Source organism: Larimichthys crocea, chromosome XXIII (genome assembly GCF_000972845.2).
Source record: "Larimichthys crocea isolate SSNF chromosome XXIII, L_crocea_2.0, whole genome shotgun sequence".
Classification (NCBI taxonomy): Eukaryota; Metazoa; Chordata; class Actinopteri; family Sciaenidae; genus Larimichthys; species Larimichthys crocea.
Window position 1 is genome coordinate 18,755,575 of NC_040033.1, and position 125,279 is coordinate 18,880,853.

Sequence of the window (125,279 nt, forward strand, 5' to 3'; positions counted from 1 at the left end):
AGAAATTTAGCATTTAGGATAATCTTTTATCTACAGATGTTGCAGGTGCTCTTCCACAGAGTCCACTGGCTCTAGATAGAGGCCTTTCACATGTTCCTTCACACTGAGAAGGAGATGTTGAGGCCGTGGGTTTGCAGTCAGCAACTACACTGCTAGATGCCACTAACTTTATAAGACATGATGTACCAAGCGGCTTGACGATGCACTCTTCATTACAGTCACAGTAAATTAAGCAAAGAATCATCAGTTTTAGGCCAGCAGGGAAATAAAGAATATTCTTATTATGCTTACCACTTTCCAAAGTATTAAAAAAGAAGAGTTCTAAATTACCACAGAGCTTCCTGAGATATAGATGACTATACATGAACATGATTTTCTGTCGTGCAGCAAATCGAATTATTAGAGAAACTGTTTGGCACAATACAGTGAAAGACGAACAGAAAAGCTCTGCTGTTAGTACCTGTTTTGTGATTAGTGCTCCTGCTGGGATCTGGTTTGTGATTTGCCACCACATGGTGTCTCTGTGGTGCAGCCCAGAAAGGTGTGAAGCAAGTCTGAGAGATCTGCAGCTCTTAACCTCCTCCATCGCCACTCACAGGCTGTCCATCAAACGGAACACAAGGGGTTAACTGGATGAAAACTGTATGCGCTTATCTACAGCTGTGACAAAAGGAAAGGCAGGCTTTAGTGGCGCTGTGTTTTTTGACTCTCAAGTGTGATTTGGGAACGAGATCCAGTTTCCCAGCCTGGTAGAAAACAGGTGCTCTCGCCAGTTGTTCTTTTGTCCCATTACGCTTCTTGTGGATTGAAAGTGGAGCCAGCACCTGTTAACATTCCTCAGTGGTTGTGAAAGAAACTGAAATGCAGGAGAGAAAAAGAAGGAACACCGTGGTGAAATGCAAATGTTCCACATGAGACATTCCACAGATTCAATTAAAGGAGAATATTGTCTTTTATTCATACATATTACCCGTTGACTGTGGTGACTGTAGACGTCCTCAAATGTACTCCTGTTCATACATCACAAGCACACTTCTTTAGGATCGTCTGGCCTCAGTACATCATTACAGTCCCGTTAGTTTGCAGCATTTTGACAGGAAAGCACTGACTAAGAGTGAGAAATTAAAATCAAACATGAGAGTATAAATGTCTCCACTCAGCAGGAATCCCAGTTGCCTGCATTGTTATTTGAGGATGTATAAAGGTGGGGTGTATCCTGGGTGTTGCTCGGCTCTGCTCTGGCCACAGCTGTGCAAAGCTGTCGAGAGGCTCTGATGTCATGTATAATGGGAGTCCGCAGGGATGGAAGGATGAGGGAAGAGCGAGGGGCCGAAACCAGATCCCTGCCCTGCGCCGTGCTTTGCTGTGCTGCTCAGACTGCGGGCGAAGGTTAATGTGGAGCCACCTGCTGCATGCACACCGCACATCTGACACCGCCGCACAAACAGAAAGAAGAATCAAACGGTGAACAGATAGTGTTTCTTTACGTTTTTCGCGCACGGCTAATGTCAGCTCAATTGAAACAAATTAAGCGCGCTCGGTTGTGTGTTAGGACTCATGCATGTGTGAGTGCAGGAGGAGGCATGAGGAAGGAAGGAGGCTGACAGTTATGGTGACTTAATACCACTTGATATTTCATGGCTGGGGGAATGTGGCGGCACTCCCTGCTTTATGGAGCTGGCCTGGATTATTTAGTTGGATGGAGTCCTGCCCAGAGGAACAGCTGAATGATGTCATGAAGCACACACACACACACACACACACACACACACACACACACACACAGGCATTTTCTGGTCATCTACGCAATCAAGCTGTGGACGTGCAGTTGAAGTGTTGTTCTGGTTTGCTCTGCAGTTTTTGAATTGTTTTGAGGGTTCTCACAGAGTGGGATGTTGGGTAATTGGGAAGGTGAGCAGAGAGAAGGTGGGTGGGGTTTACTAATAAGAGCCTGGGTTGATTTCACAGAGGGTTGGAGGTGGGGTGGGGGCACTGGGGAGCAGATGTGTGTTTGGAGAGCGAGATGAGAGATTGAGGTGGGTGTTTTCAGGGGGCTCTGGGTTTGCCGGTAAGCTGACCTCACGGGGCATATGGTTGTGCAGATGTGTGTGTCGTGCACTCGCATGCATGCATGTTCCGTCTGCACAAATCAATGTCTGGCTTCACTCTTAATGGATAGAATCAGGTTCTTCCCCTCCTCCCTGCTGCTCAGAGAGGAGCGTGTTAGCATGCAAGGCCCTCTCTTCTCTCCTCCATAGAAGAACCTAAATATGGAAACAGTGATTGGAAATTGTTTAGACAACCTGAAATGGTTTATCCCGGGGCTGTGCACAGCTCGCAGATCAAAGCAGAGGAAACATGAATCATAGAGAGTTTCTGTATGGAAACAAACCCTTCGCCTTTCTTCCTTTTGACATACACACTGGCACAAATAAGAATGTTAAGAAAAACAAAGAGAAAGAGGCAAAGACATGAGAGAAGAGTCGGCCTCTCTGAATTCAGCAGTACCGACTTCTTTGTTTGATCATACTGTACTTGACATCGTGTTGCCTGAGACTAAATTGTCTCACATTAAAGAGCCACCCAGAGCGACTTCTGAAACAACCAGCGGAGTTAAAGTCTCAAGAGACGGAGCTCTTCAGAGATCACCTTTCTTCCTTCCTTCCTTCCTTCCTTTCGTCGCCCCCTTCTTTCCCCTCCTCTCCATAAAGATCAGTTCCACATCTCTCCTGGGGAGCAGCATCTATCACAGGTTCTGCCTCCTCGGCTCAGCAATAACTGATCCACTGTCTAAAGAGCATCACTCTCCTCCTGCCATCTCCACTTACTCTCTCCCGGGACTGACCAGGAGAAAAAGTGCACAGCACAGGTTGAAAAATGACAGCATTGAACGCCTGCAGACAATCTAACCTGGCCAGACTTGAACTTTTCTTGTTCCATTTAACAAAATGCCGAAATGCTTCCTTTCCTTCCTGCTGACTAAAGCTCTTTGATTAAGATTTTAAAGTAGTTTCTCCTCTCTACGTCTGATGTCTTACCCTCACCTCTCTGGGATCACATCACAGGGCCGGGGTCGGTCTTTCTGATCTCTCACCCATTAGCTTTTGGTTTGATCAGCTTGTCATTAATCAAGTATGAGAAGGAAATTAATGAAATAAAGAAAATGTCTTGGCTTGAATTAAAAATGAAAATGCATGGAAATGAACATCAAGACACAATCTACCACTGAATTCTGATGGGCCTTTCACATCTCCATCTCTCCTCTCCTCTCGTTTCCCCGACAGAAGCGGCTGACTCACCCATTTCAGGGAAGTAAAGTTGCGTTGATGTCATCCTAGAGGACAGAGCGGTACAGTAAACACCGCAGGGATGGCGTCAGACTTCGGACGCATCACACTCAGCTGACAGAGGTGCGAGGTGATGTCAGCGTGATGAAATCAAAATGCGGGCACATCTTCCAGGCTGTGATGTCAGCGCGGCCCTGGCATGACTGAGCGCCGTGTGGCTATTTCCCCTCCATTACTGAAAATGGGGTGAAACCTGGAAATATATAATGCTGCTTGTGTTTTTATCCATTACACATGCTGAGTTCTCACCATCAATTAGCTTTGCTCACAAATTTAAATTTAATCAGGGTGGGAAACACCATGGCAACCCTGGATGTTTGCCTTTTGTGAGCATTAAACTATGACAGTGATAGTTTTTCTTATTAGTTTTGTCATGCCCATAATCTTTTCCCAAATATGACCACAGTGCTGGTGTAAATGAATGGTCTGGCAGAACCCAGTTCTGAGGTTAAACTGAGCAAATATACATCTGGGACCATTTGGACTACAGTTTGAATTCCTAAAATTTGAATTTCACCTAATGTTGCAACAGATCTATGGTTGTACTTTTAGCATCTTTGAGCTCATTGTTTTGGTTTTATGTCCCGAAACCCGTCACGCCCAACAACAAACAGCTGACAGATAATGTTAGCGACTAGCTGGTTAACATAGTGGACCACGAAGCAGCTAAGACAAAAATCAGAGCTAAAACCAGTCAATGTTTGACTACATTTCATTAGTAGGACAGAAAAAAATAATAATAACTAATGCTGGTCTTTTTCTGCTGGATGTGTAAATAGGCAACTGCTTGCTAACAATTTTAGACAGTGTCAATGTGTCAATTTTGTGTTACTTGCTGCTTGTTGCGCCCCCAAGTGACCAAAAAATATAATTAATGAAGGTATAATGTGATTGGTCTGAAATTAAGTAGGGTTGGACCTAAAGCATTTGCCAATATTATTCTCTATACAAGCCACAGGATGCTGTTGCCTATATGGATTGATCTGCTTCTATCTGATTAGGTTGAAGCAGCAGTGCTTCTACGCCGGACATGTTTAGTCCACTAAAGTGCCCTCTAGGGTGTTAACTGTAACCCTGACTAAACAGCTTCACCATAAACACATCACGACTCTCTGCACACTGGTGCCCTACCGCAGAGCTGGTGCCCATTTTATGTTTTTCACCCCTTCCCTGCAAAACACTCACTACTGAGGGAGACTCAGGGTTCAGGTCCTTGTAATGGTATCTTCAGTTCAGTCGTTGTTTTCCAACAAACACAGTTAGCTGTGTTGCTGGTGGGAAGCCAGTGAGGGATCACTTCCTTGTAGCTTCACGAGTTAGAGATTGGGGGCATTTCTGGGTTCATACACAGGATTTAAAAAGTACAAATGTATCAGTTATAGCCACAACACTACTTGTAGCAGTACTAACCGAACTAGCTTTTTAAATTTGAAATGAATCAGATGATGGCTTCTGTGTGAATAAGTTAAATAGGTGAAGAGTTCACCCTCTCTTCAGGTTGCACCTCTCAGACAAGCCCTCTCTGTGATCTGCACCTCAGACCATATCGTGTGTCGTTTTAAATATACCTCTGCGGATGGTTCATTTCATGGTCACTTGAACATACAAGGCATGCAGGATTTAGCGCCTGATTGTGTCACTTCCCGTGTTGCTCAAGTGAAGCAGTTTGAACTCTAACCGGCTTAGTGGAGAGAAGAATTTCTCCTTTGTGTCCTCACGGCCGGCGGCTTGATGTGGCTGAGCCTCACACAGTCTTGGCCCTGACCCTGGGCAGGTGTGCCGACCACCATCACCCCCTCACACTGACACACTTATTTGCACACCTACAACACACACATACTGTACATACTCATAGAGGTTCTCAGGTTCCGCTGAAATAAGAGACTGGCAAAAGATCTATCAACGGAAAAATCACGAGGTAATGACATACTTAACTCCCCGGTGTGTGTGCACATGTGTGTTCATGTGTGTGTGTGTGCGTGCTCGATCATGTTCGCATGTGCACAAAATACAGCTAGGGCAGCCCCCTCCCTCACAGCTCCCCTCAGCCACTCGGCAACTTTCTCCTCGCCTCATTTGCTTCATGGTGAAGGGGCTGATTAAATATTTAAAGTATGGAGTACTTTCCTTTGGCATCAGGTGTAACTCACTCCTGTAATCTCAGATAGCTCGGTGCACGGCACAGTAATTATAGTCGAGTTAACCACGTGAGACGGAGAGGGTCTCTGACAGGCAAGGCTTTGTTGTTTATGTCTGCTTACAAGTTTATAGGCCTGCTTTCTCTTTCGCTTGCTCCTGTGTGCGTTCTTTGCATCCATTCCTGTAAGAATTATGATGAATTATGATTATTATGTTCTGTTTCGAGATGCAAGAGGGCATAATGGTTGTGTGAACATTATGAAAACATGGGATTCAGTACATTTTTACACCATAACTGCTAATATGTGATATACCAGTCCCACTTTCTAATAAGGCACCATTTATTATATAAGTTATACATGTATGGTTAATAAATCCTTTACTAATGTTTTTTACATCACCATGCCTTGCACTAACTCATTGTATGTCAGTAAACAAAGCTATTGTAAGCAAAATGGAGAAGACTAGCAGGCTGTGCTAAGAGGATAATCATCACACCAAACATGAGGAAAGAAATGTGCTGGAGCATTTTGGAGTCACATCAACATGATGGACAAAATACTGAAAAGCTTTTCTCCCTTTGATGCCACTAACATTAGCTTGTTACCAAAGTGAAGCAGCAGAAGACATGTGAATGAAACAAACAAACAATGTTAGATCTACAATGCACTTCAGGATGGGCTCAATCGAAATAAATTCTGATTAAGGCGACACAGCAGTGCAGTGGTTAGCACTGTCGTCTCACAGCTAGAAGGAGTTTGCATGTTCTCCCCACGTATGTGTGGGTTCTCTCCAGGTACTCAGAACATAATAGACATGCATAATTGGTTAATTGGTGGCTCTAAATTGCCCATAGGTGTGAATGTGAATGTGAATGGTTGTTTGTCTCAATGTGCCCTGTGATGAACTGGCGACTTGTCCAGGTTGTACCCTGCCTCTCGCCCAAAGTCAGCTAGAAAATGGAAAATGGATGGAAATTCTGAGTTAGTCTGAATTTGTCTGCACTTAGTTATGTTTCTTTTCTATTGTTCTATTACGTCTGCAGTCAAATGTTAAACAGGATCTCTGCAGCCTTTACCATTGGTGTTGCCTTCCTGATAAACTAGAGTTAGCTAAAAGAGGACGGAAATGTCGTGGTGGCAGCAGATGAAAACCAAAAGAGAGTTTTGACCTTGCAACCTGAACATTGTGTTTTTTTAGTGGTTCACATCTGATCAATAAACCATTAGTAAAATATTTATTGATCATTAATAAAGCCATTAGCAACTTTATAAAACTTATGAAAACCTGGTGGATGCCCAACATATGGCCACTTCTCTAAAAGATGCAAAGTTTTAACCTGACATTACATTTATTTACTTGGACAGATGGACTAATTTAAAATGTAAAAAAATAGTTGAGAAAGTCTTGTAATCCAAGAGATAAAGTATGAGAAAACTTAAGGCTCGGGTGAGATGCAGTGTTACATAAAAGTACTTTTATAAAACGTATATGTTATGCTGTGAAGCTTTGGAGACAGCCTCCTTTAATCTTTGAAAACAAAACACTTCCAACTGTGAAGCACAACCTTAAGAGCCTTTAGAAGAAGAACAATAGATGGCAGTGTTATGCACTTCCAAATGTCTGAGCCAAAGCTCTGCTGAACACACAATTCAGGAGCTGTAAGAAAGTCACAGTGGGCGGCTGGTTGAACATCAAAGCGTACAGTCACAAAGATACAGTGAAGAGGATATATGCCTAAATGTCTGTTTTGTACGCGGAGTGAATTGTGACTTTAATCCATTTAGGTGCGTACCTCCTCCAAAAAAGATCCCTTGAATGTAAGATGAGTAATAAAGCAGAAAGGAGCCACATCCATGCTTTACCTTAATCCCACACACTCTCATTTTTGTCACTAATCTGACAGATTTACACCCTTTTATTACCTGAATACGCCGCCCTCTACACATTTCCTGTTTGAGAATGTTTAAGTTGTAGGAGCGTTTTCTTCATGGTTTCTGAGAAACACGTTATCTCAGACAACAGCTGAAAAGACTGTGTGCAAAAAAAGGTGAACCGCTAGCTCAAGTAACAGCAAAGGCCTTTTAACTTTCAGGTCCTGCCAGCTCTCGAGCTGCAATCCTAAATAAAGTTTCTTGGATACATTTATTGTTCCATCAGGACTTGAAATAAAAACTGCATAATTATTCTTCTGAGGAACTAATGTTGTAAGTTTAAATAAGATGACAGTAATAACTTGCTAATGCATGAGCCTTACTGACTTTATACTCATGAGGAGCCGCATAAGCGAGAATGACAAATTGTGGTTACTCATGTCGTGTTCATAAAGCTATTCCTGCAGGCATTTCCATTTCCATTACAAAATGTAGAAGGTCCTTTGCCTGCTCTCCACTGTTCTTGTTCTGCAAACTGCTTTGTTAATCTGTACCGTTGCCAAGGATATTTATGAGTTTTTGGCTCGTGATTCAGTCAAATAAACAAACTTCCTCACTGTTTCCACAGCAGGGAGAGCACGGCTCCGCGGTGCAATGATCAATGAGAGTTTCAACTTCTGACTAAATGCAGGGCTTCGTCATGTTGAGATGTGCTGCGAGGCCCCTCCGAAACTCGGCTCGTGTGGTCGCATTTGGAAACGCCCTAATTTCTTACATGTGTCTGCGAGGGTGTGAATTCACAAACTGTGATTCTCGTTGGCTTGTCTGCTGTGGCTTTTATCATGCGGATTGATGAACTGATTTTAAGGGAATGAATCTGTTGAGCTCAGGCACTTCGGTGATGTAAGTGTTTGACTCCGGTTCTTTCCAGTGGGAACGGTGAAGAAGCTCTCCTTCTTGGTTCACCATCACTTTCTGAATCACCTCGAACGCACTCAGAGGTGTATTTTCACATGTGCTTCAAAAGATGATAGAAAATCTCCCAGGTTGTATTGGGTAGGCGGAGGTGAGTTTTCGTGAAACGGCTGTGAGAGAGGTGCTTGTTTTCCCACAAGTCTTCAGGGGATTCCCCTCTCCTTTCGCTGTTGTAAACCAGCATCACTGCACCGCTGATGGACGTCTCTGTTTGGCAGGTGATCATATACGTGGCGCCTACTGTTGCCCACAGCGATGAGGCTGTCAGGGCAGAATGCTTCCAAGAGTGCAGGGGAACATTATATTTCACATTATCTCAGAACAATAGGCCATTTCCTGCTCGCTGCAGGCCAGAGAGGCTGATCAGGGGCTGCCAAGCTCCAGGAAGGGAGCAGAGACTGCAGGAGAGGTTGGCGTCTAAAGGGGGGAACTGCATGAAGTTGATGAATTGTTAGGTAGGTGGTTCCAGAGTGGGTGCGGGCTAAACTAACCTGCCAGTTAGTGTGAGCGAGAACGGTCATGGAGTGTATTTCAGGTATGTTTTGAACAGAATTAGTGTTCATAACTTTTCCCTATAGTGCCGTCAGCAAGTCAAACTATTTGCTCATCCAGTGAAATATCTTTATGTACTGCATGGAGCGTCAGGTTAGTTCGTGCAGACAGACGATAGATCCTCATGACTTTGGTGATCCCCTGATATTTGTGGTGTAAAGTGAAATCGCTCAACAACTATTGGACGGATTACCAAGCATTCATTTGATGACTTTCATGTTGCCCACAGGATTAATTGTAATAAGTTTGATGATCTGCCAACTTTTCATCTAGCACCATCATTAGATCAGATTTTTGTCCAGTCATCTGGTTTGTGACCAAACACCCTTCAAAGCTGATGACATCCCCATCATGGTGTTACCATGATAGCATGTTAAACTAAGATATTAACCATGGCAAACCCACTGATATGTTAACATCATCACTGTGGGCATGTTAGCATGCTTAGCGTTGAACTTAAAGCACCACGCTGAGCCTGTGAGCTCTATAATAAAACCATTTTGGAGCTGTTGTGGCAGTTGGTAAATCTCACAGATTTCAACACACTGCAGTTCTATGGAAAACAACTGTGAGGTCAGTCAGGGTCACTGGCTCACCCTTTACCCCGCCCTGATCCATCCAACCATTTAGCGCAGGCGCCAAATGCTTCGCAACCTCTGGAAATACCTTTTCGCTGAGTGCTCTTTCTCTCCCTCTCACCCCTTTTTCTTTGGGTTGCGTAACTGCTCTTGTGTTGTATTATTGAAACGTTTGGCTCTGATTAGTACAGCAGATGAAACGGCTAAATGCTAATGTGTGATTTCCCAGGGGGCCGCCCGGCTTCATGGGCTGCAGGTGTTTGCACGGGAGGAGGAGGGCTTTTAAAGTGCATCAATGCCAATTACGCCCTGCAATTGTTTGTATTCTCTGTTACTCATCGGGGCAGGTAAACACAAAAAGTATTTCGGTTGTGCCTGTGGATACCCGGTACAGTCGGTATCCAGTCCCTCCTTCCCCTGCCTGTGGTGTATGAGCTGTTAAAACCAGTCAGGCATTAAATATGAGAAATGTTGGGAGCACCAGAACCTCTCCTTGGCTGTACTCTAGTGAATAACGTGGTATTGATTATCTTGATGGACACAAAGCCTCCCACATATCAGCCCTAGGTTATAAATCTATTGTTTTCTTCTCAATAAAATCTGTGATACCTGAGCATTTATTTCAACAGCTGAACATTGCAGGTCTAAGGTGCTTCTGCTTTGCATTTATCCTGAAAGATGTTTTTACAGCTCTGGCTCAGCTGGAGCGTTGAAGGCTTCCAGCTGTATGATATCCTGAGCAAACTCAGCTGCCTTCAAGATCATGCAACCAGGGTCTAAGGTGAGTAACTCTCTTTACTGTCCCGTTTCCCTCTGCCACTCCTCTTTCCATCCTTTTGGGATGGACTGTTCTTTTTTTCTGCTGTGCTGAGCAGAGAGGCAGCAGCGCTGAGCCTCCGGGCTTCCCTTCTCTTCTCCTTCATTTAATTTTTTCCTACAGTACATCGCCACAGATTTATCACCCTGTGCCGCTTTCCTCCCGAAAGCATCAGAAAAGCAGGGGAATTATTCTTGGGTCCTGAAAGGGGGGGGCCCCAGGGTGGTGGGGAAGGGTGGAGAGGTGTGTTGTGAAGAAGGAAGGGAAGAAAAGGAAGGAGGGAGGAAGGAAGGAAGGAAAGTGTAGGCATGAGAAGGGGTCTGAAAAATGTGACTCATGTAAACGCTGCCGAGGAGAAAAAGGGGATGAGTATAATTGATTCTGACGACCTGAGTTGGATGGCAGTCTTCCCCGGGGGGGGAGACGGTGAGCGGATCCCAGTCAGAGCCACCGCTGTGGGGGGAAGGGACATGGGATGAGACAGCGGTGGAGGTGTGGAGCATATATCATAAACACACACACACACACACACACACACACACTTACCATGTAATCCAACACATCCTCTTTCCTTCAAGCTTTGGACAAAATGCACTGAATCCAGGCCCCCCACCTTAATCTCCTCAATCTGTAGTTAACTGCACATGACATTACATATGCATGAGCTAATTAACCTATCAAATCAGTGACAAGGATTTCCCCACTTGTCTCTTTCTTGTCTTAATTGCAGGTGGGAGTGAGAAGAAACATCGGGTGGATGATGGGCTTCGGCTCTAGAATCAAAACCTCTCTTTCTCTTTCACACACACACACACACATACACACACATACACACACATACACACACATACACAAGACAGAAGTACCCTCTTCCTCTTATTAGTCCACGCCCACGGCTCCTCGGAGCCAGACTAAATAAATAAATTACAGATTCAGATGCCTGCTTACTTGCTAACCTCGTTAGCTTTTGCGCTACAGCAAACAGAAACCTCGTTGTTTGTTTGTGTGTGTGTGTGTGTGTGTGTGTGTGTGTGTGTGTCTATGTAGGATAATTGCATTGATGATTGTTATATCTATGCATGTATACTCATATGAAGGGGCCCATTCGTCCTCCAGCAGGCCTGATTCATTAACCTTATGTGTAAGACTGCTCAGTAAATGTAGGTTACTGCTCAGGCAGACATAATTCCCCAAAGGCAAAGAGCGGCATTAGCATCCGGTTATCTCGTCACATTCCCCGGAGCTAAGATGACTGCAGAAAGATGCTCTCCGTCTCGTTTGAATTCTGCCGGACACCCACACACACACACACACGCAGTCATACAGTATGCTCACACACACACACACACACACACACACAGGTAGCAGAAATAGAAGATGATGTGAGAGTAAGGAATGAGGACAAGACAGGGGTAAAATAGGCCCATCATTACAGAGTAAAGACAACTTTATCTGCACATCAGCTCCTGGTGTGTCAGTGCAGACGTTCCGATCTCAAGGTGAGCTGTACTTGATTTTATTTACTCATCAGTCAAGGAGAAACACGGGATGGGACAGGATCAGACCTTTATCCTGACAGATCGGAGCCCTTACATTGAGTGGAATGGAGGCTCAGGGAGTTATATGAGAAGAGAGGGGAGGATTGGAACAGATGGTCAGAGTCCCCCTGGGCGAATGGCGCCTATCCCAATGAACACTGGGAGCTCTTGACCATCTGGACCAAAAGGCAATGAGCAGCACCCCGTAGCGGATTCCCCACCGAAGCGACATGGAAAAGCAGAGGCAGGCTCACTCAGAGCAATGTCACCAACATACTGTCCATCAGCTCCATGTTGTTAGAATAAAGTGTTCCACATAGGAACACACTGTAGGGTTCACTGATCCGATCTGAGGCTCTTCCTGTGCAGAAATTGTTGTGCACGTGCAAGTGCATGTTGGGTTGGGGGTTAAAATAAAAATCATTTTGTTGACCCTCCAACTGCTGACTTTTCACACAGAGATGAAGCTTGACTTGAAGTCCATGCAGTCTCAGTATTTACATGTCCAATCCTGGAGAGAAAAAAAGATCAGGATGGATCCAAGGAGGGTGGAGAACTCTTCGATACTCTTTGAGCTGTCCATCGTTCCATGTAAGCACTTGCTGGAATGTATGAATTTGAGGCGCTTGGTTAAACTTGCTTCTTTGGGCAGAAATGATGTCTCCTACAAATCAAAAGCATATTTTTAATTTGGCTTGGTCAGCTCTGCCGTCGTCTCTCGTGCTGAAAAAAATTGGATCCAGACAGGGAGTGGAACAGGAGAGAAGGATATGTATTTAGTTGAGGTACTTTATGTGAACCAGAGAGTTTAAGTTGTAATTTTAACATCCATGTTATCTAGGCTGACAGTAATGCCAAATTGTTGGTGGTACTCTAAGTATCATATCGTCAGCATCATGGAGTTTCTGAAGGAAAATGACACGTCATATTGCAATTCCAGTTTTATTTGAGGGGTGGGGTTAGCTGCTTGCCCTAAATCGTATCTGATCGGATAAATAAGTATTAACCCCCAAGTTTAAGATGAGCCATCAGATGAGACGTGAGAAATTTTGATATAAAAATATGCCAGGGTCACAGGTGGTTGTCAATATTTATTTGATATTAGATCCTGATGGATGTTTTTTTTTTAGAAAATCTCCTCCATCCATGGCTCTTCATCCTTTCCCTTTTCATGAAACTGACACAAGTACTGACTCTGAATCTCAATCAGCTCATGGCGCACAGAGTGTTGCAGTGATGTACCTGCGCCCCGCTTATCCTCCTGAGGTGTCTCCTTCCCTTCTCCATTTAGAGGCACAGCCCTGCTTCGGATCGATGCCTTTCTCCAGCCGCCCATCATCAATTATTCACCTGATCAGCCCTGCTGCTCATTAGATGACTAATCTGGGAGGGTGAGGAGAGACGGGACTCTTTGAAACCTGAGACCGAGAGGCAGCAGGGAAGGGAAGGGCGGATCACATCTCTAGATCGAGGGAGAGAGAGAGAGATGGAGGCAGAGTTCATAGATGTGGGATTACCGATTTGTACATCTAAGTCCTGACATCCAGGAGGGTTTATAAATCTTTGATGAAACCATAGAATCACTTTGATGAATGTGCACATGTATCACCAACATATTGCACGTGCCGACATCAGCTTCACAGATGTTAGTGTATTAAGACAGACTGGCAACACAGCGTCAATAGTGAGAAGGTGGGAGTGCAGCTTCCGTTAGCCCAAAGATTGCATGTTGCACTCGCATTACACCCCACCTAAATTGTTCTTGAGAACATCTGTGGTCAGTGTGGGTCACATTTTTACTGTCCTATAAATCTCCCCTGGCATTCTTTCAGTGACGCCAGTTTTGTTATTCCACGTCTCCCTGTGTGTTGTTTAGCAGGCTTGTTTCCTCCCTGCTAGATCTGTGCATCAGGGTCAAATGAAAGAGAGACAGCACGTTCGAAAGCCATCAGGTACGCACACTAAGTACATTTGGTCTGGCGTAAGTAGATCAACAAGCAGTGCAACTGTTTGTCCTCCATCTCAACACTTCCAGGGCCACGGCAGTGTTGAAGAGTGTGTAGCTCAGAGAGCCAAAGAAAGAAAGAACAAGAGAAAGAAAGAGAGCAGCCCCCAGTTCTCCTTTCCCACTGATCATGTACAAGCAGGAGGGGCGGGTGTCTTTGATCTCCCCTGTCCCCCTGAGAGCCACAGTGAGGTGGGAGTGCGGTGTGACGGCTGTGGTACATGTTAGCTCTGATTAAAGGGAAATATGCATCACCGTATAGCGCTTTCCTTTTTATCTGCGCCTGCGATGTGGTGCGATGGCGACGCTAGATTGGGCCCCGGTATGTACTGATGTTGCAGCTTTATCAGTGTTGCACCCAAGCTGAAAGCCACCTGAAGTTGAGTCACTCTCATTTGAAACCTCCGAGTCTTCATAAAGAGTTTGAAGAAGTTGAGGAGTTAACCTAGCTGACAGTTGTTTTGTGTCAAGGAGTTGTTCTCTCTCTCTCGGGCTGTTGCTTGTTTGAGCAGCAGCAGAAAGTGCCCTTTGACCTTTGATTCAGGGTCATGTGCCTCCAAATCAATTAGAGCTGAGGACCTGCATTCCACACTAGTGTGGCAATGACTACCAGGGCTGGGCCTGCAGCAGAGCACAGAGCATTTGGATCTGATGGCGTGGAAACAAATGGAAAACTCATGCTCTAACATGTTTGTTCAAATGAGTGCTTTAGTGTTTCTTTCAAAGCAGGAAAATGGAGATCAGTACTAATTTCATCTGCATTCATTAAACATGAAGCCACCACGTTGTTTTGCTCCGTTCAGAACATGGAAACCTTCACATTCTTTCAAAAATGCCTCCAACCCACCATCATGTCATGTTTTTTTAAACTATTTTTTGTAATGTGGAGTTCTGTTTATTATACACATAAAGTGGGTTTGATTGTACTGAAGCAGACAGATGGAGGTCTTTCAGTAGGTGGGGGAGCAGAGGTAAGGCATATATAGGCTTTTAAAAGCCCTTCGGCTAACCCACTTTGCCTGACCTTTACATACTGCACACATGCACACACCTTTCCCGAGTGAAATATCAATTAATCCCATTCTCTGAATCTTGTCAGAGACTCTACCCTCCTGTCTGCCTCAGCCCTACGCTGTTGTTTTTGCTAGATGGAGCGTTCACGTCTGCAGGGTATTAATGGTGTATGTGTGGGTATTCTGTGTTTCTGTTTTTTGTTAGAGCTGAAAAGATTAATAGGCAGCCATTTGTTACAGTCATTTATTTATCAGGCAAATATTATCTAGTTGCTGATTTTCCCTGTTTTTAGCCATGCTACCCACATAAAGCTGAAAGCAGCATTAGTTGACCTCTTTGATCAAAACATTCAGCTGGTATCTGCTGGATGCCTTAAACTGAAATTTGTTTCACATATTAATCACCCCCCTCAGAATGATTTGTAATGATTTTGGCCCCTGACTCTAGTGCCATCATCCAGTAAAAATGTAAGCTTGTCCAATACTTTATGACCAAATACCTGCAAAGATTCATAACATTTCCATCAATCGTAGCTGTACTGCTGTTGCTAATATGCACATGTAAGCACACTAATATGCTAAACTAATACGGTGAACATTATGCCTGCTTAACATCATCATCATTAGCATGCTGACGTAAGCACTGAGCTACTTGCACAGTTGTGTGGAAGTCCATTTCCACAGAGGCAATAATGTATCATCATTGTATATCTATGTTTTGAAAAAATATATTTGAACATGTCTTCTTTTAGAAACAATAAGTAATTTTCATTTTCATTTTCTTCCTACTTTACAGACCAAATTATTAATTTAAAACAGTTCTTAAGGTTATCCTCCCTTGTTACTAGAAAGGTGTCTAAAGTGCTTTACAGTTTCTCTCTTTACAGGTCCAGATACTCCATATGCAGACTCTGGTCTGGATCCAGACCTGAGACAGATTTCAAATACAATCTGACACATCAGGATCAAGTAACTTCACCCACTATCTTTCACAGGGCTTGTAAGCACAGTTAGCAAGCTTAAAAATCGTGTTCATTTTACCCAGGGGAAGCACAAGACCACTGTGTTTGATGTTCAGTGAAAACAGCAGCCATAGTGAAAGATAAGTGGTAATGAAAGGTAAGTGTCACTGTTCTGAACCTCCACCGTTCCTGGCCCCATAACACTAACAACTTTAGATGTAAGATTCAAATATGCCTGTTGTAAGAAAAAACAGCATTCAAAGTCCTCAACAAAGCATATCTTTATTCATCAACATCAGGTTCTTCAGGTACACAAACAGTCACAAGCACAAACACTTTCAGTCTTTTTTTTTTTTTCTTTTGGACACAGTGAACCAAACACATTATATCACCAAATGTGAGATTCTTTCACTTTCTGACTTGTGCTGACAGTCATGTACGTTTGTTTCATCTACTGTAACTGAGGAAAGAGTCTGAGCCTTAATTCTGTCACTTCCTGGTTTGTGTTCAGGGCTTGAAAACAAAGGACAGTTCACTGATGAACACCCAAACGTGGCATTCAATGAACAGTAGTACAGTATACCGTAGTTTACCCAGTGCGACATGTACACATCAGTGCTTTGCCCTTCATTCAAACTCCTGCGTTATGTGTCAGAAACGTAAGGACAGCTCCACATGGCTTTTGTTGCCAGTTTTGGCAATGATAAATGTATCTCTTCGTTCCTTCCTCCACTGTGACAGAACAAAGCAGCTGAATCACTAGTTACTCTATGTAAATATATATATTTTTTCTTGATATATCTATATATTCTATCTATAGAATTAGTCTATATAGTATACATATACATTTGGTAGGGTTTTTAAAACATTCAGGTACATTCACTTGACCCTGTGATGTTTTTTTTTTTCTTCATATCAAAGATAAAGATAAACACAGACAAATGTTAGCAGAGCTACTTGCCATGTAGTAATGGCCTCCCAATCAAGAAACAAGACATTAAGCATCCCCCAAATTAGAAGAAGCAAACATAACAAATGTCTCAGTGCTGGTTCTTTAAGGACCAACGAGCATAAATATACTAAAAAGACCTCTGTATTAATCTAGAGTATAAAATAGCATATTTTTCTGGACTTGACAACAGTTTATATTAACTCCAAGAATAGAGTCTGGGTGCAAACAATTCCACAGGTGCGGCGTACATGAGCTGGCAACAACAGGTAGGCAATTTGATGGTTTCCTTTGCGTATTTACTAAGTCAACGAAAGGTATTCTGTCAGTGGTTAAAACGCTTTAATGCAAAACTCACTTCTACAATCACTAGTGTGAAAAGACCCTTGGCATATCACAGAATACACATATAGGCATTATTCAACAAGTCAAGGAGATAGAACCTGGCCTACAGAGGACCACACTGACGATAAGCCACATAACGCATGAACACCGAATTTTTTTTATTTTTTTTTTCAAAAGGCCACAAGGATGTCACTTGGGTGCTGGTTAGGAAAGTGTTCCTTCAAGGATCCAGCTTGACAGAGGACCCCAATACTGCCCTTAATCAGACTGAAAGTTCAAGTCATGACTGAAAATATTGATTTTCCGCTGCAGGAACAATATTACATCACAGATTTGTGTACACAAACTGGTTTCTTTTAACCTGTAATAATCCGAGACCAATGGATAAATTGTCAGCCAGTGTGATAGTAGACAGTGTGCCCTTGTTATGAGATTTACATTTCTCACTATTTGAATGGGTTAGTCCACCCAAATAAAACAAAAACAAAACAAACACATTTTATCACTTCCCCGTAGCGGTAGTTAGCCATACAGATTTTGTGGTTTCAGTCAAGATGTCATCTTTGAAATTTCTGCCTCCAACATCATAAAATAGAGGTGAACGGAACAATATTTAAAAATCAGCATCATAAACTGAAATGTCTTCAGCTAAAAATGTTCTCGTTACTTATTGTTGTTGAATTTTTTAAATGTGAATTTTTCATTGAGGCGGTGGCAGAAATCTCAGCGCAGATATCTCAAAAACTGAACACATAAAACCAAATGAGCTGCAAATATCACAAGAGGTAAGTATCTGGGTATCTAGGGGTGAAATTACCTTTTAACAGTTTTACTGTGTCAGCTAGGTTATAGATTACCCTTTTAATAACATTTAAATAAGCAGTAGAAAAAAAAAAGAATCCAACAGGATATTAAATACAAACCTCAAAACAAAAATGAATCCAAAAAGAACAGTGCAATTAAAATAACAAAAAGAAAAAATAGTATTGTCTACAAAAATTGGATTCTCTGACCAAGAAAGAATATCCCTTATGAACTGTAACACAAAGATCAATTTTCACCACTGGCTTGACATCCTTTTTCTTTTTTTTTCTCTCTTCTGGATGTTGTCAAACTGGTGAAAGATGAAACTAGTGCTAAAAGACATAAGAGAGACTCTCCATCCCTGTGCTGCTGATTGTTAGAACTGAGTGTGTATGATGACGAGTGCCAGTAAGGGCACCATGCCCATCCAAAAGCTAGGCTGGATAGTGTGGGCTTGGAGCAGGAGTGTCCAGATCCCCGTCTGCCTCACCCTCTTCCTGGCCAGAGTATGAGCTCAGAGCGTCCCACAGCAGGCTGGGCTGCTCACAGTGGTGGCGACTCCTCCAGTGCTCCATAACCCCCTCTTTACTGTCCAACACCTCGCTGCAAAGCACACAGTTAAAGGCAGCACCTGCTGCCAGGACCCCAAGGCCTCCGCCGCTATCTGGGGAAGAGAGGGTCCCACTGTCCTCCCCCTCCCTTCCACGATGGTGGGACATGATGTGCTTCTTAAGCTTGGAGAAGGAGAAGAACTCCTCATCGCAGCTGCCGCACTTGACCAGGTTACGCTTCTCGTTGAGTTGACGCCAGTAGTGGGCAGCGTGTTTTACCAGCTCGTTCTCAGCCTCACGGCCACCCCGCGACGTTTGGCAGTCATGAAGTTGGACCTGGACCTCCTCGCCATGTACATACAGCAAATGCATCTTCATGTCGGCAAAGGTGGGAGTGATGGCCTGGCAGCGGCCGCATTTAATCTGCAGCTCCACGGGGTCTTCACGATCCTGCTCATCTGAAGTCTCTGGGGAGTTGGCCCTGTTGAGAGAAAAATTAATAATGCTTATTGATAACTTTGTTATAAATGTTTGGAAAAAGTTGCCTAGTCAGGCAATTGATCATTATCTTAAGCCACTAAAACCTGCTACAAAGTTATGGTCACAATAAAGTAGGTGCACGTGTTCATCTCACCCCTCGACTGACACGTCATCCTCATGATGGGTGATTGAGGGCTCCACGGTCAACACCACTTTGTGGACCTCTCTCAGATGACTGAAGTATACCCCCACATATCCGAAGGCCTTCTCGCAGAACTCGCAGCCTAGAGCACGACGTGGGCGTACCTCTGAGTGGTGAAGCTTCATGTGGGTGCTCAGGCTGCCAGAGTGAGCATATGCTTTGCGGCAGACTGGGCAGACGTACGGCCGACTGTTGGTGTGACTGTTCATGTGGCTCTGGAGGTGATGCTTGAACTGGAAACAGCGGCTGCAAGTGGGGCAACGGTGGAGCGGACGACTGCCTATGAACACTCTTGAATGGGAGGCACCTCTCAGGTGGAGGGTTACTGGAGCTGGTTGTGGAGGAGAGTCCAGAGGCTTGGTTGTGGTAGTGGTGGGGAGCTGATGACCAAGTACGAGCTCTTGTTCTTGGCCATCTGGGGTGATGGCAGGCAAACTAACCAGTTGGGGAACTGTCTCCATAACCAACATGGGCTTGGGTCGGATGCTGCGGTACTTTTTTGAAATATCAACTTCCTTTTGTTTGGAGCCTGGAACGACTACTGGCGGTTTCTCTGGGACTCTTCTACGGAAGAAAGACAAGGACCTCTTCTTTCTGGCCTCAAATGCCAAGATGTCTTCCATTGTTTTTCTCTTTCTCCCCCTTTTCTTGCCAGGTGGTTTCTGGAGAGTTCCCAACACAGGCATGAGTGTGGTCTTGGCCTGTGGCTGCAGAGTGGAGTTTGGCATCTGGTTGTGACCCAAGATTTCAGCTGTCTCTAGGGTCTTGGATGTAGGATCTAAAGGGCTGGTTAGTCCTGTCGGGCGAGAGAAACCCTTCTTTTCTGGGGACAAACTGCCGAGGTTGGCAGCTGGGATGAAGGTGCTCTTCATTTTAGAGTAGGGCAGGATGGGCAGTTTACCCTTAGGTGGGGAGGGGATAATCTGGACTGCTTTGCTGAATATGGCTGGGGACAGGACAGTGATACTGCTCTGGGGCTGGGCTGCAGTGGGCTTAGACTGGCACAGCCTCACTGTAGTCTGATTTTCCTCCAGAGATTTGCCTGGGGAGCTTTTGACGGCAGGATGGGGGTACTGGAGATTCTGAATGAGGCCAGTTGTAGCAGGTTGTTCAGAGCCATCTGGTGCTCGCTCTAACTGAGAACCCTGGTACAAGACAGCGTTATCTGGGAGTAGAGCAGTGACAGAGATGTCAGAGGAGGCTGGGTCAATCATAATTACCTGCTCTGAGGGTTCCTCTTTGGGGACTATGGTTTCCTTTGTGTGCTTGGTCTTCATTGGCATTGATGGCCCACACATCACTGACTTGGACTGTGTCGTCACAGTAACCTTGGAGGCTGTTTTCACCCTGGCGGCAGCTGGTGGTGGTGATTTGACCTTATCTGTGGTCCCCTTGCTTCTAACTGGCTGGTATCTGGGAATGGGCAACTTGAGGTTCTTTTGAATTGACTGGGTTTGTTGCTGTTGTTGCTGTGGTGTCTGAGAGGAAACAGAAGGGGGCAGTGCCACCAGAGAGAAAGTGCCATCCTGACCAGCTATTTGCATCAATGCATAGTTTTGGGTGGGTACAATGATGGACTTGGGGCTGGAGGCGGTGGTAGCTTCAGGGAGGGCAGAGGGAGGCTGGCGGGACAGGACCGCAGGGGAGGGGGAGGGCACCACGGCTGGGGCCTTAGGGGCGATGCTCCGGAACTGAAGGCTCTTCATCTGAAGGGCTGGACTCACTATTACCAACTGAAACACAATAACAAAAGAAACTGTTTTATTAGTTACTGAGACTTTCCTTGCCATTTTAGCACTAATTTTCCACATCAATAATAACTGCCAACATTGCAACACTGTAGGATTGCAGTCTTAAAACTGATTGATCCAACACAGAACTACTTAATAGGAATTGATATTGGTACATGACTTCTTGTGGTCTTATCTGAAGGCTGCCAAGATCATAAGTATAAATGTGACCTCAATACACAAGGCCTGGGTTTTTATGGTGTCATTACTGTGCAACCCAAGCTGGACAGGAGCAAACATACGCTGTCAAAAATACAGGCATCTGTACAAGTGTGACAAGCTGTCCTATTACCCATGTCTCTGTGGTCACAAACAGTAGACTCACTCTCCCCCAGGCTAAAGACAGACTGCCCCCTTTGATTTGGGCTCAGCATGCAGCCATGGTACATGCAGGGGCTCTGTGGGGGGTTCCTTATAACCCCCCACACTTCCTGGAAGGATCAGCCGGTGAAGCGTGAAAGCTGCCCAACGGCGGGATCTTTACCAGATGAAGAGGGGCTCCTCTCTCATCTCCCCCTCCACTGACCAGCACTGCAACCTGGCCAAAGGCAATGAGGATGCCCCCTGGATTTACCTTATCATCCCTTGTTCACAAACAACGTTTCATAGTTGCCCAATGGGGATTAGGCTTTTCCACTCTGGATCGCCATTCTGACTGTGTTGATACAAAATACTGCTGAAGTCTACAGGGAAACTATAACCTCAGAGTGAGGTTTTAAAACAAGTCTATATTATCTAAATCTACCATAGAGTTTCCATCCATCAATCAAAAGCCACAGGTATGGCTTTAAAAACAAAGGCAAAATTCCCTTCATTTATATCAATACTGTATCTTTATATCAAAAGGAGGGAGAGATTACAGTGGAATGCTTCAAAGGGGCTAATTGTAAACAGACTCTGAGGTTTGAATTTCACATTATGACCTGACTTTCAATAGCAGTGTTTGATACAGGCAGTGGTCCAACTCCACTCTGTAATACTAATCAGCATAAAGTGCAACAATCTGGTGTCGCAAAAGGCAAATATTCAACAACATAATTTCTCAATACAAAAAAAAGCCCTGAGTATTCATTTTCAAAGGAGTCTGGGCAAGAAGATTTATACATTCAAAAAGAAAGAGTGGAGAAGAAAAACTGCAAAGGGCATATTGTTTAACAGCTGGAAGTGTTTCTGTGCGGAGAGATTATTTATACAGTACCCCTACCGCATTACGACTCCATAAAACTGGAGATATTCCTTCTCTGTGTGGATAGTTGACTCCAGTTTGACTGTGACTTTGGCTGAACACAGAGTGGAATAAAACCGTGGGATGTGTGTTCCTCTGGGCATTTTATGTGGCTGTAGAAAGTGGGAGAATGGGATAGAGGCAACACTTGGCAATTAATTCAAGCATGTGAAAGTTTACAGTTGGACATTTGGGAGAGAAAAAAAGAAGGTGTGTATCAACAGCTGGAGAAGCAGCCAGGAGGCCTGTAATCCTTTTGTCACAGATGATTCAGCAGACATCACCTGACACCAAGTAACTCGACACAAAAACAAGCTCAGCTTTACTATCTGTCTGTTTGTCTCAATCCACCTGGAAAAGTAGGAATAGCATCAGAACTGCACGTTCATTGTAGGGGACATGTTTGAACTTTAAACTTTTAATACACTTGATAGTGAAATCTACTGTGAGACCTTTCCTTGATAATCCATTTTGTTGCTTCACTGAAACATGGATCAATTGCTTATCAGACGGCAAATATGTCAAACACTTTATAAAACTCAGACAGGATTTAACAACTCTGGAAAGTTATGGCAGTGGCAACTACTTTATCGCAATCATGGCATGAACAGTAGAAATACTTAATTGATGTTATAAAGTCATCTACAAGGAATCTACCATTGCATGTACTTGATTGGCCAATGCAGTGCCTTGCCAGATGACATTGCCTTGCAGCAAAAATTGAGCAGAGCCCATGTTGCCCCTCCAGACTGTTTTTTTTAAATGTTGGCTCAAGTTGGATTGAATGCAACCTTTGGTACAGCAGTGCTTGAAGTGAAATGTGCTAACATGCTCACAATGACAATGTAAAATTAACCATCTTACTTTAGCATGTTAGCAACATTCACACATTAGCACTAAACACAAAGTACAACTGAAGCTGTTTGGAACACCATTGGTTTTGCAAGTATTCAGCCATCAAACAAAGTATTCATTCAAATCTTGACCTGATAATTGTACTATCAAAAGTAGAACCAAATTTCAACTGGCAAATAGTGTCCAAGAACCAATGAATGTAGGGATCAAATTTTTTGCCAATCCGTCCAGTAGCTGTTGAGATATTTTACTTGATAACCAAAAACATTGATCTGCTCCTGGAACTAGAGTCAAGGATCAGGGGAAACTCTGTGATACAATAGTAGCTGCTATATTTAAATCTGAACCAAAAAGGTAGACAAAGTGATATTGTCGCTACTTCAGCAACTGTAAGAAGATCTTACGAAGATACGGGTTAATCCCCAACACTGCACATCAACAGGATGGTCCAAAACAGGCCAGGAGTGTCTTATGTTGATGTCTTCAAACATCTTCATAACCATGGCAATGACATTATGTTCATTTACCATAAAATGCTGTTTTCACAGTTCACAAGAGAGTTGGACAACATTAAGAAAACCTGCTAAGATCAACTGTATCTATAACTGATCTTACAACAGCTGCTTCCCTGTAGTACAGCTTTTGAACTGATCTCCAGAGGCCCTGAAACAACCAGTTTAACACACACAATCTTTGAGCTTAACTACAGGAAGTACGCTGATCCAACAGGTGAGTGTCAGCCTCAGGGCACGACTACTCAAGATGATGCATTTCTGTGCTCCTGTCTTTATCATTCCTCCCTACAGTAGTCCTCTCCTTTAATACTTTGCTTCGCATTTCAGGACATTTCTCCCAGTGTCCACTTCAATCTCCATATTCATCAAGTTAACAACTCTCTCCTGCAGTTCATCCACAGAGGACAGAGAGACAGGGAAGGGGTTGTTCAGTTGTTGGCGTACCAGTGACTGTCAACTTGCCCTGTCATCACCATTCTCCATTCTCCTAAGGTGGTTCTTGTGGCATTCAAGCACAGTAAAAGAAAAACTGTCTGGAAAAAAAGCCAAAGAGATACAGACGTTTAAGAGCCAAACCTGTAAAGCTGCATGTGATCATGATGAGAAAGACTCAGCTGTTCTCCCAAACAGCAAACTGTGGTCAAAGGCAGAGACAAAACAAAGCTATAAGTAGATCAAGACAGTCTGTATGAATTCCCACCAGATTATTCTGTTTTTTTTAAACCCATTTTTAATATAGGGACAGTGTTGTTTAACAGCTGCTGTGGCTACAAAATTATAATTTTCACAAAGTTAAGAAAACACAAGATGTTTATGCCATTTTCTGTATTCATCAAAGCCTCGCAAATGACAGCCATTTAAAGGCTTTGGAAGGTTTACAGAGTTTCACTTGTTGCTTGCACCTTGATAGCATGATGTTGCCACTACCATCACTTCATTGCAGGTATACTGAAGAGCAGTATCTGTTTTTTGCTAGAGGTAGTGCTTGTTCAAGACAAATTGTTCATTTTCATCTTTAATCTGGACCACTTATGTGGTGTTTCAAAATGCCATGAAACTTGTGACTGAAAGGAACTTTTGTCCCTTTGTCATCATTTGCTGTTTAAAAACAAGTGTGCTCTCTGTCTTTGTAGCAGACTTCTAAAACACTGTTTAAATGGCCAGAGTTGGTTTTGATCATCTTTGTGACCAAAGCCCTTTTCCCTGATTACAGGGAGTTTGGCTGACCAGCCAGCTCTCTTTTCAGGACTCAAGGAACAGTCTTGGTAGCTCCACACTTATGTGCTCCAAGGAACATTTAAAAATAAAATTGGTTTGACACCCATGCCAAGATAAATGCTTCAACACAATTTGATTGCAGAGGCCTACAGAGAGCTCCCTGGACTTCATGACTTGGTTTTTGGTCCAACAAACACTGTGATTTGTGGGTCACAATGTGTGCCTTACCAAATTATGTTCGATCAATTGAATTTGCCTTTAATCAAGTCCTACAGTACAAAGCAGATAATAAAAGAAAACAAGGTACACCTAACTCAATTTAGAGTGCCATTTTTGATGAAGAGAGATTTCACCATCCATTTTCCATAACTGCTTATCCTGGTTACAAACTTTTCTACAAACATGTTTTCATTTGTACTTATAAGGTATTGTGTGTAGACTAATGAGCACAAACTACATTTAGTCTATTAAATCAAAATCACAAATAAGACTGCCAATATCCAGTGTGTGTGTAAATATCCAATGTCTACATAGTGTCTTTCAAACAGCCATAGTATACACGATGAATGTAATCACAGAATCACAGAAAGTAAGCACAAACACATTTCCTCAATCATCCCATCAATGATTCATAAATGATGAAAGCAATTACTTTTTTTTTGAGGTCCTAACATATCTATAATACACATTCTTACAATTGACCGAGGCAGTTTGAGCCATGAATGCCAAAGTTTCTGACCTGTTTCATTCTTTGGATATGTAGCTGGGTCATGATAATACTGACTGAGAGGTGAGCAGAGGTGAAACTATAAGCAGTGTGTCCTAAAGTCCCCTAAATGAGAGACAAAAAAGGAGGAAAACTAAAGATTTTGCAGGGGTCTGAATACTTTCTAAAGACACTGCAAATCACCTGTACAAAAGCAGCTTACATGTCTGAGAAACACTTGCATTAGCCCATTAACCCACATATTGTCTCAGTGCCTGAAATTGTCCTCAACTTCACGTCTAACCTACGTCTAACTAATTGTTGGTGAGATCTGACCTGCCTCGTCTTTATTTTAGAGGGGCATTACACAGCAGGGCAAGGGGAGAAATGTTCAGAGAGGTCACAGATGCTACTCAATCTGCAGCTGGATTTGAAACGCCGGCCACTCTAATCTGACTGGGGTCAGAGGTCAGGGCTAGGGTGATGCAAAAACCTGGTTTCAGGAGAGAATGTGAAAGAAGGAGAAGAGGGGAAAAAAAGGGGTGGGGGTGATCCACAGAGACAGATTATCAGGTAAAGCTAAAGGGGTGAGAGGTGAGGATCTGCTGTTTATGCAGAAAACAGGTCAGGGTTGAGCAGGAGGGCAGTGTGGGGACGGGGCCGGGCTTCCACCTGGAATGACATGGTATGATGTGAACTGCACAAGCTACACACAAACTTTAGCTCACATCCTCAAACCTGGACCTGGGTCACATGGAGATGGTGGCCCCAGCCAAGACCGATTGGCTAACCAGCCAAAACAACCTGCCTATTGTTAGGCAGTAATGAAATTTAGTAAGAGGTGAAAGCACTGCTCTGTGAAATGTCAAAACATGGAGAGTGCTGTGTTTTGGTAGCATCCCTGATGCATTCTCTGATTCTGTTTTGTCATTTTTGGCTGGCTACTGATGAAACTGCAGAGTCCAGCATTTTGCTCCCAATGTGTGCAGATTGAGGCTAGGATCCAAACATTAAACAAGCTGGCCTGATTTTATGAAAAGTTAAACTATTAAAAAACATGAACATGTGAACATGTCAATGTTGACAGTATACAAAAGTTACACGAAGGTTTGTTTTCTCTTGTCAAGAGTCTTAAAAATCAAGTCTGAAGTGTTTTGAGGAAAGCAGAGCTGGGAGCAGAGGACTGTGAGCTTTCTTATCTCCCTTGTAGGTGAGAGCAATGCTCATCTGGGACTCAAAGATAGAGCCTGGAGATGGAGGGGGTCTGGAATGAAGTGTGTGTGTGTGTGGGAGGGAGGGAGGATAAAAACCCAGCAGAGGCCAAGCTCCCCCAGGTTTTAGCCCAGATGAAAGGCCAGGATCTGGGCTAGATAAGAGGGCAGATCACGGGGGGTCGGGGCCAGCCGGCTGTGAGAAGCCATGTCCAGCGGCCATCTTTCACGAACCTCCTCTCTCTCTCTTAAACACACACACACACACACACACACACACACACACCATGTGGGACAAGTGAACCTGAGAGAGGTACTTAAACAAAAATGTACATTTTTCTCTCATGTTTTGCAGGCCAGCATTAAAACACACAAACACTCACACACACACAGTGAATCTTGCAGTTCAAGAGGACATTAGATCATTCCATTTGTTTTTCCTCATGAGTGAACTTTAGTGTTATCTGTGCTCGACTGCTTCTTCCTGCATGCATGCTAACTGCTCATCTTTGCTCTCCAGGCTAAGGTGTACGTGTGTAGGTTTATGTGTGTGTGTGTGTGTGTGCAGGTGAGCTAGGGTTTGGAGCGAACGCGGTCATGGAGAAAATGAAATCAGTGTTTGCAGAGGTCCTTGTTTCATCTCAGAGCTCCACTGAATGAGGGGGCCAAGGAGTGGGAGAGAAAGTATGCACTGTAGAAACCTGTACACACACACACACACACACACACACACACACACACACACACACACACACACACACACACACACACACCAGTATGTATCTGGTGTGTGTGTGTCCAGCTGCTCCTCTTACCTTTTTTCACCGGACAGCACACAGTGAAAGGTGTTGCGGTAGAGAACATTGCAGCAACATATGGTATTCATGGCATGCGTGCAAACGCACCACCGTATGTCATCCACTGTCACCTGAGCAAATCAATGCAGGGGAGAAATCCATTCCAATTAGGATCCCGCTGCTCTGCCTGCATGCGGATGTAGATGAATCGATACAGAAATCCTGCTGCTAACCTGCCGTTCCTCTTAGAGAATACGCTGAGACGAGACTCTGGACGTTTTGCTTTCAGTAGAAGTAGTAGTAGTAGGAGTTACATCTTAGAAGTAAGAAAACTCACTCATCACTTTCATTTGTATCTTTTCTGATAGAAATATTCCACGTTAAGGCCCTTCGTGGAGGTGAGGATTTCAGAATTTGGTGGTCCCTACAGATGAGCTGGACCCTACACAAAAACTGAAGCGCAGCCTTTTGAAGGCAGGATGCCGTAAACCCCTGACGACCAGTGACCTTTTGACCCGATGTCCAACGAGGCCATGCGTAATCGTTGGGAAGCTGGAACGTCCTCAATCATCTGTGCGTCAGACTGCACACACACAAACACACACTCTGCATGCTTGCAGATGATGACATGGCTGCCGGCTCAGAGCTGAGTGGCTTCGATGCAGAGCGGAGGTGACAGCAGTGTGTCCGAGTGCGCGTGAGCGCATAGAGGTGTGTGTTCAAGCCGCCCCCCTTCAGGCAGCCAGCACTGTGTTAGCCATCCAGACTTTGCTCAACACTAAACCTTTACCTGACCTTTCCCTTTGCCGTGACATTTGGACCCTTGTGAATAGGTCAAACAGCACTAAAGAGTGGTGCAAAAATGGAAGGGAGATGGAGGAAAAAAAAGACTAAGAGGGAGAACGGGGGCTGACAACAGATGTGTGTTTGTCAGAAAGACAAACATCAATTACTAAAAAGGTCCAATATTCCTAGAATTCCCACAATTACAACCTTGTGCAGTTCAGATTTTGCGATCCCCTAAAGTCAGTCACGGTGGGCTGTAAACAGCAGAGAGCCATCATTCAGTGTCACAGCACATGAGGATGGGCAATTTAAAATGCTACTCTGCAGAATTCAAGTCGGTGAAAAAGCACTGCCCCTGTCAGATATTTTGTTTCATAAATGTGCAGGGTCACTGATGTCAGGGAGTTGCTGCAAGTCCATTTTGCTAAGTGGCCAACAGGAACGAGGCAGGAAGTGACGACACGCTGGTAAAACTGCTACAGAAGTAAAAACACATAAAAAGAGGAGAGGAAAAGATGTCCTTGTCTGCCAGTGAGGAGCAGATTAAAAGGAGGACACAGTTGACTTAATGGAAAACAAACTGTTCTGGATTGCACAGTACAAACGTGAATAGTGTAAGTTACATGCATCGCGCGTGACTTGGCCTTCCCACAGACAGAATAATGAGACCGACAGTCATGAGAAAGTTTTAACCAGCTGACTTCCAGAGTGTGAGAGGCCATGTTTACATACTCTGTGTGACCACCAACTGATTAGAACTGTCAATCATCCAAACGCACAGAGTTTGGTCAGACTGTAGTCCACAGTGCTTCAAATGTCAAGAGGTTATTCAAACATCTATTTTTGCACTTTGTCCATAATAAAATCTTCTTACCTACACATTACAAAATAAACAAATAAAATAATGAGGTTACATATATAAAATATATATAAAACAGGCATTTAAAGCTGCTCAGTGATAAACATGAACAATAATTATCAATATTTTACCGTCGACCTGAAATCCAAAGACTTTTTTTTTAAACAGGGACTTCTTGGACTCCAGATCATTGTCTCTGTGGCAGAGCTGGGTTTGTGAGCTGTTGAATTATTTGCTCCTTTCAGCTTGATCTCCATTTTATTTTAAAGTGATGCTGAGTGACTCTCCTGTCTAATGCAGTGCACTACTCAGTGCAGCGGCTCTGAATCACGAGGCAGCTTGTCGTGATAGTGCTGCTTTCTTTCCCTGAAACAGACTAATAATTTTACAATCAAATGTTTTTTTCTGCAATTTGATTATGTAATCGAAAAGGTCGCAATTATGTAGTCGTGGAGGTTTGCAGCGGTGTGCAGCTGAATGCATAGGCTGGTGCAAAATGCATGCATAAAGGCCTCAGTTTGCTGTACAGTGGGTAGTTATCCTTGACTTCATATAAAAAAGACAATCCAACAAACACAGCAATCTGACATACTGTATATAACGTTGATTTAATGAGGTAATCTCTGATGAACACGAACATGTTCTGATCCGCCTGTAAAGACAAACAACAGGTCCATTTCAATCCAGCTCCGTCCTCTCCCTTTGTCCTTCATTTATTCATCTGCTCCTCCAGCCCTGCTGACAGACGTGCAGTGCACGCTGTAACGCACTGATACTCACAAGTAGAAAACAACCTGTTCTCTCTCACTCACACACACTCACACACACACACAAGGACTCAAGGACTGCAAAGCTTTTATGTTTAGTTGGCCCTTCCAAGGAAAAGTGATGCCACGACAACCTCGACTGGGACACTAAGAAGACACCTGCGTTCCGGGTCCCACCTTAATGATCACTCATCGCAATGGGAGAACTTTAATGGGGGCCCTGGAAGGAAGGAAGGAAGCTGCCAGCTTGCTAATTTTAGGCACTCTACATCTCAGATGAAACGCTGGAAAAGGCAGAGAGGAGGCGTGGAGAGGCGGGAAAGTCTCTCACTTTCTCGACTTTCTGCATCACCTCTTTTTCTGACTATCATTACCCCCTGCATCCGCTATGAGAGAGAGGCTCATAGCTCTTTGATTCTCTGAATCATTTCTCCCTCTCTTCCTGTTCCCAGCCCTCCCTCTCCCTCTCTCTCTTCCTCTTCCTGGCTTTCTCTGTCTCTTTCTGCCTTTTTCCTGACTCTCTTTCATTCTCACCTCCCTCCCCTTCTGTCGGTACCTGAGTAAATAAACAGTGTTGTGTGGGATGCTAATTAGAGCAAGTTCAGGGACGTGACGAGCCCAGAGACAGATAAACAGCAAGGTGGGGAGGAGAAGAGATGAGATGGAGGGGGCGGGGGTGGAGGTAACCCACCCCAAGGACAGCACAACACAGACACAAACACGTCAGCTTAGCGGTGAAGGACAGACAAGAGTGGTTTTGGCTTTCAACCCAACTTAGGGCTGCTTTGAAGCGAAGGGCGGTAGCGAGGTAGAGGACTTTGAAGGCGCTGCCATGGAGTGAAGGGCACTAGCACAGAAAGGGGGCACGTGGTGGAGCTTCAGCCACGATGAGAGGAAGAGGGAGACGTCGTGCAAACTTCCTTAATGACGTGCTCCCAGAGACCCGGTGTGAGATCAAAAGAATATGCAGATGATGCCAACAGTTCTCCTGTTGAGGTGAGAGTGGGCTTCTGAAAGCAGGTCAGCGTCAGACAACTCGTGCTTATTTAACATAAGGTGGCCTTTCTGTGGGGGAATATGCTGCTGGATATGCAGGTGAAAAGGTAACGCTACAGAGGGGAGATGATGTATGCTTACACATGGTGTAGCTCTAAAGGCAGCAGGCTTTAAATCTCTTGCATCTTAACGTATCATCTTTTCAACCACCTCTTAAAATAAATCTCTACAGGAGCTACGTTTAATGTGACATCGCAACAGAGCTGCAGTCACAAACATTGGCATCTTTTCCACTGCAAGAACTTAATCTGTAACCTGGCGCTTGACTCTGAATCTTTACGAGGCTTTGGTACGTTACTCTTCCTTTTATTTCCACAGTTTTACAATGTGAGGTGTTTTGGATGTACTGTTTGTTTCACAAGGGCACTGTAGAATGTTCACAGGGTTAAGCACCAAGATGGTGCCTCTGTACCTGATGAAAAGCCAAGCTGGGCTTGAAACAAAAAAACATTTTCTTCGACTCATTTAGGAATAGTGAGATGTTTCAAGGCCCAGCTCAGCTCTTTATCATAAATCACCTTGGTGCCTAACCCTGGTTTCTAAAGGGAGTATTCTACAGTCCTTGTTTCACAAGGACTTATAGGACTCTGCACCTGGACAGAAAGGATGTGTATGTTTCTTACAGACTGACATTTTGGATGCTTGTTTGCACACTGTTTCATGAGGGAGTAAAAGGAAGACAACAAATGTAGAAGCAGTGCTGACATTGTTGCTGATAGATAGAAGCTGAGATGCTGATGGAGAACCGAGTGCACTGCTAGGGCCAGAAGATGATGCACAGTGGTCAAACATGCCTTTGAATGATTCTAACCACTTTAAGCTGTCTTTGAAATGTGTCTGTGTAAAGACGTGACTTCAGATTTAAAAGCAAAAACATTCAAAAGTCAAGTTTGACCCAGTGAATTCAGAGATAATCATTGCATCCTTACTTTAAGTATAAAGTTATATCTTTAAACCTCACAAAGCCTGTGTGTCAGCTTTACAAAAAAGCAGCTTTGAAAGAAAAATGTTAAAGAGTGTGTCACATCATGGACTTGAATTTTAATGAAATGACTTTAAAACTTAACTTGAACTTGCTCCAAAGGACTTAGTGGGTGTTTAGACTGAAATCAACATAATGGGGTTGTGTTGTTGGGGTGTATGTTGCATCAGGTAGCGGTGAGAGATGAAATACAATCTAGGAATCACAGATCCACAAGTTTAAAAGGCTGTTCAGACTCCGGAAAACACTGTGCAGCCATTCATAGTGCTCAGATAAGATTTTAAAACTTTGGAGAGTTATAAAAGCAGCCATTATTTTATCTTTCATCATGGTGATAGTGAAATCAACAGCAGAACCGCAGCATTCTCATTAAAACTAATGTACTCGGAATGTGCACTTACATGTGTTCTGTTAGGGTTCTTCATTGCTTTTTGAGTGAGTTACACTATTTAGTTCTAAATCATAAACACACCAGAAGTATAAAACAGGGTCACATTATTCCACACACACACTTTTGTGTAAACAGTTTTTATTTCTAATCATTGATATTATTATTATCATCATTCGTGCAGATCGTCGGTACCCTGAGATGCTCCAGCGGAGAGGCTCAGCGGCCAACAGTGCTGCGCTTGTATAAACAGCTCCCAGGGGTGACCGTGTGTTTAACTGTGAATGTAAAACAGGACTTTACCGAGAAACAGCGTGAATGCTCATTCAGCTTCTTCCACCTAAATTAAGTCTTTAAAAAAGAGCTCCTTTTTTTTTAGATTTCAAAAGGTGTTCTCATTCCTGAAGATTTGGTGGCTCCTTCATATTTGCCTGTCTTTGTCTGTCCATAAATTGAGCATCTGCTAAGGTGTCTTTGTTGGGTTATTAAAACCGTAGGAAGCGCTGTCTGGCAGGATCAAAGCCAGCCTTGGACCGTAATGATCACTGATGCTGCTGTTAAATTAACCAGACATGAGTGCTGTTCACTCTAATGGGGAGATTTCACTCCACTGGCAGAGGAGGTGAACAGAGGCACTGGACCAGGTACAAGAGAGGAGGAGAGGAACGGCTACCATAGCGAGGGGCAACGTTCACGCAGGTCATGTAAACACTGCCTTTAATGTTACTCAGAGATGTTTCGTGATTAAAAGACATCTTCTGATCCCAGATTACGGACGGATGACAGGTGTGCGGGGCCTCACCGTTACAAGGACTTGCATAAGCTTTTAATCTCACGTTAAGAGACAGAGAGGGAAAAGTGGAAGTGGGAGAGAGGATCACGACATATCTAAGAGATTGTGGAGGAGAGGGGAAATGTGATGGCTGGATAGATGAGCTATTTTTATAATGAGGTCAGTGTGAGCTGTGGGATTTCATTCTCCTGGGATAGACACACACACACACGCACACACACAGGGGAACTGTGGCGATGTATCACTCTTGCTGAGTGGAGCTGACTCTGTCCACAGGAAGAAGAAGAGGAGGAGGAGACAAATCCAGATGTCAGATAGAGGATGTTGAGGATTTTTGATTGGTAGGATCAGTCTGATTTTCCCTCCTCTAATACAAGGACTGAATCTTAATCATTCACTTGTCTTACCTGTCTGACTCCCTCTGTCTCTCTGAGCATTCCACATCAGGACAGAAAACACTCTCGCCATTTTTTTCCCCAGACAAAAAACACCACTTGCTACCACCTTCAGTGGTTTTTGAAACTATGAAATAACACGCGTGGAATTATATATTTACTACATAATGACATATGTGTTATTTCATAGTTCTGGTGTATTCAGCGTTAATCTACAATATAGAAAATAGTTTTAAAAAATGAGGTGTGTTCAAACTTCTGACTATGACTTATGAAGTTACACGTTCTTCCATAACAGAAGAAGTGCATCTTATCTTCTCTGTTAAAAACAACTGATGTGTTTACCTATTGGATGATCCTTCCTCCTCAGCTGCTCCCTCGCTCCTCCTCTTCCTGGGTGGTGCCCGGAATGTGGTCCTGTCCTCCCCTCTCCACACTCCCACTGTAAAGACATCAAATATTAGAAGCTGAAATGCACAGTAAAGAAAGACAATCACAACTCTAGAAAAGCCAAAAGGTGGTAATAAATATTCTGAATAATAAGAATCTTTCTGTCCAAATGGATTTAGCCAGCTGGTAGGCTGAGGGCTGATGTGATTGGCTGAAAGGTGAGGGGCGGACAGTAGTCACAACTGCTGACATGAAAAGTGACATATGAAAATACAGACTTAAAAGTCAAAAAGAAATGAGCACATTGTTACTTATTGGTCTATGAAAAATATGAATATTTACTTCTGCATGTCTTACGTATGTTTATGTGTGTATCTCCATAAATTAGCACAATAAAGATGGCGTCGGCAGGATCTATTCCATTTCATCAGAGACGAACATTATTCCATAAACTCCTGGATGCATTATGAAATAAGTGAAGGCTCTGTCAAATGATCAGTCTATACAGTGTAAACATGGTGAGATGACAAAATACATTCAGCTGCGACACACTAACACGGCTCTGCATGACCTGCTTCACACACACACACTCTACAAACTCTCTTGCTCGCTCTAAATGCCTGTCGCTTTGGCCCTCCATTAAGCCAAGCGAGAGCTCGTTTAGCCAGTGTCTCGGCAGTCGGGGGGATGTGGGCTGCCCACTCAGTCAGATCCAGCCGTATTAAATAAATAAGGAGCGCTCTTCTGTGTAAATTATTCATTTAACACGCCTTATCCTCTTCCAACAACCTTGTTAGAGCAACTCAGGAGTGGAGAGGGGGTGAGCACGGGGGCCAAACGAGGGGAAGCAGAGGGGAAGAGGCAGACACCGCGGCTCATGTGCGACTCAGCAGAACCTGTGGTGCATCTCTAAGCTCTCTGGGCGTTCAGTCGAAGGGGGGCTAATTCGCCCTGACACCTCCTTTGTTTCAGGGGGGAGAAGAGCTGCATACACACAGCTACACATTCACTCATATGCGCACACACACCGACATGCACAAACGCAGAGAGAAGGAGCATTAGAGAGGAACTTTTAGTGCATATTCATAGAATAATCATTCTAGTTGTCTGGATAAATTATTGAGAAACGGGAGCGGGACACGCGATGCTGGAATGCAGGAGCTGGTTTTTGTGCTGCCTGAACTCAAATCAGACAACACAGCAAGTCATCCGCTCGAAACAAGCTGATTCTAATGAGGCGGGATGGGGACGGAGGGGAAAAATGCTTATTGTGAAGAAAAGCACTGTTTTGGAGGACAGCTGCAGAGCGCCTAACGTTTGTATAATGTAACTGTATTCATGGAGACACTGAGAAAACATTTATTCAAGGGGAATTAGGATGCACAGTAATTAAAATCATCCTCGGGTTATACATGCATGTACACACACGGTTTATTTAAATATGAAGATCACACTTATGATTATATTTCTACCCTGCAAAGTCAGAAAGTACACTGAAATAACACTTGAGTCCTAAGCATCACTGGAGCATTAGGGATTAAGTACAGTGTAATTTATTCCAAGTGTGAGGAATTAAATTTAAAATCAGTCAGTGTGAGTTGACGTGATTAACTGGAACTCTCCTGTGACCACATGTCACCGTGACAGCATTCAAATCTAAAGGAGGAAACTCCCCCTCCTCTAATAACATGCAGGCGAATAGCAAATAAATGTCCAAAACACAGCCGAGTCTGAGCGTGAATTTCACTGGTTCATCTGCAGATAGTCCAGATCAACGCAGCACACACAGGCCCTCCTCTCCCTCCTCCCTCTCCCTCTCTCGCTCTCTGTCTGACTCCAGATCAGCCCCAGAGCGGGAGGTTGTTATGTCAACTCTGACAGTGCTCATTACCAGCCTCTACGCTCTGAATTGGAGTTAACAGGCTTTGGCCCATGCAGAGGCCGGCGAGACCCGACTGCTACAATGGGATCAGTGTGTGTGTGTGTGTGTGTGTGTGTGTGTGTGTGTGTGTGAGAGAACGTGCATGTGCTGAGAGTTAATCACAAAACGCTCTTTCATTTCTAAATCACACCCCGAGGCCACTGTACATTACACAGGCACTGATACACAATGTACAATGACATCTACTGCTTATTTTCATTTCACTCACAAACTCCTGATCGCAGCACTGTGCTACCAAAATGCTTCTGTTTGAGTGTGTGTGTGAAGCGCTGCTGCTGTGTACTGTCGCATCAATGAGGGAACATTGTTCTTATAATGTAATATGATTGCACAAGTTAGCATATGTCATGACACATTAGTGTGGAAAGAATCAGTCTGTTGTTTTAGAATCAGAAGCATCTCATGGACATTTAAAAAGACAAATTCCACTGGGCACGGATGTAACGCGTTCCGTGTGCGGCACGGCCACCGGAGCTAGTCGTGCCTGTTCTAGTCAATGTTTCAAACCCCACTCGAGCAGCCCGCATCAATCTACACAGAGCAGATCGAGGTGGCTGGAAGTCAGACATAGAAACGGCAGAGAGAAACGATTTTCAAAATAAAACACCCTGTGCAAACTTCAGATCATAAAAACAGACAAAAGTTAAACTACATAGCAAATTTACACATTTTGAAGCATGCAAACCATGGAAAATGACCAAATCTGAGCAAGTTAAAGTCTGGCAGGTAAAACTGTCCAGGTGGGGATTGAAGTCACGTGGAGAACAGAGTGCCAGCTGTGACATGACAGAGATGCGCTTAGTGGGGTTTCGCTGTTTGCCCAGTCAGCAAAGAAGAGACATTCACATTCAGACATGATGTTAACGTGTCAGAAACCAAAAGACCGCACTGCCTCTTAGGATTCTTCAAGACAGCATTTCACAGCTTTCCCAAGTCATCACACCACTAATAATTCTGTCCTCTGAGGGATCACACGCTTAATGCCGGTCAATTTGAGAAATTATCTACTGAACCTGCAGAAGTAGCTTACAGCTGCTCCGTCGTGATGTCACCACGCTCAGAAAAACATGTCCTGTCCAAGCTGTACAACACAGCAACAGACCTACTGACATCAGAAAGGACTAAAAAAATGTTTCTTCAGGCAGACTCAGTGATTGAACTGAATGAATCTATTTTACTGGAACTGCTGCACCAACGTCTCTCAGGATCAATAAAGTCCCAGTTTATCTCGTCTTCATGAGAAGAAAAAAACATTGTTTTTACTCACTGACTCGCTGTGCATCTGTAGTCACTTCATATATTCAAAACAGTTTATTAACACCTTAATTAAATGTGTATGACATGGGATTAGGTTTGGTTTATTACTTGATGCTGCAGTGATGCTTTCAGTTAAGTAAAACCTAAAAAACTAAAATAAACTGTCTCTAGTTTGTGTAGAGTGTAACTGTCACGTCTCCTGCTGTTGTCAGGTGTCTCTACAAGCCTCGATGGTATCCCCCACCTCCTCTCTCGCGCCAGTAACCATCTAGCAATGTCAGTGATTACGCTTGTGATTAAGGCTTTCCACTTCAAACGGGCCTGATGTTTACACGGACCCTGATATGGCGGATGGGATAAAGAGCAGGTAGCGCTGTGTGTTTGTGTCGGTGTGCGTGCCTCAATGGGAGGATGAATGTCATTACGCCCAGGCGCTGTGGACATACAATCATTATGATACACTGAAATGCCATTCTGCATAATGCAGCCGCTTCTTCCTCACGCTCTTACTCCTCCTCCTCTACCACCTACGGAGGCCTGAAGAAACCACATTGTGTTGTTCTGACATATGTTGCTTTACATTCGGAATGAGTGCAGTCTTTAGGCAGGAGGAGGAAGTGGGAGGACAGATTTTTTTTCTTCAGGACTTACTGAAGAATATGCTGGTTTTGCAACAGGCACTGGAAAAAAGAGTCCGATTTCCATGTCAGTGTTTGTTGGACAAAGGGTCTCACCAACAGTTTATTAACACTGTGCTTCATTCTCTCGGTTCTACTGTAAGTCACAGTCCTTTATAAACAAGCTGCTTTCCTCATATCTTCTAATCTCTAGGCAGAATGAGAAGGATAAAAGTGTGAGGGGTCCCACAGCTGCAGCACTGCAACCTAAATTAGCCCAGACCACATGAAAAGCTGTCGTCTCTATTCCAGGCCGGGGCGGGAAAATTACAGCCCTGCTCACTGTACTCTAGCATTAAACCTCAATTAGTGCACAACTACACTGGTGATGTCATCACTGAGGGACTTTTCAGAGACGAAAACCACCTCAAGCCTTCAGGTTCCCCTCCTGCAGCTGAGAGAAGCAGTTTGTTCCAACGGACCAGTGAGAAATAAGGTGACGTTCTTTTGATATGGCCTGGAAAAACAAAAGAGCCTGTGGCCTGGTTTGGCTAAATTTACCAGGAATTTTCCTGAGTCGTGACTGGTGTTTTCCTAAGAGACCAGAGGTCAGTAAGGTAGGACAAGAAAAACTCCTGTGTGACCTCCAGTGACCTGGCAGGACTGAGAGAGGCAGGAGGGGGTCATGGGGCCTGGTTCCTGTCCAAACAAACAAGAGTGTTTCTACCCCTGTTAAAAACCAGCTTCAACTTGGCTATTACTTCCATAAATGTGGTCATAATTTCATTTAGGATACCGTATGGGTACTGAAATGTTTCAGTAATGCCAAGTATCAAAGAAAGCTCTTGCTTCAGTAGGTTGTCTCCCAGTGTAAGGATAGTCTTCTAGTCTCCAGAACAGCCAGACCTATCTCCACACTTTGTTTTAGCACTGTGCCAATGCTGGAGAATGGTCTGGCTGAACTCTTTGTCATTCTGGCGTGGGGAAAAAAAAAAATACACCCTGGTTTGTTTGTGTTTCTCTAAACCAATCAGAGTCATCTTGGGAGGCGCTAAGTCCAGGACGAAGTGATGACATCCTTGCAAAAGTGGAAGGGGAGGAGAATTCCAACTGGAATAGTCACCCAATGGCAGGCTGTTACCCACAGCCTACTTCCTGTGAGTCAGACTAGTGTAGGGACGGTAAATTCTAAAAACCTGCATTTTGAGGTCATGTGCCTCTACTGAGGAAACCAGGGAGTGAGATAAGCATTGTAATCAACATAGTTTGGTGTAAGTTTTGGCCCAACCCCCCTGGCCATACACACACACACACACACACACACACACACACACACACACACACACACACAGTGGGCGTTAAAGCAGATGACATAGCAGACAGAAAAAAAAGAAACAGTTGGAGGTGTGGTTACATTTTTGGAACAGAAATTTGCAGATATCAACTTATATCTTTGGCTGCTCTGCCCGCAGACAAGTCCTAGTCCCAACTGCATGACATGGAGCTGGTTAGGCCAACAGCGTATTGTTAACCAAGACAAAAACACAAGTTGTTCTGTATGTTAACGATGCACATCCAACTTTCTCTGTTTGCAGCAAAGGACCATAGGCTGAAATTGAATCGATGCGGCAAGGAATTAACCTTTGTACTAGTGGTGTGTCGGTCATGAATGTATTGTTCAATTTGAACTAGTCCTTTATATGACTCGGGAGTAATGAGTAGTCTCAGTCAGTGATTCATTCATTTTCATGCAGTACGTTTCCTCGCCACATGGCAGCTGCATAAGCTCAATCAGGCCAGGAAACAAAAATGATTAATTCATGACTCAACTATGTGTCCTCAAGTTTCATTTGTCAGGTTTACATTGCCCACAAGAGGGCTACAGCGCTGCACTTAGCTAAAATTACGAAATTACCCAAAAAAAGATTAGTACTTAGAACTTCCCAACACTACTTTGTAGATGGGGCGCACACTCTACCAGGTGAGCTAACAGCACCTACAAACCAACTCTTTCTATGGTCAAACAAAATCCATGACCTCAACCAAGGGTATCTGCCAATGTAAAGAACAGCTCCTATTGATGCACTCTTTTCCCCAAAAGTATTAATGACAAATGACAAGCTTTGCTGAGTACAACGTCATCTTTACAAATCATAAAAGACCCAACCTCCAATAAACCAGAATGATCCTTTAACAGTGCTCTGGATTTCTAACAGAAAACCCTGGACCCAGCACTCCCTGGTTAGTTATTGTACTCTAATGTAGTCCCTCTAGCTGAAGGGTCAGTGTTCCTTCATGTCGTACAAAGGAGAGAGCACCTTCAACACAGCTCAGCATGGGAACGCTCGCAGGCACCACCTCGTACCTTTCTCCTCTTTGTAGCAGAGCGAGCCGTTCCCCCCACACCGTGTGAATTATGCATCGAAACCTCGCAGCAACTCCTCGCTGGTTGTTCAACCGAACTGCCCGAGGACCACGAGTCCTCTCTTGGTTGTACCTCCACCTGAAGAGACGGATCGCTCTCACATCTTCAAAGAGAAGTCAATCACGCCATAGATTGTTAGTACCACCCAGTGGGTTTACAAAACTTTTACTCTGTCTCTCACAGGTGCAGAGAAGAAGGGGATGGGGCCCACATTTCTCAGAAAGTGGAACAAATTTTTTTTTTTTTAGAGCCGGCAAAAACTTGGAGCAGGGGTGGGCTGTGAGGGGGGTGGCTGAGATCAAAAGCCTGCAAGTTCCTGGCGAGCGGACCCAATCAGCCAAGAGGGCCAAGGAGAGGAGGAGAGACAAGCGCTTCCTTTTTAAATTGATCCCACTGAGACCCTCAAGGTTCCCCTCGCAGGACTCGCAGAAAAGCGATAAAAATCTGGCCCTGTGGATCTGACGAGGAATTGGGAGGGGGGGGGAGTGAAGAAGAAAGGTGGGTTCGGGGGGAGAGAAACAGAAAGAACAGAGGGGGGAACTGTGGGGGGAGAGGAGCCAGTTGAGGCAGATCAAGGGGAGACAAGGGAGACAAGAAGGGTGGGCTCATTCTCCGAGGGTGCATCCAGGCAATGTTGTGTGCCAGAGAAGAGCCAGAGCAGGGAGGACTGGTGCTATCAGCTATCAAACCCTGCATTACACGTCTGATGATGTGCTCAACCAATCAACCATGGGTGTATCTTTATCCTTCCCAGGTACTGGCAGCTGGAACGTTGGACCGCTTCGCGCTGGCCTGAGATCAGACTCTGGATGAGGCTGGTGTCGTTATCCACAGCATGTTGGGGCCTCAAAGGAACAAGCGCTATCAGAGCAACCCAGAGACCCTGCAGCCTGCCAGACACACCGCAGACCTGCCCAGTCGACTCCAGGAGCACAGAGACACATAATGAGGTGTGTGTGTGTGTGTGTGTGTGTGTGTGTCTGTGTGTCCTCTCCAACCCCATGGATGCGTTTTACAATATATCATGAAGCCATTATCAGCAGGGTTCCACAGTCACCAAAACAGAAAAAAAAATCAACAATAAATTCACTCTTGTGCTGTCAGATGTCACGACTGGAGCCAGGTGAAAAAATTATTTCCAAATATTGCTGTCATCTCACACATCCCAATGTAGTCCTGATACTAAGAATCCCATGACTTTGAGGGTTTCCTACTTGTTATAAATGTTCTTGGTCTTCTCAGAACAAACTAAAGGGTTAGACAACATAGTTTGTGCTTCACTAATTGAGCTGTGACAACAAAATGGAGGAAAAACTGCTGAAATATACAAGCCTGACTCCAAAAAGAAGCTCAGAATGCAATGACTTTTTAACCTATGTTCAATCGAATCGAGTGCAAGATATTTAGTGTTCAAACCTTTGTTATACGCACACTGTGAATTTGAAAAACACTGTTTGGAACATTCCACAGGGGAATAAAATCCTCAAAAGGTGAGGTTGAGGTTATGAAAATCTGTGTGGTCCAACAGTTTAGGAACGGTTCAAAGCATAGTTGCAAAAGACACAATCCATAATATTAGAAAAGATTCAGAGAAATCTATGAATCTCTGCCCGTGACCTTCAACCTCTCAGGAAACTGGTTTTATGATAGAAAACATCCAGCATTAAGACTTTTCACAAAGTGAGCTGAGAAAGACACGGTTTGTCCTCAGCCTGTCATGGCAGTCCTTCACAGGTATGTCACTGCAAGGCTCTGCCAATAAAAACACGTCTAGTCCCAGATTGGGGCAGTATGTGTTAAGCTGGATCTAATTACACTGTGTTGAAAAGAAACAACTACAACAACGAAAAAATGCATGTATGCTAGCAAACCAACTCAATCTTCCTGGACCAAGTCCCCATGTAGACCACCAGGCTTTGAAGCCTGTTTGACATAGTGGTCACACTGTGGAATGACAGCAATGGTGTCGGTCACATGATGAACTGCAGCAAAAAAGACTTTTACAGAGGCCAAAAACAGTGTGTTACATGGAGCTGAGGACATTTTTTGGGTGTACAACCAAGTCCAACACCATGAATGCCTTCAAGCAGACACGTGGGCCCTTAGTGTACTTGAAAAGAACTGTACATTGCATCTTCTGCCCATGTCAAAGAGCCAAAGAGTTTGTATCAGACTGAACGGCAACACCTGAAGGAATGTCAGATTGTAGTTTTGGAAACCTATACCTAATCAGAAAGGTGTGAGGGGAGGGGGGTTCAGAGGCTGTTCGAGCGTCCGACAAGCAATTTTGTTGAAGCATGCTGATGCCTTTATCCACGTTCAGACAATTTATTGCCTCGAAACTACGAAGATGCAAAAGAGGCTCTTGGAGGGAGCTGCAGCCTGAAGGATGATGGTCAGATTTCTGCACCACATTCAACTTTAGACATTTAGAACAGCTATACACACTGTTCCCTTTAGGCACAGACACACACATTTTATGAACTAGATTGTTTCAAGTATACTGAACCTGTAAGAGGGAGCGAGAGGAGGAAGCAGGTGGGAGGGGAAATGAGAGGGGAACTGCTACATCGTGAACAGCAGGCAGCGTTCCTCCACATCTCAATGACTGAGGAGGGAGCAAGGTGAGTGAAGACAGACTCACTGTGCAGTGCAGCACTTGGTCAAAAGGAGGACTGTCAGGTCAGCATTATTAAATGAATCAAAGTATTTGATGATCAAATACTTTGATAGCAGCACTACTACTTAGCTCGACTACTGCAGGCTACAATAAAGCAATCTATCTGTGATGGATATGCAGTGCTGAACATGAATAACTTACAGCCTCATAAATAAGCAGATCTCTACTAATATCATTAAAGTAGCCCTGGGGCTGACATGCCCCCTTATCCTGGTGCAACACCTCCACCCTCCACCCTCCTGTCCGTATGACAGATGCCCTGAAATCACCTAACCATTCAACATCAATATTTTGACATTTCATTCAGCTGACTCTCCAGACGTTGCCATTTGTTTAAATAGCTGAATAAAAATTGGCAGGAGAGGGCGATTCTACGTGACCGGGGCTCAGTTGCCACAGGTAACCTTTTTGGAGGGACTTAGTGTGGCAAATTGATTGCTGAGAGCGCAGACTCATCATGAGTGCTAATTTTCAGCAGCAGCAGCAGCGCACAGCAGAGCGGGGAAATAAGAGGCTCTATTTATAACGGAGGGAAACAGGAGAGGAGGATTAGCTTGTCATTAGAATAAAGAGCGCAGAAGAAGAATCAATTTCAGGGTTTAAAAAGCTGACAAACACAGTTCACTTATTCTTTCTCTCACTCACCCTGTGCTTCTGGCTCTGAGCTCGCCTTTTGACTGAACAGCCTACGACCTACAAGACGTGGAGGAGAGCTTTCGTTGAATATTTCAACTCTTTTGATGGGTCCTCAATCTGTCCATATCGAGCAAATTTTAAATCTTAGACGACAACACTGGCTGGCTTTAAGCACATCTAAGCATATGACGGCACGTGAACCACTCGCATTGAATGTGATAATCTCACTTGTTTTGAGTGTTTCAAGTGTATACAAACTAGAGACACAAGAGTACTTTGGAAAAATCTTAATCCTGACCACATTCCTAAATGTTACATGTGTAAACAATGTGTTTCAGTGTAGAGATTTCCTCATAAGAGGCTCTGAATGTGTTGTAAAAGTTTAAAAACCCTGGCTGCTTAGCTCCACAGCTAGCCCAACTCACCCTTACTATCAGTGCGCTGTTTGTGCTACACCGAGTGTTGGCCAGTCTGTCGGTCCGAAGTTGAGTCGGATTTAAATTTTGGTTAAAAAAAAACACGCAGCCCGAAGTCACACTGTGGCCGCCAATCAGATAATCAGATCATTTAAAATCCTCCACAGTCAGCCTGAAATGTCGCTCAGATTATCCAGGTGGATTCATGGGCTAAACTCTGAAACTCTACCTGTTCTGGCTTTGTTCATTTCATGTACCCAGCTTCTAAATCTGTGTCTGGCTTGTAATTCATGCTGCAAAATAGAGACATGAAGAAGTTTGGTTTGGTTTGTGTCCGCCTGATCCTGTTTGAGTGCGGCCTCACTCTGTGCCAGGTCAGGTCTCTGATGTCCACTAGAGGGGTGAACTTAGTTTTCCAGAGAGAGCTGTCATTAAGTGATATAATAAATCAGCAGGAGGGCTGTGGATGGGGAGCGGTGTCATCCTGAAAGAATCCACTTTGACGGGTTTTTCCTTTTACTTGTCACAAGTCTGTAGCTGCTCATTGAAAGTGTTTGATATAATCATTTTCATCACTCTCATGTCTCGGTCTCCAGGTGTTCAAAACGGTCTTGGAAAAATGAGCTTTCCCAGCATACCTTTGGGACCTACACCAGGAAGGAAGCTGGGGGCTGATTATCAGGCATAGAGACAACCCAACCTGTTCATCCTACCACCGGCCTGACCCGGGCGATCACATGCCCGCTGTTTAACCTGGGCAAGTCTTAGGGACAGGAACCACACAGGAAATGGTGCAACTCAACGCGGACAGGAATTCATTCATGCTGGTGGTGGTGGGGGGGATGGGGGGGACCAAAATACCACAAAGTAAACTTTTCCACCAACGTCACATCACAGCTAAAGCTATAGTCCAGCAGGGCGGAGGCACTGGTGCATTTCTCTTTGCAGCCCAGGTTAGGCCCACGTCAAGGAGCTAAGCTGGCTGTAGGAGGCAGCAGCGGGGGGATTTATCATTCACAAGGGATTGCTGAAGCAGCCATTAAAGCAGGGATGAACTGAAGACAACCTCCCAATGTCGCCTGTGGAGGATGCTGCCAAGACTCTTCACATTACTGATACAGTAACAAGAAAACATATTCAATTAATACACGAGAGCAGACAGCGATACTGGACTCTCCGATCCAATCCGCTTATGGAGCATCTAATAGCATACGAGGAGGAAGGATATTGTGCTAATTTGTCTTGTCTGCGGAGCGCTCTGACAGCCCCATTGATGCTGACATCTCTTTAACATGAGGTTAGTGGGTGTTTGGCCTCCCCTCCAGTCGTTTGTGAGCTGCAGAGCCTGGAAATGATTAGGCCTGGGAGGGCAATTAGCCTGAGCATCGCTGGGCTAAATATAGTCCGGCTTGGCCCAGCTCTGCTCCTGGGTCATATCCACACCGCAGCCTCCCCATCCACGCAGGCATGTTAGTTCAATCTGGATCCCGTTTGTTTTATGACTGATGTGAATGCTCCGCTGACTCAGACGAGATAACATAACTCAGCCGTCGATCAGGTGTCTTGTGGTAAGGTGGGTGGGGGGGTGGAGCGAGTGGGAGGGAAGTCATGGAAGGAAAACTGAAAGGATGACGCTTGAAAAAGGAAGCGCATGTTACCCTCGATATGAGAAACACGCACCTAAAGCCGACTGACTCATTTATTTGTTCCATCAAACTTTAATTAGGTCTACATGCTTTTTCACAATCGTCCCTTTGGCTTGAACGCAGTCTTCTTCACAAGAAACAACGCTCACACAAACCGCGGTTGGGAAAACATGCTTTCCCACAGTCTTACACCAACTAAACGGAATGCAAAGAAAGAATGCTTTCCCATCGCACGGCTCCCTGCCCCTCCAGTCCCCGTATCTCCCACCCCCCTGTGAGAGATTTTATCCTTAAAAACAGGAGGTTCGCCCACTCATTCACCTGGGACGGCTCTTGGACGGCAGAGGCAAGCTAGAAGGTTATAGGAGCCTGGGAATGTTTAACATCAAGAAAGCAATCAGAACGTAGCCGGAGCTCTGGGAATTGGACAGGAAACATGGAGAGTAACCCCTTCCTGCCTGAGAGGAAAGAGAAGAGGAAGTGATTTGGGTTATGTGATGATTTTTTACTGTAACCAGAAAAGGAGCCCTTAAAAGAATACTAGCTTCTTTATTTTTGTACTATTGCAAAATTTTGCCAATTCACATCAAGAAGGTGAAGAACCTGAAAAGAAGCAGTTTCACTTCTTCTAAAAGTAACGCCTACATCAGTGTTCAGAAAGGTGAGCGGGGTCAAATGCAATCCAAGAAACGTGTTGAAAGAAAAGGTAGTGGCCTCTAACTTGGTGACCTGGTGTGTCTTTCGGCAGAGTATATAAACCGAGGTGAAACACAAGTGGAAATGTTCCGGCGCTACACCGAGCTCAGCACAAATTGCACAAGACAGCTCAGGAAACAGGGGCTGGCTTTGTACCCCGAGCAGAGAACGCTTATTGACACGTAAAGTTGCGCGTAAGAGGCAGATTCCCACGTTGTGCTGTGACTGAGCTGCTCACCAGGCACAGACAGGCCCATTTGATGTCACAGGAAACCACACACAAGATAGATAAAGTTGAGGTCCAAAGTATGAGCAGCTGTTGGTGTTTACGTGCACTTATAACCGAATAAACTTTGTGCAAACAGGAAACCATGTTTCTGTGATCTGGACAGATTAACCTGATTTTCCGGTAAGATTTCTCCAGGTCAAAGTTGATTTTATTGGCTAAGTATACAAGTGACCAGGTAAGTACGCATGTATGTGACAAAGACAGCTGATTGACAGCAGAGTGGAGCTGGATGAGATGAGAGACAATTACGAATAGTGATGCATGTATTCACAATCATTCCATCCAAAGTCAGACTTAAGGACAGGATCAGCCGCTGCTAGAATTACCGCAGGGTTGTGCGTAGGGATGTTTCAATTCCATGGAATCGTTTGGCAGTTTATCTAACGATTCTCTTATCGATTCCAGAAAGCACGAATTACGTCACGTAACTTCCGCAAGAAGTTACACACGCTCGATTCCAGCAAGCACGACAAATTACGGCACGTACCTTACGCAAGTTTCGTACATGCAGTGCAATCAGTAGTAAACAATGTCACCCACTCGTATCAAACGCTCCAAAGTTTGGCTGCATTTTACCAAAAAAGACGGCAACAGGGCAACTTGCAATCATTGCAAAGTGGAGATAACAGCGTCGGGAGGGAACACGACGAACATGCAGAAACATTTGCGCAATATAATGCAATACTTTTAAATGAATGTCATGTTTTTGACACGCTTCGGACTGGAGATGAATCTCAACCTCGCAGCAGCGGCAGCAGCCAGGCTATGAGCACCTCTGCGGTTACTACAGAAGGTAAATATCACACTGCCTATAATGTTAGCGCGATGTGCTTCTTTGTAAAACATGCTATAACAGTTAACATGAAACGAATGCCTTCTGCATTACATTTAGAAGATGGCCATGACGAGAGAGAGAGTCTGGCTGGCTCAGAGGCTGGCAGCTGTACTAGTACTCGCTCCAGTTCACTACCTCCTCTAGATGATGCTGATCAAACTGTTTGTTCTCCTTTTTTTCCCCCAAATGAGAATCATTAAGCAGAATCGATAATGGAATCGGAATCGTAAAAATATTATCAATTCCCATCCCTAGTTGTGCGGCAGCGTATGTGACTGCTGGGGGTGTATCTAAGTGTTTCTGAATGTAACTGCTGTGAAACAATCAGGAAATAACTTTTTATGTATGTATGTATGTATGTACGTATGTATGTACTTTTGATTTGGCTTTATCGAGGCTGGCGCTGGCTCACTCACTCATTCACTGTCTATGTCTCTCAACCTCGCTTTCCCCCCTTTCAAACCATTGGACACAAACCAAATTAAACTTCTTCTCTATTTTGCAGAGTAAATTGCTAACCAATCTCAGATTTAGAAGCTGGGTTCATGACAGGTAGATTATCAGAGTTCAGTCCATGAATCCACCTGGATAGTCTCAGTTTCAGAGACATTTCAGGCTGTGGAGGTTTGCTGGATCCAAGGGTCTCATTGGCAGTCACAGTATGACGTCAGGCTTCAAAGCTGAATCTGGCTAAACTTCTCCGCTGCAGGTCTTTTTGAGACGCAGACCGCTGCAACCAAAATGGTCGACCCACCATTGAAATTAATAGAAAAGCTGTGTTTTTACTGCAGCGCTGGATCCTGTCTGACAGCTGCCTAACACTGCAGCTCAAACAGAGAAGCCTCTATAAGTTGAAATAATGAGTTTCAACAAAACCAAGCTGTGGGGCAGTAATCTGATTACTGACATGGTGTATGTACACATATCTACAGCAGGCAGGTTACTGCACAACACAAACGGGTCCAATTTCCTGCCTGATTCTTCAGAGTTAAGTGGTGCCCCGCCTCACCTGAATAAAGACCGTTTCCTCTAATGTCAGAAGAAATTAATAATTTTATGAAATATAATATTAGGGTTATTAAGCTTCAGGGAAAACTCAAAATGGTGCTAGATCATACAGCACATGCTGCATAATGCTTAAATCGTCATTTAGTGGCTGCATCCATAACGAGATGAGATGCATCAGGATCTGTCAGCAACTGAGCGATCGATCACATCGACCACGAGTGTCTGTCCCAAATATTATGGCAATCATCCTGTTATAATCATGCTCTCCATCCAATAAGAGATGGGCAACATGTTTCACTGAGTAAGCTGGTGGTATTAGAGGAGAGGTGAGGGGATGATTCCATCCAGCCACACCGCCGACTGCAAAGAAATATGCTAACTGTACTGTTCTGACTGAAATATGTCTTTCATATGAGTGGTTTCAGTTCTGTGCGAAAATCAACCACTAACATGACACAAGTGTTGCAGCATTTCCTCGTGAAGTTGCTGCGTTTAAAAAGTCAACGCGCTAGAAGACAGCACCACCTAAATACTGCCTACCAGAAAAAGCCTGGTGAACTTAATCCCAGCCATAAATCGCAACCGCTGCACGCCCACTATATGAAATTCCCTGTAAGCCCTGACATTATGGCCATACCCACAGATATCCTTGCAGCTTGTAGCAGCAGAATAAAAACTGGAAAATACATCCATCACGGGGAGAGGTTATTTTGGCAGTGTGCGGGGATGATAAAACTGTGGACATGCTCAGTGCCCTGTTTATAAACCGTCTGTTAATCTATCATTTGCCACAAGAGGAATGAGATAACAATATGGTGTGGCTTACAGTGAAGAGCGGCCACCGCACAAAGATCGAAGTGTGTCCTTGGAGTGACATTACTTATTGAAATAAATTCACTCAGGCTGAAATATGTATAGCGAATGCATTATGAACAGTGCTTCTGATGGAGCAGAGAGCGCTTTAACTCACCGTAACATTGACTTGCTCTTTTCAACAGATGTCCCTTGTGTGACACACGGAGGGGATAATAGAGAGGGAAAGGGTCTGAACGCTTTCATTTACCCCTTTCATGAATGGAAGGGATTTCCCTTTGATGGCCTGTTTGAATGTATAGACAATTTAGAGTCGTTCTCCGAGCAGGAGATTCTGATCTTAATTACTTCGTTAATTAGCTGTGATTCACAGGGAGAAGCCTTGCCCTATCCGATCCATTGCCGAGGGGGCTCCTGAAAAGCCCTCACATCCTCGCTCCTGTTACGGAGCGCCAATCCTGCACTTTGTGACACTTATTTGAAAGTCTGCCTTTGCTGAAAGTGAGCTTTTTTTTCTTCTTCTTTCTCCCACCCCCTCAAATGTCAGCAAACCCCACAGAGCTCCGGCTCTCTAATTCTCTTGCCTGAAGAAAAGAGGACCAGATCATCCTCCACCCGTCCCCGTCCCCCTCCTCCTCCTCCTCCTCCTCCTCCTCTGGTCCGCCGTCGACTTATATCACACGGACGCATTCCGCAGATTTATGTTTATCGTTTTCCAATGAAAGAGGGACAGCCGGCGCAACATCCTGCATGCTCCTCTTGCCGCGTGATGAATATGGCTCCCTCGCTCCGGGGGCCTCGACTTGGAGGATCGATGGAGCGTTTAGCTAATCACAAAAGAAAGCCACAGTGGGGAGAATATAAAGGATTGTCATAACCGGCAGGCGTTGAGTGAGCCCGCTGGACAAACAATGATGCTTTTCATTTAGCCTGCGATGCTTACTTACTAACAGCGCCTCACAGGAAGTTATCACTCATCGAGGTGGATGGAGCTTTCTCTCGTGCTCCATCCTGATTACACACTACCTACAGCAGCTGGTGTCTTCAACAAGCAGTGCAGAACTTGAGCAGAACGAGGTGTTTTGGCATGCAGTTAGAGAAAGGAAAGGTAAGGTCCAGCTGAGACAGCTGCTTGCTATTACTCCCCCTGATCTCCAGCCCTCCCCCCTCTGGCAGGAAATAAGCAATCATTTAGTACTGACAGGTACATGCTGAACCATTGCTATCTCTGCTCTCAAACCAACCAAATCATGGATTACAACAGTTTACAATTAACCTTAAGCCTGTCACGTACCTTCGCCAAGGTCTGTCACTTTCGCGGAGTGTGAGTGTATATTTTCCCGAGGATAAAACATGAAGTAATACTGGCATGTCGAGTACATGTGAGTATACGCGAGAGATTTGAGTTTCTGCTCACACAAGAGAAGATATTGAGTGTTTCTGTGTGTGTGTAGTTACCTCTGAGATAGGCGGGGGGGAGAAACACATAACAGCAAACAAAGAAAAATCTCTCCTGAAATCCTCCTCAAACACTGGGAGGCAGCAATTTAGAGGCCTCTGGTGAGCTGTAGAGGGCTTAGCGTGTCCAACTGGATCTGGAGTGTAGCTGCAGACCTGCCTTAATGCACCGCCAGGTCCTACGCACGGGGTCAGCATGGCCTGCTCGTAGCTTGGGGCAGAAAAACAAGGTGGCAGTACGAGCAAAAAGCTAATAGTGTTGGTACCACTCAAAGAGTGTGTTCGGCAAGGACACTCAAGAGTTGAGACATTTATTTGTACCTCCGTGCTATAAAACTATAAATAATACGCTATTATTGAATCACTAATGGTGATTAATCAAGCATAATTTTATTTGAGCGCTCCAGCTGATCTCTGGTGTTGCTGTGGTTCTGTGCAGCCAGCACTAAAGGACAGCGGCTGGCCTTGTGACTAATGCAGTCATCCTACAATGACCAACATACTTTCCAGCTGCTCCACAGATTCAAAGTTGGAATTAAAAGCATAAAATGACAGAGGAAGCGCTGAATTAATGATAGTTATGGTAGTCCCGGAAAAATATTTTCTTCAGTGACTTCGAGTTAGCTCATCTGCTACATGTTTAATTGTATTTTCCTCTCGCTGAGGTTCAAACGTATCCATCCAGATCCATTGTTTCACTGTGACTCGCTGAGGTTTGGATATACGAGCTGGAGCTCATTCCAGCACAACTGAGCTCATGAGCTGATGATTTGTGTCCTCGAGAAGAAGGTCTGGAGATGGTTGTTTTAGACACCACAAACCAGGACAAGTTGTACACCCCAAACCAAGTCCAATCACACCTATACTATTTAAATATATTTTGATTTGATTCTGTTTGTCTTACAGGAGACTGTGCTGTGCAACAACCTGGAGCTATAACAGGTTGGTGACCTCTGACAGTCATGCTGCCTGGTGCGTGAGCGCTCTCTGTACTTAAAGGACATCTGTTCAGGGCGCAGATGCTCATAAATGTGCCTAAATAAACCACATTATCCTATGCAAACCATTTTGCTTTCATATACACAAAATAGAGCCAAGAATAACCAACTATTCTATATGGAGAAAGGAGCATTACAGAGCAATATGAGAGATGTGGGCCTAATATTAGTACTCTCCCCTCCCTTCCCCTGAAATATCCACACCCCTGTCCTAAAATATCCCAAAATGATTAGTCCTTTCATTGAAATAAATCTAATCTAACATTAGCATGGCAAATAAGCCCGTGCCAAGGCAGCTGCAGAGGGCCAAATAAAATGCCCACATACAGACAGGAGTAAACATGCAGTCAGCTCTGTTTTGTCTGTGACAGGCCTTACAGGCCCTCGGGCTCACGAGCCGTTTTCTCCCCTCTACAATCAGCTCCGTTCTCCGGCCCCAGATGTCTCATTACTGTAAAACAAGCAGAGAGATGAGCGACATACAAGCCACTGGCCCACAACGTTGCCTCCCTTTCAATTAGAAAGGATTAGCCTAGCCTGAGCGGGCCTTCCTGTGCGATATGTTACCTTGCATCACACAGGACAGCCATATGTCAGACCTAAATAAATTACGGAGGAGCTGAAAGCTTGGTGATAGCCGAAAGGGAGTTATGGCTTCGCTAGAGTGCACAACAGGCTTAATAGGAGGAGGATGCTGTAGCCTCTATAAAATTTTACACTCTATGAAAGGGCATAGGCAGAGACAAAGGTATACACTTTCCCTCGCTGGCTCTCGTAAATTAGACCTGTAGGATCCCACAGTTCCTCAGTAGATTTACTAGTTTTACTCAGCGTGCATTAATCAAGCGATAAAGCCAGGCCAGTGAAATTTCTGCAGTGTCATGCTTTGGCTAAGCCAACTGGACAGATCCCATCCAGTACCAAGACATGTACTGTAGGAAGAGAGAGCAACCTTACCGGGGCAGCTAGGCCCTCATGCCGTTGCCTGCATCAGTCACTTTTATGGGAATAGGGCGGCGTGGAGTTTAACAAGAGGTTTTACTCGTCAAGGGAACCGACATTACATAACCATAAAACGATGAGGTCCACAAATCACCGCAAGACTTGTGACGCATGGCAGGGCCGGGCTTGTCGTGCAGCTCGCCGCCCTGCCAGTAAACTCTGGTGTTTGTGGGTGTGAGGGTGAAAAACAGATAGATTTCTAATGGAACCTGTTTGCAGTCAGATGAGTGCAGCCTTTATGCCGGAGTTCCCTTCACCCCCACATTAAAATTGAAAACACAGCTCTGAAACTACAGCTAACCCCGCTCCCCGCCGCTCGCTCGTCTGCAGGATTTTCCAGCGAGTCTGTGCCATAGCTGGAGCGACTCCACTGACCAGGGGCGTCTGTGGTTGAACTGCGCTAGTCCGCAGGTCCAGAGAGGCAGGCAGGGAGGCAGGCAGGCTCCGCTATGCCTGACATGGAGCGCCCTCGCAGGGGGAACGACTGAGTAATGGCAGGGTAACTTGATCCAGGGCTAGGAGGGAGTGGGAGCAACCCTGACGCCTAAATCATAGCTGTGGGATGGAGAGAGAGAGAGAGAGAGAGAGAGAGAGAGAGACACAAATGTGTTTGGAAGAGAGATACGCAGAGGGATGAGGGGCTGAGGAGACGGTGGGCGGGACGAGCGGAGAAATGAACGAGTGGTTAGACGAGATATTTGGGAGGCGGCCAAATGACAGGGGATGAAAGTGAACGCCTCTCTGCTGCCTTTCATGCACGTGCCATCGCTGGGGTAGGAGGGACCACAGAGGAATGACAAGGCGTGGGCTTGGGTTTCAAATTCATAAGTCTGTCTCAGACAGAATAAACACGCGTAGGCCCAAAATGACTTAGATTTTCCCTCGTGTCTGAAGCTAATTGACAAATTTGAACTGCCAGACATAAATGAATGTATAAGTCTTCACATAGGCCAAAACATTTAACCAGGAATTAACCTGTCTCACAGCGCCATAGGCTGACAGACTACGTCATGCATACATTCAAGATGTGATAAACGCATGGGGCCAAGCAGCTAACCAACCAATCAATCCATTCTGTCTGACAAACAGTCAGACGTTCAGTTTACTGTCATTGAGTCAAAGAGAAGCAGCGCATCCGAACGTTTTCCATGGTAACGATTATGTTGCCGTCAATCAACCGACTGTTTCAGCTCGACTAAAAACAGGAAATTGCAGGCAAAACATTTTTACACTGATACTAAATATATCTGTGGAAATAAACAGAGCGTGAAAGAAGTTCCCCGCCAGAGAGCGAAGATAGCTGAGCAAAAACAGAAAATAAACCCCTGATCTCAATCAGCCGTCTAAACGGGAGAAGGTTAATTTATTAATCCCCAATGGGGAAATTCTTTTTTGACTCAAAACACAACCACACACACACACACACACACGCTCACACACACAGACTCACAAAGGGCCAATAGACAGATGTGTAGTGATGAACTGCCATGTAGCGGCGCTCTGAGAGCAGCTATGGATTTGGTGCCTTGCTCAAGGGCGTCTCAGCAGTGTCCGTCCACACTCCACAATGTGGTCCGTGCTGGCCACCCTCCAGTTCCCGAGTGATTCCCTACGGACTGCCACTTTCTCATGATCATGGCACAACTTCCTTTTTTTAAGCCCACGTCCGCACTTGAAGTGAGCTCCTTCAGACTGCCACAGTCTCAGGAACACTTGAGGGCCGTGCTCAAGGGCACTTCAGCAGGGGGTAATAAAGGAGGGGCGGGTTTACCCTCCCCCCCTTGATTTATTCTTGACTGACCTGACTCAACTTCATGTTTTTCAGAAGAGACTCACGACGTATCATAAATATATCGTCGCACTAAGCGAAACGACAGATCCGAAAACAAGCCGCCGGTTACCATGACGACGACCATACATCCAGGTCTAAATGGTGCAGTCTGCTCCCATCAACCTCGTGTGATGTTACCACGCGACAACAAAATGTTACCACGCACATGGCGAACAAAATGGTTTGCTAGAAGTGGAACACGGCCAGGAACTATGCTAATGCTCAAAGGAGCAGCCTAATATAATAATATGCCTGCACCGCCTGCAGCCTGCAAATCCTGTAAAAGTCAGTCATTAAGCTTCACATGTAATTTTCATTAACTTTTCTTGGAAACAAGAGTCTAGCAAGACCAACAATTTAGCAGAGAGAGAAATGTTCACCAGACTATTACTGAACCACATCCTCCTTTTTCCATCCACAATATGGTCTCCATTCATTATTCAGGCTAGAGATGCACTTTCCCTGTTCCTCAACTCTCCACTCATGACATCTTTGGGCAGCACTTAACAGACGGGATACATATCGGCTGCTTAGAACTAAAAAAGACAACTTCGATGGTTTTATTCAATTAGACTAAACAGGCTGATGGACTTTGTCGAGCACAAACTTGAGGTCTGCTTCCAAAACCAGCACGAAAAAAAAAGTAAAAAAGGAGCCCGTCTTTGAATTAGCCTGCACATTAATGTTTTTATGGGAGCGCTGCAGTTTAATCCTGTCTTGCTGTGCCTATATTACGCCCATAATGTAGAGATGCCATAATTGAGAAAGTAGGCCAAGCCTTAAAGCAAAATTCAGCTGGGAAAACATAACGAGAAGCAGCTCCAGCGTCCACCCTGCCAGCCATTTCATGCAGACTGAATGAAGCTTCGGCTGCGTTATCATACTTGTGTTAAAATGTCAAGAGGATTTTGGGACGCTCTCGATTCTTCCTTCAAAGCCCGGCTATGAGTGGCGCCTGGGTAAAAAGGCCTTGCGTGTGTTATGGTAACGTGATCTTGGTTATGATTGAGCGGAAATGTTAGACAAGCATCTAAGTTTCCTCTGCCTGCTTCCACCCCTCCTCATCTCGCCACATGTGAAACCACACTGGAGCTGCTCGCCGGCCAAAGTAAACGCTCCGCTCGTTCATTTGGCATGTGTTTACGCTGGATGCCAGGTTTACATGCCAACCCCTTACTCGTATTCTGGTGATAAATGATAGGACACAGTGTGACTTTTCTTTCAACGTCATTGTGAGCGACGAACCTTTAAAAAAAAGGTCTGAGGTATTTCCCACGGTGAGCTGCGAGATAAAGGAAGCAGTCGAACTCTGCTCTATGTGTGTGTGTGTGTGGGAAGGGAGGGTTCCTCACACTGACTCATCTATAGGACACAGAGCTGCTCTGAGTCTGCAAAAAAAAAAAAAAAAAAATTCACAAAACAAAAGTGTGTAGGCTAACCAGGCGAGCTGCTCTGAAATGAACAATACATGGAAATGTCATTTATCAGATGAACTGACACCTTCACTTCAAGCTGGTTCGTGTCTTTATGAGTAACTTTCTTATTCTGACACCTTAAATGAACTTTGTGTACGGTTTATTCTGCATAACCACTGTGACCTGCACTTAAACAAGTTAAGAGCACTAAAGGGTTGGGTAAGAAAAAAAAAGCTCTGGTGGTATGTGAGCATGTTTTCCAGAGGTTTCCTCTGCCAACACAGCTCACTTCTTTTTGATAAAGAATGATTTCATTAAGCAGCATTCTCTCTCACTCAAGAAGCTGGAACTGTTGCTTGAAAAGCGCCTTTTTGCCTTTTTGCAAAAAATCGATTATCAAAATAGTTTCCATTTTATTTTCTCTCAATCAGCTAGGACCTTCTCTGTGGTAGAGAGCAGTTCAGTGAAACATGTTGACATACGTTCTGTGTCCACAGCTGTCCCTTCCACCCTCAGAGGTTTGACCACAAACTACAGCCTGACCCTCATTAGATTCTTCAAGGACTGATATGTATGTTTGAGATCTTGAGAATACTTTACTCATACTACTTTCTTGATATGGATCCTTCAGACCACAAAACACACAAAGTGGGAAATTTTACACCGTGAGAATCAGCTTGTCCGTGCTCTTTGATGTGTGTTAGTTTCCTATTGTAGAAGGTAAACTTTCCATAAGCAGCTGAAAGCAGAAGATCAGCCTGGGGTATTATTTTCTCGATTAAATGATTGTTAATTTTGTCTTGACAATGTTGGAAACATCAGAGCTCGACATCTTCAGTGACCCAAAATCCTCACATTTAAAACAGCTTGAAACACAAAAGCTCCTGACAATTCTGCTTGAATCAGAAAATTATTACATTTTCTTTCAATCGGCTAATTGATTATTTGTCAGTTTCAGCTCTTGATACAAACTTAAGTCTGTCTTCACTGAGCCTAACACCGACTCTTGTGGGTAATCACCGCCATATACTGATAGTTAACTTTAGCGAGTTAACATCTGTAAACATGAGCCGGCTCCTTGATACTGGAAAACCTGAGAGAGCTGACTGGTAACATTTAAAAAACGTTTTAGAAACAAACTACCACTCAAGTCTGATTTATTGGAGTAGAGGCAAACCTCTCAGTGACAGAGATCTTAAAACCGGGACGAATAAAGTGTTTGAACTGACCCTTTAAACTTTGTGGGGGAGTTTACATGATGTCTTCTGTGAGCAGAACAGAAATCAGGATTTCCAACCGATGACAACAACCACAATCAAACTGGAGAGCGCAGCGGCACACAGCGCGATAATCAAGAGCCGGTATGGAGTGCGCGTTGGCTGTGTTGTAGGAGTTTCTGTTATGAGTGTGAAAGTTTTACCAAATGCGAAAAAATAAAGTGCTGATTGGTGTGACCTGTTTTCCATCATCAGCACTAAATATTGCAGACAGATATTTTCCTACCAAAAAAAAAAAAAGTTTTCTCCAAATATATTTTCTCTATCATGAGTCAGATCTTTGACTAACTGATTTGACACTGTCAGTCTGACACATACAAGACTGAATTACATCAGATTGACAGCAGACCCCTCGAACAAGGCACAAGCTGCTCAGAAAGTACAGAAAGCTGTGTTGTTACTGGGAACCTCCCAGTGCTGAGTGAAGCCACTGCTAAAGAGAAAAGACTGTTTTAAGTCAACTTTCACGGCTTAAAGACCCAAGACATGTGGGGCTTACTGACCTTTACAGCATCTTTTATGTGACAAAAACTGGGCTGCTGCAGATAGTGAAAATAATACATTTGTTGTATCTGGAGAGGAAAAGCAAGAACACTCTCTGGAACATACTGTATACCACAGTGAGGGAGATTTTCAGTTCCAAAAAGATGGATCAGACTGGAGGGGAATTTTCTTTCTTCGCCGAGAATTTGTCTTCATTTCACCGCAGCGGATCAAAGTCCTCGTTTTTAACATCTTAGAGGTGTTTAATCTAAATCTGCAGAGACTGTGAACCGTCTCAAATTGACAGAAACACCGCCGGGACCAGATCAGTCCTCAACATTCAAAGCCACATTCAATCATGGTCTCAGAGCTTTCTTACAGTATGGCACAGTAGGCCTGAAAGCTGAGACCTTCTGGTGGGCAACACGGCCCTAAAATAATATCATCACGATATTTCGGGAATAATGATATTCTTATTTTGGTGTGATTATATTTTAGGAGGCTGGAATCAAAGCCAGACCACTGACCCGGGACTCAATACATGAGGCACATGCCCTGCCAGGCCGCCCTGTGACAACAAGATTCTTGACAATATAACAAAAATACTACAAAAATGTTAGTTTAGAACTCAGAGTAGCTGTGTGATATGTGAAATCATTTTGTTGTGTCACACAACACAATCTTTACGGCAATATTTTCCATCATTTGGAAATGGTTATGTGTCATGGATGTCATCTGCAGTCAGGAAATTAGCATTCTAAGAAACGCAGAGGAGCATGAATGTGACAGCGAACAGGAGAAGGACTCCAACCAGTAAGGACTAAATCGAGGAGTTTGTACTGACCTGTCTTTGTACAGAGAGAGACTACAGATGAGAGCCACGCATGTACTGTAGAGTGGTCTAAACTAGCCCCAGACTAAGACGTCATGCCTGTGGAGGCACACTCAGACAGTGTAAAACATGGATGTCGTATCCGTGATGCCACTCACAGGTTTCTGACGAGCCGTTATGAAGCTCAGAGTGTGGTGGCTCTGGCTGTCGCCATATTGGCAGCCCTGCCTCAGCCTCCTCCCAGCTATTCTAAAATGGGCAAAGAGGTGGAGCGTGGGTGGAGCTGAGGTGAGCTGAATGATGATTCCTGTATGCTCAAAGCAGCCACGCTATTAATTATTCATAACTTTAAGCCTTAATATGACTTGAACAGGGGAGTTGTATATAAATTCACCCTCAGTAAAGTTGTCATGAACGGGGAAATTATCTATAGAGACCAAAACTGTTTCATGTACCAGGCTGTAAACATGTTTGTTTCTGCTGTGAAGTTGGACATTTGAACATGGGGACTTATGGAGACCAGCCTCCAGTGGATGCTCTATGAACTGCAGTTTTTGACACTTGCACACTTGCTTGGGCAAAGATGGAGGCAGATAACAGCAACTTACATCTTCAAAGACTGTAGGTGTCAAATGTAAAGAGAAATAGGAAGAGGCCTTACTATGTGATCATCTGTCAACTTAAAATACAACACATAGGAGACGAACAGCACAGACGCACACCCAACACACACACAGTAATAAATGACATACAACAAATACTGATAGTATTTACAATACTATGTAAATATAATATACAGTTTGAAGCATATGGATTTAAACAGCAAGCCTGTAGTTAGCCGCCTGAATAATACTGTTACTGAAATACCAATATCTGTTACATTTTATCATGTACAGTACCTGAAGGGAATGTGTAACAGGTCCGTTGTTACTTAGTTATATTCTACCTCATCTCTTTGATGCAACTTTTATTTTAGCAATGCATAAACCACAAGTTACTAATAATTGACATGCATTTATCAGACTAAATTTGAACTAATATACAGTTACTCTGCAGCTTGTAACAGGTAATATCTACTCTCTATCCACATGCACACAGGAAGTCTTTGCATCGATATCTTATCTCGCCAAGGGCGACAAAATGGCTAGAGCCGGCCCTGATCTGACCTTTGACCTCCCCCGTGGAGACGTGCAAGAAATATATTAGGGACACAGAAACGAGGAATCTTCCTACATGGATCACAGACTGCCTGTTTCCAGCTAAAAGTACTCTGTAGTCTGAGTACTGACCTCACACTGGTGCCTTCAGGTTGTTTCACACTGTGGGTATCTCAGAATAATAACTGAAAATAGCTTCACGTTTGTAAAACTGCAACATTACAACTTTAGACAGTGAGTGAGAAAAAGCACGGTAAGTAACAGGTCGGTAGATAAGTCATGTCCCCTTAATAGAGTTAGTACCAGAGCTACGTCGTCACTGATGATACAGTTATCTGTAATTGTGGCAAAAGCAGAAAAAGTAAGCGCCTGCTTGTCTGGACTACAGCTGCCTGACAAAAGGTGCAGTGTATGTTGTACACACATTTTGTACCTTGCTCCAAAAATAGAAAAATGTCATACTGGTAAAATGCCTGTCATGGTAATGAATAAATAAATAAATATTAGTGCAAAACAAGGTAATGATTGGGGGTGGGATGTGGTGCACAGTTTTGAGAAAGAGAGGTAAGAGAAGAGACACACGTTACTTTACTAGTTATTGCACAGTAATAGTTCAGTTATTGTCCGATGAATTAATATACCACGTCAGCTATGTAGTCAGTGTGTGTGTAGCACTTTTTGTGAGGCGTTGAAAAGCTGTATGGCCATGAGGACAAAGGACCTACGCAGTCTGTTAGTCCTGCAGTGGAGAGACCGGAGTCTACTGCTAATCAAGCTCCTTTGATTAATGAAAGTGGTGTGTAGGGGGTGCCGGTCATTGTCCATTATAGACAGCAGCCTGCTCAGGGTCCTTCTCTCTGTGATTGCGCCTCCAGCTCCATGCCCACCACAGACCCTGCTTTCCTCACCAGTCTGTCCAGTCGTCCAGTATCTCTCTTCCTAGTGCTACCTCCCCAACATACCACAGCATAGAAGAGCACACTGGCCATAACAGACTGGTAGAACATAAGCAGCATAAGAGTAACTAATAAATGGGCACACACACACTTGTAAATCCCAGAGGGGATTTAGGTGTGTGTGTCTGTCCAGTGCTAACTGAACTGCTGTGTGTACTGTATGCACTACTCCACTGGTGATGCATCAGTAATAAAAATCCAATAATATAACATATACTAATGTTACACCAACAGCGGCCATTTTGGCTCTACAATAATAAAGTATTTTGACTGGTAGAACATAAGCAGCATAAGAGATGCAGTTATTGAAATGATAAGGGACCTTTAACAAATTTTATCCCAGTAAATGTAACTTTATTCTAATATAGTAAATATTCTAAAGACAAAAAGGCCAAATGGGAACATCAGTTTTCAGATAATCCAGTGAATTTAACACTTATGCACACACACACACGATAGAAGCATTTTATCACACAAAACTCCTGGAAATAAAGTCCAGCTGAAAAGTTTACAACATTTCTTGCACTGGCCTCACACAGCCAAAACTAAAACATGAAATAGTTGATGCATTTCTGTCATCTGACAGTCAAAGTGCCCAAAAGTCGACCCCCATCTACATCCATTTAGTTCTAAATTAAGATTATACACTAAGAGTCAGTTAAGGCTTTGTATTCTCCTTTAAAAGACTCGTGTGTAACGGGTTAAGTGCACCTGTTTCACTTCTCTACACTCCACCAAACTAAGATCCATCTGACAACCTCCCTCCTCTGAGGGTCACATCTGTTCCCGTGGTCCTGGAGCACCGGTACACATCCAGCACTGCTGACACAGGACATGAGTGAGGCTGATCACAGACAGGACAGTGACAGTCAGTCTGTTGTCTGTTTGCACATGTGTCTCATCATGTCTGTCATCACATCTCCTGAGGGCCTGATGACGTATGCATGCGATGCATAGCTGCAGGGTTAGCAGCAGCCCACAGGCCTGCTCTGCATCAGCTGCACACACACTGCATGACACCTCAGGTGCGTCTACCTATCCGCTGTTTGTTGCATGTGCACTTTGACGCAAACTCACACGTAGTGGAGACTGTTATGTGAGTTTGAAGCTGTTGTAAATATAGACACAGCTTCTCACTGCTGCATGTAGAGAGGCTACCGTGATAACACTGCAAACGAGCCCAGTTTTGCTCCGTTTTCTCTGTCGAAAAGCGGCGGGCTGGGTGAAAATGTCGGAATTAGTGTGAACATATCTCACCTGGCTGCCCAGTCGTGTGGAGGAGGCGCCTTCAAACTACAGACGGGCTCATTTTTCGTAAATATCTGCTAAAAAACCGTCGATCTTCATAACTGTTTCTCTCCAGCCATTTTGAGCCAAACCGTCAGATTGATCCGGCCAGGGATAGACACATATGACCGAGTTTTGAATCAAACGCATTTCCCGGCTCATGCATACAATGCATAATTAAATAGAGCAAAGTGTAGGTGAGGGTTGTCTTTCGGTGAGAGTGTGTGTTTCAGACGGGGCGAGAAAGCGACATCTTGTAGGCACTCGTTTCTCGTAACACCCCCGTGTAGGCATAAATGGTACGGCTCGTAAAAGTCCGGGGACCTACTTTGCTGTGCGCGGTCGGTGCAGCCAATGAGCGGCTGAGTAGGAGTACAACACAGCTGCGTCACTGCCACAGCTGCTGAGCGCGTGTTGGAGAGATCAAAACGTTTTGTTAAATGGGACCTTATTGTGACAACAACGTGACGTCGTCAAAATACTACGGCTACACACACGTACACATACTCGCCAGGTATGTTAGTTGTAAAACGACAAAATAATACAAATAAGCAATAAGTGGAAGATGTGTTCACTCATGTTAAATGGGCACTTATATACTTATAGTATATAAGTGCCCATTTAATACTTATACTTACATACTTATAGTATATAAGTGAAATACTAACTCGCTGGAGAGAGAGTACACATTGTGTCAGTTAAAATACTTTATTATTGTAGAGCCAAAATGGCCGCTGTCAGTGTAACATTAGTATATATTATACTATTGGATTTTTATTACTGATGCATCACCAGTGGAGTAGTGCAGACAGTACACACAGCAGTTCAGTTAGCACTGGACACACACACACACTTCTAAATCCCCTCTGGGATTTAGAAGTGTGTGTGTGTACCCATTTATTAGTGCTCAGTGAGCAGAATTCTTTTTTCCAAGGATGGAAGGCATGACATAAGTTGTCCAATTTTCATGAGTGGATGGAATAAAGAATACATCGCCCTAAATCCATAATTATGTATTGGTCTCATCCGTGGGGTCGTATTTATTCCAAAATCTGCACCTCCTCTGTGGCTAATGTGGATTTCATAACGATCCCTAGACTGCAAAGACACGCAGCAATTGTTAAGTGACAATGTGCAGATACTGCTGGTCCATTTTCTTTCCGTGAAATAATATCTAAGAGTAGTCTTATATGTCACACTGGGTGTGTGGCAAAAATTATGAGTATAACCACTTCTCCAGGCACCACTCCACCACTGTGCTCCACCATAAAGCGGCTTTTAATTCACATATCTAGTTGAGCTTTTAATTCCATGTACTGATTCTTTTTTTCACAGATTTCAAATATGTGTCTGTGTGTGCCTTACTGCATTTTATGGAAGGACTGTTGAACTGGACTGAACTGAAATTGCAAAACTGAATAGAGGAAACAGAGAATCAAAGAATAAAGAAAGTGTATGTGCTTTTATGTGATCATGGTTTTGAGTTACATAAATAACTGCACTAAATTGAAATAAGCTTGGAGTCTTTTATTTACTTGTGGTAATTTTATTTCCTGTGTAAGAATCAAAGTGGGCACCTGCACAGGGCCCCAGTCACCAAAGGCCCATATCAGTTGGTTAGTGTATCACTATTGCATGGATTTATATTATTATTATTAAATTATTGGATTCATATCATATGTTTTAAAAGCCTGCACATGTTCATGTCTCACACGAAAAGCATACAGGACTTAAGTTGGCCATGTATGTGTGTACATGTATACGCATATAATACTGTACATTCATGCCCCACAGACTGCATATGTAGGTATTTACACCAACATATACAGCATACACACATCTTCATATAGTATTTATGTAATGCTGCTACAGCAGAAGGGACAATTCCTTGTTTCTGTGTCCCTAATACAGGAACTTCTTTAAAGCAGCGCTTGGCCTTGTCCAATAGAGGGGTGTCAAAATGTAGCTTTAAGAACTTTATTATTTTATTTATGCACAGAGAGTGTGTTAGTGTTAGTACAGCACGGTACAAATAGACTGTAAAGAGGGTGTTGGTGAAGGTCAGAAAAGCCCCAACAGAAAATGTATGTCCAGGGCCTTCACACATTTATCTAATTCAGCAATGTGACTAATAATTATACTAATAGCTACTGTTCGTACTACAGTATGACAAATAATGATATGAATATTATTTAACAGTTTAGTTTTGTTGTTTGTTTGTGCTCCAGTCAGCTTTCATAATGAGACTGTAACACATTATGGGACGAATGACACAAATGCACATGTCATACACTTACACATTTAGACATACATGTGAATTGACACATGCATACACACACGGCCTTTCTTCTGGTATTTCACACCACGTTCTTGGTGCAATGAAGCATGGTGTTGTTAGTTTTGCAATTTGAGTCACCTGGGGCTACACATGTCCTCCTCTGTTAACCACTGTCACAGGCCTCCATGTATAGTCTGTGGCAGGTGGCGATACTTTCTGCCTCTGAGTGTTTGTTTGTGTGTGTGCATGTGTGTGTGGATGACAGACAGACAGACAGACAGACAGACAGACAGACAGACAGACAGGCAGACAGACAGACGGACAGACAGAGGCAGAAAAAGACGCATTGAGTTTCATGCAGAATTTCTCTCTGTCTTTTACTGTCACACACACACACACACACACCCACACTGCGAGGCAGTAGGCAGCAGTGACAGAAGCTTTGAGAACAAAGACGTGTAATCAGGAACTTCAGTACAGGTGTTATGACTGCTGCTTTTCTGAAAGGCTCTGTTTCATGCTGATAGTGCTCAGCGAGTAATATCAATATTTCTCATCTCCCAAAACAGGATATGAAAGAGAGTTGGCTTTTTCTGTAACCCTTGATAAAACACAGAGGTACCAGTCGCCTTGCATGTGTGCCTTCTGACTGTAACACTTGAATAAACACCCAGGTATCACTCTGAAACACATGTTTAAACATTCAAAACTGTATTCTTCAGCAGCGTGTTGCTGTTGAATCGAGCTCTATAAGCGGAGAGCTGTTTTTAAAACAACACATAGAGGTCTTAACTATAGAAAAAGTAGTTGTGGCATCCAGACTTTGTGATCAATAAAAGGATCTTTAGCTCAGGGCCAAATAGAATTAAGAATTGCTTTAGGATAATGACAGTATCGACCAGCGCTCAGTAAAGCGTTTCAAGCTGTGGCAGGTTAATTCCCATCTATGAAGGTGTACAGGGAGCCAGTCTGAGTCAGGTTTGACGGTCAAAGTAATTCTCTCCAGCGCACTGCTGCTGTAGCACGATACACAGCACCTACTTCCCCCCCTGTACCACAGCCATTTTAAGCCACTGCGATATAATTTACAACCTATTCTTTGGAAACTCAGACATTTAAGAGCCTCTGTGCCATCACAGAAATGGAATAGATTTGGCAAAAAGCTACACTTACATAGACCACAGTAGTAAAATTAAAGTATTGCAAGGTTATGGAATAATTTATCCTCTCCATTGGCATGTGCCTACATATCTGTAAACCCAAAAGTCCTCAGGCGACTCATGGATGACACGTCATGAATTACAGGTCAGTATGAGTTATGGCAGATCAGACTGCAAAGCATTAAGGCTGACACTGTAATATAACATAATAACACAATTACAGTGTAGAAAAAGGGTTAGGCAAACAATCAAAGGAAAGAATTAACTCTTTTTACATGTTAAAACAACCAGTTCCTCCAAGGACACAAAGAATTCTGTGGTTCTCCTTCTTCCTGTCAAGCCCATGTATTCTTAAGAAAGGTCCTTTGAGTGAGCATTCCTTGTTGTGTATTCCCTCTGTGAATAAAAGTAATTTACCTTGCTCATTATGTGAGACATTGAGGTGTTTTGATGTTTGGAGATTGAGATGAAATATTCATATTTTTTTATAGTTGGCTTAATTATGTATGTGTCCACTGTCAAGTTGAAAACTGCTGCTCCTGTGAGGGATGTTTCAAGCGTACCTTTTTGCCATTGGCGCAGAATACATTACCTCCTTATTACAGGGATTGCCGGGCATACACTCATATGCAACCTTATGGAAATATTAAATGAAGAGGCTGCACACCTCAGTGGACACACTGAATAAGCATGAGCGTCTCTTGTTCGTGACTCATAATGTGAAGGTTGGGCTGATTGTTTTTGACTCATTTGTTGCGTCATCCGTTGACTTTGTTCTTGTCATATAGACAAAGAACGTACCTGTACGCTTTGTTCTTTTATTTAAAATAACCTCTTTCCATCAGAGATGTAACGAGTTAGTGCCGTGGATTATGAGCAGATGGTAGTGTTGCCTTAGGTGTAATCAGGAAAGTCACATCCATGTGTGTGTGTGTGTGTGTGTGGTCATGTGAGGAATCAGCATGTCAAGCTTGTGCACTTTTAAAGGTGCTAGGTCAACAGGAATAGGTCAACATTTTGGAAAAAAATACCAAACATGAGAATGAGATGAGAAAATCAATAGCACACTCATATCTATAAATATGACACTACAGCCAGCAGCCACAAAATTCTCTACTATTCCTTTTACAGAGCACAGTTGTTTCTCATTTGTATAATCCATACACAAAGAGAAATGTATAAACAGCAAGTGGTTTTGGAGGTACATGCAGGAGCTATTTTTTGGGCACAGCTGGGCACAGCTGTCAAAATCCCAAGGAGTTGTCATCGCGGTAAAGTTGGCAGCCATCACAACCGTATCTGGAAAATCATGCTAGCCGTGACACTGCACAGGAGTTCTAGGCACATAAGTAAACTGTTGTTCATCAAGATATAGCTCAAACACCCAAGTCCCACTGAAATAACAAAGTATCATTTTTGAGAGGAATTAATTAGCCATCTTTGGAGGTGCTGGTCGGCACAGTTTTGAAAGCTGGCAGGCTAGGTGTTTACAGTATTTATGCTAAGCTAGGCTAAGCCTGCTCTGACTCCAGGTCCATACGTGAAGGAATAATTTGACATATTTGGAAATGCATTTTGCTTTCTGGCCGAAAATTTGATGTCTGTTAAGTATGAGGCTGCGGCCAGTAGCCAGTTAACTTAGCTTAGCATAATGACCAAAAACAGGGGGGAACGCCTAGCCTGTCTCTGTCTCAAGGTCAAATAAAATCTATCTACCAGCACCTCTAACACTCATCAAAGAACACATAATATCCCGTTTGTTTAATCTGTACAATAACAACTTGTGGTTCTACTTGGGATTACACACTGGGCTATTTCTTGGCCGGGAACAGTGACTTATGTCTGGCAACGTCACCAGGTATAGTCAAGAAATGATCCAGCACATAACGCCCTTTAAAACTAAAGTTAACCATCTCCTGGTGGCATACTTACAGTCCCGACATGAGAATGAGATCAAACTCTTGGTCGGAAAGAGAATAAGTATATTTCCCAACATGTCGAACTAATCATGAAACGCTCAAACATGAGATTTATATAAATCTTCTCGTCTCACTCTCAGAAAGTAAAAAGATTCCTTTAAGCCATTAATCTCAGGGCACACGGGGCAGAGAAAGGGAAATATGGAAAAAGAGAGTCAGCTGAAAGATCTGCGAAATGAAGGAAGGTACAAATTATATTGAATATTTTCTTTCTCCTCGTTGGATTGTCCAACTGTATTCAGTGTGTGTCCTAGCATTCGTTCATTTGTATGTGAGCCTGGCTTTGATGCTCTCTGGACCTCTTCTTCCCTTCCAAGACATGAAGTCAAAGCCCTCTCGCTCTTTCCAGAGTTGTAAAACATGAAAATGAAACACTAGTCTATCTCACTTTCAGTTTTGTCCAGATGTCACACTCATGTGTGATGCTCTCCACATGTTTCTAATAGGGACTTTTGGTGTACGCTTGGCTTACACCTTAGGGGGGGAATACTCAAGAGGTAGTCAGGGTTGAGCAGCTAAAACACACGTATACAAATCTGCACATGGTAAACACACCTGAGACGGGAAAATACCCACATACAGGCTTCTGTTTTAGCTGATGAGTAAGATCATGCTTATTTCAGCTCATCGTGAACATCTTTCTACTCATCTGTGTATCATTATCTTCTACAGAGATGCACTGTTTAGTCAGCATGAGCCATATTTCATACATGATACTGTCTTTTAAATACAGCCAGGAAAAGCTTCTCTGTTTAAACCAAATCTTGAAATGCATCACTGATAATTTCCATAATATAACTGCAAGAATCCCACTTGATTTCTTTAAACCTTTCCACATCAGATTAGCGAATGCACCCACTGCTGAGTGAGTTTCCTCTTCCTGAACACTTCATTACAAACACTAAATGAGGACTATCTCTGTACATGTTTATTTCCAAAGCCTCACTGGCTGTTATGTTATTATTGCAGTCATTTCCTGTGCTGGAATTTCATTTTGGGGCTCCCTTTTTGCTCCTAAAACTTACTAGCAGGCTGTCACCCTTTCAGCACCTCTCACTGGCTCTTGTAAAGGTGTGGGTGGCCACGGTTTGGACCCTGAAGTGGCCGCACGGACGCTGAGCTGTGAAATTACATTAAGCCGCCAGCCTAAGGCCCATGGCAATCCTCCCTTAATGAAAACTGTTTCACAGCGCAGGCTGCTCGGAGCACCGGAGACAATCTGTTTGACAACCAGGGCTTAATATGGAGAGGTTGAGTAAAGGGACACCATAGTAATTGGCTGGCATTTTGGATGTTCATTTATAGTGCTCTGCCGCTATTCATGTACAGAGAAAAATGTTCTGATGTTCCGTGAGTGTGTGTGGGAAAAGAGTAGGTGTGTGGCATTCATATTCATCCAGTGAAAACAGCGGCAGGCCTATCGCAGATCGAAACATAAGCACATACACAAACATAAACCACCTACACACCATTCACTCGTAGAGCCTCATCATTGTACATAACCACAGATGTCTCAGATGTGTTTCCTTGTAATGGAAATGTGATGCGCACACAATATGTACCATATAGGGGAATGTGACCTATTAGTGCTCATTAAAAGGTCACGTCAGTTAGACGGTGAGCTTCATCTGGTTTTTGGAGCTGCCAAGAGTCATTTTTGTGAAGTGAAGAGGAAGAGCAAAGGAAGTCAAAATCTCTTTGATTAACATCCAGACGTGCAAATAGTTTTTTTTCTTTTTCTTTTGCATAGCGTTTCAGATTGCTGATTTACTCTCTCAGATATCTGCCTGCACTCCATTTCAATGAGGATTTAAAGGTATGCTAATAATTTGTTGATAAATAAATTATGTGAGGATTATTACCCAACTCTGCAGTACTTTTTGCATCTTTTAGCTTATTGTTTTGGTTTTCTGGCTCCCAACTTTACCTGTTTGATGAACTCTCACCTGGAGGGCAGATATTTCCGTCAAAAGATGATAAAGACAAAAATAGAGCATATAATGGGCTTAAATTCATCAGGTGGTGAGAAACTCATCTCCAAACAGACATTAATGTTGCTCCTTTTCTGCAGACCGCATTCTGTATTTAGCATAACAACTTTAGAGGTGATAATATGTCACTGTGGTGTTTTTTTGTTCCAAGTGACAAATCAATTAATGGAACAGCAACAACTCTTCACAGAAAGCCCTTCATAATCCACAGTGCACGCTGTGAACTGTGTTGATATTTCTGATAGAAAGTTCCTTTTAATGAACAGGTTCACAGTGAGGTCATTTTCTAATGTCCCCAGCCCCAAACTTCCTCTTCAGAGACAGATGTCTTAAAACCTAGACGCACAAAACAGAAACTTTCTGCATGGGCAGACATCACTAGTTGAAGACGTGGATTTTTTTAAAGGACTGAGTGACACTTTAACCCTTTAGCAATGTAAAATATACAAAAAGTCCAATTGAAAATCCACACAGTTGAAGTTAGAAAGATAGAAGCAGAAACACGTCTCAAGCTGCATCACCCGATTAATAACATCATCTTGCTGCTGCAGTACACCTCGGTTCACACATACTATTTCACCACACACTGGTTTCAACTGTGAGAGATGATGCCTCCAAAAATAACGCCTTGATAGACTGAGTTTGACGTCTTTGCAGAGCGCAAAAATGCTGTTCCAGCCACAAGGACAAATGAACAGTAAAATGCAACAGGCGCTCCAATAAATACAGTATAAATTTACTCTGGGCTTTCCAGAGGATGGCTGTCTCCTTTTGACAGTCACAAGAGGAGGGAGAAGACTGGGGCAAGCCTGACTGGAGCACCGAGGTTGTGTGTGTGTGTATTCATGTGTATGTGCGCACACGTGTTAGGATAACTTCACACACACATCTGGCTAGCCAAAACAAGTATATATCTTGGCCTGCCGTGGAGACAGGCAGCATTACGTTCACCCGCAGGTCAGGAGCTCTCAGCCCCGTGGCCACCCACCCCTATGGAATTGTGGGAGATGGGGAGTTTTGTGTTTGTTTGTGGACTCTGAGTGTCAGAGGGGGGTTCTTCACCCCCTGCTGTACGCAGGCCCTCCCCGAGAGTAATTATCTAATCTTGATTTTGACACATGAAGTGATGAAAGAAAAGAGATGAAAGAATAACGGAAATGTGTGTTCCCTCCAGTTTTCGATTAAAGGTGAAATACACCAACTTTACACATGAGATCAGTTGATTTGTCTTGAGGAGTCCTGCTCAAACTGTAGGAACGGTTCATTGTCTATGGTCACTCTGAGACTTCAGACCTTTTACACCATAAAGCTCACTGTGGTCATAGTTTAACAAAAAGCCTTACAGCATTACAAACTCAGTAAGTAAGTTCTACATGGAATAAGTATCAAGTATCAACAGTAAAAGTATAATAACTGTGTATCATAGATTACTCCTACTGATGCATTCATGTGTAAGCAGCAGTTTGCTGTGGTTTGTTGAGACCACTGACAGTATAAAAAATGGACAGTGCATGAGTGATGTCACCCGTACGTTTCTGAAGCTCAAAATATGTAGCCTTTGCCATGTTGGCTGACCTACAAATTGGCAAAAACATGGATCGTCGGCAGATCTGGGGTCAGCTGAAAGACGCCTGGGTGCTCAAACAAGCCATCTGTAACAGCACCTACCACACTGTCAATTCTGCATACCTTTAAGCCTTAATATAATCTGAACAGGTGAGTTGTATATAAATTCACCCTCAGTACAGTTGTCATGAACGTGGAAATTAGCAGAGACCAAAACAGTTTTTTGTACCAGGCTGTAAACATGTTTATTTCTGCTGTGAAGTTGGACATTTGAACATGGGGCATTATGGAGACTGACTCACTTCTGCAGCCAGCCTCAAGTGGACGTTTGAGGAAATGCAGTGTTTTGCACATCCACATTGACTTCACAGCCCGGAGGCAAGGCCTTTTCACTTATAGGCACATTTAATTGCTATTAATTGCTAATTAACTATTTTATATACATTTGGGTAGTTTAATGTGTAATTGCATCATATTTTATGATGTCTTGTGTTATGTGTATAAAATTTGAATATATAAACTGACAGTGTCAAAATAAATGTATGTAAATGGATTAAAATGTATGGAATTATTCAGTTTGGTATCTCAAAATTGTAGAGTAACTAAATAGACTAAGACATAATGACATTGCACAACCACGCTCCTGCGTGCATGCAGTTTGTACTCAGGCTTTCTGTTTAAAACTTGATAACATCAGCTGGGTAATTTTTCAGAATTTAAAGTGCTCCCACCAGATCCACAAAAGACATCATTCAGTTACCTTAATCTGCTGATTAGTGCCCCTCATAACGAGTTAATGAACTGTTTGTGGAGTGCACCTCTAGCAGAGCACAAGTATTAGAATACATTGGGATATCTGAGCGAATGTTCTGGTTCTGTCCCGATCACCTTTCCCCCTTAACAAAGATGTTTGGGGTGTGGCTCGCTCCAACAAGTGTGTCAGCTACTTCCTGTCTTGAGAGAAATCCATAGAAGAAGACGGAAGAGACCGAGAGATTGACATCTGGTCCTCAAAACATTGTATTGTTACGTTTCAGACTCTGACAGCATGCATTCAACGGCTGTTGAATACTCCAGCTGATATTTGTTTCAGGAGTTTCCCCCGGGGTACGCCTCGACCTCTCCAGAGAGAGACATGAGAAAACTCTCGTCTTGATATAAGATCTGTTTATTTTCTGCGAGCACGGATTGTTAAAAGCAGAATATAAATCAAAAAGTGTGTTTCCCTTCAAACTCTGTTTCCATTCCCACAGCTCGTTTTGTGCAGTGTGGCGCTTCACTCCTAGGCTGAAATTGATCTTTTCTCTTCTCCACAGTATCAGTTGCAATGAAGGCTCCACTTGAGCACTTTTAATGTGTATGTGTGTGTGTGTGTGTGTGTATGTGTGAGTGTGTCTTTTAGCTGGATAACTGCCTTGACTGCAGCGGAGCAGAGTGCCATGGCGGCGGTGATAGTGTTGTGTGGGGGTTGCTGGTCTGTGGAATGGGGAGGAGAAGGAGGAGGAGGACCTCACATTTAGCTGCCGTCTCTTGGGAGAGATTAAGCAGTTTAGTCTTTGCTGTGTCTCTCTCTATCACTGCCACTGCCTCCTGCTTCTCCTCTCTATTTGGAGCAGGGCAGGGTGTACCTTTTCCGTCATCTTTCCTTTTGCACTTTCTGTTCCTCTCTTCTACTCTTGTTTCCTCTTTGCCTTCGCTCGCTCCACTTCTTTCCATCCATCCTGCCTGCTTCTGACACTCTCTGAGCTCTTTTGCCCCCCCCCCTTCTTCCTTCCCCCTCCCCAGACTGTTTTTATTTTACACTCTCTCGCCTTCTCCCTCTTTTCTTACCCACCACTGCTGCTGACCTCCCTGACATCCAGCTGATTCTCTTAGCTGACAGCCCAGATGGCACAGAGCAAGTAGGGTTGTGGCTGGATGCGTGGGACAAAGCCCAAACACCCACCCACCCCGCACCCTGCTCGCCCACCACCCTCAACTACACACCAGCCCCTCTGTCCCAGTTCACTGATAGGCCGCTCTGGCTTGGCCGTCCCACTGAGCTGATCCCCTGGTCCTGCGTGGAGCACCATGGAGCTCAACCACTACTCACATTAATCTCCTAAACGATCCTGGACCTAAGAGGATCAATACTCATTTTCAGGGAGCAGCATGATCCCTTAATGTAGTGGAGGATGGCTGCTTATCCCTCACTCCACCGCCCCCACCTCGCCTCGGTTTCAACTCCCCATAGGAAGAGCAGGAGTCAGCCTTTGATTGTATTTCATGGCCCATTTTAGTTAAGATAATATCTCGGCTCTATTGCTGATGTCATTATTCAGGTGAATGACACCTGTTTGTCGTCTTCGGGGGGTATTTCATGGTAAAAAACTCCTCTGTCTTTATTAGCTGAGCTATTAGTTTTAGTCTGAGGTGGCCGTTTTTATGAAATTAGATCAATTCCTTGTAATTGACTTATCTGACCCTGCATTCATCCAAATCATAGAGGCGCCATCAGGAAGCCTGCCTGTATCGAACAACTTAATATTTCTCATTTACTGGTGTCTGAATTTGCTCCAGTAGAAAATACGCAGAGATATGCCAGAGAAAATAAATCACCCTGTTTTACTCCAGCTCCTCTGAAACACATCAGAGATGTCTTCAGGCTATTTCGTATTAGTAGTGGTCGTATAATTGTTATTCTTTGTTTTCCACAGACGCTGAAAAATGACTTCATGCTAATAGCGGCGTGAACCCAAGGAAAATGGGAAAGATCGGACTTTCCATTAAATAACAAGCATCCTATTTTTCCAGGCTCTCTTGTGCAGGGAACACCGCTACGCCTGCATGGTTAGCGTAGCGTCTCATCATTGATCTTTGCTGATGTAGACTGTTTTCTAGGGGCTTTTTCATCAGGGGAAGGCAAAGAGAGAGAGAGTCTGGGCACACTCCCCCTCGCCATGTCCCCTCACAGGCGGGCTGTCTATTGGTGGAAGAGGCCACCTGGAGCAAGTTTAGAGGTGTTGTTTATGCTAAAGCTATTACTCTGAGTCTGGGCAGGCTGCCCTGAGAGCTGGACTGCTCTGCTGCTACTGAATTATTCAGCCCGGAGATCTGCCATCTTATGTATACAAGCTGTCACATGTAGCTGAATGATACGCTGATTGTCAAGCAATGAGGAGTTCGTTACCTAAATACTTGATTTAGATCAAAGCTGTGACATAATATCCTGTAGTATATGGTGATATGATGAAATCTCAGGATTGTCATTTTGCAATTACAAAGTCTCGTGGCCTCATTAAACTTTCCGTTCTGCCAATACAGGACACCCAACTCGAAGTAAAACTGGGTTACACAGTTTTACTGCCACAATAGACTGAATGATGACAACATCTCACATACCGGAGGTCCAGGCACCAGAAACCTTATAGTCATCTGCTTCAAGAATAGCCACAGCCTTGCAGCAACTGCCACTCCTCTGACCTATAATTGCATGTCATGGGACCTCAAGCATCATTTCATTCTGCGCCGAGTTTATAAACTTCATCGTTCCTGTCACTACAGGTTTCCAGAAGAATTCACCTCGAAACATGTGATCCTGGTGTTTCCTTGCTATTGACACAGAGCCTAGTGTGATAAGCACTGTGTATGTGTGTGTGTGTGTGTGTGTGTACGTGGAGGTTTTGACCGTGTCCTCTTCATCACCGTGAGCTGCAGCAGCGAGCTCGGCTCAGGAGAACAGCGGGGTCTTTCTTTAGGTGGAGGATTGAATCAGTGATGACAGTCTCATGACCTCTTCTTCTCTCTCTCTCTCTCTCTAACACACACACGCACGCACGCACACACACACACACACACACACACATGCTCTGTCTGGTGTGTTTGCAGTCCTGCTGTGCAAGACACCCACCCACACACACACCCACACACACACACATGTGATACGTAGGTCAGTGGGTCAAAGATGGGGAGGTAAATGTCATATTTGAAGGTTGCTTATCATAGGACGACTGATGATGTCACAAGGCATTGAATTACTTATGTACAGTGTGTGTGTGTGAGAGAGAGAGAGAGGTGTGTGTGATAAAGTGATAAAGAAATAAAAAAAATAAAATAAAATAAAAAACTCTTACAAAATAATTTTTTGGACACCCCTCTATCTCCAAAACAAAAATATTAATTACTTTAATGTTGTGTTCAGGTGAACAAACTGTATGACGTGCAGGAGGTGGGCTGCTTTGTGACGTTCTAAACAGTTCACCTTTTAGTCACTGCTCTAAATGTACAAAGAAGCAGCAGTATCTGTACACATCAGCACCTATCAGTAAAGGCTGTCCAGGTACACCGCACATGCAGTCATCCCTCTCACTTCCAGTACTTGCTATGAGTGGGACTGGGCAGCGTGGGACGGGGAGGTGCGGGAAGGTGATGTCGTAAAGCTGAGTGTCGTAAACCAGGTGCGGAGAAGGGGAGGTGAAAGGGAGGGAGGGAGGGAGGAGGAGGGGGGGGAGAGGGGGTGAGAGAGGAGGTGACTCTCCGGCAAGCATTTAGACACAACGAAAGGATCATGGCGGATGGCCCCAGGTGTAAGCGCAGAAAGCAGGCGAACCCGAGGAGGAACAACGGTGAGTTAAAGTACTTCCGACGCGGAGCTTTTCTTTCGGGGAGACGGTCTAGAGGCTGTTCTGTCTGCCGGTAATTTCACCGAAAAGTTTGGCAGCCCACAAGTCCGTTTTTTAGTAACTGAAAGTGCTGGGAAGTAGCAAGTGAGCGCTGTATTACAGCCCTATGTGGTGTACCGTTATACCTGGGTCGCGTCTCTCCCTCCGCCTAGCGGTCCGCTGCACCGGAGACCGTTATACGCACCTCACCCTGTTATGAGTGGGCCAGCTTTTGTCTCCACTTTATACCTCTTTATTCATTTAAACACACTTTGACCCTCTTTACACACTCTGCATTCATTGATTTACTTTCATTCTGTCGAGTTTTTGAGCCCACCGCCAAACTCGGACCTGTTTCTTGTGGGGAAGCAGGCTACCTGATTGTTATTGCGGACCTCGACACACTTGTTTGTATGTAACAATTTTGGCTGTGAAAAGAACATTTTATAAACGTTATTTAGCCGAAAACGACGTGAAACAGAGGGAACGAAACAGTTTGGTTTGTTCTTTCTCTGTTTGGCTCACTCGGAGCAGGTAGCGACAAGACACTGTTGCTGCTCTTCGCGGGCTGACAAAACGCTTTTTGCCGTGTTTAACCGTGCCCGCTGCGTGCTTTACATTAGGTTTGTGTTACCGACGACACCGTTATAGTGTTTAATGGCAGGAAAGAGAAGAAATGCGCGTTGTTGTGTTGAAGCACGTTCTCGGCAGTTCTCTTTTCTTCATTCTCCAACTTGTTACAGTTTTTCTAGTGTCGCTTAAAGCGTTCACGTCGGGTGTTTAGCGAGGCTCGGTGACAGTAAAGTAACGGCAGAAAGCTTCACGGGAACATGGATGGGCTAACGGAGGTTCCGGAGAACGAGGAATATCTCACGCGCTGTTTGTGTGAGCAGGGCGAGCGCAGCCCATATAAGGACAGCGGATCCTCTCCAGTCGCGCGCTGGGAATCCTGATTCTTGTACGGCCGTTGGACACGAGCGAAACACTTTTTGGGGTTTTCTAGTCTTTTCTGTTGTTGTTAATCTGAATACAGCATGTATGTTAATGACACGGTTGGATACATAAACCCGCGTGTCGGTATGCGAAGCTGAGCGGCGTTTGTGGTGTGAAAATATTGTGTTACAAAGTGGCCTAGAGGGCTCTGTGCGAGGATACGTTGTTACTATATTTCTCTCTTGTTTGTAACACACGCGCAAATGTGAATTTTGGTTTAATTTGAAGGTAAATTTCGAGCACTTTGTTGAGTTGTTGACGCGTGTTTATCTCCTACACCCCTCGAGTGCTGTTGCGAATTTAATTCACCCCCGCTGTTATTATATACATACTTATTTTATTTTGAAAGGCAGATTTTTTTTTTTTTTTTTTGCTCGCGAGTCTGACACAGTGTGTTGTCATGAAGGAAACAGTGAGTTATTCGGTCAAATCAGACCAATATCATCACGTACGGGATGGGCTGAACTCGCTCGTTAAGAGCCGCTACTTTCTGTCGTGGGAGGTGTAGTGTAAAAGGAAACGGTGTTGTGTTGTGTTGTGTTGAGGCGAGCTCACCGTCGCGTGAATCTGCGTCTGTGGATACCTATTGAGTGATGGGAGAGAGGGGCATGTTTTTAATGAGTGCCATCGATGTTTTCCACTGTCATTTCGCTCTTTTGTGGGGTGTGTTCGGCTAGGATTCATTTCGTCCCTGGAGCGTGTGTGTGTGTGTGTGTGTGCCGTTGTGTGGACACACCTCAGATAACGGTCCTGCTGTCAAGGTGTGGATATTCATGTCATGTGTCAGGTCATGTGTTGCTTTTATTAAACGTTTTCTCAATAACGACACAGCCCTGTTGATATTTAAAGTCACATCCTTAAGCAAACAGATGTGATCCCTGTTACTTTGCCTCATTTGCATTTGCTTCAAAGAGCCACCACGGTCTGCTTTTTAAGTCCTCACTTCCCACCACCTTCTGACAAGGCTGCTCGTCTGTCATGTAAATCACCCTCTATGCTTTTTGAAGGGGATTCCTCACTTAAGTCACATTGAAGGCCTGTGTTGCTGCAAGCCTGGAGACTACTATTTATGGTGAAAAAAAAAAAAGAAAAAAAAGTTTCAGCCAGACTCGTATAATTAAGCGAGCCCTCAAGTTGTGCCCAGCTTGTTGTGGTCAGCGGCTTTGCCAGGTCCCTGGCTAGCAGGGGCAGCAAAGATCAAGGTGAGCTCCCATTCCCCGCTGTAAACAGAGAGGTGTTAACAACCTGCAGGACGACAGGTGTTTGCAATCGGCGGGATACTACGGCTTCCTTTGTCGCGTCTCCCCAGTGAGCTCCCCTTCATGAATTGCAGCCGTTTCCCTCTGCAACGGTAATTTAACACAGCAATTTGGGAATAGAGGAATGCGCCCGGTGTTAACATTCTTTGCAAAAATAAACAGGGCTGTGCTTTGACAGCTTTGTACCAATACTCGGGAGCTCGAAATGGTGTTTTCAGAGTAGTGTTTCGAGCATACAGGTAGCTAGGATTTCTATTTATTTAACAACATCAGGAGGATCATTCGTCTTATCCTCTAATCTGGCACCTTGATGAATCATCCATCAAATAAAGAAAATGAGCTTGTGGTCTTGGCACTTGGCAACAACTCGTGTAATGTTGAAGAGCATGTTTATTGGCCTGGTAAAACTATACTTAAACTATACTTAGTTCCCTGGACTCGCTCACCCTGTCTAGAAACTATTGAATACAGCCACATGCTGTAGGTTTGTGGGAGAACAATAAAAGCTATAGCTACAGTTTGTTTGGTGAAACAAGCAATGTTTGGGGCTACAGTGGAGGCTGCTGAGGAGGTGGGGATTGGCTCTGCAGCTCCACATGCCACTTCAGTGTTTTAAAAGACATCTGTTTACATTTAAAAGGTCCACCCCTGTTGTGTGAAGAGTTTAGCAGAGGAGGAAATTTTTCATTTATCTCACTGCTTTTCACCAACTTCCTCAGCAGCTTCATTTGAAAGTGCCAAGTAAGAAGAAAATCCCCCCGCCTCCACTCTCTCTCTCTCTCTCTCTCTCTCTCTCTCTCTCTCTTCCCTCTCACTCCTCCTTCCACAGCTTGTCTTTTATTTCAGGGGGTTAAGACACAGTAGTCAGGGGTGCTGTTGATTGCCCCCTGACCTAGGCACCCATGCGTGCGCAGAGTATGACTTCACTTTCCCCCCCTTGTGCCATTGTGTGGCTTCCAGCATGTCCAATTGTGTTTGTGTTTAAGTCTGTTCAATAAAAGAGGAGAGGAGGAGGAGGTGGGCGAGGAGGAGGAGGAAGGGGGTGTCGGAGCTGCAGCTTTTTCTCCGCTCCATCCATTCCTCCCTGACCCCTTAAACTGTGGGCTTCGTGTTCCCTGCGGAGTGGAGAGGAGGGGGGGTGGAGAGAAGCTGGTGAGAAGTGGGTGAGGTGACTAAAGAATTCTACAACAGGTGACAAGTGAGGCGCCGGTGCTGGCAGATGAAAAACACGACAGCTGTCTCCCAGACCTGCATGCTCAGAGCGTTATGTTTTTGTTGTTATGTTCGGAGCATACAGGTAAAGATTCAAATCACTCACTTGTTTGTTTTTTATTAACAATCTGAGGAGAAAAAAATAGTTCCTGGCTGAGCTTCATCCCTCAACATGTCCATCATGGTGGGAAAAGGCCTATCTGTCCTCATCTGACCATTGAGCTGAATTAAAATGATGTGATGTACGACCACACTCCCACCTCTGTTAAGGCAGCTTAATGATTAGCTGCTCCCATGGAGGCTGAGAGCATTAGCCTATAAAAAGGTGCTCTCCCTCCGTAAAGAAGGAGTTTTAAACCCAGAGTCAGTTTCAGTAACCCCCTTAACTGCGCTTGGATGTGCTTTATTGGGGTTTGTGTGGCTGAATGCTTAAATGAACCATTGTGTGTTCAGGCCTTAGTGAGAAAGCCTGAGGAGAAAGAGCCTAGTTACCTTTGCAGTTTGCCTGCTCTACCTCATACACTTTCAGTGGCAGAAGAAAAGGCCCATTCAGCGGGCCCGGCATGGGGAGGGAGAGCCCTTTTCACACTCGGCTTGTGGGAAACTTCTCCTCCATACTGTGCATGCCATTTGCATATGACCCATTCTTTTCCCAAAGGTCCCCGTGAGGGAGGAATCCGTGGAACGTTCACAGAATTCATCAAATCCCTCTCTCACGCAGCCCTCGGGCCCTCAAGGGCCTGCTTTGCAGCTCCCTGTTTGACATTTTTGTCTCGGAAATGTAGCTTACGTCTGTGTCACACTCGCCTTAACGTTAACACCGACGCATCCCCGTGGCATTTCTGTGCCGTGTATTTTAAAGTTGCCACGCTCGCTACCCGGTATGCCATTTTTAATGTCAGGATGATGAAGGCTTAATTTGGCACAGCAGGCAGGAGTTTCCCCAAATCCCCCAGCATGGGCCATGGAGGGGTGCATCTGCATGACAGGACAATGTGATGTGGGCCGTGTGCCTCGGAGGCTCCCTAACTGACGATGACGCAGCCATCAGCAACACTCTCTGAAAGGACAAAAATATTGTGGATGGAGGGAGAAAGGAGGATGAGCCGGTGGGAGCTTGTAGCAACGTGTCAGCTCAGTGAACTGAACACAACCGTTACTCTGGAGCAAAATGTGCCCCCTCCACTCCCCCCGAGAGTGGCAGCTTCTGCTTCTCGCCAGCGTGAAAGATCATTTAGGTACTGTAGCAGCCAGAACTGCTGCCTTGATGTGACTACATGTGAAACAGGATCCACACCGGCACGCTTGTTGTTGTCGACTGTAACAGTCTTGACCCTAAAACCAGTGATACCGACACAGAAAGTGGTGCAGCAAGTGTTTGTTGCAGTGCAGTGTATGGAGGAGAGTTAGTTAAGTGTATCATGTAAGCTAACTGAGCTGAAAAGCCTCCTCTGCCCTCCTGGCTCCAAAATAGTGAGTCACGATCAGACAGGTGTGTCTGCAAGATGACTCCAAACTCTCCAACTCTGTTCCTCTTTTCTTTCACCTTAACTGTCCCTTGTTCCCTTGCAGCCCCTCAGCACAAGCGTGGGGGTGAGAGATAATATTCTCTCCTAGTGTGTATACTTGAGGGAGAGATTACCTCTAAATTGCCATCCTGGTGGAGGTAAATATTGTGTACGGAGAGCCCAGCGCTGCCTGTTGATGTGTGTTTTTAATCATGTATTTGGTGGCTGCTCTTCAGGTCCACAGCAAGTCCCTTTGGGTCTGTCTGCAGACCCCTCCCTACCCTCCATCATCACCACCACCTCCTTCTTTCCCTTCCCTTCCCGCCCCTCTGTCCCCTCCCCTCCTTGTGGTCCTCAGTGGAGCGGTTAATGAAAAAGACTGGACTGACACAATAGGCAGAAGGCGGGCCTGGTAAGGGGCTTTTACACCAGCTTGTGTTTGTGGCAAAAAAAACTCACGGGGCAAACCTCTGCTGTAGCTTCATTTCAGACCACCTGACTGCCACTTTTGTCTTTGTTCATCTCATTCTGTCTTTTTTTTTTTTTTTTTTTTTTTTTTTTGACGTACATGTTGGATGTCTAGCTCCTTTTTAATGTGCTTGACCTTATTATAGTCCCACAGTGTCTCTGTCTATGGGGATGAAATTAGATGACATCAGATGAGGAGTAATCGGCTGCCATGTATTGTGCTTTGAACACAGTCTAGTGGCTGGCTTTTTGCCAGCCCGTTATGATGACCATATTGATTTTCCTCTCCGTAGCACACAGAACTGATAATGACCCTCCTGAGGGGGTACGCATTCATATTCACATACTGATTCCAGTTGCACAGCCTGGCTGTGATGTGACTAACAAATTGAGTGTCCCTCTCTCCCCCAAGCCCGTGCATTGAGCTAGCTAAGCTAGAGGCTAGCCCTGTGACTACTCCAGAAAAAAAAAAAAAAACCTTAGTCACCCTGTTTGTTAGTCAGAGAGAAGGCCGGCTGCTATGTTGAATGTCAACATGGATAAACATCCACACAGGATTAATGAGAGGAGAATGGCCAGCCTGAAAACAGAGGGGAGGGCAGAATAGATGGGGGGGGGGCATGGATCATCCGCATCGCCCCATTTAACTCATGAGTGTTTTGTTGAGCTCCCCATGACCCCGCTAGTGCGACCTGACCGAAGGAGGCAGCCTAGCCCAGACACACTCACAGGCTATTCTAAGAAAGGAGCTACAGTACGATGCGAGGATGAAAAATACAAAACGTTACATGAACAAACAGATAACGTCACGCAGCCTGGACTAAACTGATAGTGTGACGCCTCTCTTGAAGTCTTTCATCAATTCCTCCTCAATGAGACTCAACAGTGCTGCCCCCTGTTTGACAAATACCTGTCACCGAATGATGAATGCATCTACATCAGCGCTTTATAAACTGTTTATTCACTTGTTACATCACTCCATATGTTTCCCACTTCCACCGCCTGAGTGTCATTATTATGTTAAAACGTAGTTATTGTTAAATTTCACCTTTTGGACTGGCTGTTCAGAGCAAAGTACACGGTGCAGTTTTTTTTTTTACCATGGGCCTCTATGACTCTGGGAACTGGAGTTGAGCCAGTGATCTTTGACCCCCCTCGGCCCACCTGTCCTGGCTCGGCTCCCTGCTACCAGTGTTCAGGTGTTTACAGTCAAAACACAGTAGGGCCTCCGTGAGCACCTTCCATAAATACACGTGTGTGTGTGTGTGTACCGTAATGTGTGTGTGGTAGGTAGTGAAGCGAGGGGAGCAGAGACCCTCGGATCTCCACAGCCAGGCGTACATCTGTCTTCTTACTCATGCTGACAGCGCCCTCCCCTCTCTTGTTACACTGGCGCCGGCACTTTTGCTCGCAAGTCAATGAAGCATGGCCTTTAATTGATCACGTTCAGAGTTGTACGACACTATTAATTAGCGCTTGCTCGTCACTTGTTTGTTTGTTTTGCCCTACCGTTCCCATCATAACGCTCATCATTAGCGGTGTGATCTCTTCTAGCACACTTACAACATCAACAAAACCACACTCTGTTGCCCCACCATCAGGTACTTGCTTCCCTTTTCTCAGAAAGTGTCACACTCTTTGACTCCTATGTATTCTTTCTCTTTCTGCCGTCTCTCTTTCTCTTGTTCTTCTCTCTGGCAGCTGCCTTGGCTCTGACTCTCCAATGCTAGCAGGTGCTGTAGGCATGCAGCAACTCAGCTATACAGCACTCATAAATAACACCTGACAAAAGTATGAGAGAGCCAGAGTGAGAGAGAGAGAGAGAGAGAGAGAGAGAGAGAGAGCGAGAGATTGAAAGTTTCCTCTGGCAGGAGAACAGGGTGTGGCTCACGGTCAAATGCTGGCCTTCTCAAGAAGGACATGTTCAGAATAGAGAGAGAAAATGTGCGTGCGGCAAAGAAAAGAGGAGGAATGCGAGCTTTTATTGCAGTGAATGTTGCCTGTTCTCCTGAAGTTTGCGCCTCTCCTCAGAGCAAACTTTTCAATAAACCCCTTTCATGCAAATTTGCTAGTAAATGGATCTTTTTAAACACAAGGCCAGCACTAAGTGACTGGTTAAGGAGGAACTTGAATTTGAAGGAAGGGAGAGTTATCTTTTCTGTAATTAGGAGGTAAGAGCTCGGAACAATGTTAATTGTGCTCTAAAAGCAAATGAAGAGGTCAGGAAAGAAATTATATGCACACTTTTATAATCATCATCAGTAATGAACCAGCACTTGGAATAAATGAACCCATAAATCAGCCCTGATCAAGGACTATTAATGAACACAGCTCAGAATCAAACCCGGCCCGTCTCTTTGTCATTTTATGCTCTTCAAATCCAGCGACGCCGTGCTCACATCCTGTCTCATCAGAAGCTATCGATCAGCTTCTCAGTGCGAAGGTTAGTTTGTCATTTTCTCTTGCCTCACCGTGAACAAAACCAGGAAGTGTGTGAGAGATTACGGCCCAGGATGCAACCTGAAAGCCCTTTATCTCTGTGAAAACAAGAGGCTTCCTGCGGCCCTGCTCCCATCCAGGCCACCCCCCCCTCCTCCTCCACCTCCTCCTCCTTCACCTCCCCGGCCCCCCAGCACCTGTGGCAGCCTATTTAAGGCTCCTCATCAGGGGCTGCTGTGATGACCACAAACCGGGGCAGAAAAACATGAAAGGCTGGAAAAAGAATCGGCGCTATTGCTAAGCTGTAGACCTGTCGGTTTCACAGCGCACAGAGGCCAAAGAAAAACAGCATCTCCTTTCAGACACGTTAAAAGGATTCGGCTCTGTCAATTGAAGGGTGAGCCCGGAACCAAAGGGCCTTTCTGTAGAGCACCTTGCTATCCTGTCCAGACTTGGAAGTAGGACTGAAGAACATCACAACTGTGTCAACCCGATGACTCCCAGTGCTTCCTATCACTTCAGGCCTGTCCATAAAGAGCAAGACACACAGGCCTAAAGAGAAAATAGTCTGTCATGTCAGGGCCGTTCTTTTGGGGAAGTTCATGACTTGTATTAGTCACATTTGTGTGCTTCCTTTGTTTAGCTTTACTTCTTCAACACAAGATGCCACCTCTCTCATCTGCTGTTTTTGATGAGCAAGCAATGGCACATCAAATCATGCTGGTCACCTAATGTGTTGTTAACCCAAACCTCAGCCTTACAAAACACTCCCTCGCTCCTTTGAGTTGCTGCCACAGCTGGCAAGGCTGGTTTGTCTTGATGGTAGCCTGCGTTGAATTTCAATGACCCCCGTCCTCCCCCTGGTCTTATTATGCCATCGCTGCTAACTGGCTCCTATTCACTGCAGTGTCCTGACTTCCCAGAGGGGCCTAGATAAACAAGGGCTATTCAGTCAGTGAAAGGCCCACCCCCTGCCAGCCTCGGCCTCTCCTTGTTTCGGTGCCAGGCTGCAGCGCGTCTCGCTCGCCACCGACGCCAGCAGTAGCGGGCACCGAGCCATCGATTCTTCTGCACCACACAGCACACTTTTAGAGGGATTAAACTGCGACTTAAATGTGATGACTGATAAATAGCTGCCGCCAGCACAACGTATGAACGATGAGGATGGCTGGAGTGTGTAAGGAGAGGTTGTGCCTTTCTGCACGGGCGTAAACGTGTCTGCGTTAATACGTACGTGTGTGTGTGTGTGTGAAAGAGGCAGCAGTTATCTATAGGTGTGGTGTGGTGTGGTGTTGCAGGCCAAGCTGACTTCCTGTTGTTACAGTCCATCAGAGGTGGGGGGATGCTCCCATGAGACTACCCCGTGAGAGTCACATGGTCTGGCTGCAATGCATTTAAAGGCCAAGTTTTTTGTGTCTTTCTGTGTGTGTGTGTGTGGCTCGGTGCATTAAGAGTGGTTTGGGAGTGCATTCCTGACCTCCACCTGAATGCTGACCGGAGGGTGAACTGTCTCTGAGGTCCTTCCTCTCTTTTTTGTTTTATTTTCCCTCCATCCTTCCTCCCAATCAAGAGATCTCAGAGGAAAACCACACATCTCCCCAGGGTGCCCCTCTCTCTCTCTCTTTCTCCTCTCTCCTCCTATCTCTGTCTATCTAACCAGATGTTTAAAAGCTGTTTGTTTGTTTACCCGATGGAAGTCACTGTGATTGATGCCTACCATAAAACTGGCTGCGCGCTGACGCCAAGTCCCTCTGCATTAAAGTCAAATACTTTAAAGAGAATATCATCTGAGTAGGCCAATGGGATTGCATCATCAGTTGTCCACAGGCCCTGTAGTGGAAATGGTTACAGATGTCACTGTGATCCCCGGGTGACTGTAGACCATTGGTAAGCAAGAGGGACAGTGTCCCTCAGGCTGTAATGGCCCTCCTGTCCAACCCACCTCCATCATCCCCCCGACTCGCCAGCTAATTTAAAGCAGTGCCCTTCTAATCGAATGGCTGTCTGATAAATCTATTGAATCAGGACAGATGTCCGGCGGGGTGTGGCAGTGACACAGCGTCTAGACGGGGCTGAGAGGTACGCAGACGACTCCCAACGTGATTCAGATCCAAAGGAATCTCACCCCGCACTCTGCTGCCAGAGCAGCAAACCAAATCAAATAACCAAATCTTTGTCTGAGGGTCAAAGGAGAAACGTTCGGGCAGTGTGGATTATTATGAACCCTCAGAAATAACATTAGAGTTGATTGAAGCGTGCATTATGGTAACAAGGTAGCAGCTTATATTTGGGCCAGGCTTTATCTAGCCCTCTTCTTAGAAAGGTACAGGAGTCCAGGGCTGGATTTCACCTATAATTGTATTGCTGCCTGACAGATAACATTGATGTAAAGCTGTTTATTGTTGACGATGAGTCTATTGAGCCCGGGTATGCTCTTTCCCTTGTCCTTGGGGAGCTTATCCCTCAGGCAGGGCCGGCTGTGTTTTTTTATTAAAACCCAGGTTTAAATGGACCAGGTCCTCTGATCGACAAGCAGATTACCCAACTAATAAAACATACATCACGATATATAGAGGGGCCCCCTCTGAGACTCTGGCTATTAATATACAAATATGGAGGATTACTGTCTGCTCGTCTCCATGGCCGTGGAGAGGGGATTAGGGTCCTGGTCCAGACAGATTGGATTTAATATGTGTGTAAGACTAAACGATTGGTGTACTACAAAGCCCTTATGTATGTACACACTGATCTCTGCTCTCCGGCCGAGACGTCAGAACATCCTGTCGTGTTTGTGGATCAGTTACATCTACTACAACATCTGTGGGTCACTTCTGACCTGCAAAGAAAGAAACTGAGTATTCTTTTATCCTCTATTATCATGAACCAGACCACCTAGTTAGTGGATTCTAAATCCTGCAGTGCTTTCACGTCCTGCACTAACCCTGTTCTCAGTCTTATATAACACTTGTTTGCTTGACCAAACATGCTTGGTTGCGGGAATGAATTTGATGACCTCTTTCTAGATGTTTGTACTTTGTTGTGATGACTTGACAAAATAGACAAACTAGAACTTCTTCTGTATGAACCAGATCAAACTTTTTGATAAATCACATTTTGTGGATTGGTGTTGATCGGATTGAACCTGAACTATACCTTGTTCCTGCAACACTCATAAGTTACCTGTCCCTGTACATACATACCTTTAATGTTGAGGTTACCTCTCACTCTCAAACTGATTATTGACGTCTCAGTGACACTCAAGTCTGAAACAGATCGATGTGAACACAAACAAAAGAGTAAAACGCAGGCACACACACACACACACACACACACACACACACACAGAGCCCAGGCTATCAAACAGAACATCATACTACTGTCTTAACTCACAATCAACAATGTCATAGTCTACAGCAGGCGTGACATGGAGAAATTACTCCCACTCTGCCGTACATATTGTTCACTCTACCACCTAATGTGTCTGCATTGCAGCCCGACGCTCTGTTGAATTGACAAATTATGAGATAACCCACAGGAATGATGCTTCAGAAGCTCCGACTGATTAAAAAAGTAATCACTTTCATACAGAATATTCATCTTTTTTATCAGAACGTGTCTCATACAAGTCAAAGCATTCTTCTCTCAGGGCCTCAGCATTCTCACATGCTGCTAAAGAAGGGAAAAAAATCTCCAGAGATTTGTTTTAAGTCCCGACTTCCTCTCTCTGAGTCCCTGGTCCGTCCCCCCGAGCATTAAACTGGCCTTGAGGGAGTCCTGATAAAAACAAACTCAGATCTTTGAGGGAAGATGGATTAACCCACAGACGTACAGTACAGTAGGCACAGACAAGTGATTACACTGACTGTGGCTACAATCACTTAAAAGTGAAAACATGTGTAGGATCCTGTCCCACAGATGTCCTGGAGATAGCATTGGGTGTGTGTCCTTTACTTGTTTTAACATGCGGCCCACACAGAATCACACACACACACACACACACCATGGGCTGTTTATCCCCAAGGGCGCCCAGCTAAAGGAGAGAGAGCCCCTTAATCATGTCCCTGTCCCACATCCTCGTTATCACGCCACGATTAATGAGCTCTCCATTAATGAATAAAAAAAAAAACAGGAGGTGCCAACCCCTCCTGTAGGAGAGAGGCAAGGGGAGAGGGTGTGTGTGTGTGTGTGTGTGTGCGTGTGTGTGTGTGTGTGTGAGAGAGGAGGTGGGGGACTGATAGTAAACGCTCCCCAGGTGCAATGACATCACCCTCCAAGGTAGATATGATAGCTGTCACACTCGCTTTTTCAGGGGTGACAGTGTGTGTGTGTGTGTGTGTGTGTGTGTATGTACATGTGGCCTCACACTCAGTACTGTGTTTTGATTGATCAAACCCAACCTCTCGGGTCTAATCCGTTTTGCCTTTGTATATCTGTCTTCCTCTTTTGTCTGTGGTGGCTATACGGCGTCAGAAGGGCGGGAGGGAGGGAGACGAGGGATAAGGAGCGCTTGATGAGACAGTGCAGGAGGAGGAGGAGAGGGCGGCAGGTGCAACGGACACCCAGCGCAATCACCGGCGCTCGGCAAAAGCAGCGACAGGAAATCAAGGTTGTCTTGGCAACCTGGCACTATCGATTAAGCGCGGCCGACTCCGAGCTCACATCAGAGTCCCGATGGAAATGGTGCTGCGTCGGGTTTCAGGAGAGGAGAGGAGTGGAGGGAGGAGGAGGAGGAGGAGGAGTTGATGATGGACTAAGAGAAAGAGGAAAAGGAGTAGCAGGTGAGGAGAGGAGGGATGGACAACGATGAGGGCAGGTGATTGCATCGCACCGACACTTTCTCCAGCTCTGAATCTCCTCTAGATTTATGAATGCAGAATATTTCTCATCACTAAGTCATTTCCATGGCCAAGGCCTTCTCAGAAACCTACAAACATTTAGCACGCCCGTGTCGCTCCGTCTCCTCCTGCCTCCTTTTGTCCTCTCCCTGCTTCTGTCTCTCTATATGGGTCTGCACGGGCACAGTTCTCTCACTTTTTCCAGGCCATTAGTTCACTTTGTGCTGTTTGATTTAAGGACCCTGTGGCACACATGAAGAGTTTGCTTTTCCGTCGCTACAGGGCGTGCAGGTTGCTGTGCAAACCCCTGCCTGCACACAGCGATTTCACCATAATTGTACACTGAGGTGGTGATGTTGCATAAGCCCTGCACAGAAGTAATCGATACACAGTATTGACTTGTTAGGAGGAGTATTTTTGGCTGATACTGCACTCGGTTGGTGTATCTAAGACAGGCCGTGTCTCTCTCACGCTCGCTGCCCCTCCTCTGTCTTTCTTTCTTTCTCTCTCCTGACAGGAGGTGAAATTGCCCTGTCCCAAATCCCCAGCAGATGTGTCCTCCCTCCCCTCCCCCCCTCTCTCTCTGTCACACACATTCACAAACAGGTGAACATTGAGAAAAACTCAAACAGTCTTTCCTCTTTTAATGTGAGTTTGGAGCTGTGTTGCTCGAGGAGGTTTACTGCTATCTTCTTTTTTTTTTTGAAGGACAACAGAACAAAACGCTCCCTGTCTCCTTCCCTCCCTCTCACTGGCTTCCTCCTACCCCCCATGGTCAGTTGAGCACAGAGCAGCCCTCTGTCCTGCCATCATGTGGGCTTTACAGCCCGGTTAACCCGTCGCTATCTGCCGGGCTCTTTATTGTTTCACACAGCGTTTCATTTAGTGGACTAACTAAGTAACTCCTTTTTGCTCAGGCACAAAAATTCTGATTTAGTCTGCAAGCTTGAAGCTACAGCTAGCGGTTAGCTTAGCTTAGCATAAACACTGCTCTGCCTAAAGTGTAAAGTATTCTTTTCAGATAGCAGGATGGTACGTGGCCTAGAGAAATGTCTTACAAGACTGTAGGGGCGCCAAACATCCCAGCTCCCCTCTCATCTCTCTTTATTTGGGGCTATTCTGGGCTGGACTAATGTGGCGGCGCTGCTGCGAGCTGAGTGAGTCAGCGGTCATTAGGGCGTGCAGACAGCACTCTGCCGGAGGCCACAGGAGCCAGTCAGTCTAATGATGAGGCCAGTGAAGTGCCAGGGACCTGAGAGAGCCCAGGACGTCCTATAGCTCCATCCAATTAGCCTCAACCCCCTCCTCCGGCCCCCTGCCCAGAGTCACCGTTACTTTTACCACGCAGGACAGCGGAGAGATGGAACATCCCGTTTAGCTGTTGAGAAAGGTCCACCGAGTGTTTCCCAGTGAAGTGTTATTTCATGTTTGTGCACACATATTCCTTTGTTAGCCAGAGCTAAATACCAGCAAGGCTTGACCGTATGCTTGTATGCGTCTGCCACTGCTATCTGTTGTAACTATCATGTAACTGACTTGAGCCAGGAGAGAGAGGGAGAGGGAGAGAGAGAGAGAGAGAGGCTCAGTCACAGCGCTCAGATCCAATCATCCTCCCCTGGGAGAGGCTGACTGAACAGGAATGTAAACACGGCAGCTAAATAAACTGCTGTGTGGGGCACAGAGAGAGAGAGAGAGAGAGGAAGACAGAGAGAGAGGAAGAGAGGAAGACAGAGAGAGAGAGAGAGAGAGCAAGCGTTTGCAGAGGTCGGGATCACTCCGAAGAAAAGGACAGACTATTACAGGGTAGATCTTTTAGCGGTTGTAATCAAAGAATTTAACCTGGGAGGGGAGATGACATCCACCATGCAAACCGGGGCTTACAAGGACAGCTCAGCATTCCTCTCCTTTTAACACCTTATCTCAACCTCTCGCTCTAAAATAAGATGCACTCACACCATGTCACATGGCACCAGCCATCACCCCACAGCTCCTCAAATTCTCCACCCGGACTTCCAAAGTGCAGGAGGCTGCGTTCACACTCTGTGTTTTTTTTTTTTTTTTTTTTATGGAAAAAGTGCTGCACGATTGTGTCTGCTGTCATCATCAGCCGTATTTAACACGCTGTAAGCACTTTTTGTGACTCCTTCGCTATTATATTTTAAACTGTCATGGTTTTTTTATGAACTGTGAGGCCTAGCCTCTTCTTTGCTGTGATTGGCTAGCTGCTGAAGATCATTTACTTTTCATATTTATGAAATGGTTTGGCCTTCACGGCAGCTACAATCCTCTTTTCCACTGGTCCCAGTGCAGCATCTTGAAAAGTGCCTCTCCGTCTGTGGCTTCTTCAGGCGCCCTTCTACCCGCCCCCCCCAGTAGTAGTCTAATCCTTCAGGCTTGTTTTGATGTGGTGACCTGACTGTTGAGCACAGGTGCTGCCGTGAAGTCTTTCTGCTCGCCGTAACCAGGGCAGGTGGCAGCCATTATGACTCTGTCTGAGGTAGCAGACTGGCAGGTTTAGCCATCACCATCCCACAGCCTGTTCTGCTCTCTCAGCCCCCCCAATGAATGACTGTTGACATAGCTGATTAAGCTGCGCTGCCGTGGCACAGTGTCCCGTTACCACCTGTCCCTTTCTACCTTACCCACAAAACCATTTTCTTAAAGGCGCTGCGTTAGATCCGTCTCCCTCTCCGGGTCCCTGTTCTTCTCTGTTTTGCTTCTTTTTTTTTTCCACTCGTTCGGTGCCTTTCATTTTCTCCCAAGGTGGATCAAAGAGAAGAGGTCTGTGGAGGCGTAAGGGACCAGACTGAGTGTCAACACGAAGCTCTCTCTGCTGTTTCTGCTTTCCTGCGTCTTACTCAGCGAGTTTATACTGTGGAAAAAAATCATCTTAACTTCTCAGCGCTATATATTTAGTTACAGTAGTTGCTGAAAACCGGTGCCAAAATGTTGTCTCCTTACACCACGTTACACTTGAGCCAACAGTATAATTCAGCTGGTCATCAATGTGTCCTGATATTCTACCTGATGTGTTCCTCTCATCCTTCTTTGCCCCCCCCCGCGCGCGCGATCTCTCCCTCTCTCTTCCATCCCTGCCTCCAACACTGGGCGCTGGGCCAGAGGTGCTAAACAGCGTCTTAACCCGGTGTCTGAGCCTCGACTCATCCTTTATTCATTCCCATTAAAGGAGCATGAGAGTTGTTCTCTGCCTGTAGTCGCTGCTGTTCCCCCCCTCCATTAGAAAGACAAACGGCCGCACAGCGAGTGTACCTACCTAGTCTTCTGTACATAACTAATAGGTGGATGTGGATAAAATATGCATGTTGGGTTTTTTCCTGATACCTGTGAGTCCAGTGTGTGACAAGACAGACCATATGGTGAGGGAGACAAATACAATACAGGGTTATAGGTTATGTTAAAAGGGATTTTCTGATTGATTTCTAAGCTCTGAGGGTCTTAAATGTTTCCTGCTAGACGAGTGAATTCAGATCTGTGCTGTGATAGGCCTGTTGTTGAGTTGTTTATTAAATTTGGTCTCCTGCTGCTCTCAAAGTGGCATAAAAAGGTGCTAAAAACCTTGAAATCCTCATTTGAGGGCGCACGCAATCATCTTGAAATATTTATACTGTAAAACAAAGGCAGAAACAATACCACACACACTCCATACAGTACACGTGCTAACAAATGCCTCCAGCAGTGCCATTTAGCTGGCACCATGCCAAAACCTTCCCCAGGATATAAGCCCCCAGGCTCTCTTATACAGTACTTCATGTAGAGTGCACACACACACACACACAGGCCAAACAATATCAGCATCTCCCACCTTTACAACCTTGTTTCCCTATGAGGAGCCTGTTTGAAAAAAAAGGAGAGATAAAGAGAGGAGGACAGCAGACGATGGGAGGAGAGGAGTGAGATAAAGGTTAAGAATGGCGATGAAAATGGAGAAAAGTGCTACGCCAGCGACTCCGGCAGGGAGACAGACAGGAGTGAGCATTTCTGCCCTGCTGGTGGAATTTTGAGGGTGTAGGGAGGGGTGTGTGTGAGTGTGTGTGTGTGTGTGTTGTGTGGGCCAGGTAAATTGAATATCAGCATATCCTGTGGACTGTCATCCTCCCCCCGTCTCTCTCTCTCTCTCTCTCTCTCTCTCTCTCTGTCTCTCTCTCATCTCTCTCTCCTTTAACCCTCTCTGGACTGAACTCTCTATCTTAATGATGAAATGGTCGGAGGATTTGCGGGATCAAATATCATCAGCGCCTGTTTGTGCATTGTTACATGTATTTATACTTGGGTTTATGAGTGCACACAAAATGTGCAGGTGGATGGGGTGGATTGTGTGAACACCTGAGCAGTAATCCAGCCAGTTAGTTTTGGAGGAGCCATTTAAAATGAGCGGAGGCTTTAAAGAGAGGTGGATGAGGGGGTCAGGATTTTCCTTTAATCCTGACATGCCGCTGCTGGCAGAAGGAGGGGGTTGACGGAGGCAGCAAACTGCACCCCTGTGACGGTATGTTTGGGGAGGGTTGAGGTTGGCATGGTGCCACGGTAACACTGTATGTAGAAAGTAAACACTAACAGTTAACATGGTGAACATACCTTCACATATAAACATATGCATATAGATAACAACAGAGCAGACATATATTGGCACACACTCAGGGAGCAGTCCAGTTATCCCCCACCACCTCTCTTTATTAATGAAACACACACACACACACATATTTCCTGCTCTAATCACCAGCCCCGTGCATGAGGGGTGTTACAGTAGCAGGTGCCTGTCCGTGGCAGCAAAGCACGGGCTGATTTGATGGTAATCTATAATCTGTAAGGCTTTGATGCCACCGCTGTGCTTATCAGCCAGGTTTGTTTGGCCAGGCTCAGAGCACCGCTTTTAACAGGATGACAATGTTGCACGATTAACCTTTGGTGGCGTTTCAGTGCTGCTCTTTGTATCATTGCTGCTGTGTTTTTTTGTATTCACGCATGAATGGGTCAACGCTGTTATGGTTGTGTGTGTTTGTGCACAGGCACGCTACAAAAATAAATTCTATTGTAGTGACTCACTTAGGCCGGACTCTAGGCTTAAAGACTCGTGTCTTAAGACTTTTGTTTTTACCACATGAGTTAAACATGGCAGGCTGCCTTCTGTACATTATACATGAAAGTGCATTGTGCATCTCTCTTTATCTCTCACTGTAAATCGGTCTGTGCCGGAGGTTTGTGTGTGTTTACCCACAGCGGCGTGTTGTCAATCCAAAATGTGTTGCCAGATCCACCGTGCGACCATGTGCAGGCTGGAAACACAGCCAGACAGTGGAGCTGGTGTTGGTGGTGACATGTGCGGCTCACATGGCGCCAACTGCTTTTTATTGGACAATAATCGGGGGGGGGGGGCTGCCATGGATGACTTACAGGACGCACCCGCAACCTTCCATATGGAAGGGTTTTATTTGAACGCAACATGCTCGGTGTGCACTGGTGGATGTTTCTCTTGTAGCGCGTGTGAACCGCTGTGTGATGTATTTTCTGGACTGCGAGGCTTCACACAGCAACACTTTCTGACTGTGAGTGGGTGCGCCTGTTGGGTGTATGATGTTTGTGCCTCGCGTTGGAAGATTTTTCAAACATGCATCATGGGTGAAGCACAGTGGAACATTAGTGGTAATGGTAACTTGTAATGCTTTCATGTACTTGTGTGTTTGTGAGTGTCTTTTTGGCCTTCACGGTGCTTCAAAAGATTCTTTTTATTTCGAGGAGTGCACAATAACCAACACAGATGGGTAAACATACAAACAGAACAGTATGCTGAGTATCCTCATTTTTCAGCCCTTCTCTCTGATCCCGAAAGCAAAACAAAAAAGTAGAAGTGCATTAAATATCAGGACAGGACTTCAGGTTATTACCGTGTCCTCCATTTCAATTGGACATTCAGGCAGCGACTGAAGAAGTCAGGACTCATCAGCTCATTACATGGTCTTGGGATGAAGTGAGCTAGCTAATGAGTTAACAGTGTTAGGTTATGAGATTAACCTAGACACGCACCTCCATGGGATAACTGCACTGTGGAATTCACACTGTACCTATGTGACTGCATCAGTGTAATGAGAGATCCGGTCACCACATAGCCCAAAAGAAGCTGGTTATCTGCTCTCACCTGTAGGTCAGCCTGTTGGCTGTTTTCGAGCGAGTCACATGCTGTCTGGCATCGCTCACACAGCCAGACTAGCTTCCTCTGAAAGCAGTCACCATCCTGTCTCCTCTGTCAGGTACTGGAAGTGTTGTGTCAGCTCTGTGATAGCCCTCTCTACTTCCTCCTTACTCTTAAGATAAAACTTCCCCCCTCGCCTACAGGGGCTCATGAGAAGAAGATGTGTGGAAACACACTGCAATCTGTCTGCGGTGGAAAACAGGGCCAATATAAAAAAAGCAGTTCAAGTTGGTTATGCAGTGATAAATGGAAATTCTGGCTAATTATGAACAAACAGCAGCACCTCTGTTTACGTGACTGTTTCTTGTTGCCTCCCTCTCTTTGTCAACTTTCTCCCTCCCTCCCCTCTCTGTGTTGATGTCCAGTTAGAGCACCTGGGAGGAAGCAGCTGTAGGTGGTGATTACAGTTCAGAGACTCCAAAATAACCTCTCCTCCTCCCTGCCCACTCTCTCCCTGCATTCTCTCTTTCTCAGCCGCCCTCTCCCAGCCTTCTTTTCTCTGAATCACCTCAAGTAACTGACATAAAAAGTCAAATCAGAGGAAAGAGAGTCAAGAAAAAGAGCCAGAGAGTCCTCCAAACCGCCTCAATTCTCCACTCTTTAACGTGTTCCTGTGTGTAGTCATGTAAAGAAAGTGACTGATACATACCGCCTGGCTCATCAATATGAGGATGAACACCGGATGAATAATGTTAGCGGAGAATTGCTGCATATGACCACCCCTCTGTGTGTGTGTGTGTGTGTGTGTGTGTGTGTGTGTGTGTGCGCATGTGTTTACTGTGCTAAAGCTCCCATCAATCACACGCCCAGGACCTTTCAGCAAGCTACGCACACACACTAAGACACTAACACATACACACTCCTGCTGAGTTTATTAAAAGCCAGAGTGTTATCACTGATCTGTCTGACAACAGCTGCACACCGGTGCACACACACACTCACACACACACACACAAATATATATATACAGTCTAGCACAACCACAGTCACAGTCATGTTGGTGGTGTGGTGTGACAAGAGGAGCTGGACAGAACTGTCTTTCTTTCCTCTTCCTCTGGGCTACAGAGCACATCACCACAGCCGAACAGGAAGGCCAGTGTTCAGGGTCACACACTGCCCAGTGGAATTCCCCCCTGAACCACAGGGAGCTCACACTGGGCAAAACACAGCTCTGTTTGACCCACTTCATCCAGCGTACTGTCAGAGAAACAAAGAGCAAGCTCCACTCCTCTCCACTCGGGTTTTACCTCAACCGTCTTAGCTCTCTAGTTGAGTCCTTACCCTCACAACTGTACAGCTGTGATGAGTCATGATGTGGACGCAGGTCAGGAAATGCACCAAGAACTGATAGCAGCAGCAACATGACTGGACTATTCTTATATAAGAGAATGGTAGAACAGAGCGGGAAAGGTTATTGTGGTCAAATGTTACTCTCTCCACACGGTTACCCACCATGCCCTGAAGACAACACTGTTCACCATCAGTCTTAAGTGTTCCTACTCAGAGATACTTGACATGAAAAAGAAAGGAGGATCTATCCCAGAAAACATCTGGCTGCTCCCCGCTGAATGACTTCACATTATGGGTGACATCACACGGGATAGTCCCGAGAGCTCTGTCCAATGATTGCAGTGTGCTTTGGTAATCGAGGTCCCACCCTGTTGGCTGTCACACACTTAGAAACTCTCTGGGCTCCATCTTTCATCCTTTGGGGAGCCTGAACATGACTAAGCTGAATAAAGGACAAGACAGCTGTACGGTCAGGAAAGTAACATCATGGTTTGGTTTGTCCGACTATCCCCACGTAATCAATCGACCCAAGCATCGGCTGACTCACTTTGTCTACTCAAAGGCAAACTGTTCATTTTTCGCCTGTTTACAACGCTGGAATACTCTTAGAGAGGTGATATAACACAATAGTCCCACAGCAGCAGTGTCTGACTCACTGTAGGAACATTACCATAGATGGCAGAGGGGAGTGAGAGATCCGCGTCCATCGATTGCCCAAGCTGGACTGTCGATACTCCCCTTCGAATTCTGACACAGCGAACTAATGGTCTCCCAGTCTGGTGGCAACCCGACACACGCCCACGCACCATCCCAGCACCTCTGGGTGTAATGGACAAAAGAGGGTCCATCAATACATCAATACACGACGACCTGCGTTTACCTGCTGCCTCAGCCATTTCACCAATCAGCACCGCATCAAGAGGGTGCATTAACAACGGCGCTGCTCACTCAGCCCTGTGATTTTTCATCTGTCCGCCCCTGTTCCCCAAATCATAGTTTATGTGTTAGTCATAACAAGTACAGTCATAATGAAGGGAGAAGGTGTCGAGCTGCCAGAGTGGCACAGTGGACTAATTTGACCCTCTTACACCCACTTTAGGTGACGTCTTGCAACATGTACTCACACATGTTCTCACTCCTTCTCGCCTGGTTTAGCAAGAGAGATTCTTGTAGCCGTCCGATCCGACACGGCCGCCTGTGGTCCACCCTCATGGTCATTTAACAGCAGGGTTAACGGTGTGAGCTGCACTGGTTGACTGCTCTTCAGCTCAAGTCGCCCTGGAGGCTTGTGTTGTGGGGGGGGGGGCTAACCCTTCCTGATCACACGGGGAAAAGCCACTTTGCCTGGGGAGAAAGGAAAGGATGTAAGGGGAAGGGGGGGTGTTGGTGGAGGACTGAGGTGACAAAAGAGCTTTTGTGGATGTAAGTTTACGGCGTTAACCCCTTTCTCCCCGCGCTTCACATGAATAACAAGAAACCACTGTGACAACTGAGCAATAGCCCTGGGCAGTGTGTTTGATTATGCGTTGTGTGTGTGTGTGTGTGTGTGTGTGTCAGGGGTTGTCCAGGACGTTTGGCCTCGGGTGTCTTGTGACAGAGTTGACATTCTGGAGAAATGAGAGAGTGGTCAGCTGTTGTCAAAATGCCACAAAGAGGAGGATTTTCTACAAAAAGGGAAGAGCTCTGGCTGCACTTCTGCGTGTTAGTGTCAGAGTTAGTGAGGCCACGGTAGCTTGTCAACATGGATCTCGGCCGTGGCTTCACTGAGGTGTGTTGACCTGCTGACTGCTATAAATATGGGGGGGGGGCTTGTAACGTTGTAAAATTAGATGGAACCAATGAACAAACAGGGACTTCTGGGTTATTTCTGCACTGTCCACCTGTCCGTGAATGTGTATACAAGTATGTGTGTGTGTGTGTGTCCTCACTGAGACATCTGTCAGGCACAGCCACGGCGTCAACAACTGACCTTTTACTGAGGCGCAGGCGACCAGGGAATGCACACACCAACGTAAATGTTGTCTGTCGTCCTCTTAGTTTCCATCTCTCTTTCCTCCTTCCACTTCCTTGTTGTCTCTTACCTTTATTCTATTATTCACTTGATTTTTCCTCTCTCAGCAGCCCCTCCTCATTTCAACCTTTCATGTTTCCCCCTCTCCCAGCCCCCGTCTCTCCTGTGTTCCCTCCATCTTTCTTTCTTACTCTCAGTCTCTCTGACAGTCTGTGACACTCCCTCCCCGGGGCAGCCATCAGTTCAGATGAGCATCGCATGTGACAGGCCAGCTTTGTCTTTTTAAGCCATTAGCAGTTCCTCTCCTCCCACCTTGCCATCATTCCCCTCCGTTTACCTTTTCTGCCCTCTTTTGTGTTTGTGTGCGCACATCTCCCGCTGCTGACTGGCAATCTTTGTATTAATCTACATAACAAACGCAGTGTTGACTCCAGTAAAGAACTGACAAGTGTAAATATGTGACAGGGCTGATGACGCTGATGTTCAGTCTCTTTAATAAACCGAGGTGTTGGGTTGAATTTACCGACGCCTGTGATAAATCTGTGCAATAAGGTCTACTTACAGGTAAGCAAAATTTAATGAGCTTTTCCAGTTTAGCGGAATAGTTTAGTGTGTACCTCCCTTCCTCTTCATAAGCCAGTGTCATTCTCCCAACTCTGTACTCCCCCACAGTAAACTGTCAAGCCTAATACAGGCAGGAATGTCTAGTCACCTGCTCCTAAAATGCAACGGCCCTGTGCTACACTAACCTAATATAGACCTGCGCGACACAAGCAGGTTGGATAACACCGTTGTTGCTCATCGCATATATTTAAACACACACCTCAACGTGTCGCGGCTCAGCTTAGAGGCCACAGAGTGGAAGCTAAAGTCACGGTGTGCAATTGAACAACAGAAACTGACGTATTAGATTTTTGTTATACGCATAAATAAAGTTCAAATGAGTGTTTATGATCCTGATCAGTGAAAAAAGGTGCAGCACTAACAGACATAAAGAACGAGTGGCAGCATTTCTAGCGCGTTGGCCATAGCTCCGAAGCGCTCAGCCGTCTGACCCGTGTGTATCTGTGACAGAGCTTGGATCGAGATGTGAAATTGGATTCTGTTGTCTGACAACGCACAAGAACCGGCTCAACAGTTTGGCTGGCCACTTGTTGATGACAAATGATTCTCACACCTCTGGATACATTGGCTCATTGTCCTGCCTTTTTTTCACACAGAGGGCTCAAACAGTATCTGCCGAGTCAGTCATTTTGCTGTCATTAGTGCTGAAGTGGTTAGATAAAAAGGAAACAAGCTATGTAATGAAGTTTGATGCCTCTGATGTAACTGACTACATTTAAATGGGACGAATACCTTTAGGCAAGTCGCTCTAATAATATCCTCAAAGAGCCTCAACTCAAAATGTCAACCCTGGACACAGAGTGGCAAAATCAAAAGGGAAGAAGACTATTATACCACTGCACAGCTTTCAAATCCTATCAGTGTGTAGCTGCAGCCTGAATGGAGTCTGACAGCAGAGGTGACGGGGACATTTTATTTTGCCTCTGACACTCCAATGAGGTTTGACGGAGGCTAACGCAACATTAGCCAGGTCTGTGTTTGGTTTTGCCTGCCCGATATATTACAGAGATTTTGCAACTTGACTTGAAACAGCCGCTAACAGAAGAAAAACAACTGTTTACCCAGGTGTGTGCTGATAGATTTCCTGTGCCAGGCTAAATATTTGTGTTGCTGTTTTTGTGTTGTTTCTTTCTGTGTGTGTGCGAGGTGCTTTCCAGTGCAGTCATCTGTGGATTCAATGGAGATAAATACATGTTAGAGCTCAGGTAACGTTTTTTTTGTTATTATTTGGCGCGATGGCAGCGAGTGTGACAAAAGGGGGAAAAACAGTGACAGATGAAGCGTAAAAAGCGTGAAAAAGATGCAGAGAGGTTAAAAAGAGAGCAGAAGTGAGGTGGTTGTCGGAAGTGTGACTGCTGTTTTCTGGGTTTACCAGAATCTACAGCAGATGTTTCCTCTCCTCACCTCTCTGTTTTCCTCCCCCCTCCCCTCCCTGCTTACCCACCTTCTACATCACTGCTTTCTCGGTCACCTGCCTGTACTGTACTTGACTCAATGGGCATTCTCTCACCCCAGACCTGCTGAGTGTTGGGAGAACTGGAGCAGGCCTCGTCACTGATGGACAGAGGGAAGGTCCAGAGATACCGTGAGGGTGTTTGTGGCAGTTTTGCAGGGTGGTATCAGTTTTGAGTTTTTTGTGCTTTAGTCTCTAATAGTTCATTACAGTCTCCTTTAAAGGATATGCAGCCAAGCTCATGTGACCACCTATAATGATTGAAAGCCCTCTACATGCCAAGCGTGCCTTTTAACGGCTTAACATACAGCACACACACACACACACACACACTTTTCACTCTCACTTAGGTGTACCACTGTTATTACCGTGGATGGGGCTGCCTCACCTCCAACATAAACATAGGTTGGAAGACAAGTGTAAACTTGGTGGCTGGGGCATTGCTGTGGATTATGTGTGTGTGTGTGGTGTGATCACACCCTCCGGTCCCTACCAGCCCACCTGGCCTTATTTAGAAGAGCTGAGAAGAGCCAGAAGCAGCAACTCTCGGAGGACGCTTGGTCCTGGAGTGTGTGGCTCATCACCATGCTCATTAGCCCAGCAGAGAAATACCATCGCGTGTGACTTCCCCTCAGTAGAAATACAGTCTATTATCTTTGTGTCATTTAGGTACAGCAGCATTATTAGGACCAACCCTGAGTAATAAAGGCACGTGGCAAGCAAAGCACATAATAGTCTCGGTTTAGTAATTTTCTTTTTTTGAAAAGCATTCCACAATCTCTGAGGTCTTTTTTCTTTGCTAGTCCTAACACTCATTAACACCCACTGACTTCCTTTACACTTCTAAGTGTCATCATGCAGATTAAGAGAACAATAGCCTGCATTAGCATCGGTGTTATCATGGAAAGTGCTCATCAGATGGGAGATGGGTGACCCGCGGAGGCCCATTAGCTCACATGCTAAAACCTTGATCAGCGTCATTAGGAAGTCAAGGGCCCATTGTCTTCTAAACTCACCTCTGAAATGATTTCTATGAAGAGCTCTGCTCCACAGGTTGTTCGAGTGCTTTGACTTTGATGAGATAATCTTAACCAATCGACCATGTTGGCCAACCGAATGTGTTATCGGTGTTACAGCCACGGTAGTTGTGCCAAATGTAAATGCAGAACTGCATCCAAAGTGACTAATTCTCAGGACTTCTTGATCTATTTTTAACCTCTGTCCATTCTTTGTGCTTCTCCTTTTTCTGCCCTCCCAGCCTAACTTAGAACAGTGAGTAACAATCATTTGATGTCGTTCAGGGAGTTTTGGGAGCCGATTGTTGTGCTGTGTGTATCTATGGAGATACACTCCAGGATATGACTGGTCCTAGATGTGACTGGCCTCCTCTGGTATGGTTGGCAGACACTTGTGTTGGAGAGTCCTGGCATTAGCTGCCAGGCAAGGCTAAACTTGTTGGGAAAGCCTCTTGGGACCCCTAGTGCCCTCTGCAGCTAACTGACTGTGTGAAATGATACTCTTATGTGTCCCTTTACTGCTGGAACCAAACTGACCCGAGTGGTCTGGTGAGTTTGAGACAGCCTGTGAACAGGCTAACTATGAAAAATCCCCAATTCTTTTGTTTTGTTATCGGCACTTGAGTTGACCTTCCTGACTCTGTGGGAGGAAGGCTGTTGTTTTAACAAACCCGGCAGCGTTTACCTCAGCGCTGAATGAGGCGCCTCACCTTGAGACGGCATACTTGAGGTTTTGAATGGCATGGCTTTGTTTTACTTTGGTTCTGAGCTGGGGTTTTTTTGTAGTGGTTGGCTTCCCTGAGAAAATGGCATCGCGGAACCGCAAGGGCAGACTCTGTGACGGCAGAGTCTGCTCTCTTTGAGGATGCCTGTGGTAGTTCCACTGCTGCCTGCCTGGCCCTGAGCTCCGAATGAGATAAGTGGCGTACCTCAATGAAGGGAGCCTGTACCAAGGCTAAATATAGAAAGAGAAGAGAGGTAGAAGGCCAGACAAATAGTTGCTGCTGTTCATGAGTCAATCCATCTAATCACAAGCAGAACAACAGCAGACCTCAGAATACGTGTCAGTCAGTTGACTGAAATTAGTAGCAGGGAGAAAGCACACCCTTTGATCTGTCTCTTTAAGAGCCAAACTCAGAAAAAAGTGTTTTGGTTGGACATTCCAGACATAACTCTTACACCTTCTGGTATGGGGTTGTCTGCCTGCACATACGACGTATAGGTTTTGAGTTCCTCACAGATGTCCTTATAGGTAATGAATCAAGATAAAGACTTAGTTCAGACGGTAATGTGTTTGTTCACAAGCTATACAAGTTTCTCTGTCTATTAAGCCCGTCACTCACACTTTGAGGGCCTCAAAGCACAGAGATAGCACACTCCCACAGAGGTTGAGATACTGCCATTCCTATCTGACACGTCTCTCACTGTAATGAAAGCACAAACCAAGCCATCTGCTGTTGCACAAGTACGACTCCACGCAGATTTAAAGTTCCCAAAACATGCTTTATTCACTGACCCAGGCCTGGGATCAAATAGCCAGTAAGTGGCAGAAAAGTTTTGCATGCGGTACTTCACGTACTCGCTGTGCTGACAGATCAGTGATGATACGTCTACCAAAGGTGATCCTCCCTCCTGTGGGGGTGACGTCCGTGCCTTTTTTGGGAGTAACCCACCCAGTCACCCATTCCTTTGCCAGAAATTGATACAGCCTGGCAGGTGTCATAACAACACAGCCGTCTCTCCAGCAGGCACATACAAGTGTGGCTGACATGGACTGTCTGGCACTGTCCTTCAGGGGTCTCTGGGAACTTTGTGAGAGGGGAAAGAGGGCGATGAGTGACGGCGAGGGCAGAGAAATTCAAGCAGATTTGGCTTCAGTCATTTACTAAGGTATTAATGACCTGGGCACACCAGCAATTGCTAGCTACAGCACATATCTGAAGCATGCTGTAAGATGTGTAGGTGACACACTGAGGTCTTCATTTCACACCAGTTTGCTAATGTCAGTAACAATTGGAATTGGAAGCAGGGTGCTTCTCATGTGATGTGGCCATTGAGCTTGCATCGATTGTGTCCTATTAGGCAGATCCATAGAATGTGTCTGCGTGGGAGGGTACTGTAAGGTGTGATCTATGGCCAGAGGTTACACATTAACTAACAAAGCCGTGGCTGCAGGCAATTCTTTTTTTCTCAGGTGTTCAACACACTGCAACCTATGAAGGAAAGCAAACTTTCAGAAGTGCGCTCCTCACCTCCTCCTCCTCCTCCTCCACCTACCGATGCTTTTTCTCTCAGCTGTGTAGGCGTTCTCCTCCTGTTGTGTGCTAGCATGCTAGCGCTAATGAGGCCAGCTGTCCAAACGCTCAGCCGGTCAGCCAGAAGGGACCGCAGCCTTTGTTGATGCTAGGTGTTACATCTTCTGTTGGAACACACATTTTTGTTTCAACACCGCCAACCATTTGGCACAGGAAGACAGTCTCCGTTCACCCCCACCAACACCACTAACCTTTGCTGTACTTCGCAGCTCCCAACTTTTATTGTCCTGCTGCCCGCTGCCACCTCCCGTCTGTGCGCACGGGGGCACATTGATTTTTCCCTGTACAGCTTTATATTTGATCATTTTCTCTTGACACCGCCAGAGGAGAGCGTTGCCTTTGTAAACGCTGACCTCAGCTCCACACCTGAGTGGCTGAGTGGCCCCGAAAAACAGCCTCTCAGACTCAGTCCTAAAGCACCTTATGTTTCAGAAAGAAGTGTCGAACCCTGTTTGGGCTGCTGAATAGACAATACATCACCTGGCAGAGGCGCTCTGACAGGAAAGAAGTAGGGATGAGGAGGGAGAGGTAGATTAAAGCAGGCGAGGCAGAGACAGCAAGTTTTTACAGTCTATCTAAATTCACTTAATTATCAGTTGATTTGAATGAGATTGCAGATCTTTGATTGTTCTATTAATAACCTTCAATAAATGATAGCATGTAGCGTGGATAAAAGGATGTGCGTCACCTCTGACCAGGCTGATTGTACCTTTTGAAGAGTACAATATGGAAGCGGTCACATCACGGTAAAGAAAAAAAAACAGATGATATTGTGAAGTGAGGAGTAGTGTGAAGAGAGGAAGGAGGTTGAGAATGAAATAGCTCTCCTGATGAACCCCGATAGGATTTCGCAGCTGCGGCACAGCAGTGTTGACCCCGCGAACGACTTGCCAAATAACAGTGCTTCTCCCCTCCACTCCCTCCCTCCCTCCTCCGCCACCTTTCATCCATCCACCCCCACACCTCCTTTTTTCCTCCCGCCTCCCTGCACAGCCTGAACCCTGCGCGTCTACCGAGCCCGTGTGAATACCAACCGGTTGTAATGACCTGCACAATGCGGAGAGAGAAAGGGAGAGACCTCGCCAAAACAATTCTCATTGATTGAAACGCGAGGATCGTGATTCTCCCAGATACGCCTCCTCCTGACAAAAAAACACAAGCAGCCACTTCAGAAAGAGGTGGGCGGGTGGGGTTGGGGTGAGTGAAGATAGAGGGAGAGAAAAAACGTTCAGGTGCTTTGTACTGGTGGTGCATATTCAGAGAGTGTGTGTGTGTGTGTGTGTGCGAGCACTGTGCGCAGTGTGTATGATGTGAGATAAAGTAGCTGGAGAGGTAGTTTCAGTGCAGCAACCTGGGCCCTCTGCTGACTGGGCTGCTCTCACTGGAGAATTGATTTGGCCTCCGAGAGGATCTGTAGCTCTCTCAGAGGAACAGAGGGAAGGAGGGGTGGAGGGAGTGGAAGGAGAGAGTGGGTGGAAGTAACACAGGTGGAATTGAGAGATGGAGGAACTGGTTGGAAATGAAAAGAAGACACAGGAACGCACACACACACACACACACACACACTCGCACACATCTGTGGCAGACAGTCGGTCAGGAAAATTTACTCCCTGTAATAACCCTCTCTGTAGGCTGGCTGTCTCCGTGTCTCCTGGCTCTTCGAGCCCATAACACAACCGACCAGGTCACACCGACTCCCACACAGAGCACACACAAACACACACACACACACAAGCCTGCAATCTAATGATCTCACACAATGGTACAGTGTGTGTGTGTGCGTGTGTGTGTGTGTGTGTGTGTGTGTGTGTGTGTGTGTGTGAATTCTCTGTTTCTCTGCGACGTGGAGTCTGTTTTCACTGTGGATTCATTTCTCTTCTCAGATTTTCATTTACATACCTTCACTACATTCAGGCATCTAAATAGTCGCACTATTTTAATAGCCCCTGCGTTCCCTCTGTTGTTAGCGCCCTAACTGTTTTATTCTCTCCTGCTTTAACAACCCGCTTTCCCCACAGGGATCATTTAAAGTTTCATCTCATTTATAGAAGTTAGGCTGTGGTCTATTTAATTGGTGTTTCGAGCTCCATGCCCCCACCTCCTTCAACCATTCCCTTTAATAGTTTTGACATTTAAATGACATAGTACATATATTTAACCACTCTGACTCATGACCTTTCACATTCAGTGCTCATAATCAAGGCGCAAATACCGTACACCCCCCCCATTATCTTTATCCAGGATAAAAATATGTCATATGTGCAACCTGTTCGCTTCTCCTTGAAAGACTTATTTAAAAAAAAATAGACATAATCTGACCGGCAGTTCTAACCTCTGTCCCTCCATGTCTCCCTGCGCAGTGACTAACTACAATAATGTGGTGGAAGCCGGCTCAGACTCAGATGACGAGGACAAGCTGCACATCGTGGAGGAGGAGGGCAGCCTGGCTGACGGGGCCGACTGCGAAAGCACCCTGCCAGACGATGAGCACCCCAGGGAGCGCTGCTGGGACGGAGGTGAGAGCATACACTCCTACCCATCGTTTCTGTTAATGTGATTTCTGTTCCACTTTTCTGCATTGCGGAAAAGTTTAGTACAAGTGTTCATTTAATCTGATTTTCTGCTTTAAAATCGTATTTTCCTAGAATGTAAAAAATGATGCCAGAGGGGAATAACACAATTTGATTCACTATTTGCCAGATTTGTCTTTAGACAAGTGCCAAGAGACAAGAGTTTATTGAGGCGAGGGGAAGTCAGGCCACATTACACTGGCACATTTTTCACTTAATTTCAAGTATCACAACAAATGACAACTTTTTATGTATTCTTACTGCTCAGACAGTTACTTACAGGCGCCTTCAGCACATAATGCAGTGTGTTTTGTTACGACATCAATTGTTTGACTGCTGCTGTCTCATTTTGACCTCAGCTGACGTGATGCGGGCTAAGTTAAGAAATGTCTCGCTGACATCTGTGCACAGTTAAGTACCAGGCTTTGTCTCATTGTGAAACACTGAGTGTAAGGAAACAGGTACTACACGTGGTGGGTTCCCAACTAAGGCAGGAAGTGCGATATTAAACAAAGACAATGCCAACAGAGGGTGAGACCTTCAAGCACGCAAAATAGCCCAGCGACCAAATAGCCAGCCGAGAGCTTTATGGCACTGGTGGGCACTGGAGGGGCCGCCGTGAACTTCTTTTTACCTCGAGACCGAGTGGAAGTGACATCAGAGGCAGTCCACTGCGACAGGAAGGGCTGACGTCACACCGAGCCCTCTCCCTCACTCCAAAACAATCGCAGGTGTTGAAGGATGTCAGTGTTTCAACCTGGGCTCAAGGCCTCCGCGAGACTCTCCTGACCTCATACCGCATGTGCTTATAAATCTGTGACGCCGTTAGTCATCGAGCCCGTGACAAGTACAGTATGTGCAACACTGTGACAACCCCGTATGAAATGTAATTAGATATTCAGCCACAAGAATATTTATTTTAGGGTGTTGCTCCTAGCAAATTTTGGCTGGATTTCTCATGACTGAGAGAGGTGTGAGACTGAAGAAGAAGGGGGGGGGGTGATTTAGCAAGAGGTCAAGTTAGCACATGCAAGAATGTCCAGCAACCTATCACTTTCAGTTTAGGGAGGGATTTTTAGAAATTCCTCTCTAGTGAGTTGAGTATCAGCGTCAGTTTCAGTTGCAAGGTTTCGCTTTGCACGCGCTTAAACCACAGACCTGTACGCGCATGGCGCTGTCACCTATTCTCCAGACTACGTTGTTGTTTTCATCACTGCTCTCCAGCCGTACCTCCTCACATAAAGGGAAAGTTGGAGGAAGAATAATGTCATTGGTTTTGGCCGGGGCCCGTGGACATTAAACACTTCAAAAGCATGAGTTACACTGAAACAGCTCAACAAGCTGGCCGCACTCCACAGTTATGCCTGATCAGGCATATTTTCTTTGTGCACACACACAAAGACACACACACCTCTTTCTTGCTCTCTCACTGTCTCTCGCCCTCGTCTCATACATCATACATACTTTGCTGTCACTCCGGATCGGACTGATGAAACACGGAGAAAGCCACAGTCCTTTAAACAAACACACTTCTCTCGTCTCTCATCCCTTCATCCCTCCCTCTGTTGGTTTCACTCCTAAGAACAGAGAAGTCTCTGGTGCGGCCTTGAAAAGTGACCACCACCCACTAATCTTCTCCTCAGCGTAGCCCAGTTTGCTTCAAATTAAAACCTTGACACCCCTTCTCTTGAGACTGCCGCGCTCCAAAACCAAAAGGTGGTTTTTCGCTGCCTTGCCATCTCTCCTCTCCTACACTGCTTTTTTTTTGCGCTCTCGTTCTCTCTCACTGTTCCTCTTGTTCTGAATCATTCCTCTTGATTATATGGTATCATGGGCCCCCTGCTCGCTGTCATTACTCATTCACTCCTAAATGATTATGTACTGGTGGAACAGCCCAGTGTTGGTGCAGTAAACTACAGCCTGCTCTCCTCTAAGAACAGGCTGAGTGACTTCAGGAGAGGAAGAGGCAGAGAGAGTGCATTGACCTGGGAGGGCTTCTCCTTTAAATTTGATGAGTTGTAGAGCATGATTACATCTCAGAGAACGGGCAGGGTGGAGCTGGATAGCTTTGATATCGTGAGGCTGCAATGACACTTGATGAGAGTGAAATGTTGGGTTTAACTGTGTGGAAATATAGCGTAAGGCTACTAGAAGACAAACTGGTTGTTTATTGAGTGTGTTTGAAGGCCACTCGTGCTGTACTGAATTATTCTGACCAGCAGTGAAGTTGCGAGGCTCTCACGCACAGTGACACTTACTATTTTTTCACTGCTGGCCTCACATGCAGTGATGATATTTGATGTTCTTTAGAATTGGTCTGAAATCCATTTGGACTCTGCAGACACACAGGAACACCTACATTCCTGCGCGCTGTATGTCATGATGTGATGTTTAAACCGAGCCACCCTTCTGGACAGGAAAGGAAGAATCTCCAGAGAGAGACACAGCACAAATGCGATAGCACCGAGCCAAGGATGAGCAAATCATCCTAGATTTGAAAATATCTCTCCTCTGACTTACCTCCTATTGATGGCAGATAAAGCGTAACATCTTTACGAACAACTGGGGAATATTTGAGCTGTCTGTGCTGAATCCTTATCGCTCATTTGTCTCTCCTATCCAAGATAGAATCTACAAATGGGCCTGGATGCACGACCACAGGAAACTGCGGGGGCAAAGGTCGGCCAGGGCAGGAAATGCATCACGGGATAATGTTGTATCATGTTGCAGAGATGTAGGCAGAGAAAGTACGAGGAAAGGAAAGAGAAGAAGAGAGAGTGGGTGGTCTGGTGATTTTGTTCTACCATAGTTAGGTTATACTCCGAAATAAAATAAATAAAGTGCAACAGGATGTACTGCCATAACCTCACCGTGCCTTCGTTCTGGGGCTTTTGAACTGATTTTCCACTCGTGCAGCGGTGCATTCACATCCCTGCGTCAGCACATAAATGGCCTGTGTGATGTTTCATGTGGGGGATGCTGCATGGGGGAGCAGCCTGATAACACGGGGGACGCCTCAGCCAGGCGGCGAACCCTTCTGGCCTCACTCTGGACTTAACAAAGAACCAAGAGAGAAAGAGAGTGAAAACAACTGCTTGTCTTACCTTTGCACCACAGACCCCCAGCTGGGAGTCTACTTCACACACATGCTCAACATTTAGTAGCCTAGAGGTGCATTTGAGTGTTTGGATGCTGCCTTTGAGTACAGCACGGGAGTTAAACACAGTCAGATCAGCACTTTCCCGCATGCAACATGTTTTATGGTGTCTTGTCAACAGCCGACAGAGGTGTTGAGTAGTTTGAAGAATTTGGAAACGCTCTTATTTGCTTTCTTCTTCTCATACCTGCCTATTAGATATAAGGCTGCTGCCAGCAGGCGGTTAGCTTAAGACTGTAAATGGGTGTTTTTTTTACCCTCACAGAGTCAGGTGTCCCTGTTTCCAATGTTTATGCTAAGATAACTTAGCCAGCTCTTAGCCTTAGCTTTATATTTAACACACAGACTAAAAAGTGGTATTGGATTTTCCCAAGAAAAAAAAATCTAAAATGTCAAAACTGTTTCTCTAAGATGCCAAAAAGAAAAAAAAGAAAAAACGTGGCAAACATTTCTAAGGGGTGTTGTTGAGGTCATGGGAGAAAGTCTGTGTGAGATGTGGGGGTTAGCAGCCCCTCATGTGCTCCTGACCCTCCACTGTATGATGAGAATTCCACAATTTGACTTTCTCAGCACCTGCTGCTGGCTTCTCTTTAACACACACACACACACACACACACACACACACACACACACACATGTTCACTAACACACAGCCTCTTTCTCTGTATTATCTCTCGTGGGGTTTTTTTTTTCTCACCGGGCGGTACGCTTCTCTGAACGGTCTTCAATAACCATAGCAACAAATGACTGCGCTCATATTGTTTCACGGCTTTGTTAAGGTGCACCAGAGGAAGCCGGAGCAGGGCTCGTATCTAAGAGTACTGGTATTCACTGCGCGTCGGTGAGTCATGAAGTGCTACACCTGTTCCCATCTCTGAGGAGAACACAGCTGGCCCCGTCTTTCAACACACACACACATACACACACACACAAAACACAAAGCACAATTCTCAAATCTCCTGTAAGCAGGGGGATTGCTTAAATCAATGTGTAAAACATCTGCCCAGCAAACACAACCACAGTATCCACAGTAGCCTAGTAAACTTTGCTTTTAGCTGATAGCTCACCTTTGTAATTATTTCATGTAATGACACACACACACACACACACACATACTAACATATCCATTGAGGAATATTGCTCAGTTTAATCGCAGACACACTATCCTTGGTTCCGGTATCCACTTCAGGAAGCTCTGGGAGAGCAGAGACGGAAACAGGGAAGGAAGCTTTCGTGCATCCTAAACTCCATCCTCAGGTTACACTTCCTATAAGCCGCAGCTTGGTAATTAGTGCTCGTTAGACTAGCTAGCTGGGTTCATGTGATGTGAAGGTGGGAGAAAAAAAAACGCACTCAGCTCCCACATATAGGCTCTGATTTACTGCACAGTCTGAAGGCCAAGCCTCTCCAGAGAGTAGCGTGCGTGTGTGTGTGTTCCTGCATGATATCTGTCCACTGCAATACATTAGGACAAGATTCATCACCTAATTATCAGTCCCAGTCTCAACAAGTACCTTACCTAACATTGTGAATAGAGGCTTGTCATTCAGTTCTTACAAAGAGCTTGATACTCACACAGCAGCCTGTGGCCTTTGATGCTAATTAGTTTTCTCATCCTATTGTGAACAACAGCATTCAGGATGTTTGTGGAGTTTTTTTTCCTCCTGGCGCCGCATGTCTCATTCCACGCTGCTGAACTTGTCATCATCAAGAGCTTGGACTGTAAGATCCGGTTCAGCTATAATGACGCTCTCCGTGACATTATTGGATTATCATGTACAAAGGTTAAGGTTTCATATGCAGCGGTGCACGTCGATAGAAAAACATGTAAGCCTTGAATAACGGGGGCAATCGATAATTCCTTTTGACTCTAATCACTGCGTGTTTGTCTCCGCTCACAGTGAAGGAGGATTGCGTGTCAGATGGCGAGGATGACGTGAGCACAGACGCCCTCGTGGAGGAGATGCTCCAGCAAGGAGACACGGCCGTCATCTACCCAGAGGCCCCGGAGGACGAGCCTCAACGCCAGGGTACCCCTGACACCGGTGTCCATGATGAGAACGGTACGGGACACCAACATTCATGTCAGACGGAAAAACACTCTTGTCAACATCATTTGTGTGCGTACCCCCCCCCCCCCCCCCCCCCCCCCCCCAGCATTATGTGCCATGTGCATTAATTGCTTTAAATGTCATTCATGTCTTTATTAGCACAAACACAAGCAAGATGTCCCTAAATCACACACACACACAGAAACACACACCACTATTTCCACCTGAGAGCTCACAGTCGCTGAGCTCTCACACTATAACTGCACCTACCCAGTAATTACTCGCCTCCCGGGGATGGCTCTACCTGCTCCCTGTCTCACCTCAGGTGTTAACTCCACCCCATTAACGCCACTCTCCGACATCATTACACACACCGCTATTTGTTAAGTGCAGCACACTGGGGCCTTTATTGCTCCCGGGCTTTTGGCTTTTACCTGCTACCGCAGAGGGGAAAAAGGAAAGGGAGGAGGGGAGGGAGAGAAATGGCAACACCTGAGTAAATTTGTCACGTATGTGCGAGCTCTGACTCACAGCTACCTGAGCGATAATGTGTGTGCGTTCCCACCCCGAGGCCCTCACCTGTCCCGTCAGGGGAACTTAATACATCACCTGTTAACGAAATAATGTTTTACCTGTGTGGGAGCCAGGCAACTGAGACCCTCTGTTAACCAGCTCACATGTACGCAGGCGGCTGTTGTTTTTCCTTACATGCGTGGGTGTTTTTAAAAGGCTTCTAAAGCACAATAGGCAATCAGATGAAGGAATCTCAGACGTGTGGAAGCTGTAATCGTGGGGCTTTGTGTCAGCAAGAAGTATAAAATCAAAAATAAAAACCCAGGTAACCCAGCATGCTATTTTTATAATGGCAGGAAGGCGTTACTCTGGATCACTAATCAGCTTTTATCCATTTGGTTACCTGGGTGCTGTTTACCTGTGGGGGAGGATCTCTCAGAGATTGGTGAGATAGCAGAGGAGTGTGACTGTGGCCGGCCTTGTGTAACATCAAAGAGCCCTCCCTATTGACCATGTGATTTGACCCCCCCTCCTCCCCTCCTCCCCTTCACCTCCCCTTCACTCAAACATATGTCACTTACGACACTCTTGTCTTGTGTGTGTCACATCAGGAACCCCTGATTCATTCTCTCAGCTGCTCACCTGTCCATACTGCGCACGAGGCTACAAGCGTTACAGCTCCCTGAAGGAGCACATCAAGTACCGGCACGAGAAGACCGAGGAGAGCTTCAACTGTCCAGAGTGCAGCTACAGCTTCGCGTACCGTGCTCAACTGGAGAGGCACATGACGGTCCACAAGGGCGGACGGGATCAGGTAAAAACACACTCTGCTCAAGAGACTGAAAAACTTCCTGTTCTGGTGTTCTAATGATTTGATTATTTTGTTGTTGTTACAAGTAGAAATGTATGTTGTTGTTTTTTTATGTTTTTTTTTTTTTGTTAGCAAACTTCTCTTTATTGGATTAAAATACATAATGCAGCTAGATGATTTGTGAATCCTTGAATCTTCTTTTAAGAGCACGCTGGTGCTCTGGAGCCATAATCATAAAATATATTCATTATCATGAACATTTTGCAAGACTGACTTAAACCAGGCAGTGAAAAAGTCACACTAAAACTCAAGTGTTCTGGTTTTATGCAGACATTTCCTCAGTGTGGCTGTCTTTCAACAGCATGCGACCTTTGTAGCACTGTAGTCATTCTGCACCGACAAAGTGATTCTTAATTATGCAAACATATAAAGAAGCTTAGCCCCGTTTCTCTAGCAACTTGCCTCCAAACACGATAAATAAACATGAGCTTTTGCCCCCACGATTGATTAATGACATAGTGACATGAATTAGCAGCAGTTCAAAGGTTGTGTTTTCATTGTGTGTCTCACTGAACGTCTCCTCTCCCCCCCACCCCCCACCCATCTGACAGAGACACATCACACAGTCTGGAGGCAATCGTAAATTCAAGTGCACTGAATGTGGCAAAGCATTTAAATACAAGCATCATCTGAAGGAGCACCTACGCATCCACAGCGGTGAGTGGACAACCCCTGTCACCATGGCAGCATTCAGATTCTCTGCTGGCCGCAGATGTTTCAGCGTTCATTCAACCAATGTTTATGTTTTATTTATGTTTGGGCCAATTCCCTGTATTTAAATATCCTTCATCGTGTTTCAGTCCATTGTGTGCTCTTCCTTAATGTGCCATAATTGTGTTTCTTTTGGCATTATGGGACAGCAATTAGAGAAGGGCATTTCCCAATGGTGCCATTACATCAGCGTTTAAGCATCATTGAAATGCATTAGAGCTTTTTCCTGCCGTACGGCTCATAGCCTAGCTTGCTCATTTAGCTTCATTCACTAATGGAAATCTGTTTCTCCCCCTCCCCTCTTTCTGTCTCCCTCTCTCTGTTACACACATTATGGTTTTAACCAGGAGAGAAACCCTATGAGTGCTCCAACTGCAAGAAGCGGTTCTCCCACTCAGGCTCATACAGCTCCCACATCAGCAGTAAGAAGTGCATCAGTGTCATCTCAGTTAACGGCAGACCACGCCTGGGGAACGCCAAAGCCCAGATCCAGGGTCCATCACCAGTGCTGCCAACGCCGCCCTCAGTCCTCCGCACCCAGATTAGAGAGAAGCTGGAGCACAGCAAGCCCCTGCAGGAGCAGCTGCCCCTCAATCAGATCAAGACTGAACCCGTGGACTACGAGTACAAGCCGACAGTGTTAACATCCCCAGCTGTGACCGCCATGAACGGTGGGATTTTCAACGGAGGTGCTGCCGCTCCTCTACAGGGCACAGTCCAGGCCGTGGTCCTGCCCACTGTGGGGCTGGTGTCACCCATCAGCATCAACCTGACAGACCTGCAGAATGCTCTCAAAGTGGCGGTGGACGGCAACGTCATTCGTCAGGTGCTGGAAAGCAACGCCAAAGGCCAGGGACAGGTGAACTCGGGGTTAACCACTGGAACTCTCCATGCCCCACAGCAGCAACTCATCTCAGCCATCAGTCTGCCTATTGTGGGTCAAGACGGTAATGCAAAAATCATTATAAACTACAGTTTGGACCCCAACCAGGGCCAGCTCACAGCCCAAAACCTGAAGAAAGAACCTGAGCCAGACTCACCAGCTCAGACCACCACTGACATCTTCAAGTCCCAGAAGCTCCCAGAAGATCTTACCATCAAAGGCACCAGGCACAACGAGATGAAAGAAAAAGAGGAAAAGACCACTAAAACTTGTCTCCTGTGTGATAACTGTCCCGGTGGGCTGGAAACACTCCATGCCCTCAAGCACTGCAAGGCAGATGGTCTCAGGCTGAACGGAGCAGGCCTGGATAAGTCTGAGTCTGCTGTCGCTGCCCTGCTGTCAGAGGGAGGACTCTGCAGCCAGCCCAAAAACCTCCTGTCCCTGCTCAAGGCCTACTTTGCCTTAAATGCAGAGCCGACCAAGGATGAGCTGGCCAAGATCTCTGACTCCGTCAGCCTGCCAATCCATGTGGTTAAAAAGTGGTTTGACAAAATGCAAGAGGGTCAGATATCACTTGGTGCCCCAACACCTCCCTCAGAGGAAGAGGACACCTGTGAAGCTAACAGCGTGGTCTCTCTGGTCCCAGGGAAGGACATGGCCAACATGAGCCCTTCTGTGACCCAGGATAGCCCAACAGAAGCCACCCCAGCAGAGGTCAACGGCACTCACAGCTCACCGGCCTCCCCCTCGCCACTAAACCTGACAGCCGGTGGTCCCGTCCCAGCCCAGCCTACCCAGAGCACTGAGGGACCCCTAGACCTGTCGCTGCCAAAGCCAGCCAGAGAGGAGATGGAGCAAGTGGTGACCAAAGCCCGTGTCTTTGCGTCCCCTTCCTCTGGCACTACCAACGTGGATGAACCCCTAAACTTAACTTGCACAAAGAAAGAGGCATCGCCACCCTCAGCCATGGGCACCAGCCCCATTGCACTGTACGCCCCCCAGGCAGGTGCCAAACACCTCGACATTGTGACCGCAGTGCGATGCCTAAGGGCGCTTACAACAACCACCAAACAGACTATCCTGATCCCACAGCTGGGTTTAACCTATACCACTACAGCAAGCAGCCCTGCGGGGACCCAGACGCAGGAGACCATCCACATCAACGGAGTGAAGGTGTGCAACCATTTCTGTCCCCTAATCTGTACACTAAACATCAGCCAGCTAGCCTCTCTGGCACACTGCCTATGTCAAACTATTACTTCACTTCATCCTGTCTGCGCTTCTCAGTTACTGTGTGGCATACAAGGAAGGAAGTTATTTTTAAATGTTCACATTAGCTTCCTCAAATACTTTTTGTTCCTGTAGTGACCTAAAAACTTTCAGTTTTTGTAGTTTTGGTTTACAGACAGTGCAGGTCTAATCTGGCAGCCATTTTGAGGAGCAAGTGGGTTGGAATCAAGTCGGCTTTTCTCTTTTTGGAGCGATCAGTCAAACTCTTCAGTCCAGATCATTACTTCTCATTGTTCAAAAGCAGCAGAACATGATAGATAGTGTGAAACCATCCAAACGTCTAATCAATAAGTCATATATAGAAATGTCAGAATTCAGTGCTTTGTAAAAATGATAGCCCTTAATAGTTCTTCATTGTGCAGACACCTAATGGGCCTGTAATGATGGATGTAGATCTCTGTGGGCGTGTGAGTGATCTTCCTGGGCTGTCACCAAGAGGACACGAGGCTGCACTTTACTGCAGAGCCCCTATTGATCTGCAGGAATCTGTTTAAACGGCGCACCTCAGCCTGCCTCATTGATTTATTGTTGTTGTATTATACTTTCGTGTTAAGTGGATTGGCATAGACCTGCCTTGTAAAAAAAGAACCCTGTGTATATATCTTCTCATTAATATTGCCTCACATCCTGTTTGACTCCATCAGTGGATGAGTTTTACCAGCACAGAGATGGGAACAAACTGTAGGTGTGCTCAAAGGTGAACGCTGTGGTTGAGTTTTTACTCATCGATAACCCGATATTAATTTCGCCTCCAGAGAATGCTATGAGTACATATGAGCATCATTTCCTGTAATACAAACTCCCGCTCACTCGTTGTTCACTTGTAGCGGTACTTTCCTGACTCATTCATTGTCTCTTTGCTATAAATCAAACAGGAAAACCTCAGTTTGAATACCCACCAACATATGTGTGACTTGTCTTTTCCTCCAGGAGGAGAAGCAGGACTCAGAGGGCGTATCCACTGTGGAGGAGCAGAACGACTCGGACTCGGGCCCTCAGAGGAAGAAGATGAAGAAGACGGACAGTGGCATGTACGCCTGCGACCTATGTGACAAGATCTTCCAGAAGAGCAGCTCGCTGCTGAGACACAAATACGAACACACAGGTAAATACAAACTCGCTTCCTCGTTCTACCACACAAACACAGCCAAAACTCACAGAAAACAACAACCCAGAACCGGAACTTGTCTCAGCATCAGTCACTGCTGGGTCCTGGGAAAGATGAGTCAGAGTGCGAGCGAAAGGGGATTTTGAGCTGTAGCGTAAAGAAGGGTGGACACCTCCATTCCAGCAGGTATTACTCAACACGCACAGAAGAGGTCTGAGAATTTCTTTCCGCCAACTCCCCACCTCTGCACTGCCAGCTTCTCATGTGAAGCACCAAATGTTGCAAGAGGCGAGCTCTGGTAGTGATTTGGATTGCTCCAAGATGATGATTCTGTGGCCAAGTGCAGGTCAACGCTCTCAGAGGCGTTTTTGTTTTGCTTCTTTTTTTTTTTTTTGGTCTTTATTGCTCTGATACCTGGCTAGCAACCATAGTTTTCAGCTCCAAATGACCTCATCCAAGGTGAAACTAGCTGTTCCCTGCTTGGATAAAGTTTCCTTGAAGGTTTTCAAGCACAATTGTTGTGATTTTGTTGTATTGTTTTGAAATGTTCTCCTTGGATACATTGATGAAAGATACCGTTATGGGCCTCTCAACCTTTCCATGCAGCAGTGTGGGGGGATTCACTGCGATCACGCTGCAGTGTTTATTGTTGTGCTTTTTTTTTTTTCCAACAGCATTTTCATTTTTCTTAAACAGAGATGTTGATGCATATTTATTTTCTCATTCTCCGCAGGGAAGCGACCTCATGAGTGCGGCATCTGCAGCAAGGCCTTCAAACACAAACACCACTTGATCGAACACATGCGGCTCCACTCGGGGGAGAAGCCATACCAGTGCGACAAGTGTGGCAAGCGCTTCTCCCACTCGGGCTCCTACTCGCAGCACATGAACCACCGCTACTCCTACTGCAAGAAGGAGACGCAGAGCTTAGGCGGAGGCCCAGAGAGCCCTATGGAGGATGGCGAGGCCCAGGCCGAGATGGAGGCCCTGAGCCGAGTGCACCTGGCCCCCTCCCAGCTGGACTCTGACGAGCGAGGGAGCAGCACCAGAGAGGACGAGGAGAGCGAAGAAGAGGAGGTGGAAAGTGCGGTGGACATGGATGACATCCAGGTCGTGCAGATAGGTGACGAAGGAGGAGATGAGGAGGAGGAGGAGGAAGAGAGGAATGATGAGGCGATCGAGAGAGTATTAATGGAAGAAGGAGGAGAGGAGGAGAAGACAGAGATGGAAGTGAAAGAGGAAGAAGAGGAGGCTGACACGAGGCAGGAGGAGGTGCTGGGAAGCATCGGGGAAGAGATGGATGGAGAGGAGGAGGCGATGGATACAGAAGAGGGGGTGACGGAAGAGGAGAAAGCAGAGGAGGAGGAGGTCACAGAGGAGAGTGGAGGCGAAACAAACAGGAACACGGTTTCTGAAGACTAGAACCAGACGCTGCAGGAGAAAGGAGATATTGACTAAAAGAGGAATCAGACTCCTCCATGGGACACAATCAGAGTCCTCCTCTCCCCGTGCAGAGGAACAACGCAGGAGATGATGTCTGACAGTTCGTTTCAGTTCACTACTGTGTAGAAATCCAGGTGTGCCTGAAAAAAATACTAGTGACTTTTCCACAGGAGAACGATTTCTCACTGTTAGAAAAATCCATTTGTAAAGAAAATGATGAAGACGAACAAAAATTTTAACAAACGAAGGAAATGCATTATACAGACTTTGGAAGCTAGAGCCGACACGTTTTAGATAATGTTTTATTACTAAAACACCTTGGGTCATTTCTTTTTATCAGTGTTACTAATTTTATCACTCATATTTTAACCTTTAAAAGCTGTACAGTTGGGAGATATTTCTATACCTTTTTATTGCCAATGAACAAAAAAAGTCAGTATTTTATTAAGTTGGAAGGAAAATAAGAAAAATCCTGTGCACTACAAGTGGCTTGGTTTACCTATGGATTGAGCAGTTGAGTTGTGTTGTCTACCCTTCAGTATTACCGCACTAGATGTACCACACCATCACGCTAGCAGATGCTAGCATAACATGTCTTTTTGGTGTTCTTTTTGATTGGATTGCGAGCCTTAAGTAGAAAAAAACAACGGAGAGCAGACGGGTCTTTTCAGTCATTTAGTACCTTTTAGACACATCGTGTCAACGTTTCTTTACAAATCAGTGTTTCAGAGGAACAGTTTGACATTTTGGGGGATACGCTTGTCTCTTTTCTTGGTTACATTTAGATGAGGAGGTCGAAAACACACTCATAATGCGTCAACAGCCCGTTAGCTTAGCTTTAGCACAGCATGAAGAGCGGAACAGAGGCTAAAGCTAAAGTTGCTCAAGCTAACAGTGATTTCCTGCTTATCTACTGCCCCACACTCCAGCCCAGTAGGTGGCGGTAATGCATGCCAGACTATTTCTGACTTCCAGGCAGTGCTAACGACCTTCTTATTTAACTCTTAGCGAGAAAGCAAAGAAGAGTATTTCCCCAAAAATGTCACACTGTTGCTTTAAATGTTCAGAGCGAGCAGAAAGGGGATGTAGAAAACTGTCTGACCCTCTCTATACCTACCCCCTGAACCCTCACCCCACCCCCACTCCGAGCCATATGCAAAAAAAGTCGAACTAAAACAAGAGAAACATGCATATCAAAAGTGCCATTGAATATTGCTGTTGAAGCTTAGCAGCTATGATCAGGTATTGCCGGGTCCTAGATCAACCAATAAGCCGGAATACTGTTGACTTTGGCTCGCCACCACACCTGAGAGAGTTTAGCCTACCACGTATCCATGTATCATAGATTTTAGATAAGCTTGTTTCTAATCTGAGCGGCTAAAAGAATTACAATGCACATGTTTTCTAATGGATGATGATGAAGTATGATTTCTAAATGTTAACTGTGTCCTGCCTTTTCAAAGCTTATTCAGTGCACTTGTTTAACACACCATGAAACGCTCAGATGTCTCTTCAGGTAACAAAATGTAGGCAAATATGAATCCCAGGAGTTTAATTCAACAATGTTTTTACCTGTCAGTATTATTTTTTGTCTCTTATGTTGGTGTATGTTCTGTTTCAGTGTGTGTACTGTATGTTTTCAGCAATGGCAGTATTATCCCCACCCCCAAGGAGATGGGTATGTCTGTTTAGTCATAGAGAACTTTTATATTTATGTGTCTTATTTTTTATATTTCTTTATGGTTATTTATTACACTATGTAGTGTACAATACTGTAGTTTGTATTAATACGATAATATATTTTAGTATGGAAAAAAAAGATTCAAAGGCAAATAACTACACGCCTGGAAAAATGAGACTCCAACATACTGAAGTATGTTTTTCGAACAAACAAAATGATGTTTTTCTTTGGGAAAAAAAGAAACTCGCACCCTGCAAGCCTGAAAATTGGAACCTGTGACCTCTCTGCATCCATTCTCATGTTAGTTTAGTTTTCTTTCCCCTCTCTAATATGAAGCTACTGAACTTTTGAAAACTAATAGTATGTCTAATAGCATGAGTGTGTGCTGTTTTATTGAAGGATTATCCTTAACCACACAAGCTGTCCTTTTTGCCAAGCCAAAATAATATTGACGTATGTTCTTATGTTTTTATTTGTGCCAATTTGTTTATGTCAGTGTCAAGACCACGCCCATTTTTATATACCCCCTCCCCCTTTAACACCCTCATCTTTTTTATAGTGATTGTTTTTCTTTTTTTTCTTTTCTTTTTTTGTTTTGTTCATTTTTTTATGACTCCCCATCTCACAATAAAATACATCAATTACAAGCTGCTGGGTTTGTTATTATATTTTATTGAGAGTTTTTAAATCACGCAACATGAAATTGTTGCTTGCACTGCAATATTGGACAATGTTTACAATTCATTTAAATAATAAAGTATATATTAATATTTAAATTACAATAAAGAAAATCCCATAAGAGACCTCTATAGGTTCTATAACTGGCACCAAACATAATGTGACTATGCAAGATACTGCAGAGGTCTTTGATGAAGTAAGGGAATATTGTTAGGCCCTATAACACATAAAACATGAGATATTTGAAGTAATTACTGCACAGTTGTCACCAAATAAAGCAAAGATAAGGCTTACCACTTCAGTTGGTTTCTATATTTGGTAATAAGGTCAGGAGAAGATAAAAAATAAAGGAAGGTGTTGTTTTGTTCACAGTAGTGTGTTCTGAAAAGAAGTTAAAGAAATAGTTTCATATTTTGGTGAAAGGGTTCTTTGCCTAAGATCAATAGTATGCTAAATATGAAGCTTCAGCCAGCAGCTGGTTATCTTAGCTTAGCATAAACACTGGGAGCGGGGGGGAGAGACTACAGGAAGTGGCTGCACCTGGCCAAGAAATAGTCTGGCACATATCCCCCCCCGCCCCCCATAAATCTTTTTTTATTTCTGGACACAGCCGGGCCGGGCTGGCTATTTCAAGCAGCTGGTTAGCTAAGCTTGTGGTTAGGCTAACTAACTTTTCCTGGTATGCTAAGCTAACCAGCTGCTAGCTGTAGCTCCTCATTTAGACATGAGGGGCTTTGGCCAAGATGTCAAGCTCCTGAACGTCATTATTTGAATATGTGAATAAAGGACCTGAACATGCCCCTCAGTGATCAGTCAGAACCCCCCCCCCCCCCCCACCCCCCCCCCTCTCTGTCCAGTCTGTCTGTTAGCAGCCCAGCCCAAGGTCAACCCTATTGATCCAGATTAGGTTTCCAGGAGGGTCGACCCTCCTCCTGCCCCCCCTCAATCCCCAGCCCTTCCACCAGCATGAATTAGTAATGGAATGGACTAAAAATCCATAGTCTGTTGAGGACTTGAAAATGATACAATAGCTGGTGAACATATTTGATAGTTCTGCCTCTCTCTGATGTTTTTTTTTTTTATCTTCCCAGAAGCACTGCTTCCAGAGGAGGGGTATTTTCAGGAAAGTCCTCAGAAGGTGCTGCTGGTTGGATGTCTTTGTTTTAAGGGAAAGAAGGTGTGCAGCCTTCCTTTGTCTGTGGAATGGGTGCATCTGTCTACAACTGTAACTACCTGAGCTTGCAGGAGACTGTGTTTATATGTGTGCGCTGGGGGACTGTGTGACAGAGAAGGTTTGACCCTGCCATCATGTTGAATGGGTCCCCGGAGACACTTGGAAGAGGGGGGTTGGTGGTGGAATAATGCTTTATAGGACAGCTCCCACCATAACATTACTGTGTCAAACTGTTCCAACAGCATCTTGTAATTGTGCCTATTATAAATGTAGTTAACAGTGTTCACGGCAGTGCCGAGGCACCGCTCTGAAACTCCAAAAAGGTCAGAGAGTGTGTAGCCTGTAGCTGCATGTTCAGGATGCGAGGCCGTTTTACAGGCTTTCAGTCCAATCCAGGACTTAAAGCCAAGATATTGCCATATGTTCTGCTGGGCTCAGCATTTCAAAGGAAAATTGAAAAGCTATAACTGCTAAGAGGATATGGAGTGCTCTTGCCAATAACGGTGCAAAAGCCTGATGAAGTATCATGGCTGCCGGGACGCTGACACCGAGCCAAACCCAGGGGGCTGAAGCTCCCCGGGGAAATTTAGAGAAAAGCCAGGAGGAGGAGGAGGAAAGAAAAGCCTGCGCTCAGGAAATAGCAGTCACTTAAATATCATGTTCATTTACTCAACCACTAAATAGCAGAACGTACACACAGACATTGTGTGTGGAACTGTGTGCATATGTGTGAAGGGGCAGGTTAATATGCCACTTTGTGTGACAAATTGCTGTGTCGGAGCTCCATTTTTAACACAGTGGTCAACAGGAGCTCATACATAACTCAAAATCAATATATTTACCAACAGAACCTGAAGAACCTGAGAGACATGTAAGAAATATTCAAGTCACAATCAAACCGGAAACAGGCACGTTATAACTACGATCAAATTTTTTACTGTTGGATATCAAAATTTCACTATTATTATTTATGGCTTACATTTTGATAATAAAACCTATATAATCAAAAATGCAATCAATTGGTTATTTTTCAAAAAACAGCAGACTTTTTATAGATTTGATTTCTTACTGATTTAATTATTGATCCAGATGAATAATTAAGACATCCACAAATTGGTCAGAAATGTGTAATAATGAGAGTGGCTGTATAAACATAAATAACATTAACATAACATTAAGCATTTCAGAATAACATGAAAAATAATGCATAACATTACACATTAGGTTTTATGTCACTGTTTCTCAAACTATGGTACGAGTACCACTGGTGGGACGTGACATCCCTGTAGTGGTATTCGAAGGAATCTCTAAAATATTTTTTAAAATTATCAAAGTATCAAATCACTTCAAAGCTTCTAATAAAAAATAAACTATAAGATCTCTGGAATGGAATGTAAAATCATTTTGCATTTTCTGAAATATTTGGCTTCAGTATCCTGCTACGTAGTCACGTTGTTGCCTGTTGCACGCATACATAAGCTCAAATGTGACAAAAAGATATTAAGTGTGGGCAAAATAAGTGGTTTAAAAACTTTGCAAGGATAGCTCCAAACAGGAAATATCAGGAATAGACGTGCGGATCAGGAGTACGGTTTTCCAACAAATTAACTCTGGTTCTTAAACTGGTTCTATTACGGACTCATCAATCAATAACCTGCAACTGAACAGGGTGGGCCTACACTACTGTATTTAAATGTCTGTCAGGATGGTGGTACTTTGAGAGGCTAATATTTTCTGAGGTGGTACACGATGTAAAAGGTTTGTTATTATATTATGCAACCAGCATTACAAATTAAATAATGATATGTTCTGTTATATTTTATTGTTATATTGTGCTTTGTCATGTTATGAAAAAAACAACATAGCAAAACATGACATGACAAAAAAGCTCAATATAACATAAAACATGTTATGTCATCATCAGATTGAAATCACTTTGATTTAATTTAATTTGATTTACTTCATTAGGTACACTTGTACAATGATCCAATTCAACAACTCTGCCATAATTTCTACAACTACAACTTCAATAGTAAACATAACAGTTAAATTAATATCTTAGGTACAAGTGGACCTAATGAAGCGGCTGGACTTTTAAACATACTGTTTCCTTTGATTTAAAGAAACAATCAGCAATACATACACACAAACACGTAACACAAGTGTATGTCCAATGGCAGCAGTCAAAGGACTCCAGGGTCAACCAATGAGGAGGTCAGTGGGAATATTTGTGTGTGTGTGTGTGTGTGTTTGTCTAGCAAAGGGTTGATTGGATTGTCATTGCGCTGTATTTAGCTCATACCTTAAACATCCCCCCTGGAGAATTACCCTTCAGCTCCAGTAATATGAAACCAATCGTTAACCATGTTAAGATCCACTGAGGTTTTAGGTGTCCTTGTTTTGCAGTTAGTCATTATCCTGAATCCTGGTCACCTTTCACCAGTCACTTCAATCACAAATAAAACGTCACCCCTCCCTAACACACACAAACACACACACACACACACACACACACACACACACTTCCCATCCCTTCCAGCTGAATCCTATTACAGTGTTTCTCGGAGATAAGCCCTGGTGAAATCTATCTATAAATGAAATTTATGCATCATCGTTTAAGCTTGTAATTGCTTAGAGACTCTATTCATTTTATTAGACAGCGTATCTTCTCTCTTGCTGAAGTGAACGTGTTAGTAACTGTTATTTTGTCCTCTTTTGTGCAGTTTGGGTTGCTTTGTAATAAGGACAATGAGTTGATAGCTTGATGTGTCAACATTCTCCCACTTTCACTCTTTCTCTCTCTCACACACACACACACACACAGTCACATATATTTAGTATTAATGTTCTGGCAGTTTCATGCTTTCTTTTCAGGGTGAGGTTCAGGGCTGACTTTCACCACTTCCCCTCCTCGTTACCACATTGGGACTCGAGTTGCGCTAGAAAAACACCAGCGCAACCACAATCACCTCACAACCCCTGCCTCTACACACACACACACACACACACACACACTACACTACACACACACACACACACACACACACACACAGTGTAAACCAGCCAGTGTGTGTGCAGGTACGGCCCGGGCCCTCCCACACTGCTGGGACAACATGGAGCGGTTCTCAGTCATGACTAGAATAACAAGGAGCTGCACAGAATTCAATTAAATGGTCTGCTCTTTGAAAAGCTACCACCCACCTGCCTGCACACAAACACACACACACACACGTACACATGCTGTACTATGTTGTAAGTAACACACCTCCACCCAACTACCCACTCATGTATGCTTTGGTCGTCCCACACACAGGAAAGCATGCATGAACACACACACACACACACACACACACACACACACACACAAATATCCATTTCTCCTCTCTCCTGTGTCTCCGCTGTGTGTGTGTGTGTATGCTGTGTAATCCCATTGTCCCGTCCTCCTCAGAGAAGCCTGGACCTTCAAGTGTCATCTCCAAAGCTGCCACCTGATTGGCTGCTGGAGGTCAGTGGATAAGCCCATAAAAAGGCGTGACATCTCTTTACACTCCCTTAAATGTTCACCTTTTTGTCCTAACAGGGCCTGTTGTGCTACAAGACTATATCTCACCGCCTTTGTGGCGTTCACTTAGCGATGCCTATTGAAGCAAATGAGACAAACGCCCTCTCTGCTGTAACCAAACTAAATATTCTTCTCTTCCTCCTGGATACTCTTATTCCTTCAGAGGAGATCCCACTCCTGGTTCCAGGCAGAGGTCGAGTTGAGTTCTCGTCTGTCACATCTTCGTGAGTTTCTGATGAAAATCAGACGAAAACAGCTTCACTTCTTCTTTTCACTGTCAACACTATCTCTCTCAGCTGTTGGCTCACCATTAAACTTGAAAAAATGAAATGAAAAATGAATATTCCTCCTAAATCATGTGAGAACCAAACCATCATTCTGAGACAAACAAAAATCCAGATGGTTTAAACAACAGTTCGTTTTTCAAAGGTTTCACGTTGGCTGTTTGAAACACCACAAGAGTCAGGTAGGTCTTTCTCAGGAAAAAACGCTCCAGCATGCAGGAAATTCCCACAGCAGCAG

The 125,279-nt window shown here is 44.9% G+C and overlaps 2 protein-coding genes across 5 annotated transcripts; one reads left to right on the top strand and one right to left on the bottom strand.

Annotated features, from left to right (window-relative positions):
* Positions 1-16,063: 16,063 nt before the first annotated feature.
* znf438 (zinc finger protein 438) lies at positions 16,064-62,106 on the bottom strand. 2 transcript variants are annotated; one of them, XM_027274192.1, is made up of 5 exons: positions 61,791-62,106; positions 50,583-50,793; positions 33,820-33,916; positions 19,084-20,864; positions 16,064-18,930 (listed from the first exon to the last, which is right to left on the bottom strand). In XM_027274192.1, exons 4-5 carry the CDS (start codon positions 20,835-20,837, stop codon positions 18,333-18,335), a joined length of 2,352 nt encoding a protein of 783 aa, XP_027129993.1. In that variant the 5' UTR covers positions 20,838-20,864; positions 33,820-33,916; positions 50,583-50,793; positions 61,791-62,106; the 3' UTR covers positions 16,064-18,332. The 2 variants fall into 2 exon arrangements, with proteins under 2 accessions (XP_027129993.1, XP_010738423.2); XM_010740121.3 differs by lacking the exon at positions 50,583-50,793.
* A 13,164-nt stretch (positions 62,107-75,270) lies between these two features.
* Positions 75,271-119,665, top strand: zeb1b (zinc finger E-box binding homeobox 1b). Of its 3 annotated transcripts, none has more exons than XM_010740124.3 (8): positions 75,271-75,398; positions 105,426-105,581; positions 110,694-110,855; positions 111,968-112,170; positions 112,779-112,884; positions 113,286-114,994; positions 116,042-116,216; positions 116,953-119,665. In XM_010740124.3, exons 1-8 carry the CDS (start codon positions 75,341-75,343, stop codon positions 117,639-117,641), a joined length of 3,258 nt encoding a protein of 1,085 aa, XP_010738426.2. In that variant the 5' UTR covers positions 75,271-75,340; the 3' UTR covers positions 117,642-119,665. The 3 variants fall into 3 exon arrangements, with proteins under 3 accessions (XP_010738426.2, XP_027129871.1, XP_019108428.1); XM_027274070.1 differs by lacking the exon at positions 75,271-75,398 and adding an exon at positions 87,818-88,091; XM_019252883.2 differs by lacking the exon at positions 75,271-75,398 and adding an exon at positions 88,102-88,126.
* The last annotated feature ends 5,614 nt before the right edge of the window (positions 119,666-125,279 follow it).

Bases quoted from the DNA above. Each gene is read 5' to 3' on its own strand.
- znf438 (XM_010740121.3), bottom strand. From the start codon at position 20,837: ATGAAGAGCCTTCAGTTCCGGAGCATCGCCCCTAAGGCCCCAGCCGTG. The intron at 18,931-19,083 runs GTGAGATGAACA...TTCTCTCAACAG, and splicing joins GATGACGTGTCAGTCGAGGG to GGCCAACTCCCCAGAGACTT.
- zeb1b (XM_027274070.1), top strand. From the start codon at position 87,824: ATGAGACAGTGCAGGAGGAGGAGGAGAGGGCGGCAGGTGCAACGGACA. The intron at 88,092-105,425 runs GTGAGGAGAGGA...CTCCCTGCGCAG, and splicing joins AAGAGGAAAAGGAGTAGCAG to TGACTAACTACAATAATGTG. The intron at 116,217-116,952 runs GTAAATACAAAC...CATTCTCCGCAG, and splicing joins ACACAAATACGAACACACAG to GGAAGCGACCTCATGAGTGC.